The sequence below is a fragment of the Budorcas taxicolor genome, chromosome 2, assembly GCF_023091745.1.
Source record: "Budorcas taxicolor isolate Tak-1 chromosome 2, Takin1.1, whole genome shotgun sequence".
NCBI lineage: Eukaryota > Metazoa > Chordata > Mammalia > Artiodactyla > Bovidae > Budorcas > Budorcas taxicolor.
The window spans coordinates 52,086,503-52,230,681 of NC_068911.1; the positions used below are offsets into that span (position 1 = coordinate 52,086,503).

The following is a 144,179-nucleotide window of genomic DNA, read 5'->3' on the forward strand; positions in this document are numbered from 1 at the left end:
GCGGGGAGGGATTGGGGGCAGGAGGAGAAGGGGATGACAGAGGATGAGATGGCTGATGGCATCACGGACTCGATGGACGTGAATCTGAGTGAACTCCGGGAGTTGGTGATGGACAGGGAGCCCTGGCGTGGTGTGATTCATGGGGTCGCAAAGAGTCGGACACGACTGAGTGACTGAACTGAACTGAACTGAGGGCTTATATAACAACAATGTATCATCCTTGAGGACAGTTTCTCCTTCCTGAAAACCTTCTGACTAATCCTGATATTTTAGAATGTATACTATGGGAGTGGGTCTGGTCGGATTTTCCTATTGCTAAATTCTAATCCTGTTATCCTAAAATGTAAATTGTGGGAGTGGGTCTCGTAAAATTTTCACAAACTTGAGACATTCTTTTGATTTCTGGTTATAATTAATTAAAAAGTATATAACTCTCTTGCTAACACTAGTGAAGGGGGCACTCTCCACCCCCTTCTGATGTCTATGTCAGAAGCTTTCTCAGTCCCTTTTTCACTTTAATAAAATTGCACTACACAAAATCTCTTGGGTGGTAAAGACTGGTCACTGGTCCCAAAGTTAAATCTTCTTCTTCGGAGATCACGAATCCAACATCGTTTAGGTGGATTCCGGGAGTTGGTGATGGACGGGGAGGCCTGGCCTGCTGTGGTTCATGGGGTCGCAAAGAGTCAGAAAAGACAGAGTGACTGAATGAACTGAACTGAAAGTAAAGAAATAGATGATAAATTATTTTAAGAGGTGGTCTCACTAGAATAAAGGAATACCATTTCAGATGAATTCCAGAGAAATATCTTTTGAGGAACAGAATTTTATAAGTGGGTTACATTCAGACCTTAATAATAAAGGTTAATATATGGAACAAAGGTATGTAACTAAGTTTGTGTAAAATTTATGAGATGGGTGTTAGAGGGAGAGGTTCTTGAGATATTTGTCTGAGGTTATCTAGGAAGGAGAAGACAATGAAATTAGGTGCTTTCTTGGATGAGTCACAGGTGGCTGAGGGCATACTAGCCATACCCATATCAACAGTGTGTTAGCCGCCCAAAAAGAGTGTAGCTTGGGTGGAGTCTGGGATTTAGTTGTCAAAACTGAGTCCAAGATTCTTCAAGTAATTTAACAGAGGCTGAAACCCAAAATCATGAATAAATATTGAATTTGGAACTATAGATGGAAACACTGGAATAGAAAAATTGTTAACAGCCAGGTTTTTTTCATGGTTATGTTGCTGCTAAGTCACTTCAGTTGTGTCTGACTCTGCGTAACCCCATAGACAGCAGTCCACCAGGCTCCCCATCCCTGGGATTCTCCAGACAAGAACACTGAAGTGGGTTGCCATTTCCTTCTCCAATGCATGAAAGTGAAAAGTGAAAGTGAAGTTGCTCAGTCGTGTCTGACTCTTAGCAACCCCATGGACTGCAGCCCACCAGGCTCCTCAGTCCATGGGATTTTCCAGGCAAGAGTACTGGAGTGGGGTGCCATTGCTTTCTCCAAGGTTATGTTAAGTAACATCAAAAAGAGCAAAAATAGAAGTCAGTATTTAGAAATGTAACAGCACAAAATCTATCAGAAATTCTATCTGAAAGTGAAGTCCCATAAAGTGACTAAAACTAAAAAAATCAAATACACAATATAACAAGAAAAGATGAAGAAAATTATTCTCATTGGCCTGTCTTCATAAGTCTCACCCTAGATTTCTAACATGATAGACACTGGCCAGTACTAGGAACCCAAATTTAAGCATAGCTAAATATTAATATTTGTGTCACACTGTACTTTAATACATATAAGTTTTTATTTACTAATTCATATAAATATCTTAGTTTTCCTTTAGGACAATAAACTAACCTAAGGCAGGGATCTGGTCATCTTCTGTTTAACAATGTCTGCTAGAAACTTCGGAGAAGGCAATGGCATCCCACTCCAGTACTCTTGCCTAGAAAATTCCATGGACGAGGAGCCTGGCAGGCTGAAGTCCATGGGGTCGCTAAGAGTCAGACACGACTGAGTGACTTCACTTTCACTTTTCACTTTCATGCATTGGAGAAGGAAATGGCAACCCACTCCAGTGTTCTTGCCTGGAGAATCCCAGGGACGGGGGAGCCTGATGGGCTGCCATCTGTGGGGTTGCACAGGGTCGGACACAACTGAAGCGACTTAGTAGTAGCAGCAGCAGCAGCTAGAAACTTACCAAATGTTTTCTTATCCACCTAATACATGTTATTCACATGGAGTAATAAATTAATTTTATTGAACAGATGGATAAAGTGCTCATTGTTGTGCTAAGGCTGTGCACGTGTCCTGTGTACCATTAAAATACTTAACATTGTGTTTTAAATAGGTTCAAAACTTTATGACATTCTAATTGGCCACAACTTAAATTCTATTATCAGGTCCACCTTTATAAAACTGTCAGCCAACATACCCTTTGTATTACTAGGATAAAAAGGCTCTCCATTCTGAAAAGAGATATTTATATAATACAATTATTATACCAGACACTTCTGGTAAAAGGAAGCAAACTCTGACCTCTCTCACCAACAAGATGAAGTCTCCTGTTTTCACAACGGAATGATGTTCGATCATAAAGCTAGAATGTGTGTGGGCTGTAAGAAATTTCTGCTTCCTTCTTTCCCTTTCTGTCTTTCTTTTGACACCAATTTACAGCCAGTAAAATCTGGCATGAGATTAGCTTCAGAATGTTTCTAAATGAATTAGAGATTACTTAATGAGTTATAATATATACAAATATAAATTATACAATTTAATTTATTTAAAATCATTTATTCTCGGCAAAATCAAACATATCATTGAGTTTACATAGAAATACAATTTGCAACTGGATCTTCATAAAAATGCACTGGTGAAATAAAATGTTTATAATAATGACCAATTATATATACTATTTAATCATGCCGTAGCAGGATTGATTACCTTTAAAAATAGGTAAAGTAACATTTTAAATGTGCAAAGTACTCTATTGTGTTGCCATTGATAATAAATTGCCACTAAATATATACCTATTACATAAAGCTTTTTAAAGTACAATAAAAATACAAATTCTATCTGTTAAAAAAAGCCATTGATAGGGCTTCTAAACATCCTCATTATACAAATTCCAAAATACTATATGACAAACAAAATTATAAAGACTCTTCTTTATGAAACATATACTACCCTCTAATTAAAGTACAATTGAACAGATAACAGAAAACAAACAGGAAGGCTTATATAGACCATAGAATATTACGAAGATACATACAAATATAATATTGCATAAGCATATTTGATTTCTGTTCCTAGTGAAAATGTACCTTTAGCACATGAAGAAAATTTCCATGACTAAAAGAAAAGAAAAATTTTTGAGATCTACCTTCTATCTAAGCTCACATTTTCATTAATTTAATTTACTTTTCTTATAATGAGATAAACCAAATAATATATCGGACCATAAATTTTTGCTACACTCTGTATAAATTAGAGTCTGTTACATAACGGGTGAAGATGTAGAAAACATTTTTTTTTTTTTTAAAGCTGAAGTTCACCAGCACAAGAATCAGGTGCAAGAAAGTGTTATTTTTCAGGTTAAAGACTAAACTGAACAGAAATTTCATTCATTTCAAAAATGAGATCCTGACTTTAACAGAAAAAACATTAAATTTGCTAAATAATATTGATAATTCATAAAGAAAAGGTGCCATCGATTTTTTAAAGTATCAGAATTAATGGGCTATCACAAAATAAACCTTGGTGAGAAAATATTTTAATCAATGGAGAAATATAAGAAGAATAGTCATATTCAGTGAGAAAAAATTTATTTGGTAAAGTAAATATGGGTAATAGATGCTGCAACTACAGGCAGTATATAGTCCAAATCATTTTTAGGAAACATCAGATCAAATGACATTTAGATGTTTAGTAATTTAACTTATCTTGATAGGAACTAAATTTTAAGTCCTTTGTGAATAGCAAGCTTTTATTGTTCCACAATCTTTATGGATGAAATAAAATATTTAGAGTATAGCTGATAATAATAACTAACATTATTACCTTGAACTTAATAATAACAACTCTAAACACATTTAGTTTAATTATTGGAATTTATATTTCTGTTATTTCACCTGTTAAAAATGATATGGTGGTGTTATATTCAATGTTCACATTTTCCCAATAATATGAACAACATTTCATACATAAAATGATATCTGTCTAATGAATGGTAACATGTTTATTGGTTTGAATATAGAACATATTTAGTTTGGCATTGGTATATCTCTTAGGATTCTGAAAGGTATCTTTTAGGTATGACTTTTGAGAAATTGATAATAAACTAGCAGCCTAGAGAATGAGCATAATAAGGCAGATATTTGGGTAATCTGTCTTTCAATTATAAATTCTACAAACAAACTGAAAGGAACATAAAAATATGATTTAATTTACAGTGAATTTTTAAAGCAAAATGTTACAGATCAACAGTGAATACATCAGGAAATTTTACTGAAATAATTCTCAAAAAGTTAAGAGACTCAAAAATATATTGGCACATTTATAATACCTGACATAAGTAATAATGACTGATATATATATATACGTATACCAAACAATTTTAACAGATTCAGGACCTCTTGTTCTTTACATCAGCACCTGCTGTCTAAAGGGTCGAGACAAAATACTGTGCCTTCAAGAGTTAGTCCCATTTTGAACCCCTCCTGTAAAACAAAGTAAAATCATTAAAATAGGAAATGTTCATAGAAAAAAAAATCTGTAAATGAAAAAGACTATGAAAAAAAGTTGAAATCTTCATGCTTTGATCAAAAAGAAATAATTATATGTCAAATGTTGACTTGTCAAATTTGTATCAAGTGCTTTTATATCCATCAACATTTTAAATGTTTTAAATATATATGAGGTTAGCATCCGTAAGCTAGCTAGACAGCATATTAAAAAGATATGACCAACCTGGACAGCATATTAAAAAGCAGAGACATTACTTTGCCAACAAAGGTCCGTCTAGTCAAAGCTATGGTTTTTCCAGTAGTCATCTATGATGTGAGAGCTGGATTATAAAAAAAGCTGAGCACAGAAGAATTGATACTTTTGAACTCTGGTGTTGGAGAAGACTCTTGAGAGTCTCTTGGACTGCAAGGAGATCCAACCAGTCCATCCTAAAGGAAATCAATCCTGAATATTCATTGGAAGCTGAAGCTCCAATACGTTGACCACCTGATGCTAACTGACTCCTTGGCAAAGACCCTGATGCTGGGCAAGATTGAAGGTGGGAGAAGAAGGGGATGACAGAGGATGAGATGGTTGGATGGCATCACCAACTCTATGGACATGAGTTTGAGTAGGCTCCGGGAGTTGGTGATGGACAGGGAAGCCTGGCTTGCTGCAGTCCATGGGGTCACAAAGAGTCGGACACGACTGAGGGACTGAACTGAACTGAGCATCCATAAGAGACAGAAGAAAACAGAACAATGTGGAATTAACTTTAAGATTTAAATGTTTTTTTTCAGTAAAGTCTACTTTCTGTCATTCTACTGTAGCTTAAAAAGATTCCTTAACTTTTAAAGGTCAATGTTCATTTAAGTATAAGCACAATAGCTAGATCTCAAGTTGATGACAGCTTAATAGTTTTCATCTTTCTTTCTTTAATAGTTTTCACCTTTCACTGACCAGAGCCTGGTAAAATAAACCGCATTGCATTTAGGAATTGCAATACTGTATCCTATGTAGGGGGTCCTATGGTGGCAATGGACTGCAGACCACTTTGCCATGGAAAAAGCTTCCTCTACAGCTTCCCTGGCAACTCAGTGGTAAAGAACCTACCTGCCAATGCAGGAGATGCTGCTTCAATCTCTGTATTGGGAATATTCCCTGTGTTGCAGGGAAGAAACCAATTCTGACTCCATGTTGGAAACTGTTTCTTTAACTTGCTTTCATTATTATAATTATACTAAATGGCTTGCCTAGAGGACCCTGCCCCTCTGCTTGATGGTAAACAAAAGTGCTTTTGTTTAGCTTATGGAGAGACACTTTGTTCCTGCCCACCTGTGAATAGAAGAGATTAACACACCCCTTCTGAAGGCTGGGCATTCCCCTGGAGATGTTTTGCAAGACTGAAGACCCTTTCACTTTACTTCCCACTCCATCTCCCTCTTTATTCTGCCTTTTGATGTTAACTCCTCATTGATTCTTTTTCTCTGATCTATAAAAGAACCTGGCATCCAGACCCCAGGAAGATGGTTATTTTGAGGCACTAGCCTTCCATGTTCTCAGTCTGCCAGCTCCCCGATTAAAGTCTCTTCCTTGCCTCAACACCTTGTCTCTTGGATTCATTGACCTATTGTACGACAAGCAGAGCAAGCTTGGGCTTGTTAACACCTGGAGAAGGAAACGGCAACTCACTCCAGTATTCTTGCCTGGGAAATACCATGGACAGAGGAGTCTGGCAAGACAAAATCCTTGTCTCAAACTCTCAAAAGAGCCAGACATGATTGAGCTACCAAACAACTAGTTTTGCAGTTGCTTGCATTTGCAAATTATTTGAATCCCACTCACCCCAGGATGTTTTAGCATCTTCCCTGGTGGCTCAGATGGTAAAGAATCTGCCTGCAATGTGGGAGACTAGGGTTTGATTCCTGGGTGAGGATGATCGCCTGGAGAAGGAAACAGCAACCCATTCCAGTATTCTTGTCTGGGAAATCCAATGGACAGAGGAGTCTCGTGGTCTACAGTCCATGGGGTCGCAAAGAGTTGGACATGACTGAGAGGCTAACACTTTTTCATAGCATGTTTTAAATGCTTCTGGAAGTTAAACTGCCTTTAATTTATTAATAGCAAGGACCCAATTGCTGTGAAAAAATTTTTTTTCAAAGAGTTTTAGTAAAGATTCAGTGGCAAAGGATTTTGTCCTTCTCAAAGCTCTCTTCTTTTCTGCACAAAGTAATTGAATGATGGACCATCTCTGGCCTTACTATCTCTCCCATACCCATCCTTGCCCATAAAATGAAATGTAGACAGCAGTCTGTTCCTGAGGAAAAGAAACCAATACAGTATTGTAAAGCAAAATAAAGTAAAAGTAAAAATTTTTTAAATTAAAAAAAAAAGAAAGAAAATCTCTCTCAAAGAGAAGGCTTCTCTGTCCTCCATTCTGCTTTGTCTTTCATTTAATTAGATGGCAGCCAAACACATATTCATTTGCATTTCCTCAAATGAATTTGAGGAATTTGCTGCTGCTGCTGCTAAGTCGCTTCAGTTGTGTCTGACCCTGTGCGACCCCATAGACGGGAGCCCAGCAGGCTCCCCCGTCCCTGGGATTCTCCAGGCAAGAACATTGGAGTGGGCTGCCAATTCCTTCTCCAACACATGAAAGTGAAAAGTGAAAGTGAAGTCACTCAGTCGTGTCCGACTCTTAGCAACCCCATGGACTGCAGCCCACCAGGCTCCTTCGTCCATGGGATTTTCTAGACTAGAGTACTGGAGTGGATTGCCATTGCCTTCTTCGTGAGGAATTTGAGTTACCTTCAAATAGAATTGGTGTCTAATGTACTTTTATTATAAGTTCAATGCAAACAGTATCATATAGAGGAAGAGTATTATTACAAAATGCAAGCCACACCTTTTTCGCTATTAGTGTTTTGAGAATGCTCTTCATTATGTCTATAGCAAAAAGTCTACAGGGCAATATCATCACTTCAGTGATTTTTCAAAACTACTTCTCATTATTTGAAACACAAATTCTATTTAGTTAAGTAAAAGTCAGAGTACTTACCATTTATTTAAAAGCCTATTCTTGTCACAAGCAGAAATATTTTGCCACCTATATGCATATTGTCTAAACAGCTGCCAAATAGAAAAGTCAATACTTTAAACTGAAAATACTGTAAATAAACTTCTTTTAAAATATTTTATTTGGATATATGAGGATCTATGTACTATATCATCTTCTGGAATATTATTAGATAGATAGACAAGTACTGTGGGTATGTATTACTTTTGCAAAGATTTGATATCATTGTTTTTAAAATGTTATCAGTTCATTCTGAAATTAAACCACTATCTCTTTAATTACCCTGAAAATATAATTTATCAATGTGCTATTACTATAGGAAAAGCAGAATAGTAATCAAAGTAAGATAGGAGCTGATCATTATTTCAACAGCAGCAAAAAATATTTGTATATTAATTACAAGAATGTCTCTAAGTTTTTTTTTTAACTATTTGTGCTCCAAATTTTATTATGTTTATTTATTTATTTGGTCTATTAAGGGTTTTTTTTTTTTTTTTGCTTTTAATTTATTTTTTCCTCCAAGTTATTATAAGGATCCTTTTGGATTCCTTTTAGATTAACTTAATTATCTCTTTTGACAGACACATTGTCACATGGCTTCTTGGTTTTCTTTCCTCCTAAAATAAAATTTCCCACACATTTTCTGACTCTTCCTCTCTAGGTTTCATTTAGAAAGTCATGATTTAACAAATGCTCAGTCCTTCTAAAGTTTCATATACTCTTGAATTTTAAACCTCTGAATGAAAATAAGGCTTATTTAACTTATGTAGGGATGGAATGGGGACTATAATTAACATCACACAAAATAATGATTTTATTATTAATATATTATTAATAATATTTGTTATATAAAATGTTTTCCCCAATTGTATTTTTTTACTTTGAAATAGAAAAGTATATCAAGGAAGATAAAAACCACTCATATGTAACAATTAACATGTTGAAGTATGTCCTTTGAATCTCCCTTTCCTCTAACTATAAATTTAAAAAATAATTTAATAATATAATATACTATATATTATATATAACATTTATTTGATGTATTACATACATTATATATAAATTTGTGTATTCTATTTTTTAATCTTAGCAGAACAAATTTCTTTGAGTCCATGTAAAACTAATTTGATGATTTTATGATGTTTTATTAATTTTAATATGATTTGTTTCCTTAATTTATAATTTTAAATAAGGTTGACTGGATGTTTCTATACATAGAGAGTTTCCATATTCATAGTTATTTTCTCTTCAGGATAGATTGCCTTAAAGTTTTTGATACCACATAGAAATACACGTATTAGCAACAAATTACTGCCTGAGGGATGCTATGCACTGATCTTGACCCAGCAATGATTTAGAATGCTTGTTTCATCACACTTTCATTTGCACTCATATTAGTAAAAAATAAAATGCCTAATTTGATGAATAAAAGTAGCATTTATGGCTGTTAATTTGTATGTTTTCTTTGATTAGATTTAACATGTCTACAAGTATGTAGCCATTTGTGGTCCTTTTTGAGCAACTGCCTTTTTATCTGTTGATTATTTAGTTTCCTTTTCATTTGTCTACTTATTTTAACTATATATACACAATATGGTTATACTTTTTAAAACAGAATTAAAAGAAGTATAGAAATTTTTCTATAGGAGACTGCATGTACATATTTTCCTTATAAAAATTTCTTTGTAATTCAAAAGTCTGATAAGTATGTAATTGTATTTCAAATATTTTAAACTACCCAAGGTTTCCAAAATTTATCTGAATATTTGTTGTATATTTCAGCTATACACTGATCTTCCAAATTATTAATCAGTTGAATTAACATCATTTAATGCAAAATTCACTCATCTTTCATTGACTTACCATGGTTCTTTTTTAACATGTTAAATTATTATAATGAATAAGGTACACTTCTGGAATATCAATACTATTACACTAATTTGCCTGCCAGTGACATGTAATGAGAAATGTAAATTATGTCAAATCAGATAGCCACATAATTGATTTCAAATAAATATCTAATTTTCTAACAATTTATAAAAAATATGGCTTAATAGTTCTGCTTAAATGCTTGCACTCATGAGATGTTTTTTCAATTTCCTCTGTAAATAAAACAGTAAAATCCAAAATTTCAGTAAGCTTAACTCAATATAGTTTATATGCATGCATGCTAAGTCTCTTCAGTTGTGCTGACTCTTTGTGACGCTATGGACTGTGAACTGCTAGGCTCCTCTGTCCATGGGATTCTCCAAGTGGTTGTCAGGCCCTTCTCTGGGGAACCTTCCTGACCCAGGGATCGAGCCTGAAGCCCAGTATGTCTCCTGGCATTGCAGGAGGATTGCTTACCATTAGCACCTATACTGTATTAAGTTTTTACGTTTTATGCAAAGATAAAAATAGTAACTAAATGTGTGCATTCAATTAATCAGGTTAACAAGATAAATAATGAAGGCTGTCATAGATTTTAGATAAAATATGATTTCACTTTAGTTAAACTTGCAAATAAATCATGGATTAAAAGAAACAGACAAACAATGAGATGGACAATGCAATAGTGACTTATTCATTGAAAAAAAACTTCAAAATGTGAGTATAAACCTCTTTAAACACAACTAATAATCAGACATATCCATGTAAACTGCTATTTGAATATTTATTAAATAAAGCATGCAAATATTAAGGTTTAACTTCAAGAAGCCATAACTTGTTTAAAATATGAAAATTATATACCAACCATCTCTGGCGCTACCAAGCATGAAAGCAGAAAAGAATGAAAAAGACATTAAGAAATAACAAAAACAAAAGCAAAAATACCACAGTGTAACATTATTTATCTAACACATGTTAAATCATTTCAATTCAGTGTTTCTCAAACTAGGTTTCTACAAAAATCTGGAGATATAGGCTGATCTTCAAAACTCTATAGAAAATGTTTGTTGCGTGAAAATCTAAAAAAACATTAGTAGTAATTCTTTGTGGTTTTTATAACCTTTGAGAGCAAATACTACCATATCAGTGTCCATGGTTTTGTCTGTTCCTACAAAAACATCGGCGCCGAGGCAGAATAAACAGAATTGATAAAATTAATGAAAAGGTAAACAAATTATTTTCATATGAAAGAAATAAAGTACAATCACTAAATAATCACGCACTATTTGCAAGAAGTCTCTTAGTATTTGAACTATAGAAAAGATGTGCAAAAACTGTGTCATCAAATAAGATACATGTTGATATCAACAGAAGTTTGATGTTGGTGGTTTTAGCTTCAGCCGAGTAAAATAATCCATGCTCTTATATTAAAGTTTGTAATTAGAATTTTATTAGGTGCTATAATTTTGCTTTTAATTGATACATTTTGAATTAACAGTTATATAAGATCTATAAGGATAAAATGCTTTTCAACTTTTTGTAAGTATTTATGAAATGTTATAATAAAAGTTTAAGTCAGTAGTAAGGATTTAAAATAATTTTTTATGCAAAAAGGAATTATAAATCATTCAACTTGAGAAATTTTTATTTTAACATATTCTTAAAAAATCTCAAGATATGTTAAACAATCCAACTTTTAAGATAGAGAGGTATTATTACACCTGGAATAATTACATCTGGAATAATAAGGAAAATCACATAATACTTAAAAAACCGTTTCATACCTTAGCCCAAAATCAGTGAAAGGATATTTATGATATTTCTAAGAAGTAGAGTTTTTATCAGTGTTAGATCATAATCCCCCCCCCCCTTAATTTTTTTTCCAGGAAATAAAGCATAGAACAGGGAGTATATTGTCCAGGCCGAAGAAGTAAATTTATCACATCTTCTCTTTATTACATCTTTTCAGTCAGCTTCATATAAGCTGATTGATATAATGAGCTGATCTCTGACTGCAATTGACCACATATATATTGTCTTTTTGGTGAAAAATAGGATATAAAACTTCATCAAGATATAAAAGGAAATATAAAGAGAAGAGCTTAGTATAGTGCTTATAAAGCTAATTATTAATCATGGCCCACTACATAAAATATCTTCAAACTTTCAGAACAATTCAGAATTGAAAAATAAAAGGGAAAGAAAGAAATGAAAATGCAACTGGACTACATTCCTCAACAAGTGGTCATTTGATGTCCGCTGCTTCAGTAAGAGCCCAGAAGAGCCCACAATACTTCATTCTTTTTCTACATCTCCAGACCCCCCTTCTTTGGAATTCTTGGTTTTAGCTATCAGCTTTAATCTTTTTTAATTAATTGTGGTACATGGTTTATAACATTATATAAATTTTGTGTGTGCAACATTATATTTCAACTTCTGTATACAATACAGTGTGGCCAAAAGTTTAGTTTCCATCCATACCCATAGAGTTGACCTCTTTTACAATGATTCCTTTAAAAGACTGATTTCACTCTTACAAAGCTTTTCCTTCATTCACCCATTCACAATTTTGAAATTCATAATTGTTTTAAAAGATTGAGATCAAATCTTATAAATCTAATGCAATGACCTTTTAATTTTTGGATTTTGAATAATGAACCCATGAAGAATTCATGCAATTTTGTATCAAAAATATGCACCACCTTATTGATACTGTAAATTGCACCATTAAGAACAAAACACAACAAAACCTTATCTTTAGCCTCTGAGTATTTTTAGAGCTAAATGTATATTGTTATTTTAAAGCAATTATTTTAAGTAAGTTGACAATAGTTCAAGGGAAAGGTAACAACTATAGTATATAACATTATCTAGGAACCAAAGAAAAAAGAAAAAAAGATTATGGGCCAATCTGTTAAAATAATCACCTGCATCTCATCTAATTTTGATTGAATGTCTGGCGGGAAATCCCCTGCTCCACAGTTAAATGGGTCAAAAGGTTCCGCTCCAAACAGGTCCCGTTCTAAAAAGAAGAAAATGATATAGTAAATGAAATGATAAGGAATGAGTTGAAGTAAGTTAAGTTCAGTCATGTCCAACTGTTGGTGACCCCATGGACTGCGGCCTGCCAGGCTGCTCTGTTTATGGAGTTCTCCAGGCAAGAATATTGAAGTGGGTTGCATCACCCTCTTCCATGGGATCTTCCCAGCACAGGGATCAAACCCAGGTCTCCCCCATTGCAGGCATATTCTTTACCAGCTGATCCACCAGGGAAGCTGCATAACCAAATGAGCCTCTATCCACAGTAAAGACCAAAAGGAAGCAAAAATCCATTTTTATGATGATTTTAAAACCATTTGGTGGCAAAGGACTAATATTCAGAGAGGTTTTTAAGCCTTTAAGTGAGAAATAGCAAAATCACCAAATGTTTGATAATTAGTATATTTCAATATCTACATTTTACCGAAGAAATTTATTTTATTTTACATTTTTATTCATTTTAAAGCAATTTAAATGTACTGAAATTAATGTATTATTCACTGAAACTTCCCTATTCCATTTATTGATGACCCTGAAACACAACAGTGACACACTATGTAGGACCTGGTAGATTAGTAAGTAGCTTAACTCATAGTTCATGCACTTTAATCTCACCCTTTAGTCAGAAAAAAAAAAATTAAGGAATAATATCTTGTGTAGCATGAAATCATATCACCTTCCTAGGTAACCACAATGAGACAATTTCTTTAAAAATGTATCCTATCCCCCACATAAATTTTTTTTTTTTTTTAAATTGCAGTAATGGGGACTTTCTGGCTGTCCAGTGGTTAAGACTCCGTGTTTCCAATGAAGGGGAAACGGGTTCAATTCCTGGTAGAGTAACTAAGATCCCACATGCCACATGGCCAAAAAAATAAAAAAAATACAACAGTAATAGAATACCAAAAAGATCCCTGTGCATATATTTTAAAGTATACGTTGCAATGCATACTTCAAAATATATAAACAGGGAGCTTTTATATATTCTATCGCTTATTATATGACAAAGTTTTTAAAGAAATTTCTTTATTCTGAATACACTCAAAGCCAGTCTTAAATGACAAAAAATTAAACTGTCCATAGGCAATAAAATTTATAATGTAGCAAGATTTTCACATTTCAGTTCAGTTGCCCAGTTGTGTCTGACTCTTTGTGACCCCATTGACTGCAGTATGCCAGGCTTCCCTGTCCATCACAACTCCTGGAGCTTACTCAAACTCAGGTCCATCAAGTCAGTGACACCATCCAACCATCTCATCCTCTGTCGTCCCCTTCTCCTCCTGCCTTCAATCCTTCCCAGCATCAGGGTTTTTTCTAAAGAATGACTTCTTTGTATCAGGTGTCCAAAGTATTGGAGCTTCAGCTTCAGCATCAGTTTTTCCAATAAATATTCAGGACTGATTTCCTTCAGGATTGACTGGTTTGATCTCCTTGCAGTCCAAGGGACTCTCAAGAGTCTTCTCCAACACCACAGTTCAAAAGCATCAATTCTTTGGCACTTAGCTTTCTTTATGGTCCAACTGTCACATCCATACATGACTACTGGAAAAACCACAGCCTTGACTATATGGACCTTTGTTGGTAAAATAATGTCTCTGCTTTTTAATATGCTGTCTAGGTTTCTCATACCTTTTCTTCCAAGGAGCAAGCATCTTTTAATTTCATGGCTACAGTCACTATTTGCATTGATTTTGGAACCCAAGAAAATAAAGTTTGTCACTATTTCAATTGTTTGCCCATCTATTTGCCATATGCCATGATCTTCATCTTTTGAATGTTGAGTTTTAACCCAGCTTTTTAAACTCTCCTCTTTCACTTTCACCAACAAGCTCTTTAGTTCCTCTTCACTTTGTGCCATAAGGGTGGTGTCACCTGCATATCTGAGGTTATGGATATTTCTCCTAGCAATCTTGATTTCAAATTGTGCTTTATCCATTCCAGCATTTCTCATGAATAAAATTTAAATAAGCAAGGTGACAATATACAGCCTTGACACACTCCTTTCCCAATTTGGAACCAGTCCATTGTTCCATGTCTGGTTCTAAATATTGCTTCTTGACCTGCATACAGATTTCTCAGGAGGAAGGTAAGGTGGTCTGTTATTCTCATTTATTTAAGAATTTTCCAGTTTGTTGTGATCCACATAGTCAAAGGCTTTAGCATAGTCAGTAAAGCAGAAGTAGATGTATTTCTGGAATTTTCTCACTTTTTCTATGATCCAGTGGATGTTGGCAATTTTATCTCTGATTCCTCTGCCATTTCTAAATCCAGCTTGAACATCTGGAAGTTCACAGTTCACATATTAATTAAGCCTCACTTGGAGAATTTTAAGCATTACTTTACTAGCATGTGAGATGAGTGCTTTTGTGCACTAGTTTGAACATTTTTTGGCATTGGAATGAAAACCGGCCTTTTCCAGTCCTGTGCCCATTTCTAAGTTCTCCAAATTTGCTGCATGTTGAGTGCAGCACTTGCACAGCATCATCTTTTAGCATTTGAAATAGCTCGGCTGGAATTCTATCACCTCCACTAGCTTCGTTGATAGTGATGCTTCCTAAGGCCCAGTTGACTTCACACTGTAGGATGTCTGGCTCTAGGTGAGTGATCACACCATCATGGTTAGCTGGGTCATTAATATCTTTTTTGTACAGTTCTTTTGTGTATTCTTGCCACTTCTTCTTAATATCTTCTGCTTCTGTTAGGTCCATACCATTTCTGTCCTTTATTGAGCCCATCTTTGCATGAAATGTTCCCTTGGTATCTCTAATTTTCATAAAATCTTTCCCATTCTATTATTTTCCTCTATTTCTTTGCACTGATCACTGAGGAAGGCTTTCTTATTTCTCCCGGATATTCTTTGGAACCCTGCATTCAGATGGATATATCTTTCCTTTCTCTTTTGGTCATTGTAGAGAGTTTCTACAAAATGTGGTCCACTGGAGAAGGGAATGGGAAACCACATCACTTTTTAGGAAACCATCTTTTCTAAATTAAATGCTTTGTAAGAAGTAATATTTATCTACTTCAGTTCTATTAACATATTCTCAACAATTCCATGACTCCCATTATGAAAGACTGTTACATACCTCATTGCAAATTTTTTTTTTCTTTTTTTAGATTCATGTATTAAATAAGTTAAGAAAAGTAAAGTGCTTAGAAGTTTCTGTTGCTGGTAAGTACTACATAAATAAGGACATACAATTTATACCCAAATAAAGTCACTTTTAAGAATGAAAGGAATGTTACCAATAGTTTCATCAGGATGAAAGGTATAAGTCAGGGCAGTTCTAAATGAATGGGATTTACTTTTACCTTAGGTGTAACAGATGGGTGTTATTATTATTGTTGCTATTTATTTTCCTCAGTCTGATGTTTATTATAGGCAATAAATCAGAGCTTGGAGAAACTTTTCTTTGGAAGAGTATCTTGGATACACATTAACAGGATACACATTAAGCAATGCTTTATACATGGTAGAAAGAAATGAATTAGTAAAGAGAAAGGTCTGTCAGGAGAGACAAAGATTCTCATTACACAGGTCTTCTAAAGTTGGGACTCAAAACCATCAGAGATTTCAGATGGGCTTAAGGGATTCTTTTAATATTTCTAAAGTACAATGAAATTTTGTATGAGTGGGCATGTTGTGCTTTTAGGTGAAAGAGATTTAACATTAAATTTATCATATTCTTTGGGGTCCATAACCCCCAAGTTAAGAAACTACTAATGTAAATATCAAATATACATTACCATTCTTAAGAAAATTCCCCAAATGATTCTAATGTTCAGTGAGTCTTGAAAATGCTTGGGTAAAGGGTATATGAAACTAAACAAAGGGAGACAAGGTACTTGAAATGGGAAACAGCAGACTGTGAACATCTTGAAAGTAGGGATCATGTGTTTATTCATTTCTGTGTGAACATAATGCTAAATTAATATTTTTGAATGAATGGTTGAATAAATGAATAAATACAATAAAAAATAAAATATCAACTATATTAATATCATGCAAATTAATAAACAGAGCTCTTTGGCATATTTTGGCCAACTCAGATAGATCTAAAACCCATAAAAAATCATGTAAGTCCAATTTTCAATTTAAAAAGATCTAGTATATAATTCTCCAGTACTCTGGCCTGGAGGCTCCCATGGATGGAGGAGCCTGGTGGGCTGCAGTCCATGGGGTCGCTGGGGGTCGGACACGATTGAGCAACTTCACTTTCACTTTTCACTTTCATGCATTGGAGAAGGAAATGGCAACCCACTCCAGTGTTCTTGCCTGGAGAATCCCAGGGATGGGGGAGCCAGTGGGCTACTGTCTATGGGGTCACACAGGGTCGGACACGACTGAGACGACTTAGCAGTGGTATATAATTAATAACATGAAAATTATTTAATCTAATGCAAGAGCAAAAGGACAAAAATAGGTGATATTTCATTTGGTCATTCTTTCCTTTATCAACTAAACATTTATTGGACACAGTATGTGCCATACATTTTGCTAGGCAGTGGATTAAAGCAGTGAGGAAAGGACTTTCCAGTCAAGTGCCTTCCCTCATATAATTTATAACCAATTAGGAAATATGATATGAAACAAATTAAAGCCTCATATGTATTCAAAGATCAAAAATATGCTCTGGAGAACTACTAGAGTTCTCAGGCAGTAAGGAGAAAAACTAAAGAAGAGTCTTGTAGGTTTCGGCTTTTATATATTTAGAACATAAAGAAAAGTAAATGAATGAATACATTTAAGATTTCATTTAAAGAAAAAGTTGTAATACTAAAATCCCATTGGATTAGAGTTTTAGACAATTTTACAATTAAAATTGAGTTGAACAATCTGTCCTTAAATTGTTAGTATAGATAAAAAGATGATAGATAGTTGATAGAAAGAGATGATACGGTAGTAATCAAAACTCCATATCTATCTATTATCTATTATCTATTTAGTCTATCTATTGATATTTTATTTATTAAACTCTGACATCAACATAGGTAGACATTAAAAAATATAGCAAGATGTGATGTCAATTTCTCATTAATAAGTTCCTTCAAACAATTTAATTATCTCTACCTAGATTTTCCAAAGATGTTTCAAACTCACAAATGTCTAAAAGAGAACTCCTTCACTTTCTCCCTCTCTACCTCAAATTTTCTCATTAACAACATTTGGTCTAAAATCCTTAATTGTAATTGATTTTGAACTCTCACTCATCATCCTGATGGATAACTTCAATTACCATTCCTTCTAAATGTCTTAAAATCTATCCACGCTTCTCAATTTATATTCTATTTGGTTTTAAGTTGTCCATTGTAGATACACAGCTAACTTATATTTCAAAATCTACTGTGTATGATAAACAAATACATGTTGAATTAAATAAATGAATGAGTAAAACAGTGACAAAATCAGAGGAGGTAAAACACAGTGGTAAAAGAAGAGATCTGCCTGCGATGCAGGAGACCGGGGTTTAGTCCACATGTCGGGAAGATCCCCTGGAGCAGGGACTGGCTACACACTCCAGTGTTCTTGCCTGGAGAAATCCATGGACAGAGGAGCATGGCAGGCTACAGTCCATGGGGTCGCAAAGAGGTGGACATGACTGAGCAACTAACAGTTTCATCCCTCTCAACGTTTTCACAAAGAGATGTGGGACACTCATGAGGACAAGAAATACCCCATTTTGGCAAGATGTTCTATCATGACATATATATTATGGATTATTTCCTTGAAAAAATATTTTGCATCAACACAAAATATATTCAGAGGAATTTAAATATGCTATATTTCAACTTACATATTGAAATATTTTTGTACATTGACCTAATATTATTACTTTGCATTTATAAATTAGCAGTCAGAAATTTACTGAATGTCTAAAATGTGCAATGCACTTTGTTAAGTTCCACAGGGGAAATAAACTATAGGCTCTGAAATACTTCACAGCTTTAAGTTAAAACTTCAGAGGTACATTGCAAATGTCTTAAATGTGAACGAGAGAGGAAGCAGTAAAGCATAATATGTGAAACTCTTTTCTTCAGTGACCCTTTGGATTTGTTGACTGATTAGGACCACTGGAAACCATTCTTTTATTTCCTGTGAGAGGGCACAGATCAAAATATAGTCAAGACACTGATGATTAGCATTTGCTAGATGCTTTCTAATTCAACAGAAAAAGACTTACATACAGAAAGATATATGGAAAGTAAATCAGAAAGCAATGTATTTATTATAGCTTTTTAAATATCAAATAGAGAACACTTACATAGAGTTAGTTATAAAGAAATCATGAAATTTATAGATTCATATATACATGAAATTCATAGATTCATGTGTTTCTTAAGACTACCCACATACCCTATGATAAAAATTAAAACTGATCTCTATATATATGTCAAAGATAATTAAATACCACCAGGGTTGTTTGTAATCGTTTAGAACATATTAAAAATATAACCCCAAACACAATAAAAACATAATTAAGTACCTTGTATTATGATGTAACTAACCTTATACCAAAATACCATTTTCCATGAAATAGTTTTAAATGCAAATAGTGATGTCTTTAGTAGTATACTCTGAATTATAAAGTAAAATATATAATTCACTGAACTTGGTACATATATATAAACAAAAATTGGTTATTAAAATTTCTAGTGAACTTGTTAAGATATATGATTTCACATAAAGAGTTAATTAAACATTTAAAATGTACACAAATGTAGCAAAGAATATTGGTTTGTTTAGAAAGCTTACTAATCTCGTTAGATCGACTAGGTACTGGAGGCGGCTGCATGCCATTGTGAGTAGGTATTGAAGACTGGTGTGATACTGGAGAAAATGGAATCATATCAAAGATGTCAGTAGAGGGTGACTTAGCTGTCACACTGCCTGCCTGCAATGAAGATAACATGAGTTAGGGTAGTAGTCCATGTAGACACATTATAATGAAAAATATTTCACATACATATAAAAGACATGTAAACCCAACACATGCGGTTGAGTCATATGAACTTGCCACTCTGTAGATCAAAAATGGTTAAGTAGGCAATTTCATACGAATGAACCACATATGCCAAATGCTCATTGGCAGGAAAATCTCTATAAAAATGTTATCAAAGATGATGGCAAAAATGGTAACACTATTCTAGAGAGATATATCTTTTATTTTGGATTTTTTATATATCTAGAAATAATTGCCATTTATATCAAAGAATTGAAAACATGTTACAAACTATTTCTATAAAACCTTGATATCAGTAATGTATTTTGCATAAGATTATAAGATTTAGACAGAAATAACTGAACTTAAGTGATGCATCTTAATGATTTTAAAAAAATTTCAAGGAGTCTATTTTAAATTGTATTTATAACTCTAGTGACTGCCAACTATTATATTCATTGTAGTGACATTTATTCTTAGAATAAGTTTTCATCGAGTGTTCTACAATAAATAGGTACCTTGTAAAATAAATTATTATAGTCACTAAGTATACCACCAAAATGATTAAGTTATCTGGGCCAATCTGGGCTTGGATGTAATGTCAGAATGAACAATCATCACTTTACATAATATGTAATTTTACATATAAAAGTATATATTATGTAATTGTCATACAGGGAAGAAATTATATATATATATATAATAATATATATATAATATATCATCTATAAACCAAAGAGAATTTTCATTTTGGAAAGAAATAGTGAGGGAAATTAACTTTTTCTATAAGAACATGAACATTGCTTAGAACTGCTTAGAGTGGTACACATTAAAATTAGTGTTTTCAGAATATATTTTTTTGATTTATAGGTGATATAGGTAATGAAAAATAAGGCTGATTGTGTGTAAAGAGTAACTGATTTGCTATTCAGTTTACATGACTATTATTACATTTTTTCATGCAGGAGAATAAAATAGCTGACATCTCCCTTTCTTTAGCAACTTACTTTCCCTTTATAGTTTATCAGTCACAAACACTATACAAAGACTTGGAGGAAACTTTACCCCTCAGCTCCTTCCTCCTACTCAGGAATGTTCTATTCAGCCTCTCCTTCCATTTCCCCTGGCATCCGTCTCTCTCTTTTCAGGATTTAAAGATACTCAAATCTTGACTTTGTTAAAACAAACCAACCAAAAAGCTCTTTACTCAGTGCTTCTTTACTCCTCTAGACTCTCATTTCTCTTTCTCTTCCCTACTGAAGCTGAACTCTTTGAAGGAGGTATTACATTTCTTGCCTGTTTACTTCATCCAGTCCTCAATTAAGATCATTCTAGACTGTTCTTTTTTTTTTTTTTTCTTTGATCCCACTCCATGGCATGTGGACCTTAGTTCCCCAAACAAGGATGGAACCCAAGCCCCTTGAACATGGAGTCTTAACCACTGGACTAGCAGAGAAGCCTCTAGACTGCTCGTTTTGTTGGACTGTACTTAAACAGCTTTGCCAGTATCACCAATGGCCTAACTTCCCAATTACCATATTCAATGAATCTTTTTTTATTCCTTTTAAAATCTGTATTGGTGTATAGATGATCTACAATATTGTGCTAACTTCAGGTGTACAGCAAACTGAATCATTTATACATATACATATATCCACTGTTTTTTAGATTTTTTTCTGATGAATCCTTGAACGTACTTGTCCTACTTCATCTTTTTGTGGATTTGGACCACCACTCTCTACTAGAAGGGCTTTCCTTGTAGCTCAGCTGGTAAAGAATCTGCCTGCAATGCAGAAGACCTGGGTTCCATCCCCTAGGTTGGGAAGATCCCCTGGAGAAGGGAAAGGCTGCTGCTGCTAAGTCACTTCAGTTGTGTCCAACTCTGTGCAACCCCATAGACGGCAGCCCACCAGGCTACCCACTCCAATATTCTAGCCTGGAGAATTTGATGGACTGTATAGTCCATGGGGTTGCAAAGAGTCGGACAGGACTGAGTAACTTTCACTTTCAATTTCTCTACTAGAAACTCTCTGATGTCAGATGACCCAAGTATGCAAAAATGGCACATAAAGGCCCCAGATCACATCATCAATTCAAGACATACTTGATATTTTTCAATACTATACAAATGGCATATATTGGCAGAATTCAAAATAATATATGGGATAATAAAAATAATTTTCTATTTAGCAAATTACATGAGGTCTTGGGATGCTGTTGTCACTGTGTGGCTTGGGAAGGCCCCGTTTAGAAGGTGGTGGTATTAACAGTCCCAATGATAGTCTGGAATCAGGAGAGTTGACAGGAGTGACAATAATGGAAGAAATATTTAGACAGGGAGATGAATCATCAGTACTATGCCAGAAAGAGGGCGAGCATCTCTGAAACCCGTGTGGCTCATGATCAGACATTTTGTGCAGCAGCTGTAAAGGAATGACAGAGAAATATACTAAGGAGAAGACAGAAGACATGGAGGAAAAAGAATACATGAAAATTTATTCATTAAAGAATATTGTGAAAATGATAAGTAATTTCAAAACAGCTTTTCTAAGATTAAAACAACTAGCTTGAGTAGATTTTTTCCTATGGCAGGACCTTCAGATTCTGTGTTCTTTAATTTGATGCTTTTTTATTGAAATATTACATTTTTATATATTTAAATAAAATATTGCATTCAATATAACTTAAGAGAAAGAAGGTAGAGAGGGAAATGACAAATGCCTGAAGATTTATGTCTGAGAGAGCTTCTTTGTGATGAGACGGAAGAAGGGAAAAAATAGCAACAAGAAAAAATGTCAATGGGAGTAAAGTCTAGTAAAAAGTTAAGTCTGTAGAATTTTCAAAAAGGGGTACAACATACATTTTAGATTTAATTCGCCAATCATTCTTTTAAAGTCTTAGCATTAGTAGTATTATACCATTATCATACTAAAGATAGGGGAATCAAGGCCCATGGATTCTTTGTGATTTACTCCTATGTAAGGTAAGAAGCAAAGCCAAAATTCAAAACAATCTGACTCCAATCATCATGCCCTTTCTATAGGTAGTGAGTTCCAAGTGGTAAAATTTTTGGGGGAAGAACAGAGGCATTGTTGAGTGACTTCAAATAAATCAGAGAGATACATAATAAACAACTATTATAGTATACTGTATGGGGTCAGTCTTTGGATGACTTTTGGAAGTTACTTTCGTTACATCATGGAAAGCTACTGTCAAATACAGAGCTGGACAGAGTTGAGCAGCCAGATGTCAGAATGGTCAGTTAAAACAACCACACAAATGAAAGTACATAATAATTGAGCCTTTATTCACTTACTGTAATACTGTAAGCAAGAGGCCAAAAAGAAAGTGCTGGCTTCATTAAGGTCTCATTCCTCAATGAATGGCATTGGGCAAAGGTCACAATCATCATTACAGAAGCAGGGCATTCTCTCTCTCTTGCCAGGGAGCCCTGAACAAAAGGTTACTACTGGTTTGGTTTGGTTTTGGGGGAGAGACTAGGGGCACAGAGGGAAGATCAAGGAAAAGAACTAAGAGTGGAAGATACTTAAAATTGAGCTTTACTGGAGAAATACCACTAGTATTTCTCTAGTGGAGCAATACCAAGGGATCATTTCATGCAAAGATGGACACAATAAAGGACAGAAATGGTATGGACCTAACAGAAGCAGAAGATATTAAGAAGAGGTGGCAAGAATACATAGAAGAACTGTATAAAAAAGATCTTAATGAACCCAATAACCATGATGGTGTGATAACTCATCTAGAGCCAGACACCCTGGAGTGCAAAGTGAAGTGGACCTTAGGAAGCATCACTGCGAACAAAGCTAGTGCAGATGATGAAATTCTACCTGAGCAATTTCAAATACTAAAAGATGATGCACTTAGAGTGCTGCACTCAATATGTGAAACAATTTGGAAAACTCAACAGTGGTCACAGGACTGGAAAAGGTCAGTTTTCATTCCAATCCCAAAGAAAGGCAATGCTAACGAATGTTCAAACTAGCGCACAATTGCACTCATCTCACATGCTAGCAAAGTAATGCTCGGAATTCTCCAAGCTAGACTTCAATAGTACATGGACTGAGAACTTCCAGATGTTCAGGCTGGATTTAGAAAAGGCAAACTAGAGATCAAATTACCAACATCCGTTGGATCATAGAAAAAGCAAGAGAATTCCAGAAAAACATCTACTTCTGCTTCACTGACTATGCTAAAGCCTCTGACTGTGTGGATCAGAACAAACTGTGGAAATTCTTAAAGCGATGAGAATACCAGACCACCATATCTACCTCCTGAGAAACCTGTATGCATGTCAAGAAGCAACAGTTAGAACTGGACATGGAAAAATGGACTGGTTCCAAATTGGGAAAGGAGTAGATCAAAGCTGTATATTGTCACCCTACTTATTTAACTTCAGGCAGAGTACATAATGTGAAATGCCAGGCTGAATGAAGCACAAGCTGGAATCAAGACTGCCAGGGGGAAATATCCATAACCTTAGATATGCAGATGACACAACACTTACGGCAGAAAGTGAAGAGGAACTAAAGAGCCTCTTGATGAAAGTGAAAGAGGAGAGTTTAAAAAGCTGGCTTAAAACTCAACATTCAGAAAACTAAGATCATGGCATCCAGTCCCATCACTTCATGCAAATAGATGAGGAAACAGTGGAAACAGTGACAGACTTTATTTTCTTGGGCTCCAAAATCAATGCAGATGGTGACTGTAGCCATGAAATTCAAAGACGTTTGCTCCTTGGAAGAAAATCTATGGCCAACCTAGACAGCATATTAAAAAACAGAGACATTACTTTGTGGACAAAGGTCTGTATAGTCAAAGCTATTGTTTCTCCAGTAGCCATGTGTGGATGTGAGAGTCAGACCATAAAGAAAGCTGAGTAATGAAGAATTGATGATTTTGAACCGTGGTGTTGAAGACTCTTGAGAGTATCTTGGACTGCTAGGAGATCAAACCAGCCAGTCCTAAAGGAAATAAATCTTGAATATTCATTGGAAGGACTGATGCTGAAGCTGAAGCTCCAATACTCTGGCCACCTGATGCAAAGAACTGACTCATTTGAAAAGACCTTGATGCTGGGAAAGATTGAAGGCAGGAGAAGAAGGAGACGACAGAGCATGCAATGGTTGGATGGCATCACTGACTCGATGGACATGAGTTTGAGCAAGCTCTGGGAGTTGGTGATCGATAGAGAAGCCTGGCGTGGTGCAGATCATGGGGTCATAGTGAGTTGGACACAACTGAGAGACTGAACTGAAGTGTCAAAATGTGTTTTCAAGTACCCCCCACAAATGGTCTGGATGAGATCATTAAGAGAGGCCTAGGCCAAGGGCCTGTAAATGGAGGCACCTGGGCTGAAATGCAGCTATGTGTAAGTAACAGTGTGGCTGCCTGGGTGGGGCAGGGGTCAAGTCTTGGACTGCAGCTCCTCTGCACGCAATGCACTAAATCTGCAGTGGTGCCGGCAGCTTTCCCCCATGAGACTTGCCACAGAAACACTTTGTAACTTTGTAGGGTCTCGAGGATTTGTCCTGGAGCCAGGCTTCTAGGCTACAAATCACACTGCAGATATTTTTCAACACTAATAGGACTTGGTGGTAGCCAACACAAATCTGGCTTTTGACAAACTTCATGGTGAAAGATGGTAACTAAAATTATAGTTTGGAGAAACAACAAGCTTGAAAGCATCTTTAAAGTAGAAGTCACTTCACACATTTCAGGAAGCAGAGGGGGAAACAAGTCAGTGTAAAGTGAGAAATTTAAGTTGAGGAAAGCATTCAGTGTGGAAACAAGTCTATGATGGTCTGAATTATATAACTTATCAGTATTAATATGCACATGCATGCATGCTCAGTGTCTAAGTCGCCTCTGACTCTTGTGACCTCATGGACTGTAGCCCCCCAGGCTCCTCTGTCCATGGGATTTTCCAGGCAAGAATACTGGAGTGGATTGCCATCTCCTCCTCCAGGGGCTCTTCCTGACTCAGGGACTGAACTTGTGTCTTCAGCATTGGCAGGTGGATTCTTTACCCCTGATCCACCTGAGAAGCATATTAATATGCATACTCCCTGATGTTCAAGCTGGTTTTAGAAAAGGCAGAGGAACCAAATTCCAACATCCACTGGATCAAATTCCCAACATCCACTGGATCATGGAAAAAGCAAGAGAGTTCCAGAAAAACATCTATTTCTGCTTTATTGACTATGCCAAAGCCTTTGACTGTGTAGATCACAACAAACTGTGGAAAATTATGAAAGAGATGGGAATACAAGATCACCTAACCTGCTTCTTGAGAAATCTGTGTGCAGGTCAGGAAGCAACAGTTAGAACTGGACATGGAACAACAGACTGGTTCCAAATAGGAGAAGGAGTACGTCAAGGCTGTATATTGTCACCCTGCTTATTTAACTTTTATGCAGAGTACATCATGAGAAACGCTGGGCTGGAAGAAACACAAGCTGGAATCAAGATGGCCTGGAGAAATATCAATAACCTCAGATATGCAGATGACACCACCCTTATGGCAGAAAGTGAAGAGCAACTAAAAAGCCTCTTGATGAAAGTCAAAGTGGAGAGTGAAAAAGTTGGCTTAAAGCTCAACATTCAGAAAATGAAGATCATGGCATCTGGTCCCATCACTTCATAGGAAATAGATGGGGAAACAGTGGAAACACTGTCAGACTTTATTTTTGGGGGCTCCAAAATCACTGCAGATGGTGACTGTAGCCATGAAATTAAAAGACGCTTACTCCTTGGAAGAAAAGTTATGACCAACCTAGATAGTATATTCAAAAGCAGAGACATTACTTTGCCGACTAAGGTCCGTCTAGTCAAAGCTATGGTTTTTCCTGTGGTCATGTATGGATGTGAGAGTTGGACTGTGAAGTAGGCTGAGCGCCGAAGAATTGATGCTTTTGAACTGTGATGTTGGAGAATACTCTTGAGGGTCCCTTGGACTGCAAGGAGATCCAACCAGTCCATTCTGAAGGAGACCAACCCTGGTATTTCTTTGGAAGGAATGATGCTAAAGCTGAAGCTCCAGTACTTTGGCCACCTCATGCAAAGAGTTGACTCATTGGAAAAGACTCTGATGCTGGGAGAGATTGAGGGCAGGAGGACAAGGGGACGACCCAGGATGAGATGGCTGGATGGCATCATGGACTCGATGGACGTGAGTCTGAGTGAACTCCGGGAGATGGTGATGGACAGGGAGGCCTGGCGTGCTGTGATTCATGGGGTCGCGAAGAGTCGGACATGATTGAGTGACTGAACTGAACTGAACAGTTACACAATGACTGCTCTCCCTATTGATCTTCATAGACACCTATCTATCTATAGATATGTGTACATGTATGCATGTATGTTGGAGAAGGAAATGGCAACCCATTCCAGTGTTCTTGCCTGGAGAATCCCAGGGATGGGGGAGCCTGGTGGGCTGCCTTCTACGGGGTCACATAGAGTCAGACACGACTGAAGCGACTTAGCAGCAGCATGCATGTATATGTATAACTTTAAGATCTATTTTATGGTCTATATAATTCGCTGTAAAATTCTGTAGTTGATGGCAACTTTACTTAATTATAGGTAACAACTGTAAGCTCCTGGTGGACAAAACTTTTGTCTTTCTAAATATTCTGTATAACTGATATCTTGGTATATAATAAACTGTCAATTAATATTTTTATCTAATTTATACTCCAACAACTGTTTTAACTTAAACTGTAACTTGACAAGGACATCTGAATTGAGTAGAACATAAAAAGATATTAACTAGAAGTTATCCCTGGGATCATTTGGCTTATAAATGGGAGTGCTCTATATTATGAGTTTTATTGATGAAAATATATTACCAGGATCCTCAAAGCAAACTGAAGCCCAGAAAAACCTAACTTAAAAGTGCTCTAGTGTTTTATCATAGTGTTAATACTTACATTCTACTTCCTCTGAGAAAGTATACTTATATAAACGAAGAATGTATATCATATGAAAATAACAGACTATGTCAGTACCCTAATTAAGAGCTGTTTTTACTCTCAATGGTAAAGCAGGGCTATCTATCAATAATTTTAGTGTCCAAAGTTTAAAAATTCTAACACTAACTAATTCTTACTAGTTTCCTTTTGCATGTGCCTGTGTGCTGAGTTGCTTCAGTTGTGTCTGACTCTTTGCAACCCTAGACCATAGTATGTCAGGATCCTCTGTCCATGGGACTCTCTAGGCAAGAATACTGGAGTGGGCAGCCATGCCTTCTTCCAGGGGATCTTCCTGACAGAGGGATTGAACCCATGTCTGCTATGCCTCCTGCATTTGCAGATGGGTCCTTTACCACTAGCATCACCTGGGAAGGCCAATTTCCTTTGGTCGTCAGTAATCTACATTTGGTCCACTAGGATTTTTTTGTTTGGGTCATCAGTTCAGTTCAGTTCAGTTGCTCAGTTGTGTCCGACTCTTTGGACCCCATGAATCACAGCATGCCAGGCCTCCCTGTCCATCACCATCTCCTGGAGTTCACTCAAACTCATGTCCATCGAGTTGGTGATGCCATCCAGCCATCTCATCATCTGTCGTCCCCTTCTCCTCCCGTTCCCAATCCCTCCCAGTATCAGAGTCTTTTCCAATGAGTCAACTCTTCGCACGAGGTGGCCAAAGTACTGGAGTTTCAGCTTTAGCATCAGTCCTTCCAAAGAAATCCAAGGGCTGATCTCCTTTAGAATGAACTGGTTGGATCTTGTTGCAGTCCAAGGGACTCTCAAGAGTCTTCTCCAACACCACAATTGAAAAGCATCAATTCTTCGGCGCTCAGCCTTCTTCACAGTCCAACTCTCACATCCATACATGACCACTGGAAAAAGCATAGCCTTGACTAGATGAACATTTGTTGGCAAAGTAATGTCTCTGCTTTTCAATATGCTATCTAGGTTGGTCATAACTTTTCTTCCAAGGAGCAATCGTCTTTTAATTTCATGGCTACAGTCACCATCTGCAGTGATTTTGGAGCCCCCCAAAATAATGTCTGATACTGTTTCCCCATCTATTTCCCATGAAATGATGGGACCAGATGCCATGATCTTAGTTTTTTGAATGTTTGGCTTTAAGCCAACTTTTTCACTTTCCTCTTTCACTTTCATCAAGAGGCTTTTTAGTTGCTCTTCCCTCTCTGCCATAAGGGTGGTGTCATCTGCATATCTGAGGTTATTAATATTTCTCCCGGCAATCTTGATTCCAGCTTTTGCTTCTTCCAGCCCAGCATTTGGGTCATACAGGTCTTTAAAATATTGATTCAGTTGCTTACAGGTTAATTTTAAGATTGTACCTTAAAAATCTAGAGAGTCTGTTTAGAAGTTAGAAAATCCCGAAAGTGGGCCCACAAATGTATGTAAAAATTATTGACTGGTATTGAGAAATAGCTGTGCTTTTTAAGTTGGTGTCTGCCCTCCAATTCCTTACTCTACCACCTTGGCTAGGACAGACATTTATGCCACAGCCTGGGCTCTGCTGACATTTGTGTTTGTGATTCTTAACTTACAAAACAATTTAACTTAGGGAATTAGATATTCCATCTGATTCCTTTTAAGAATGAAATATAAACCCAGCATGTTTAAATACATAGACATATTTCACTAGCATCTGATTCTGCCCCAATCTATTAGGCCTAGTAAATAAGAAAGAGAATATGTGACTACAGCCCCTAAATGGCATACAGTGGCATTTTGGGCACTGGATAAATATTTTGAGTAGTATCTCTGAAGTTAAGGATTCAGGAACTAGTCATTTTTTTTTTTTTTAGAAATGAAATACATAGTTCAGATAAAAATGGCTTGATATTTTTTTTAGTTTGGGTGTTGTGTCAGTATTTTGATAGATGGCTAGAAACCAAAATTTTGGAACTTTGCTATAGAAATTGCTGACACTACTGTTTAATCCTTTTATGCTCACAATTATAAGTGCTTTGGTCTTTAGGAAGGTGCATGGGATCTGAATTATTATACTAAGGGAAATGAGGAAATCTATGCTCAACAATTATATGTTCATGATGCAGGAGTTGTTAGGTTATTCAGACATATTAATAATGAGTATCCATAATTAAGATTTATAGCTATTGTAGCTTTACAGCTCTTCCTTTCAGTGAGTAAAGGCTTGGTATATTAGTCCATGATGAATATTTTAACCATGATATCTGCCTAAGAATGACAATGATGAGACATCATAAAAGGGTTTGAATCCTATCAGTTAATACTGAATACACTTAAACAATAACAAAAAAAATGCATTAAAGATTAAACATTCTCTGTTAATACCTATAGAAATATTAGAATGATACTGAAATGTTATTTTATGCTGTTAGTTATTTTGGCAGTATAAATCTTGAGAGACTCTTAAAACATAAAACAAATAATTTCAAGATTAAAACATGATTTATCACAATCATTAAAATAGTAGAATTTAAAATTCTACTTAGAATTATATTTAAAAAATAAATTCTTTGGATTTATATTTTTAATATTTTTCCAGGCATCTGGAGCAAGAAGAGATCAAATGACTTGATTAGGCATTCATTGTAAGAACAGGAATGAAATAAATTTTCCTTTGCATTAGACAGGGTTTACTTCTTTACAACCATCACTTGTGGAAGTAACAATTGTGAAAGTGAAGTTGTGAACTGGTGATCTTTTTACTGTGGGCAACAAATCTTCTTGAGTCAATGTTCATGTTTAAACTTTATGCTTTTGTTTAAAGATTCACATTTGGTTTGTTGTGTAATTGAGAGTTTTCACAATCTTCCCTTGCCCATCTTCAATAGCAGTTGAGACAACCCCAGAGGAAGATAAATAGGCAGTTTTATTTACCCACAACGAAATACACAGTTTAGGGTATAATTTGCCCTATTAAGTCTAATCAGTGGCCACACAGTTGATTATGCAAAGGTAGACTTTATCCAGTAACAGTTGGTTTAATTGAAAGGGGGACATTTATTTTACTCAGCAAGAGAAAGTCCAGTGTTTCTTAGGACTGCAATTTTATTCATTTAACTTCCCGACAATGATCTAATTTGGTTAAAGCCTTCTATAGCCAGAAAAGTAAAATGTAAGCATGCAAACACAAGAATCATGAACAATTTGATTTAACTTGTATGTCTACATCTTATAATGGAACAATCTTCTGGAGTGCTCACAAGGCTAAGAGGGCAGAATAAACCTTTTTTTTTTTTTCTGATATAAATACAGGCAGCACTGTCATGTGAATGTAACAAATGGAAATCAGATTGTCCCTAGTTAATTAGTACCAAATGGTGGAAAACCCAACCTCTAATCTATTGCCAAACCACTAGAACACAGCAAACAGCACAGTCAAGCAACGGAAATTTCTCAGTGTATCTAAATTACTGTATAAAATAAAGACCCAGTTTCTAAAACCAATGAAAAGATTTCCACAATTTCAATATGATACAGAGGTATGTAATATGGGTACTATCAAAGGATATTTCACTTGCCAGAAAAGGAACCCAAAATTGAATCATCCAAGTGGTGTTTAGGAGACTTATAAGCATTCTGGTTGTTAAGGACACGTTTAAAGACAACATGCCAATTTACACAAGAAAAGATGAAAAATAGGAGTAGGCTTTCATTTAGTATGAGGAATTGCTTTTAAGTGAAAAAGAGTTTCAGATATATAATGATATATAGTTTTGTGGTTAGAAATGTGCTTTAATGTAATAATTATTTAATCACTATATATTATTATATAATACAATAATACTGAGCACAAAAAAGTCTCTTATTTTTGTTTCCTTAGCTAGAACTATGTGAAAGTGAAAGTGTTAGTTTCTCAGTCATATCTGACTCTTTACAGCCCTATGGACTGTAGTCCACCAGGCTCCTCCGTCCTTGGAATTCTCCAAAGAATACTGGAGTGGGTAGTCATTTCCTTCTCCAGGGGACCTTCTCCACCCAGGGATTGATTCTGGGTATCCTGTATTGCCAGCAGATTCTTACCCATCTGAGCCACCAGAGAAGCTAGAACTAAAATCTCACACTAAATTTTATACTGGGTATATTAACTACAATAAACAATAGTCCAAATGATGACAGAAAAAGAGCAATTTAAATCAATTACTGTAGCATGGGGCTTCCCAGGTGACTCAGTGGTAAAGAATCCTCCTGCAAATGCAGGAGATATGAGTTCGATCCCTGGGTCTGTAAGATTCCTGGAGAAGAAATGTTCTCATCTACACAGTGACTCCTTAGAGTACAAAGGTTCTCCATCTGGAACATTCTACTCAACAAGGCCTCACATTTTTAATATAGAATAATGGAGAAGGAAATGGCAACCCACTCCAGTGTTCTTGCCTGGAGAATCCCAGGGATGGGGGAGCCTGGTGGGTTGCCGTCTCTGGGGTCGCACAGAGTCGGACACAACTGAAGTGACTTAGCAGTAGCAGCGATGAGGAACTAAAGAGCCTCTTCATGAAAGTGAAAAAGCTCTCTTAAAACTGAACATTCAGAAGGCTAAGACATGGCATCCAGTCCCATCACTTCATGCCAAATAAATGGGGAAACAATGGAAACTGTGACAGACTTTATTTTCTTGGGCTCAAAAATCACTGGAGCAGTGGACGGTGACTGAAGCCAGGAAATTAAAAGACATTTGCTCCTCAGAAGAAAGGCTATGACAAACTTAGACAGCATGTTAAAAAAGCAGAGACACTCCTTTGCTTACAAAGGTCTGTCTAGTCAAAGCTATGGTTTCTCCAATAGTCATTTATGGATGTGAGAGTTGGACTATAAAGAAGCTGAGTGCTGAAGAATTGATGCTTTTGAACTGTGGTGTTGGAGAAGACTTTGGAGAGTCCCTTGGACTCCTAGGAGGTCAAACCAGTCAGTTCTTGAGGAAATCAACTCTGAACATTCATTGGAAGGACTGATGCTAAAGCTGAAGCTCCAATACTTTGGCCACCTGATGTGAAGACCTGACTCATTAGAAAAGATCCTGATGCTGGGCAAGATTAAAGGCAGGAGGAGAAGGGGAAAACAGAGGATGTCCCCTTATTTGGGGACATCCCCAACCGCGATGGTTGGATGGCATCACCAACCCAAAGGACATGAGTTTCAGCAAGCTCTGGGAGATGGTGAAGGACAGGGAAGCCTGGCGTGCTGCAGTCCATGGGGTCACAAAGAGTTGGACATGACTGAGCAACTGAAAAACAACAACAAATTCATTGGAAGGACTGATGCAGAGGCTGAAGCTGCAGAACTTTGGTTACTTGATGCAAAGAGCCGAGTCACTGGAAAAGACCCTAATACTGGGAAAGACTGAAGGCAAGAGGAGAAAGGGGTCAATAGAGGGTGAGATATTTGGATGGCATCACTGACTCAATGTACATAAGTTTGAGCAAATGCTGGGAGATAGTGAAGGACAGGGAAGCCTGGCATGCTTCAGTTCATGAGGTCAAAAAGAGTTGGATATGAATGAGTGACTGAATAAAAACAGCAACGAAGGATCACCATCTATAAGACTGAAATTTCTTAACAGAAGATCTGATCCTCTAAACTATTATTCTATGTTACAGAAGGCTGCATGGCACTGGAGCATTGGCTGCACATGGACATCACCAGATGGTCAGTACAGAAATCAGATTAATTATATTCTTTGCAGCCATAGATGGAGAAGCTCTATACAGTCTGCAAAAACAAGACTGGGAGCTGACTCATGATCATGAACTCCTTATTGCCAATGTCAGACTTAAATTGAAGAAAGTAGGGAAAACCATTGAGGTAAAACTAAATCAAATCCCTTATGATTATACAATGGAAGTGACAAGTAGATTCAAGGGATTAGATGTGATAGACAGAGTTCCTGAAGAACTATGGATAGAGGTTCAAGACACTGTATGAGGAAGGGATCAATACCATTCCTAAGAAAAAGAAATGCAAAAAGGCAAAATGGTTGTCTGAGGAGGCCTTACAAATAGCTGAGAAAAGAAGAGAAGTGAAAGGCCAAGGAGAAAAGGAAAGATATACCCATTTGAATGCAGAGTACCAAAGAATAACAAGGAGAGATAAGAAAGCCTTCCTCTGTGATCAATGCAAAGAAATAGAGGAAACCAATAGAATGGGAAAGACTAGAGATCTCTCCAAGAAAATTAGAGATATCAAGGGAATATTTCATGCAAAGATGGGCACAATAAAGGACAGAAATGCTATGGACCTAACAGGAGCAGAAGATATTAAGAAGAGGTGGCAAGAATACACAGAAGGACTACACAAAAAAGACCTTCATGACCCAGATAATCATGGTGGTGTGATCACTCACCTAGAGCCAGACATCCTGGAATGCAAAGTCAAGTGGGCCTTAGGAAGGATCACTATGAACAAAGCTAGTGAAGGTGATCGAATTCCAGTTGAAGTATTTGAACTCCTAAAAGATGATGCTGTGAAAGTGCTACACTCAATATGCCAGCAAATTTGGAAAACTCAGGAGTGGCCAAAAGGTCAGTTTTCATTCCAATCCCAAAGAAAGGCAATGTCGGAGAATGCTCAAACTACTGCACCACAGCACTCATCTCACACGCTAGCAACATAATGCTCGATATTCTCCAAGTCAAGCTTCAACAGTATGTGAACCGTGAACTTCCAGATGTCCAAGCTGGATTTAGAAAAGGCGGAGTACCAGAGATCAAGTTGCCAACATCCGTTGGATCATCGAGAGAGCAAGAGAGTTCCAGAAGAACATCTACTTCTGCTTTACTGACTATGCCAAAGCCTTTGACTGTGTGGATCACAACAAACTATGGAATATTCTTCAACAGATGGGAGTAGCAGACCACCTGACTTGCCTCCTGTGAAATCTGTATGCTGGTCAAGAAGCAACAGTTAGAACTGGACATGGAACAAGAGACTGGTTCCAAATCAGGAAAAGAGTACATCAAGGCTGTATATTGTCACCCTGCTTATTAAACTTATATGCAGAGTATATCATGAGAAATTATGGGCTGGATGAAGCACAGGCTGGAATCAAGAGTTTCAGGAGAAATATCAATAACCTCAAATATGCAGATGACACCACCCTTATGGCAGAAAGTGAAGAAGAACTAAAGAGCCTCTTGATGAAAGTGAAAGAGGAGAGTTCAAAAGTTGGGTTAAACTCTACATTCAGAAAATTAAGATCATGGCATCTGGTCCCATCACTTCATGGGAAATAGACGGGGAAACAATAGAAACAGTGACAGACTTTATTTTGGGGGGGCTCCAAAATCACTGTAGATGGTGACTGTAGCCATGAAATTAAAAGATGCTTGCTCCTTGGAAGAAAACCTATGACCAACCTAGAGAGCATATTAAAAAGCAGACATAATTCTGCAGAAAAAGTTCTGCATAGTCAAAGCTACAGTTTTTCCAGTAGTCATGTATGGATGTGAGAGTTGGACTATATAGAAAACTGAGCACCTAAGAATTTATGCTTTTAAACTGTGGTGTTAAACAAGATTCTTGAGAGTCCCTTGGACAGCAAGGAGATCCAGCCAGTTCATCCTAAAGGAAATCAGTCCTGAATATTCCTTGGAAGGACTGATGTTGCCATTGAAACTCATCAATACTTTGGCCACCTGATGCAAAGAACTGACTCTTGGAAAAGATCCTCATGCTGGGGAAGACTGACGGCAGGGGTACAAGGGGACAACAGAGGATGAGATGGTTGGATAGCATCACCAACCCAATGCAAGTGAGTTTGAGCAAGCTCTGGGAGTTGGTAATGGACAGGGATGCCTGGTGTGCTGCAGCCCATCGGGTCATGACTGAGCGACTGAACTGAACTGATGTTACAGAAATGAAGCTTTTTTACTGTGTATCATTTACTAGGGTAGATGGCTTGTTATCTTTTAGTTATCTATAAATGTTACCAAAAGTGTTTATTTTTCTGATTCTTCCCATAACTAACTTTATCTGCTAATTCATTATACACTGATCTGACAAGAACAGCATCCATACCAGTAATTTACATTATTTTCATTTTCTACATTATTTTTAATACCACAAACCCCCCAAATTCTGTTCCTACTTTTGTTCTCTTTCCTCCCTCTCTTGTAAAGATTACTAATGCTGAGATCAGAGATAAATATTCTATTTTACTTTGACTAGCAGTTGCTTGATGTAGACTATATTGCGTTTGACTGGCAAATCCTGAGATTTGAGAAAACTACCGCATTAAGTATTTATTTTTGAAGCCAAATTATAGTATCACACTATTTATAGAGAACCATTTTTGAACTGGAGTTAGCAAAAGAATTATTACTTCTGTGTGATTTAGGAAAGTTTGGCTCCTGGGAGAATCAAGGCTTCTTTTAGGTGAAGAGTCAACTGTGTTAGGGGTTCTTCTTATTACTACACACTGAAAACTCATGGAGAGTTTGAAGCCAAATTAATCCTATATAACAATCCCCCATATTGTAATTTCAGTGTGCATAAGGGGATTCATAATTTACTCCTATGCTTTTCAATTAATATATTAATTGCTGGCTAATCTTTTAAACAAGCTGCCAAAATTTTAGAAATTTTGGAGCATTCTAGCTTCAGTCCTCTGAGGAAAAAACAAACAAAATGTGCAGAATCTCATTTCTGGAGTTATAAGTCCAATGGTGATTTTCTGTGTGTGAACTTTGCTAGACTCTGTGAGGTACCTGGTGTTCCAGCAGTTTGTCCTGTAAAATTAATGCTCACACTTCATAAGAAAGTACATATGTAAAACATTGCCAACTTTATGAAAATTTACTTTACTATAGGCCCATTGCAAGCTATTAGAAAAGAGATACATATACTTTACATTTATATTTTAATTATTTAGAATTTCATTATTTTTCAAATTCAATTTCAAAAGTTTGAATCATTAGTAAACCTTCAGAAGATTGGATATTTATGAGCATGGGAATATTTCGTAATTACTAAATAACTGTGGTTGTGGTTTAGTTGCTAAGTTGTGTCTGACTCTTGTGATCCCAGGCAAGGGGATTCTCTAGGCAAGAATACTGGAGTGGGTGGCCATTTCCTTCTCCAGGGTATCTTCCTGACCCAGGAATTGAACCCTGGTCTCCTGCATTCCAGGCAGGTTCTTTACCGACTAAGCTATGAGGTAGGTAATTTAATTTATTTTATTTTTAATATAAGAAAAAGGGAGATAATTTTAACAGGATGGCATACAGATGGACTGAGTTTTGCATTAATTTATTTCTCAGCTACATAACTACAATGAAAATTAAAGGCAAAAATATTTGTGCATAGTCTCTTCAAAAAGATGTTAAAAAGTTAATAAATGCCTATAACAGAATATTCAAATCAGGTATCTTTAGCAATTTAAAAGTGCTGAGTTCACTTTTTTTTTAAGAATCAAATTCTATTTTTTAATCTTAAGAAGATGTATTAGCAATTTCAAAAATCACATAATAAGACTTTAGGAGCTGAAAAGTTATGAGACAAGTAATTTTTTTAAAGTTAAAGAAAAAATATAGACAAAGATATTACCACAATAAAAGAATGCAAGTAGATTGTAAAATTATAATTTGAGCTAGTCTCAAAATGATGAATAAGGTAATAAATGTTCTACATGTGTATTAAGTACAAAAGAATAGTTTAGAGAAAATCATTTCTCTTTTTTAATAATCTGTTTCACAGGATGGCTTATAAGACTTTCAATGAGATGCAAACAAGGGTTACTCCATTAAGGGACTAAAGGTTGAAGAGCTGATGTTCTGCCTTGTGGTGGGGAAGGCAAGAACAAAATCATCATTTTGATGAGAAGCAAATGATGATGGTAGTAAAGATAAACACTCAATGAACATGAACTTGAGCAAACCCCGGGAGATAGTGAAGGACAGGGAAGCCTGGAATGCTGTCCCTGGGGTCAGACATAACTGAGCGACTAAAAAACAACAACAACAACAACAACAACAACAACAACAACCCATAGAGCAATATTACGATAAGGTCAGAACTTGAAGAGAATGCTTCTGCACCTCACTGTACATTACAGAGGTACACAGCAACTTTGGAACCTCTCTCACCTTGGCTATACCAACCGCACGGTTACAAACTATATACCAAGCAATGGACACAACTCTTTCAGTGTGGAAGATGGAAAAGTGTCAGTTTAGAAGCAAACAGAAGTTTTTGGATCCATTTCCAGGGGACACCAAATTTAAAACTTCTTACAGAGGCATTCTTCATGGTAATGAACTGGTGAAATAGATTCTAGTGTTGTTTAGTCACTGAGTCATGTCTGGCTCTTTGTGACCCCATGAACAACAGCATGCTAGGCTTCCCTGTCCTTCCTTATCTCCTGGAGTTTGCTCAAATTCATGTCCATTGAGTCAGCGATGCTATCTAACCATCTCATCCTCTATAACCCCCTTCTCCTCCTGCCTTCAATCTTTCCCAACAGCAGGGTCTTTTCCAATGAATTGACTCTTCACATCACGGTGGCCAAAGTATTAGAGCTTCAGTTTCGGCATCAGTCCTTCCAATGAATATTCATGGTTGATTTTCTTTAAGTGAAATATTCTAGTAGCAATTCTAGATAGCATTAATTGTGTATATACATATTCTAAAGAGTTTGCCTAAGGACAACCAAAATTAACTTGCAAATGAAAATCTGCAGCAGAAAATTCTATCCAGCGGTTTCTAAATGCCATAGTTGAGTTTCAATTCATAGTATCATACCAAAAGTTATATATATGAAAATTTCTAAATGCAAAATATAATATACACTTTAATGGAGAATATCAATACAGATAAATCTAAAAGAAAATAAGATTCCCAAGTATATTTTGCCTTACAGAAAGCATCAACTATTTTAAATTCTATCTCCCTCCAAAAAATTCCTTTAACCAAATCAGAAAATAATGGCATCATACATTAAGATGACAAAATGATTTCAAATGTATGCTAAACCAAAAATGAATAATTTAACTATAAATGTACAGAGTGTTATCTGCACAGACTATCACTGATTTTCATGTGTGAAATATAACTGTGTCACTCACAGTAGGAGCCCTTGCTATATAATATGAGAAACCAATTCGATCTTGTTAAGAGTCCAGCTTCTATAATGAAGTTTAGAACTCCAAGGGTAGATTGGCTTGGGTCATTAAATCTAACTTCAGTAAACAGTAATCAATTGGAATGAAAGAAAGAGGAAACAATCAAATAGAGGGCTGAATTATTCTAGAGAAAAGAGCAGCATGGAAAAACAATTCTGATCTAAGCTACCTAGGTAATTTTAACTTTTAAATTAATCTTATTTAGCACATTTTATCTCTATCTAGGTTTAGCTTAAAATGACTGATCCCAGAATATTATTAATATCTCAACTATTGAAGAGTTGATGATCCAGACATGATTTATCATCATGAAATCATGTTTCTTTAGGGAAAAACCATGCATGTATTCTATATACTTACTGGAGGTGTTGATATTTGGGTTATTCTTAACTGGTTTTCCAAATCTTGTACTTTGTTTTTAAGTTCCGTATTTTCTGTTTCTAAGTCTTGAATCTAAAAATTAAATGATTATTGAACAATCTTCAGACATTTATTCTTGGAAAATATTGGCTGTTAAATTAGCTACATTAATGAATAGGATTTCACATTATTTAAACTTTTAATGTATTTTTCTGTGCATTGGGTGAAATTTATTTTATAAAGCTTGAGCTATGTCGTAGAATTCGAGGTACTGGCAAGACATACTATTAAATTTAAAATATGTTTTTACATGTGTGCAAATTTCATGTTCCTAATACCTCTGTGTTTTCCTGTAGTGCTATGTAAGCTGTACCCATAATCTTGGAGTATAACCGCAGGACAGTGAAACTTGCTTATGATGATTTTGAAGAGAGTGGAGAAAGGGCGTAATTTAATTATAAAGGAATCTGATCTGCATGGGAAACCACTTACCCAGCATCTGCTGCTTCTGCTGCTCTGATCCCCATGAGAAGCATCAGGAAGTGAAACAAAGTCACATGAGAACACTAAGTTCTTGTGGGAATTCAATATAAAATGGTTAAAAACTGTGCAGGGGATCAGGAACGAAAAATTATAGGAACACAGTGAAAGCAGTTCCAATCAGTGTGGGGGAAATTGAATGGCAGGGCTTCTAAATTTGTTTGATGGTATGCAAGTTTCCCTGTACTTACATCATATAAATGCAAAATGACAAGCTTAGTTTACTCACTCTTTTCTGTAACCCTGCAATCTGTTTTCTTGTTTCAACATCTTTTCCTCCAGATTCTAGAAATTTCCTGTACGCCAGGTCAAATGCTTGGCCGATTGTTAATGTTATCTCTTCAGCCTTTGTGAAAACCAAACAAAGAAGATTTGCAGTTTAATAATAATCTGTTAGAATATTCCTTGAATCAAGAAAAACATTAACATGACATATTTCAAAAGGGCAATGTCTAGGGGCAGAAGTGTAGTAAATGAGCAAAAGTAATCTATGCTAACACAGTCATTTAAAGCCTAACCAAGCACGACATAAAAGAGAAGTGTTTTGGATATTAAACGAATAGCTGTTGAAGTTCCAAGCAAGAGTCCCACCCAGATTCTCATCTCTTTTAACATAGCATTTCCCCTACTAGTTTGTTTTTCTCCTTTCCTCAAATATTTAGTGCCTATTAAATGAAAGCACAGTGCCAACTGCAGACTTTCTCCTAGCTTTGCTACTCATTTTGTTCTCCTAGTGAAGAGGGTTTGTTAAACCTGGCAGGTAACTTGAATGAGGTTGGCTGGGTGGTGTCTGTGGAAAACCTGAGGTATGCCTGCTCTAAAGGGAGCAGCTGCTATTCAGTTCCAGTTAATTGTTGGAAATGAGCAATTCCAACCCAGAGTTGTCAATTTTAAATATGTGAGACGAGACCAGAAATCTGAATTTTCATATGGAAAATTTTAAGTGGTAGTAAACAATATTTTTTTAAAACACAGTGCTGACTGAAAAACTGTATCTGTGATCTGAATTTGGCCTCATAAAACAATTACCTCTGATTTATTTACTAGGAACTGCCCCAGATAGTCTAAGTCTACCAGCTCATTTTTTCTCCAATGATATTTCAGCTGATATCACAGTGTCTTAGTGAGAAAAGTATAAACACTAAATAAAGATTTATTTAATTAACATTATAAAGAAATTTGGTAAAGGCATTAATTGATTTAAAGCATCACAAATATTTCATATTTAATGGTAAGAACTCCAGATGACATAACAACTGGTAGCAATATTACATCTTGTAAATACCCTGCTTTTACTAATCTACTACAAATCTTAAAATTTTGCTATTTTCTATATGCAATCTAAATTAAAAATGTTTTATAAATAAAGCTTACTTAATTAAGACATTATTATTTTTGTAGTTCACTATTCATTTACAAAGGCTGTTAAACAAAAAAAAATGTTATAGAGTCTAACCTGGTGAATTAAAAAATGCAAAATATATGCCTACACTTATATAAGAGGACTGTCTTACAAAAAAGATGGAAAATAAGCTATGCTAAGGAATACTATATAATACTGAATAAATTAAAATGAGCTTAATGTATCTTCTTAATAAGACAATGTGTTTTCCTCAAATAATCAAGGTGTATAAGACAGAGAATTATTTAAATAACATGGTTGATTCATCACTAATAATATCTGACTTCATTATTGGTTGTTTACAATAATAACTTTTAAAAACCATATTCACTTTTTATGGTACGAAATATATTTTTAATTAAGATGGCATTTTTGTTGTTGGTCAGTTGCTCAGTAGTGTCCGACTTTGCAACCCCATGGACCGCAGCACATCAAATTTACCTGTTGTTCACCATCTCCCAGAGTTGCACAAACTCATGCCCACTGAGTCACTGGTGCCATCCAACCATCTCACCCTCTGTCATCGCCTTCTCCTCTTGCCCTCAATCTTTCCCAGCATCAGGGTCTTTTCAAATGAGTCAGCTCTTCGCATCAGGTGGCCAAAGCACTGGAGCTTCAGCTTCAGCATCAGTCCTTCCAATGAATACTCAGGACTGATTTTCTTTAGGATAGACTGTTGGATCTCCTTGCAGTCCAAGAGACTCTCAGGAGTCTTCTGCAACACCACAGTTCAAAAGCATCAATTCTTTGGCGCTCAGCTTTCTTTCCGTTCCAACTTGCACATCCATATGTGACTACTGGAAAAAACAAGCTTTGACTAGACAGACCTTTGTCAGCAAAGTAATGTCTCTGCTTTTTAATATGCTGTCTAGGTTTATCATAGTTTTTCTTCCAAGGAGCAAGTGACTTTTAATTTCATGCCTGTAGTCGCTATCTGCAGTGATTTTGGAGCCCAAGAAAATAAAGTCTGTTACAGTCTCCACTGTTTCCTCATTTATTTGTCACAAAATGATGGGACCAGATGGCATAATTTTTATTTTTTAAATGTTGAGTTTTAAGTCAGCTTTTTCACTCTCCTCTTTCACTTTCATCAAGAGGCTCTTTAGTTCCTCTTTACTTTCTGCCATAAGGGTGGTATCATCTGCATATCTGAGGTTATGGATATTTTTCTTGGCAATCTTGACTCCAGCTTGTGCTTTATCCAGCCCAGCATTTCTCATGATGTACTTTGCATATAAATTAAATAAGCAGGGTCACAATATACAGCCTTGATGCACTCCTTTCCCAATTTGGAACCAGTCTGTTGTTCCATGTCAGGTTCTAACCGTTGCTTCTTGGCCTGCGTACAGATTTCTCAGGAGGCAGGTAAGGTGCTCTAGTATTCCCATCTCTTAAGAGTTTTATACAGTTTGTAGTGATTCACACAGCTGAAAGCTTTAGCATAGTCAACATAGCAGAGGTAGATGGTTTTTTGGAATTCTCTTGCTTTTCAATGATCCAGCAGATGTTGGCAATTTGACCTCTGGTTCCTCTGCTTTGTCTAAATCCAGCTTGCACATCTGGAAGTTCTTGGTTCACACACTGTTGAAGCTTACCTTGAAGGATTTTGAGCATAACCTTGCTAGCATGTGATATGTGTAGCTAAATGCCATCTCATTTCACAACTGTACACATATCACATGTGTTATGTATGTTATGTTAGTTGCTCAGTTGTACCTAAATGTTTGCAGCCCCATGGACTGCAGTCCACCAGGCTCCTCTGTCCATGGGATTTTTCAGGCAAGGATACTGGAGTGGGTTGCCATTTCCTTCTCCAAGGGATCTTCCCAACCCAGTGACTGAACTCAGGTCTCCTGCACTGCAGGCAGATTCTTTACCAACTGAACTACAAGGGAAGCCCCTGCATTTACCTCCCCCGGTAAATGTTCACCATATATTACCTCCATGGGTTTTCATGACTCTATGAGGTGGGGATTATTATCCCCTCAATATTTATGCAACTGCAATTCTTTGTGTAACTTGTCTAAAGGCTCATAGTTAGTTAGAGGAGAACTTGGATTCAGATTCAGAATATCTGAGTCTACAAGCCTCAGACTTCTGAGGGTAGGGGATGAAGCATAAAGATTTAAATGCACAGACCACAATTATATAACCAGATGTATTTTGAACACAATGTGCATACTTATAAAACCACCTTATCATTAGAAATATAGAAGATCTCTAACATCCTTGAAAGCTCTTCTACACCTATGCATGAGTATTCAGTCACTTCAGTCATGTCCAATTCTGTCCAGTGCTATGGACTGTAGCCTACCAGGCTCCTCTTGTCCATGGGATTCTCCAGGCAAGAATAGTGGAGTGGGCTGTCGTGCTCTCTTCCAGGGGATCTTCCCGACCCAGGAATTGAACTTGTGTCTTCTGTGTCTTCTACATTGCAGGTAGACTGAGCTCTAATTTCTATCACCACAGATGAGTTTGTCTGTCTTTGTATCTATAAAAGTGGGCCATCCTATATATTTTTTTATGTTCGTCTTCTTTAGTTTCTCAGATCTTATATTTATGATTTATTGCTGATTACTTTCCAACCAGTGAATATATCTCAAATTGTTTTTTCGTTTGTCTATCAAGCGAAGTTTGTGGTGTTTTCAGTTCTGAGTTACAAATAAAGATGTTACAAATATTCCTGTAAAATCTTTTTGTGGACATATGTTTTTATATTTCTGGGTAAGTATCTAGAAGAAAGTGAAAGTGAAGTCGCTCATTCATGTCTGACTCTTCACGACCCCATGGACTATAGCCTACCAGGCTCCTCCGTCCATGGGATTTTCCAGACAAGAATACTGGAATGGGTTGCCATTTCCTTCTCCAAATATCCAGAAAGAAATTACTAAATCATAGGATGTGTCTACATTTAACACTATAAGAAACTCCCAAAGTGCTTTCCAAAGTAGTTGTACCATCTTATATTCCCACCAGCAGTAAGAGTGTTGTATTTGCTCCACATTCTCACCAATATCAGATACTGACATCTTTTCAATTTAGTCATCTTATTGAATGAGTAATACTACAACAATGTGCTTATTTTTATTTATTTTTATTGGAGTTTTGTTGCTTTACAATGTTGTGTTAGTTTCTACTGTTTCAAAGCAAATCAGTTATATGAATACATATATCCCCTCTTGTTTTGATTTTTCTCTCAGTTAACACAATGCATTAAATCTGAATTTCCCTGTTGAACAATTAGCCCAGTTTCATGTAATCATTAGCCTTTGTTATACATTCACAATGAAATCCCTGTAGACCACAGTCTCATGCCCATCTTTTTAAAAGTTTTTTTCTGTCTTTTTATTCTTGATATTTAGTTCTTTATAAATTCTGAACATAAATCCTTTTTCAGATTCATGTAGGTGACTTGCCATTACACTTTATAATACTGTTTATAGATTAATGGAAAACATTTATTGATTAAGGCCCATGTATTATTTTTTGTTCTGTTATGTTTAGTGCTTTTGGGGTCATTTTTAGACATCACTCTCTATTCAAAGTTCATAGAGAGATTCTCCTATGTTTAATGAAATTTTTGTAGCAGGCTATAAAAGCTTCTAATTTTATACTTATAATTCATTGTAAAGTATTTTTATGTAGCATAAGTATGAATTAGCTGTTAAGCATTATTTGTCCAGTTGTTTCAATATCATTTGTTAAAGACATCCTTTCTCCATTAAATTGTCTTCTCACATTTATAGAAAAATCAATTGACCACATATGTGTAGATACTTCTGTTTTCTACAGTAGAGTTTGTTTACTATTTATCTGTGATTACGTTAATATCAGGAGACCTGGGTTCGATCACTGGGTCAGGAAGATCCCCTGGAGAAGAAAGTGGCAATCCACTCCAGTATTCTTGCCTGGAAAATCCCATGGATGGAGGAGCCTGGTCCATGGGGTCCATACACTCCATGTGGTCGTAAAGAGTTGGACATGACTGAGTGATTTCACCTTCACTTCAGAATTACCTGATTCTGAAATGGTTTATTTGAAATACATTGTGAAATTAGGTAAATGTGTCTTCCAACTTTGGTCTTTTCTTTCAAGAATAATTTTTCTGTCTACACTGTTTTCTATTACCATATTAAAAATAACTTTTCTATTTCTACCAAAATTCCCATTGTGATTTTCACAAGAATTGTACTGAATAGATTTGTTGAAATTGACCACTTAACTAAATTAAGCCTTCAAACCTATTAATATGGTATCTCTCTCCCATTATCTGTCCTTGAGTATCTCCCAAAGTTTGCTCAAATGCATGTCTATTGAATTGATGATGCTATTCAACCATCTTATCCTCTGTCATTCCACTTCTCCTCCTGCCCTCAATCTTTCCCAGCATCAGGGTCTTTTCTAGTGAGTTAGCTCTTTGCATCAGGTGACCAAAATATTGGAGTTTCAGCATCAGTCCTTCCAATGAATATTCAAGTTTGGTTTCCTTTAGGATTGACTGGTTTGATCTCGTGCTGTCCAAGGGACTCTCCAGAGTCTTCTTCAGCACCACAATTTGAAAGCATCAATTTTTCAGTGCTCAGCCTTCTTGATGGTCCAACACTCACATCTGTACATGACTACTGAAAATAATCATAGCTTTGACTATATGGGCCTTTGTCAGCAGAGTGATGGGACTGGATGCCATGATCTTAGCTTTTAGGATTTGGATCAGTTCAGTTCAGTCGCTCAGTCGTGTCCAACTTCTTGTGACCCCATGAACTGCAGCATGCCAGGCCCCCCCGTCCATCACCAACTCCCGGAGTCCACTCAAACCCATGTCCATTGAGTCAGTGATGCCATCCAACCATCTCATCCTCTGTCGTCCCCTTCTCTTCCTGCCCTCAATCTTTGATTTGGATAGATAGAAACAATTAATTCTTGTACATTAACCTGTATCCTGCGACTAATATTGTTTCATAGTAATAGTAATTTGTAGATTTCATGGGACTTTTTTTTTTTTGGTAAAAAATTATATCTGTGAAAGGGATAGTTTTACTTCTCTTTTTCCCAGTATTTATGCCTTCTGTTTCTTTTCCTAACTATTAACCAGATAAGACATCTAATATCATGCTAAACTAAACAGCCATAGTTAGAATAAGCACTTAGCCTGTTCCCAGTCTCAAGGGAAAGCACTCAATAATTCACCATTTATTTCATCATCCATTAATATATTCCAGTAATATCATCCATTAATATATTCATTCATATGAATGAATATAATCCATTCATAGGATTTTTAACATCCTTACTGGAATAAGAAATGTCCCTTCTAATCCTAGGCTATTATGAATTTTATCATCAATTGGATTGAATCTTGTGCTTTTTTTGCATCTATGTGATAAAATTTTTTTTTTAATAGAACTTAGTTAAACTATTTGGCTCTTATATTTTACTTGTCAAGAGATTTTTAAAAAAATATTTCATTATATATATATTCAGATTTGTTTTTTCTTCAGTTTCAGTAAATCAAGTTTTTCAAATATTCATCAATTTTATCTTACATGCTAAATTTACTGGCATAATAGTTACATAATATTTCTCTCTATCCTCTCTTTCTATTCTTTTAAATACTGTAGGATCTGCACCTAAATTTTTTGCTTCTGAAACTGGTAATTTGTCCTTTCTCTTAACACTGGAGTGGGTTGCCATTTCCTTCTCCAATGCATCAAAGTGAAGAGTGAAAGTGAAGTTACTCAGTTGTGTCCGACTGTTCGCGACACCATGGACTGCAGCCCACCAGGCTACCCCGTCCATGGGATTTTCCAGGCAAGAGTACTGGAGTGGGGTGCCATTGCCTTCTCCGAGATCTGTCTTTTTAGAGGCTTGCTAATTCTATTATCCTTATCAAAGAAACAACTTTTGACTTTATCAGTGTTCTTTACTGTTTTCTGTTTCAATGTCATTAATCCTATTCTTTATTATTATTATTACTTTCTATTTGGTTTAAATTTGTTTATCTAACTTCTGAAGGTCAAGAGATTATTTTTAATCATTTTATCTTTTCTCATAGAAAAAGTTATATATATCCCTTTAACTGTTTTTTTTTTACAAATTTTTACTAATTTTGATGTGTCATATTTTGTTGTTATTCAGATAAAAATAATCTAACATCCCTTGAGACGTTTTTTGGAGCTACTGTTATGCAGAGTGTTTGATTTAAAACACTTTGACAGTTTGTGGCCAGAGAATATACTTTGCAATATTTTCAATTTTGAAATTCATTGTCTTATAGTAAGGTACAAGATATTATGCATCTTTGTAAATATTCTACTTACACTAAAAAAAGTATACTCTGCTGTCATTTGGGAGAGTGTTCTATTCATGTCACTTAGATCAAATTGGCGGATAACATTTTTGTAGCTTTATTGATTTTTTTCTATTTCGTCTGTCAATTGCTAAAAATGGCATTAAGATTGATGACTACAGATGTCAATTTGTCTTTTTCTTCTTGTAATTATTAAATGTTTTGCTTTATTTCTTAAAAAGTAATGTTATTAAATGAAACACATTGGTTTTTTAATCACTGTAGGCTGTCTCTCTTGATGTCTGATAAGATTCTTGCCTTGAAATCACCTTTATGACATGCGTATAGACACACCAACATTCACACACTTAAGGTTTGCACTGCATCTGTTTACTCAATCTTCTGTTTTTTACCTATACTTGGCACTAGAGGTAATGCATCTACCTTCCAATGTAGCTGACTCAAGAGACACGGGTTTAATCTTTGCATGGGGAAGATCCCTTGGAGGGGGAAAGGCAACCCACACCAGCATTCTTGCATGGGAAATCTCATGGATGGAGGACACTGACGGGCTACAGTCCACGGAGTCGCAAAGAGTCAGTCACTGAGGGACTGGGCACACACACATCATTTTGTATTTTAAATGTGTGTCTTCTAGTGATCAAACAGTTGTATGTTTTAAAAATCCTGCCTGATAATCTCAGCCTTTGATTGGTGTATTTAGTCTGTATATTTACATCGCTCTTTATTTTCTACTTGGTCCATTTGCTTTTCCATTTCTTTTCTTTGCCTGCTTTTTCATAAAAAAAAAAAAATAGTTTTCCATTTCATTTTCTCTATAGGTTTTTAACTATAGATGTTTGAATTACTTTTCAGTGGATTGCTCTAGTGATAACAATACGCATCTTTAAGTCAGCAGTCTATTTGGAGTTAATATGCATTATCTCACATAAATAATAACAACCTTCAGTTCAGTTCAGTTCAGTCGCTCAGCCGTGTCCGACTCTTTGCAACCCCATGAATCGCAGCACGCCAGGCCTCCCTGTCCATCACCAACTCCCAGAATTTACTCAGACTCACATCCATCGAGTCAGTGATGCCATCCAGCCATCTCATCCTCTGTCGTCCCCTTCTCCTCCTGCCCCCAATCCCTCCCAGCATCAGAGTCTTTTCCAATGAGTCAGCTCTTCTCATGAAGTGGCCAAAGTAGTGGAGCTTCAGCTTTAGCATCATTCCTTCCAAAGAAATCCCAGGGCTGATCTCCTTCAGAATGGACTGGTTGGATCTCCTTGCAGTCCAAGGGAGTCTCAAGAGTCTTCTCCAACACCACAGTTCAAAAGCATCAATTCTTCGGCGCTCAGCCTTCTTCACAGTTCAACTCTCGCATCCATACATGACAACAGGAAAAAACATAGCCTTGACTAGACGGAACTTAGTCGGCAAAGTAATGTCTCAGCTTTTGAATATGCTATCTAGGTTGGTCATAACTTTTCTTCCAAGGAGTAAGTGTTTTTTAATTTCATGGCTGCAGTCACCATCTGTGGTGATTTTGGAGCCCAAAAATAAAGTCTGACACTGTTTCCACTGTATTCCCAATCTATTTCCCATGGAGTGATGGGACCAGATGCCATGATCTTCGTTTTCTGAATGTTGAGCTTTAGGCCAACTTTTTCACTCTCCTCTTTCATTTTCATCAAGAGGCTTTTCAGTTCCTCTTCACTTTCTGCCATAAGGGTGGTGTCATCTGCATATCTGAGGTTATTAATATTTCTCCCAGCAATCTTGATTCCAGCTTGTGCTTCTTCCAGCCCAGCGTTTCTCATGATGTATTCTGCATAGAAGTTAAATAAGCAGGGTGACAATATACAGCCTTGACGGACTCCTTTTCCTATTTGGAACCAGTCTGTTGTTCCATGGCCAGTTCTAACTGGTGCTTCCTGACCTGCATACAGATTTCTCAAGAGGCAGGTCAGGTGTTCTGGTATTCCCATCTCTTGTTGAATTTTCCCCAGTGTGTTGTGATCTACACAGTCAAAGGCTTTGGCATAGTCAATAAAGCAGAAATAGATGTTTTTCTGGAACTCTCTTGCTTTTTCCATGATCCAGCGGATGTTGGCAATTTGATCTCTGGTTCCTCTGCCTTTTCTAAAATCAGCTTGAACATCAGGGAGTTCATGGTTCACGTATTGCTGAAGCCTGGCTTGGAGAATTTTGAGCATCACTTTATTAGAATGTGAGATGAGTGAAACTGAGTGGTAGTTTGAGCATTCTTTGGAATTGCTTTTCTTTGGGATTGGAATGAAAACTGACCTTTTCCAGTCCTGTGACCACTGCTGAGTTTTCCAGATTTGCTGGCATATTGAGTGCAGCACTTTCACAGCATCATCTTTCAGGATTTGAAATAGCTCAACTGGAATGCCATCACCTCCACTAGCTTTGTTCGCAGTGATGCTTTCTAAGGCCCACTTGACTTCACATTCCAGGACGTCTGGCTCTAGATGAGTGATCACACCATTGTGATTAGCCAGGTCATCAAGATCATTTTACCAATAATAATGTTAAATATTAATGATATTAACTTTACAAGAAACACAATGTTCTATATTAGAATTTATTTGTTGCCATAAACATTATGTAATGCAAACTATTAATATTCATCTAAAATCATATCCACAAATTTATGACAGTAATGACATATTCTTAATGGTTTCACATTGTCTGTTTAGAACAAAAACATTTTGGTTATATATGTACGAATCAGATAGCAAAAACAAACACCCAAATCCTACAAGTAAAAGAAGTTTCCTTCTATTCCTATTTTTTGAGATTTTTAACCATGAATGGGTGTCGATTATTTTCAAACATTTTTTAAAACGTTGGCTGATAGGATCATAGACTTTAGTTCATTAACCTGTTAATATGACTGATTATATTATTGGATTTTTGATGCTGAATAAGACTTACATCCCAGGAACAAGTTCTACTTGGTCTTGGTGTATAATATATTGCTGAATTATATTTAATATTCTGTTAGAAATATTTGCATCCATATTCCTGAGGGTTATTGGTCTGTAGTTTCCTTTTTTGCACTATCTTTACCTGCTTTGGTGTCTGAAAAATAAAACTTTCATAAAAATGAATTTTAGGAGCTCTCTCACTTCTGTTATTTGGAATAGCTTGTGCAGAACAATGTTAACTCCTCTTTAAGCATTTATGGATTCTTTCAGTAAAACTATCTAGGAGTAGGCAGATTTCTACTTTAGTAAGTTTGAAATTATAAATTCAATTTCCTTTACAGTTACAAGGCTATTCAAATTATCCAATATTAGGTAGTCAGTCACTTTTGTTTTTGATAAATTAATTCTTCTATGTTGTCAAATTTATGTGTACACAGTTGATTATAGCATCCTCTTAATATTTTTTGATATCTGGAGGTTCTTCAGTGAAATCCCTGTTTAATGTCTGATATTGGTAATTTGTTTCTTTTTGCTTTACTAATGTTAACTGAAATTTTGTTACTCTTATGATCTTTTAAAGAAACAGCTCTTTGTGTCATTGATTTTCTCAATTGGTTTTGTTTTTGATTTCATTAATTTCTTCTCTTCTCTTTCTTATTTTCATCCTTCTGCTTACTTTAATTTGATAATCTGTTTTTCTAAGTACTTGAGCTGGCAGCTTAGATTACTGATTTGAAGTGTTCTGCTTTTAAATATATTAACTTGCTTTAAATTTATCTCCCAGAACTGCTTTAGCTGTATCACATAAATACTGATATGTTCTATTTCATTTCTATATAGTTCACACATTTAAGATTCTTTCTTTGAAGATTCCTCTTTGACCTACAGAGTGTTTACAAACTCGATGCCCTTTCTGACATATGGATAAACAAAACTTCCAAGTTTTTGAAGCCTTTCATAAAATCTTTCTATTCTTCACTTTTAGGTTGATTTCTTTGTTGTTGAAAAGCACTTGCTTAATAATTTCTACTCTTTTACACTTCTGAGATTTGTCTTACAGCCCGAGATAGAGTCTATTTTGGTACTTGTTTCTTTGGCACTTGAAAACAATGTGCAACCTGCTTTTGTTGAATTAAATTCCCCTTGGTTTATTCCATCAGTTGACGATGCCGTTGAGTGATCCTATATTCTTAATGATTTGTTGCCTAGTTGTTCCATTAATTTTAAGAAAAGTGGTGGTGAAATAGTCAATATAACTGTGTATTTGCCTATTGACCCTATATTTCTTTTCATTTCTATCAGTTTTTATTTCTTTAATTTTGCAGCTCTGTGATTTGGCAATGCAAATTTAAGATTGCTGTTTTCTTGGTAGTATGAGCTTTTTATTATTAAATATTGCCTCCTTTGTATAATTTTCTTTACTTTGAAGTGTATTTCTTCTGATATTAACACATTCACTGGGGCCAATGTATTTTTAAATGTATCCCATTTTATAGGTTTTTTAGTGGTTGCTCTGGGATTCATATTATATCTATACAACTTATCTCAGTCTACTAGTGCTGTCATTTTTCCAGTTTGAAAGGTGTAGAAACCTTACCTTCATTTATATGCCTTTAACTTTCTCTGTTCATAATATACTTGCCTTCAGTTCAGTTCAGTTCAGCTCACTCAGTCATGTCTGACACTTTGCAATCCCATGGACTGCAGCACACCAGGGCTCCCTGTTCATCACCAACTCCTGGAGTTTACTCAAACCCCATGACCATTGAGTCAGTGATACCATCCAACCATCTCATCCTCTGCCGTCCCCTTCTCCTCCCACCTTTAATCTTTCCAGTATCAGGGTCTTTTTGCATAAGTCAGTTCTTCACATCAGGTGGCCAAAGTATTGGAGTTTCAGCTTCAGCATCAGTCCTACCAATGAATATTCAGGACTGATTTCCTTTAGGATGGACTGGTTGTATCTCCTTGCAGTCCAAGGGACTCTCAAGAGACTTCTTCAACATCACAGTTCAAAGCATCCACACTTTGGTGCTCAGCTTTCTTTATAGTCCAACTCTCACATCCATACATGACCACTGGAAAAACCAAAGCTTTGACTAGACAGATCTTTGTTGGCAAAGTAATGTCTCTGCTTTTTAATATGCTGTTTGTTTTCTTCCAAAGTATTCTGACAGATATTTCATAATATTCATCAAATTTTTGATACATGTTATGATGCCAAATAGGTTAGCACAGTAGTTTGCTTATTTAAGGAACTATAGTTTAAAAGACAGAGATACTAACTTGCTCTACCTTTTGTCAATTTATCCACATAGCCTTTTTAAAGGAAAAAATTCATTGAGTATCTATTTTTCACCTGATGCAGGAGTTACATGGACGATAAAAATGTATTTGGCTGCAGTCACCATCTACAGTGATTTTGGAGCCCCCTCAAAATAGCTTGTCACTGTTTCCATTATTTCCCCTCTATCTGCCATGAAGTGATGGGACCAGATCCCATGATCTTAGTTTTCTGAATATTGAGCTTTAAGCCAACTTTTTCACTCTCCTCTTTCACTTTCATCAAGAGGCTCTTTAGTTCTTCTTCACTTTCTGCCATAAGTGTGGTGTCATCTGTATAACTGAGGTTATTGATATTTCTCCTGGCAATCTTGATTCCAGCTTGTGCTTCATCCAGTCTAGCATTTCTCATGATGTACTCTGCATATAAATTAAATAAGCAGGGTAACAATATACAGCCTTGACATACTATTTTCCCGATTTGGAACCAGTCTGTTTTTCCATGTCTAGTTCTAACTGTTGCTTCTTGACCTGCATACAGATTTCTCAAGAGGCAGGTGAGGTGGTCTATTCCCATCTCTTGTAGAATTTTCCCCAGTTTGTTGTGATCCACACAGTCAAAGGCTTTGGCATAGTCAATAAAGCAGAAGTAGATGTTTTTCTGGAAATACCTCACTTTTTCGAAGACTCAACAGATACTTGCCCTACATATTTTCTATATATTCATTTAGAATCCTATCAGAAAGCATTTTTTTGCTCCTGCTGTCAATCATAATGTAGAAATCATGCACACTAATGGTTTGGAGCCACTGGTGTAGGCTTCAAGAAAATATTTTCAACCTTCAAGAATAAAGAAAGCTAATATGCCTTATCAAGAGAGGAATAATGGGTCAAGGAAGTGAAATTTTGGAAATCGATTACAAAAAATTATGATCAGATAGAAATATAGTTTGTACTTTGAAAACAATGGGGAATTCTGGCAAGTGTTTGTTTTAATAATCATGTAACAAGTTTGGTCATCAAAGAAAGGTAAAATGTGACATAAAATTATAAAAAGACTAGTATTTATAAAGAACTTGGGTTATGAATATTTCAAAAAATCCTAAGGAAATTTATTTCTATATGTAAGGCTAGAAAGAAGGACAATTTAATTTACTGTTTGTCATAAGTGGTAAAAGGTTATAATATCTTACATGTAGAAGATATTCAACAAGTATCAACTTTAATCTTCTCAATCACAGAGAAAACACCTGCAAGTAATCATGGTTAAGAAGTACCTGGAAATTAAATATATGGCATTTATTCAATAGGATACATTTCAAATAGAACTTTTTAATTTCATACAAAATGCCATATAGTTCACATAACATTGTCTTAAACAAATAAGTATAGTATTCTGATAGATATTTCATAATATTCATCAAATTTTTGATACATGTTATGATGCCAAATAGGTTAGCACAGTAGTTTGCTTATTTAAGGAACTATAGTTTAAAAGACAGAGATACTAACTTGCTCTACCTTTTGTCAATTTATCCACATAGCCTTTTTAAAGGAAAAAATTCATTGAGTATCTATTTTTCACCTGATGCAGGAGTTACATGGACGATAAAAATGTATTTGTTTTTAAGAAGCCCACATACTGAAATCAAAGAAATATATTATAGTGATAACAATATTATTCCCTTCTATTTTGACAGTATGATAAAATGAACAATAAATAAACTAAATTTCTTCCTGTCTAAGGCAATCTTGTTGTTGAGATTAAATGTTCTTTCTCGTTTAAAGCTATCAATGGCTACAATCTGTGCTTGGAATTCACATATTACACTTTATAACAGGATTAGTATTAGCTTATGCATATAGTTAAGATATGGGTTTTCCTTAAGAATTCCAGATGATTAAAGAATTGTCAGAGAGCTTAACTTTGGAATATCCTAATTGCTGTTACTTGCTAAGAACTTTAGATTATATTCCCCAGCTCAATCACTCACATACGCACACATACACACAATTCTATCACATTTCATTATATAAAGTTTTCTGAATAATAAAAATCAAGAACCAGAGTTTTAAAGTATCAGAGATATTTTTTTTTTTGAGGCGCCATACAAATTTCATTTCCTACAGTTTAAAATATTTATTTTCATCAGATCCATGACATTCCTGAAAAAATACTTTGCTTTATCATTACTCCTTTGCATTATATGCATAAAACTAAATTGTATTTGAGTTTAAAATTTCAAGTCAAGTGATTATAAGACAGGTAAACATATGACATAAGGATGACATTCTAAAGAAAGAAAATTGCATGCAAGCTTGTGCCCATTAACGTGAAATTTAGTTAGGGATGAAATCCTGAAGCATATTCTCATGACAGGAAGAATCTATTAGTGAAGTTAAGTATTTGCAGAACTTATTCATTTCTAAATATTTTACTAATGCCGGAAACAAGAGAATTCCTGGCTTGCAAAGTAGAGCAAACCACCCTAAAACATCTGGCATACTTACACACTTTTCGCTGTCAAATACATAGCACAAATGTTTATTTGACTCGGAATCTTTGCATATGAAAGTGAATATCCTCTTGTCAGTTTTATCATCTGCACAAAATGATATTCTGTGAAGCTGGCAATTGTGTTGAACTTCCTGTGAACACAGATGAAAATAAACATAGTTGAAGAGATTTCTTTTTCTGGAATACCAGCTGTGCAAATAACATACAACTTATGAAACATCATCTGTCATACGCTGGTTTTATAACTACATACACCTCAACTTAAATAAAAACGTAATGAGATAAACCTCCTGACTCAGGATTTAGCTAAATCATTTCAATGGCACTTAGAAAAACACAACGGAAAAGAGGATCAGAGGTTCATGCGTTTCCTGAGCTACAAGGGATCTTCAGATATCGTTACTTTCAACTGTGCAATTTTACTTAGGAGGATACTGAGGTCTAGACAGATTAATATATTTCCAAAAGGTTACAGAATTGGCAGAACCCTTTGAACCAGAATTTTTTCATTTTATTTTATTGCTACTAATATTACAGCTTAAAACATAACTTCATCTGTATATAATTTCATATGAAACATATTATACAGTACACGTCTTCATAGTAAACTCAAATACTCTTGAACCCCTTCTGTCTAAGGGAAATCACCCTTGCAACTTCTGCAATGTTTTCCATTGGAGCAATGAATGAAGATTTACACCTTCAGCTCCCAAACTGCTGAGTCAACCTTGTTAATTAGTAGGAAGATAAATACTACATATATATGTATATGCAGTATATATATACTGTGTGTGTGTGTATATATATGTATGGTGGTTTATTTGCTAAGTCATGTCCGACTCTTGTGACCCAATGGACTGTAGCCTGGTAGGCTCCTCTGTCCATGGGATTCTCCAGGCAAGGATACTGGAGTGGATTGCCATTTCCTTCTTCAGGGGATCTTCTCCATCCATTAATGAAACCTAGGTCTCCTGCATTGCAGGCAGATTCATTACCGATTGAGCTACAAAGGATTGTAACTATAGCATCTGTCATGGGATCCTTCCAGGTTCAGAGATTGACATGTCTGCTTGCTGAGATTTGATCTATAACTCTGATTCACATTACTGATCATCAGCTGAAAATGAATACACAAAAATGAGCTATAAAAATAAATGTCTACAACACTGCATTCTTTCCTTGCATACAAAACCAAAGGTAAGTCATCACAGAGTTGTTTGCAAGCATGAAAATTAAAATGAGGCTGTATACTGTATGACTGTAATGTTTAGTCACTGCTAGATAGCCTGATTCAGCCGTTTCAACCGCAAGGAGGTACAAAGGCTCAACTTACTAAGGTTTCTGTCGAAGGCATCTTTCCTGAGACTATCCTTCTCCTATACTTTGCCTGACTGGCCAGTCTCTTCCTCACTGACATATTTTTTGTTGTTGTTGTTTTAACAGTATTAATATAGACCACTCTTTGAACAGCAAGACATTGTCAGGGGTTGTTACACACATGGATTGAAGATATCAGTGGCAAATGATAGATTAGTATACTCTGAAGATCTATGAAAATATTTTCATAATCTGTTTACAGGCTAGATTTCCTAGGGCTTTCAAATTGAATTAACTGGTCAGTAAGTTTGCTTAGTTGCTCAGGCGTGTCTGACTCTTTGCGATCTCATGTATTACAACCTGCCAGGCTCCTCTGTCCACGGGGATTCTGCAGACAAAAATACTGGAGTTGGTTGCCATGCCTTGAACCTAGGTCTCTTGCATTATAGGCAGATTCTTTATCATTTGTGCCACCAGGGACGCCTGGTCAGTAAACCTGCTACCGTATTAAAATAAAGCATTGGTAATATATATTTGTAAAATGATTGGGGTTGAATGTTAGTCAGTTTTTTGAAACTGACTTTCATGATCTTATCAAAATTACTAAACAGTAATTCTGAGGCATTATGAATAAAGGGCTATGTTTATTTTCTAGGGGTTCCATAACAAAATACCACAGATTGAATGGCTTCAATAATAGAAATCTATTTTCTCACAGTTCTGGAGGCTGTGAGATCAAGATCAAGTCCAAGATCAAGGAATTGGCAGATTTGGTTTCTGCTGAAGCCTCGCCTCTTGGCTTACAGATGGCTGTCTTCTTGCTATGTTCTCACATAGCTTTCCTCTGTGTTCACACATACCTGATGTGTCCTTCTCTTAATGTAAGGACACCAGTCTTATTGAATTAAGGTCTGATTTTGACCTCATTTAACTCTAATTATCTTAAAGGTTCTATCTCCAAATACGGCCATATTGTGAGTGGGGCTTCAACAGGAATTTTAGGTGAAAATTACATTCATAACTACATATTAATGTGAATGTGGAATCAGCTCAGTTCAGATGCTCAGTTGTGTCCAACTCTTTGTGACCCCATGGACTGCAGCACACCAGGCTTCCCTGTCCATCACCCATCCCGGAGCTTACTGTAACTCATGTCCATTGAGTTGGTGATGCCATCCATCCTCTGTCATCCCCTCCTCCTCCCACCTTCCATCTTTCCCAGCAGCAGAGTTTTTTCCAATGAGTCAGTTCTTTGCATCAGGTGGCCAAACTATTGGAGTTTCAGCTTCAGTATCAGTCCTTTCAATGAATATTCTGGGCTGATATCCTTTAGAATGGACTGGTTGGATCTCCTTGCTCTTCAAGGGACTCTCAAGGGTCTTCTCCAACATCACAGTTCAAAAGCATCAATTCTTGGTGCTCAGCCTTCTTTATAGCCCAGCTCTCACATCCATACATGTCTGCTGGAAATAAAAATAGTTTGCCTAGATGGACTTTTGTTGGCAAATTAATGTCTCTGCTTTTGAAAATGCTGTTCAGGTTGGTCATAGCTTTTCTTTCAAGGAGCAAGCATCTTTTAATTTCATGGCTGCAGTCACCATCTGCAGTGATTTTGCAGCCCCCAAAAATAAAGTCTGACACTGTTTCCTCATCTATTTGCCATGAAGTGATGGGACCAGATGCCATGATCTTAGTTTTCTGAATGTTGAGCTTTAAGCCAACTTTTTCACTCTTCTCTTTCACTTTCATCAAGAGGCTCTTTAGTTCTTCTTCACTTTCTGCCATAAGGGTGGTGTCATCTGCATATCTGAGGTTATTGATATTTCTCCCAGCAATCTTGATTCCAGCTTGCGCTTCATCCAGCCCAGCATTTCTCATGATATTCTCTGCATGTAAGTTAAATAAGCAGGGTGACAATATACAGCCTTTATGTACTCCCTTCCCAATTTGGAACCAGTCTGATGTTCCATGTCCAGTTCTAACTGTTGCTTCTTGATCTGTATGCAGATTTCTAAGCAGGCAGGTCAGGCGGTCTGCTATTCCTATCCCTTTAAGAATATTCCAGAGTTTGTTGTTACCTACACAGTCAAAGGCTTTGGCATAGTCAATAAAGCAGAAGCAGATGTTTTTCTGGAACTCTCTTGCTTTATCGATGATCCAATGGATGTTGGCAGTTTGATCCAACAGATGTTGGCAGTTTGATCTCTGGTTCCTCTGCCTTTTTTATATCCAGCTTGGACATCTGGAATTTCACAGTTCACATACTGTTGAGGCCTGGCTTGGGGTATTTTGAGCATTACTTTGCTAGCGTGTGAGATGAGTGCAATTGTGCAGTAGTCTGAACACTCTTTGGTATTGCCTTTCTTTGGGATTGGAATGAAAACTGACCTTTTCCAATTCTGTGGCCATTGCTGAGTTTTCCAAATTTGCTGGCATATTGAATGCAACACTTTCACAGCATCATCTTTCAGGGTTTGAGATAGCTCAACTGAAAATCCATCACTTCCACTAGCTTTGTTCGTAGTGATGCTTCCCAAGGCCCACTTGACTTCACACTCCAGGACATCTGGCTCTAGGTGAGTAATCACACCATTGTGATTATCTGGGTCATGAAGATCTTTTATGCATAGTTCTTCTGTGTATTCTTGCCACCTCTTCTTAATATCTTCTGCTTCTGTTAGGTCCATACCATTTCTGTCCTTTATTGAGCCCATCTTTGCTTGAAATGTTCCCTTGCTATCTCTCATTCTCTTCAAAAAAGTCTTTCCCATTCTATTGCTTTCTTCTATTTATTTACACTGATCACCAAGGAAGGCTTTCTTATCTCTCCTTGCTATTCTTTGGGACTCTGCATTCAAATGGGTACATCTTTCCTTTTCTCCTTTGCCTTGAGCTTCTCTTCCTTTATCAGCTATTTTTAAGGCCTTCTAAGACTTGGGAGTCCCTTGGATTGCAAGGAGATCCATCTAGCCCATCCTAAAGGAAAGCAGTCCTGAATTGGAAGGACTGATGTTGAAGCAGAAACTCTAATACTTTGGCCACCTGATGTGAAGAGATGACTCATTTGAAAAGACCCTGATGCTGGGGAAGATTGAAGGAGGGAGGAGAAGGGGACAACAGAGGATGAGATGGTTGGAAGGCACTATTGTCTCTATGCACATGAGTTTGAGTAAACTCCAGGAGTTGTGATGGACAGGGAGGCCTGGCGTGCTGTAGTCCATGGGGTCGCAAAGAGTCGGACATGACTGAGTGACTGTACTGAACTGAACAGATCACTGCCTCCTGTAAAGTGGCATGAACCTCTGTCCATAGTTCTTCAGGCACTTTGTCTATTGGATCTAATCCCTTGAATCTAGTTGTCACCTCCACTGTTTAATTGTAAGGGATTTGATTTACATCATACCTGAATGGTCTAGTGGCTCTTCCTACTTTGGAATCTGGAAGAGATTATATTTTCATTTTTTTTTCCATTGGATCTGTAGGGGAGATATACAAGATCCTCACATATACAGTGTTACCATGTGTTATGTGCTGACTTTTGTCCACCTACCCAAATTTATATGTTGAAGGCTTACTTCGCCATACCTCAAAACACAACTATATTGTGTTTCCAACTTAATTGGAAATAAGGCTTGAAAGAGCTGATTAAGTTAAAATAAGGTCATTTGAGTGGTTCCTCATCCAATCTAATTTGTGTCCTTACGTTGGTTGTTGTTATTCATTCCGTAGGTTGTGTCCCATTCTTTGTGGCCCCATGAACTATAGCACACTAGGGTTCCTGTCCTTCAGTATCTCCCATTATCTCAAACTCATGCCCATTGCATCAATGATGCTATCTAACCATCTCAACCTCTGTCACCCCCTTCTCCTCTTGCCCTCAATCTTTGCCAGCATCAGGGTCTTTTGCAGTAAGTCACCTCTTTGCATCAGGTGTCCAAAGTATTGGAGTTTCAGCTTCAGCATCAGTCCTTTCAATGAATATTCAGTGTTGATTTCCTTTAGGATTAACTGGTTTCATCTTGCTGTCCAAGGGACTCTGAAGAATCTTCTGTAGCACCACAATTTGGAAGCATTAATTCTTTGGTGCTCAGCCTTCTTTGTGGTTCAACTCTCATCTTTACATGACTATTGGAAAAACCATAGCTTTGACTATGTAGCCTTTTGTTAGCCAGGTGATGCCTCGGCTTTTTAATATGCTGTCTAGATGTTTTTCCAAGGAGCAAGTGTCTTTTAATTTGGTGGCTGCAGTCACCCTCTGCAGTGATTTTGGAGCCCAAGAAAATAAAGTCTGACACTGTTTCCACTTTTTCCCCATCTATTTGCCGTTAATGATGGGATTAGATGCCATGATCTTAGTTTTTTGAATGTTAAGTTTTAAGCCAGCTTATAAGAGGAGGTGACCTTATCCGAGGAAGAAATTAGACACACAAAGAGACACCAGGAGTGTATGTGCAGACAACTATGTGAAGGGACACCAAGAGGGCTGCCATTTGCTGGCCAAGGAGAGATGCCTCAAAGGAAACCAAGCCTGTTGCTGTCCGTTTACTCATGGACTTCCAGCCTCCAGAACTGTGAGAAATAAATTTCTGTTGTTGGAGCCACCAGGTTCTGTGGTATTTTATTATGAAAGCCATAGTAAACTAATACACACTGATTATGTCTACAGGTAATCAGGGTCGGTCAGGACAGATTAATGAACATCATACAGCTTTTGTCTTCTTTCATACTCTGTGAACCAAACGTAAATGCATCTCTTTCAAAGCATATGAAGAAAAATTCCTAAATACAAGACCAAATACCATTGAATACACTCAATATAGATTGTTACATCCCAGACAGAGGCTGAAGAACCAACTGCTCAGAAAGCAAATCCAAACATTGCTTTCCCCCCTATAAATCCTATAGAGTTTTACATTGTCATTAACTGAGAGCTAGATAGTTTCAGTGGGTGAGTGTGTGCATGCTCAGACGTGTCCGACTCTCTGGACTTCGGCCCGCCTGGATCCTCTGTTCATGGGATTTTACTGGCATGCATACTGGAGTAGGTTACCATTTTCTACTCCAGGCAATCTTCCTTACCCAGAGATTGAACCCACATCTGCCCCTTCTGCATTGTAGGTGGATGCTTTACCACTAAGCCACTGGGTAACATATTTTAAGTATTCATTAAAGTAGGAGTGTGATTGCAATTAATGAAAGAGTCGAATGCTTCTGATGTTCAAAATAAGCCTTACCTTTGTTTTGGGTTCTAGAATTTTTACTCCATAAATTGAGATTTGCAACTCAACTTTGGGAATTTTCTGGCCTTCAGATTTCTTGATATGTCTTGCAAACTACAAATGAAAATTTATTCACAAAATTGTAATTTTGTCTATGGAAAATGAACACAAACATATATTTAGAGTTTACATTCAATGCTGAAATTTCATTAAATAAATCATTGCCTATTGCCCATTATATTTTTATAAATCCCACACAGCCTCCATATATTTAGAAATCACAGTGATCTACCATTACTATCATTAAAATCAGGCTGATTCTCAATAACTTAAAAAAATTTAATATACTTCTTTCATAATATTCCAAAAATCATATTCGTATCAAACAGAAACTGAAAACTCTTTGTGTGAAAATAAGCAGAGATATCTTTTTCTGTGGATCTTTTGTTTTTAATGATTTTAGGAAACTTGCAGTCCAGAGCACTAGATCTTTGCATTTCCATATACTTACATTGTTCGGTATACTATCCTACCTAATGAAATCAATGAATGAAAAGAGACAGATTACCATATTCAAACTAAAATTAATTATCCCAGCTAAAATACTCAGAACTAGACTCATTGTCAGAGAAGGCAATGGCACCCCACTCCAGTACTCTTGCCTGGAAAATCCCATGGACGGAGGAGCCTGGTGGGCTGCAGTCCATGGGGTCACGAAGAGTCGGACAGGACTGAGCGACTTCATTTGCCTTTTCACTTTCATGCATTGGAGAAGGAAATGGCAACCCACTCCAGTGTTCTTGCCTAGAGAATCCCAGGGACGGGGGAGCCTGGTGGGCTGCCGTCTATGGGGTCGCAAGAGTCGGACACGACTGAAGCGACTTAGCAGTAGCAGCAGACTCATTCTAGAGATGTTTAAATGTACTGGTTTTATCTGGCAATGCTGCTCTCCCGACCTTCCTTCTCTCCTCCCTCCCCTACCTCCACATTTCTTTTCAAGAAACAGAAAAAAACTATTGACAAAAATTGTATTTACTAACCCCTCTTACAGGGCTTCAAAAAGTTATTTTCTAGTATAACATATATATGTATATTCAGCATATGGATCACCCTAACTTGATTCAAAATAGATTATCTGTAGGGCAACGTGGAGTTTTGGTCATCTTTTGTGTGTCGTATTTATTTACATTGTGTATTTCCTTCTAATTTAGGACAGATGTAAATACATGTGGTATACTTCAGTCCCAGAACAGAGAGTGGTTAAAAGCCTCTTTCTCTTTTCATGGCTTTGTACTGCCATGGAGAATAATATAATTAATGCATATAAGGATGCCTTGAAGTGTCTGCCTTGATATCCAGGGCAGGGTGGGTGGGTGGAAGAGTTCCATTTGTTTTATTCCATTTTGGATGGTACAGTTTTTTAGTTTGCTCTCTGTCCTATCCTATAAACATAGGCAGTTTTTTCCCTCAGTATTAAGCAGGCTTACATTCTACACATAAATGTGACTAATTCATGCCAGGGATTTTTTTTTGTTTGTTTGTTTTTAAGAAACTTATTTTTCTTCAGTGCAACCCTTTACAAATTATCCCAGCTCTCTCCCAAAGAAAGTGGATTAAATTTTTTTTTTTTTTTCCCTTCATAACCTTCTTCCTGTATTGCTATAATCAAAACAATTTGGGGGTTTTCACATATGGAGGCTGACAACATAAATCAGCTGCTTTCCATCCATGTGAATGCATCTGAACAAAGCCAGCCCCATTGCTGGCCACAGAAGCAGTCTAAACTGGCTTCCTGGGTGCTGCTCTTTTCCAGAAACAGACAATCAGCAATAGCTCTTGAAGCCTTTTTCACATCGGGACACAACCGTTCCTCTGACCTCTTTTAGTTTCCAAACACCCATCACAAGACAACCACTAACATTAAACTTATCTCTTATGTCTTTTCTGTCAGAGAGAAAAGAAAGGAATAAAAAAGGGGAAAATTTGAACAAGGGGAAGAAGTAGGGGCTACAAGTAGAGAAAATAAAGAGGGGAGCAAGGAGGGAGGGAGAGGGAAACAAAAGAACGAGACAGAAAAAGAGAAACAAGCATAACATATTTGATCTATGGCTTATGAAACCTTTTCCTTTGCTTCATATCAAGATGAAGTGATTGTGCTCAAAGAAGATTCAGAGGTCATCCAATCTGACTGGCCCATTTCAAGGATGAGAAAATGTCTCAGGGGAGTTATTTTGGTCATAAAATCGGTCTGTAGCAATCAGCCTTAACTGTTTCACAGACCTTGGAAAACATTTAGGCTGAAGGAAATATTTGTTCAATCTGTATTTTAAACAGTTTAATATTCTCATTCCTGCTTGTATTTTTTAAAGATAACCTTATCCTATAGTTTGCATGATCCCCATCTCTGAATTGCATTCTTAAATACTTGTAATTTATACTTTGAAGATATATTCATGCTTATATTGTATTCTTTTCTCGCCCTACCTATTACTTGAATTCTAATGCTTAAAAAGCCTTTTTGAAGGTTTTTTTTTCCACCTCATCTTTGTTTAAGTGAATATATTTTTTTGGTAATCTAGATAGAGTGATCTACTAGTAAAACTTGAATATAATAATCAAATAAAAATGTTTAAAGGGAGTAGAGCCTAAGAATTCTGGAGGCTATCTGGATACAACAAACAAACAAAAAACAAGCTTTTATCATCATGAAATGGTGAAGTATTACTAGAAGTACTGTATAAAGTACTACATAAAGTCCTACGTTAAATGTATGCCACTGGCAAATAGAACAGCTAAAGAAAATTTGAAGAGAGCACTGCTGAGTTTCAGTATCATCCTCATAACAATTTCTATTCATTCCTCAAAGGACTTAAAAAAGTAAAATCTAACTATATTGTTAATGTAATACACATTATTAAGCAATTAAAATTAATGAATTAATTCTAATCCTCTTTGTGGTTCTTATAAATTGTTGATTTAATTAAAAGTTTTGATAATCTCACAGGGAAATCAGTTATGTGTATATGTTTTAACAATTAAGAAAAGCGCTAATCATTTCATTAATTAAATAACTGGTTATAAAAACAAAAACCATTTGCAGTAGGCTACACAGAGAACGTGAAGTCAAGTGGAGAAACTAGTGGGCCTAGATTTAACAGAATGTTTTATTAATTTCCAAGTCCACATGCCTTCATGCAATTTTAAGCCAGCTCTGCTTGGGTGAGGGGGTCTGTCCTCTAAAACTGGGGTCCAGGAATGCTGCTCCCTGGTTATCTCCCAAAGAATCCAAGAAGTTTTGGCCTTGCATACCAAAATTCATCCACATGTAAATATCACAAACAGCTTGTTTATGAAACCTCTGACATTGTTTATGAGCCTGCTGACATCTGTAGTAATTGTATTAAAAATAAATAAATCACTATTAAAAATAAAATTCCTAAAAGTAATTTTGATACTAAAATAAGAAGTTAAAAGGGTTTTTTAATTATTACTTTTTGAAAATTATGGCATTTTCTTAAATCATAGACTAAAACATGATTAAGAGATGGAAATTGTTGAATGTGATCGAGAACTAGAAAACATGTTGTTTTGTTATATATAGAACTTTTGAAAGTAAACACATAAAAATTATGATATTGATGAAAACTTTATAAATTGTAAATTCTCCACAACAGAAAAATTGTACCCAATAAAATAAAGTTTTAAAATTTTTCTTGAGAAATAATTAGGCATAAATAATCATAAAAAATACATTAGTGAAAATCATGGAAGTTTTCTATCATCTTGTATTAGCCTTACATTTTGAATATTTCTTTAAAGTCAGAAGCTAATAGATTAATATTGCAAACATCTGAAAAATTACCAGGTTTAAATAAAATGTTACCTTGTGGGAAAAATAAAATCAAATACTGAAATATAGTGGATAAGAAAGTACACAGAATACATACATTAAAGAATAATAGCAGTAAATTAAAATTAGATATGTGTACCCAAAACCCAGTTAATAAGCAAATTGTTCTTTTTCTTTTTTAGTAGAACCATAGCACCATCTTCTGGCTATCTTTACGTGATGACAGAATTAAAGAGGAGCCAGTGTCTAGGTCTTAAATAAAAATACTCTTATATACTTTGAGTTATAGCATCTGACCTTTGACACAAATAAACAAAAAAATTAAGATAGACGTGAATAAACATTTTTTATTATTTTAATTATTTCACGAATCACTACCTTTATATGTATTTCCCTGACCTACAAACATTTTGCAATTAACAGACTAAAGATTGTTTATAGGATTAAGTAGTCTGAAAGGTACTTGAAAGAGAAAAGCTATTATCAACTGAGTATACATTTTTGAACTACATTGCATGATTTTTATCTTATTGTAAATCATATTCCTTTATTAAGAGTACATTTCCAAACCTGAAACTAGATAAGAACTAAATACAAAGTTTCACAAAAACACATAAAAACTAGCTTTTTTTAGAAGACATTTCATCTCAAATATCTTTTTATATATTATCACTCACTACATAGTTGAATACTTTGAATTTGGGTTCATTTCATAAAGAACCTCCTAGGTACAAAGAAACATTAAGTGTAAATATCATTATTCTTTTGTAAACATTCTGATTATAGTGAAGTTGGACTCATGTCCAAAGTGTGCAACATTTTGAACATTTAGATGGAATCTTATTCTAAATGTTGTCCATAAATTGTGAGACCTTTTAAATCCTGTTTTAGGGCTTAAAAGTATTTGCCAAACAAGCACAAGTACACTTTTGTCTAGTGAGGGTCACTTAGTTGTGTCCAACTCTTTGTGACCCCATAGACTATACAGTCCACGGAATTCTCCAGGTCAGAATACTGGAGTGGGTATCCTTTCCCTTCTCCAGGTGATCTTCCTAACCCGGAGATCAAACCCAGGTTTCCCACATTAGAGGCAGATTCTTTACCAGCTGAGCCACAAGGGAAGTTTAATTTTTTTTCTTTTTTTTGTCTATTGAACTGTTAAAAGTAATGATTGGCTTGTCCCCTTTTTTCTTCCAAATGGGAGTGATATCACCTTGGAAATTTTTAGCATATTTCCTTAAAAACAGGAAAAACATAAAATATTTTAAAAATAATGTAAAATAAATGGATAAAAATTATCTACTTTTATTTCTTTACCCAAAAAACAAGCCAATTTACTTCAATTTTTTTCCTCTCAATTTAAACAGTAAATTCCACTCGATATGACATTCTCAAAGCAAAGTAATATATTGTAATGTCTGTGGCTTTGCCTGGTGCAGAGGCCTACCCATCCTATAGAATAATCGGATAATCTCAAAACTAAATAAAGTTAGAGGAGTGTTGTTTCTCAAAAAAATTCTGAGAATAACCAGAGAGAATAACAATAAAGTGTGTTAACAAAATAGTGTTATGTTAAATTTTCTTAATGTGATAAAAATGAGAATTCTGCTGAAGGAGTTTTTTAATCTTAATATCTCAGAGGAAACAATGTCTTTGGGATGGAATGCAATTAGAAAAACATGCAAAGGATGCACGGCAATTATGTAAGATTTTCTCAGGAAATTTGCAGATTATGAGTATGTGGAGCTGGTTACTGTTATTTTCTGCTTTTATTTTCAACAGTTCCCTGAGTCTGCTCATGGATATGGCCAGACCCTTGTGGGTTTGTCCATTAGTATGTCTTTAATGTACAGTGTCACTGCAAAAGGCTGCTTTGGAATGAATTTTACTTCTACATTTTCGACTGGTGGGTTCCATTTTCTAACTACAGTAGATTGTTTTGTCTTTGAGTTAGGGCATGAGTCCACAATGCCCAAGCAAAGTAAAGGCAAGCTACAGAATGCCAACACTTATGAGACATTGCTCTTACATTTTTTTGGTTGTTGTTGTTGACTATAAAAAACTACACCTTAAGAAACTGTGAAGACTGTGCCACATCCAGAAAAATAATTGTGTCTACATAGTTTTCATTAAATACGTTTCCTTGATCTAGTGGTATTCATTAAATAGCACATTTTTACTAAGACTTATCTGCCACAGAGCTATTCATGCTTTGAATTTCCATAGGTCTACTGATGGCTGAAGGCAAGTTCAGTACATGAGACACTTACTTCGAGGGCTTGCTTACCTTTAGTTTCCTTACAGCGTCTCTCACAACTTCTGTTCCTTTGGGCTGCTCTACTTCAGTGCTGCCAAGAAACTGAAAATGTTCACTGTGAGACAGGCTTTACTACATCATATGTCATTAAATCATTTTGAGATATATCATGGGGTAACAGAATGACGTGATAGTAATTCAAATCCAAATCCAGTGCAGAGGAGTTACTAATTTATATTATTTTACATGATAGGAAAATATTAACACATTAATTAGTCACATACAATTCCATTATTCTAAGATTTCTTAAAATTACACTTTTCCTAAATAATTTGCTTGCAGATTTTTAATGGAAAGAAAAATAAAGTTATTTTGTTGGGCCCAAAGGAATAAAGTTGAGCTTAAATTTAAAATTTACAACATGTGAACAATTAAAAAATTGTTATCTGAAAATTTAAAGTATACACATTTTTTCATGTTGTCAAAAATATATTTAAAACATTTAATGTGCTTTAATGTAGTTTATAATGTAAATCGACATTTTTCTTTGTTTTCCAATTAGCATATAAAATTTAAAAACACAGATTTTAATACAATACTCATCAAAACCATAAAGTACATTAAAAAATAAAAAAAAATACATGCTCTAGAATTTTAAAGGATCCCTAGAGGTTTTTAGTTAAAACCTAACCTATCCTCCCCAAAAGAAAAAAGTTTGATAGTAATTACCACACTGTAATAAAATATCTATCCTGGAGCAATGTAATACTTCCTAAACATAAGACCAATATGGTGAAACATTCAAGAAAAATTAGAATTGACATATGGATATTTTATCCTACAGAATACTTTTAAGTAAATAGCAAATAATCATTACATTCATTCAGTTCAGTTCAGTTCAGTTCAGTCGTTCAGTCGTGTCCAACTCTTTGCGACCCCATGAATCGCAGCACGCCAGGCCTCCCTGTCCATCACCAACTCCTGAAGTTCACTCAAACTCACGTCCATCAAGTCAGTGATGCCATCCAGCCATCTCATCCTCAGTCATCCCCTTCTCCTCCTGCCCCCAATCTCTCCCAGCATCAGAGTCTTTTCCAATGAGTCAACTCTTCGCATGAGTTGGCCAAATACTGGAGTTTCAGCTTTAGCATCATACATTCATTAGACATATATAATTTTCCAAAGACATCTTCTCTCATCACATACTACCAATCATAACACCAAAGTGAGATATGAATTCATCAGTTCTTAAGTAAACAGACATATGCATGGATACGTATATGTGTATGTGTGGGTGCTAAGTCACTCCAGTCATGTCCAACTCTCTGCAACCCCATGGACTGTAGCCCACCAGGCTCCTCTGTCCACGGGATTCTCCAGGCAAGAATACTGGAGTGGGTTGCCATGCCCTTCTCCAGCGTGTGTATATACTTTACATCAAATAATTAAGCAGAATCTTTTTCATGTGTTAACTCACAGAATGGAAGTGAACAAAATAGCAATTTAAGAGTGTCTTTTAAAAATCACATGTGATTCCTTCTTTCATTCTTGAAAAAATAACAATAACTAAAGAAATTAGACTTTTGTTTTTTAAACTGGGCTCTATGTATACCTTCATGAAAATCACCTAGGAAGCAGGTTAAAATATAACAATGCAGATTCTTTGGTCTAATAAGGGTAGGCTTAGGGAATTATATTTCTAAAACCATCACAGGTGATTTCTTTTAATAAAAATCTAGGGAATAGACTTAGAAAATAGTAACAGGTCAGGAGAATAGTGGAAGGTTGACAGAAAAGCTGAGATGAAAATACAGGAGATAACTGCTGACCCCTTTCTGATGAGCTCATGGAAAGAAAGTGAAGCTCAGAAGCATTAAGGCAAAAAGGCTTCAGTTTTCAGATTCTATAAGATACAACAGTTTCTCTTTCTAATATGTTTAAACTATGTCAGAAAACTGCTACTAGGTCTGGATGTAATATCATTAGGCACTATGTTTGCCCCGAAGTGATCTCAAGTTGGTTGACCAGACCTGCAAAAAAGATCAAAATAAGTGAAGAAATTATCAGCTAAAATGGAATTGAAAAGTTGTCCACTAAGATATGGATTGATGCTTTTGAACTGTGGTATTGGAGAAGACTCTTGAGAGTCCCTTGGACTGCAAGGATATCCAACCAGTCCATTCTAAAAGAGATCAGTCTTGGGTGTTCTTTGGAAGGACTGATGCTAGAGCTGAAGCTCCAATACTTTGGCCACCTCATGCGAAGAGTTGACTCATTAGAAAAGACTCTGATGCTGGAAGGGATTGGGGGCAGGAGGAGAAGGGGACGACAGAGGATGAGATGGCTGGATGGCATCACTGACTCGATGGATATGAGTTTGAGTGAATTGCGGGAGTTGGTGATGGACAGGGAGGCCTGGCGTGCTGTGATTCATGGGGTCGCAAAGAGTTGGACATGACTAAGTGACTGAACTGAACTGAACTGAAGATATGGAAGACAACCCAACTGATTCCTGACACCAATGGACCCATCACATTTTCTTCTGTTTCAGGTCAGTGTACTCAACTTTGTCTGTCTGTATGATATAATTACATGGGAGGTTTAAACAGACCTGTGCCTGGGACTCTGATTTAATTAGCTGGGGGGTGGAGTTTAGGGCATCTGTGTATGTTAAAGCTTCCCAGGTGATTATAATGTGCCACCAGATTTGAAAAGCACTGTTTTAGATCATCCAGAAAGGATAAAGGGTCTAAGTGACAGGAGGGGAGCTAACACAATAGAAGCTGTTCAGTTCTGAGAAATCTATGGTGTAAACTGTTCTCAACATCTCTGTATTTATCGTATCACTGAGAGATTCCCCACTAGTGGTTGGTCTAGCATTAGCAGAAATGGGAGGTGAAAGCAAACTCTTCACAGATAAGTGATTATTGAACTACAGGAAGTGTCTGATGTGTCGATAACAGACTGTAAGAGTTACTGGAAATATTTATGGAAAAATATTCCTTACTTTGGCAGCAATGTCATGAGTCATAAGTGTTATATGTAAATAGGTCCATATGGGAAAATGATGGAAGAACTCCAAGTACATTCTAAATGAATCAACCTCTTGTGGTGCTCCAGGAACCTTTTAATATGTTTCTTTCACATTAGCTTTAATTAAGTCATCTGAGGGATGAAACAGGGAGAAGGCTTCAAAGACTGTGGGAACTAAAAAGACATTTAATATGGAGCTTGCCACTTAACCCTTTTTTTCTGTGTAATGTTGGATGGGTACAATTTTAAAACTGAAAAGCAGATTATTCCTCATAATAGTTTAAGTTTGAAAAGTCATAATGCTTCCTATGATTAAGGTTTGTATTTATATGCATTCCATGTCTATGTAAAATATTTAGAAGATTCTTGAATGTGATTCAGCATGCTGGAATAAACCCTAGGCTTAGAATTTGAAAATGTTAGAAAAGTCATGATTCTTGAAAAATAAGAATAATTTGTTCTTTTTTCCTTACAAAATTGCTCTGAAGACCAGCTGCAATAAGAGATGAGAGGGGGAAAAACAACAACAACAAAAACAACCCTGTAAACTGCAAAATCCGTTATAATTATGAGGGATAGCCACTTCTTAATTTACTGATTCTTTGGAGATGAAACTAGAATCTGGTGGATATTAGTGCCTGCTCAGCTTTCCTTGGATCCTCTTTATCAGCACTGGGATCCATCCTCCAGCTTCCCCATGCTTTGCTGGTAAGGGCTCACACCAAGACTTTCAGAGGATTCCCTATGGTCATTGAGGTTACTTTGCCAGTACTGAGAGCTGTAAACTTCTGGGAGCTTTCTGCTATCTCAACAATCTTTAACCAATGACTGGTGCAGAAGTGCAGAGGGCTGGCCTCTTTGCTGGGAAGCGGGGCAAACTCGAAGGTGTAACATCCTGTTGCGGAGCTTTCCTCAGAATCAGGCTGCAGCTGGGGATTCACTTGATTTCCACCGCTCATCTGTCTGCCTTCCCATGTCCTTACTGGTTGTTCCTGGGAACACTTCCTTAACAATCTACTTCCTCCCAGATCTTAACCTCAGGCGCTAATTCTGGGAGGAATTGCCTTACCACGCTGTTAAGGGCTTAAATGCTTACATTCAGGAATACACAGTCTGGCACACCAACCCACAAACGGCTGAAATACTCTGGTCCTAAGTGCTGTCCAAAGGCTTGCATACAATACAGGTTAGAGGAAGGGCTTTAGTTTCCGTATTTTCCCACTTTACCTGGTGTCTGAAGGGGGAAGGAAAAGAAGGAACGGAATCAAGCCATGGCCAAGGGGTTAATTCATCCCATCTCAATCAAGCTGTTAACTAGCAGGAGAAACAAGGCCAGGGGAGTTGTGTGTTGCAAGATTACACCACCATAATGAGTGAGATCACAGACACAAACCCGGCACATCAGACTCATCCCCAATACACTAGAGACAGAGAAAAGACCGTAAAAGACCCCAGAGAGAAGCAAAAATCCCACAAAGGCCAGGAAATACGACATCAGACTTCACACCAGCAATAATGGAAGAAAAATAACTTCAAATTCTAAGGAAAAAAAACAAGCAGATTTAGGGCAAGATTACAGATTACCAAGAGAGGGAAAAATATGTATTAAGATGGACTAAAACTTTAAATTCCTGTATCCCAGTTCTCCTTAGGAGAAGAGGAAAGTATGTACAATACAGCAAAGGAAGAAATACAACCCAGGAATCAAGGGAGGATGACAACCACTACAAAGATGACAAATTGAGGCACGATAGTTGAGCTGGTTATCCAGAAACAAGAAAATAATGAGCTGAAATTAACTGTGTCAGTGAGTGACACTTGGGGAAAGAGCTGGGTAACAATTTGTTGTTTCATTATTATTTCTTGGAGAAATATTTAAAATGGACATAGATAACGTTGATAAATGCTTCCCTGGTGGCTCAGTGGTAAAGAGTCTGCCTGCCAGTGCAGGAGACACAAGTTCGATCCTTGGGTCAGGAAGATCCCCTGGAGAAGGAAATGGCAACCCACTCTAGTATTCTTGCCTGGGAAATCCCATGGACAGTGGGCTACAGTCCATGGGGTTGCAAAAGAGTCAGACATGACTTAATGACTAAACTACAACAAACTTTGATAAAATAAAAATTGAATTAAGCCCCCAAATGATAACAAGTCAATGTTACACATACTCATTTATTCCTTAATAAAAAGTATTTACTATGAGTCAAGCATTTGCTAGTTGTTGGATATATAACAGGTGAAAAATGTCCCTGTTTTGGTATAACTTACATCCCAGTGAGCATACTTGTGTGTGTATGTATCCAGGTATGTATATATGAACGTATCTACATATTTCTATATGTATATCTAGATCACAAACATACTTCTAATACATCTTAGATTGTATAAGTAAAAATAATGCAAATAATAACATAGGGCAGAATATAATATTTAAGACTGAGTGATCAGGAAAGTTCCCTCTAAAAAAGGTGACAATTTAACAGAGACCTAAATGAAAGGAAGAAATGAAAAGTGCACTCAAACACATTGAGTTCAAGTTCCTCTGAGGTGTCAGCTAAAGAAGTAGACTCAACACCAGGGTATACAAAGTGGAGCTTGGGGAAGGAGTATTCTGGGTAAAAGGTATGGATTAAGGAGACCCTGGAACTGAGGTTTCAATGGAAGGACAGAGAAGTGTCAGAACCATGGCTTCCCCAGGTAGCCGCCGTGTTGCAGAGGGAGATGAGAGAGAAGAATGTTGCCAACAGAAATAAACGTTGAGGGAAACAGCAAGGAGAATCAAGAAAGTTGTGTATGCTTAGACGCTCAGTTGTGTCTGACTCTTTGCGACCCCATGAAATATAGTTTGGCAGTTTCTCTGAGGACTAACATGAACTTATCATAAGACACAGCAACTGTACTTTTTGATATTTATATCAAAGAGATGACAATATATATTCTTGTAAGTATTTTTGAAATGATATCCACAGTAGACTTATTTGTAAAAGTCAAACGTCAGAAACAACCCAAATGTCCTTCAGTGGGTGAATGGTTAAACAAACTATGGTACATCCATACCATGGAACACTATTCAGCAATAAAAATAGATGGACTATTGTTACACAACCTGAATGACTCTTAAGGAAATTATGCCAAATAAAAGAAGTCAATCTCAAAAATTCTCTTTTTTGTTTGAAATATACCCAAATAAAAAATACAGAATTTTTAAAAAATAATCTTTCAGAAAATGGAACATTGGTATGGTGAACACTTTCAACTCAGTAAAAGTCATTGCTTTTATATTTTAGCAACTTTATGTCTTAGCTCCTCCATGTGGTAGCAAAAAAATAACACTAATTAGAAGAGAGTATAATATCAGACTGTTTTGCTTTATACATGTAGATTCTGAGTGCTATTTTTCATTGTGGCAAAAGAGCAAAAGAATCAGTTTTTTGTTTCATGGCCATGATAAAGGAATATTTTAAGTACTCAAGATTTTATCAATTATTTTTCTTCATAATTTCAAAGAGACATTCTTTTCAGCACACTTTTTTTTTTTTAGAAAGATCAGGCATTAGACCTTACCTAAATCCAAGTATAAATCCCATACACAAGTATGTGCCTATGCCTTGAAAATCTGCAAAAAAATTTTTCTTTTTACTTGTGAATAAATATTTTATTTTAATAGTAGTGTATGTTCTCTATAGGAAATTTAGAAACTACAGAAAAATGTAACAATGAAAATAAGCATCAACTTCTTTCTCATAATCAAGAGTTAGTTATCAATGAAAATGTAATATGCTTTAAATTCATTACAATAAAATTAGTCTGCCAATCAATCATCCAGTGACAATATTAGGCCAACTAACACACAAAAAAACAGAAGAAAACCCTCTTAAATTACTGTATATCACTGATTCCCTTTTGGGAATTATTGTGTGAGTGCATTTGTGTGTTTGCATTTAAATTTTGGATGCTAGTTATTAAAAGGCTAGTAGTTATTAAATTAATCCTAAATAACATGCTGAAGAATTGATACTTTTGAACTGTGGTGTTGGAGAAGACTCCTGGAGTCCCTTGGACTGCAAGGAGATCCAACCAGTCCATTCTGAAGGAGATCAGCCCTGGGTGTTCTTTGGAAGGAATGATGCTAAAGCTGAAACTCCAGTACTTTGGCCACCCCATGTGAAGGGTTGACTCATTGGAAAAGACTCTGATGCTGGGAGGGATTAGGGGCAGGAGGAGAAGGGGACGACAGAGGATGAGATGGCTGGATGGCATCACTGACTCGATGGACTGAGTCTGAGTGAACTGCGGGAGTTGGTGATGGACAGGGAGGCCTGGCGTGCTGCAATTCGTGGGGTCGCAAAGAGTCGGATACCACTGGGCGACTGAACTGAACTGAAATAATATGCACAGATAAAAATGATATAAAACATAAAGGGACATTTAGAAGATACTAGACCATGAAAAGTAAGATGATAGTGATCTAAAAATGTCTTGTGCATTAGTCTATATGTTTAAAGGTATAAAAATGTACCATATATTTTTCACAGATTTTACAAAACTATAAAATGTCTTTGGAAAATCATCAATAAAGACTTTGACAAATACTGAGCAAATTTTTATAGTCTAAAACTAGTTATATTAATATATTCCATGCAAATATTTCAACCTATATATCTCTTTGCCAAGTGCATTTAGATACTTTGTAAATGTACTCATAGCAGATATTTTAATGGCAGCAGTTTGCTGAAATTAAAAACATAATGCATCAGTAAACTCAGTATTATATACAAAAATATTTACTTTATAGACTTTCAAAATTTGAATGCTATTAAGCTGTTTCTTTCATGTTTGGCCTGATACTTTCCAAAACTCCTGCAACTATTTTTCAATTAATTAAAATGACAGGTTTTCTTCCAACTAATCTCAGAAGATGTCTGTAGTCATTTCTTCCAGTTATTTCATTGTATTCCATTATGCCTAAAATAAGCATTTTTTGGAAACATATGTGGAAGTTTGAGGATTACACCTTCATTTTCAAATATAACTTGAAATTGACTTTTTTTCACTTGAACAGCTATTTATTTTATGACTTGCTTCTCTGCCAGTAGAGAGCAGTGTTGGACATCATATGGACCCAACTATGCTACCCGCTTTGCTTTCCTGAATGTTTTTAGTCATTCCATAAACATGAATACTGTAGGTTTTTAAAAAGTGCCAGGTAAACAAAATAATTAACTGAAGAGTTACTAAGTCTAGCTGCTGTGAAATCTGACACTATTTAACATATGAAAGAGCTTAACTTATGACAAATACATGGAATACATGCTTTGTTTATATCACATTAAAACTTGCCCATTGTATGTAAGATAATATGTTCTATAGATAATTATTTTAAAATATTACAGAGAAATAATTTCCAATCTGTACATAATAGAAGTTTAATCTAACATTAAGGCTAATAAATAACCATTGGTAGTATAACGACCAATGGATATTCTAACTATATAGGGAAAAATATGGGCTTCCCAGGCGGTATTTGTGGTAAATAACCCACCTGTCAATGCAGGAGACATACGAGATATGGGTTCAATTCCTGGGTCAGGAAGATCCCCTGGAGGGGGACCATTGCAACCCACTCTGATATTCTTGCTTGGAGAATCCCATGGACAGAAGAACTTAGAGGGCTATAGTCCATAGGGTTGCAAAGAGTCAGACACGACTGAAGTGACTTAGCACAGAAAAAAATAAATGAGAATGTCACTATCTTTGTAACCAGGGTTGCAGAGACTCCAATAGGATGGGACTAATTTTCTTGGTATTAACTTGACTGCATATGTGTAAAACAAAAAACAAAAAAATCCCACAGTATTTAAACCTTCCAGCTACTCAACTGTACACAGTAGATAAGCCATATTTAATTTTATAGTCTTTATTTGGCTGACTTGCCATGTCACAGTGCCAACCAATACAGGAAATGTCATTTTTAAAAAGCTCATCATAAAAGTCAATTGCTAAACAAAGGTCAGAATCAATTGAATTTAAATCTATTATTTAATCTTCAAAACCACAATTCTAAAAAATAAAATAGATCCACAAAAAAAGAAAGGATATACTTTAAACTAAATACTCTAAAAGTTATCCTTTAAAGGATGGGCAGGATTTAATGGAGAATAAAAAAAAAAAAAAAAAAAAAACTATTGGTGTTAGTATTTAAAAGTCTACATTTTAAATTTGATTTGATATTTATTCTCATTTTATTGTAGGAACATTCTATTAAATTGTATCTTGTAATGTCTTCTTATTTTACATGAATATAGAGTGTATTATTTTAAGAGGCTCTTGCTTTCAAAACAAGACTTCCAAGTTTATGCCAAAACAAATCTACTTGCTATAAACAAGAAACAGCTCATTTCGCACTGTGGAAGGGTCTCTTAAATTGAGTTTTGAATCACATGGTCACAGGAAGAAGTGGTGAGTTTTTGTCCTGTCCCAGAGACCCCTAGACAGTCAAATTTTCCTTCACATCTGAAGACTTAGACAGGTGGAGTGAAGGGCAGAACATTCACCTGTGTTGTTATAGATAGAAGTATTACTAATATAAAGACACCAACTTACACAGAAAACCAAAAGCACGCGCTTTGGATCCAGACAGTCTTTATAATCCATTTTTCTCATTAGAGAACCACTTGATTGTGGACTGTGGAGATATTATCATTCAACACCCACTATTTTGTAGATAATATAAACTGAGGACCAAGAAGTCACAAAGCTCTTTTGTAGCACAGCTAAGGTTAGGATTCTAGCTCTCTTAGTTTTCAGACACATACTCTTCATTTTTGTTATTTTTACATAAAACAGAAACAGAATGAAAGATAATATAGTATGTTGCATATATATTACCCATTTATGCTATATCCATTTGGCTAATTGTTTTATATTATAGTTTCTATCTTTGTGAGATAAGCTTAAAATCTGAGGAGGTAAAAAATACTTGGTTGGCTTAATAGTTAGGTTACCTGAATTTCCTCTACCAAGTATTTATTGTATTTCTCATTCATAAAATGGGGCTAACACACAGTATTTCTGGGAGAATTAAATGAGAAAATGCAATTAGTGACTGTAACAGAGTGAATATTCACTGCATCTATGCTTAGAAATTAAATAACAGTCATAACAAGAAAATAAGGAAGTCAAACCTGCCCACAACAGATTATGAAGCAGAAAACCTACTTTAAGCAACTAGTAATCAGATTTTGGCTACAGAGGCCTTTCACAGGGTTGCAAAGAGTCGGACATGACTTAGCAACTGGGGAGCAAACAACAACAACAGGGGCTGTTAGAATTCTCACTAACCCATACAGAGGTGTATTTTTTCCTCAAAATTTTATTATTTTCAAACATTTATTCTTCTGAATTCTTATTGCAGTTTAACTGCAACACAATCAATTACATAAGGTGAGGTGTGAGATTTTTAGGATATTTATGAAATATCGACTTGTGGATACCATTGCAGTAAGTGTTTATATTGCTTTTCAGGTATGCCAAGTACTTTTATGCTAAATATATTCCTATTTTCTTTGTTGTTTAGTGTAAATAAATTTTCTTGACTTATTGCTAGTATAGGAAATAGCCTGCATTTTGTTAACTTATGAAATTTTCTTTTTCAGTTATACAATACACATTATTTTTAGAATTATTTTCCATTATAGGTTATCACAAGATATTGATTATAGTTCCCTGTGTTATACAGTAAACCTTTGTTGCTTGTTGGATATCTATTTTTTTAAATAGAACTCTAGCATTCTACGGGTACTAAGTCAAACAAGTGATTTACTAAATTTTCTTACTAAGTTTTATTTATTTTGAAAAATTTGAATCTACTAGAATGTAATTATCAATGAAGAAAGAATACACTTTATTTTCTTTCATGATATTGTTACCAATTTTTCATTTTCCTTGCCTACAAAACCATGTTAGATAACAGTGATAACAAAGACCCATTTCTTATTCTTAATTTTCATGGGATTTAATTAAGCTTTTGGCAATACTTACATAAGCCAAATATAATATAAAAGTAATACTGCTTATTCTGTGCTGTGTGCTGTGCTTAGTTGCTCAGTCGTGTTCAACTCTTTGCAAGCCTATGGATAAGCCTGCCAGGCTTTTCTGTCCATAGGGATTCTCCAGGCAAGAATACTGGAGTGGGTTGCTATACCCTCCTCCAGGGGATCTTCCCAAACCAGGGATCGAACCCAGGTCTCCTGTTCTGCAGGCAGATTCTTTACCATCTGAGCCACCAGGAAAGCCTGCTTATTACTCTACTTCTTAAACTTCAATATCGTAATTGCCTCCAAATTTTTTGTGTTCCTGAACTCTGTTCAAAACAGAATATACTTATTTGGAGAAGGCCCTAACATTTCAAAGAACCCTCACATCTCTCCTGAGCTAAATTTATCTTTTTATCCCTTTCGGAGACAACAGTCCTTAAAAGTCTAAATTCAAGAGCTTTTAAAGTATATCCTCCAGTTAAAGGGATAACCTTCCCAATACTTCCTCCTCATAATCATCATTATTTCTATATTCTATTCCACTTAAAGAATATTTATTGTGTACCATCTATGTCAGTTTCTGTTCAAGACGCCGGGGATTCAGCAGTGAACAAAACAGATCCAAATCCTTGACCTACTATCTTCAAAGCCCAGAGAGGGTGCCTATATTTTCCACAGGTTTTCCTTGATTCCACTCTATCTCCAGCCCCTTTACTCAACCATAATCTAAATAGACTGCAATTAGAGAGCTTCCAAATCAATAATAATTGCCTCAGTGGAGTTTTCTGGCTGTACTTGATCAGTTTAAATCTTCAGCCATGCCCACATGGCTTCTCCCAAGAAGACTTCATCCCAAGATGAGTAGAACTTCTTCACATGTAAATATCACAGAAATGAGTGACCACAATAAAGGACTTTACTACTCAAATTGCTATCCTCCTTTCTCTAGGAGCAAAGGAAAATCTACTTTGTAGATATTCATAGGCTGTGCATAGCTCTTTCAAGTGAAAAATGAGTGTTGGCTAATGATACTCTTGTAGTGCAGATTTATCTGTTTCATTCAGCAGACTTTCTGTCAGTGATTAACATGGCCTGATCAGTCTGTGAAGCACTGTTGACTGCAGATGTGCTGCAATGGTACAAGTAAGGAACACTGGATCCTGCCGCCATGAGGTTTTACCTCATAGATTTCAAACACATGCAAGGAAAGACAGAGACAACAAAGAACAAAACAAACAAACAGCAACCTGTAACCTGGAACAGACTGAAACAAGCTTAATGTCAGTCACTATGAGTGCACTATTCTATTACCTTTTATGGGGGGTGCCCAGAGTAAAAGCAGGCTCTGCACTCAGCAGGACTTCTTTTAATCAAGAGCTATTTTTACTGAAAACCTACTATGTGTCAGGCACTGTTCCAGATACTTCGATACAGTGATGCAGAGAAAAGTCAAAGATCATTATGGAAGTGGCTTGGTGGAGCCATGCAAAAGGGTCTTAGAACCCCATGGACACTAGTTATGAATTCTGGCTTTGCCATCCATAGGGGTATGAGTCTTAACATCTCTCTGAGCAGCAGCATCTTCTTTCATAAAATGCAGATAAATATTCCTATACTTATAAATGTTGTTGTTGTTCAGGTTCTCAGTTGTGTCCAACGCTTTGCAACCCCACGGACTACAGCACGCCAGGCTTCCTTGTCCTTCACCATCTCCTGGAGTTGCCTCAAAGTCATGTCCATTGAGTCAGTGATGCCATCCAACCATCTCATCCTCTGTCATCCCCTTCTCCTCCCGCCTTCATCTTTCCCAGCATCAGTGTTTTTTCCAATGAGTCGGATCTTCACATCAGTTGGCCAGAGTATTGTAGCTTCAGCTTCAGCATTAGTCCTTCCAATGTATATTCAGGGTTGATTTCCTTTAGGATGAATTGGTTTGATCTCATTGCAGTCCAAGGGACTGCCAAGAGTCTTCTCCACCATCACAGTTTGAAAATATCAATTCTTCAGTGCTCAGCCTTTTTTATGGTCCAACTATCACATCTGTACATGACTACTGGAAAAACCATAGCTTTGAGTAGGTGGACCTTTGTCAGAAAAGTAATGTCTCTGCTTTTTAATGCTGTCTAGGTTGATCATAGCTTTTCTTCCTAGGGGCAAGCTTTTTGTTTGTTTGTTTGTTTTGTTTTGTTTTAATTTCATGGCTGCAGTCACCATCTGCAGTGATTTTGGAGCCAAAGAAAATAAAGTTTGCCACACTTATGATCCATTGTTTCCCCATTTATTTGCCATGAAGTGATAAGACCTGATGTCATGACCTTAGTTTTTGAATGTTGAGTTTTAAGCCAGTTTTTTCACTCTTCTATTTCACTTTCATCCAGAGGTTCTTTAGTTCCTCTTTGCTTTCTGCCATAAGGGTGGAGTTATTTGCATATCTGAGGTTGTTGAAATTTCTCCTGGCAATCTGGATTCCAGCTTATGATTCATCCAGCCCTGCATTACACATGATGTACTCTGCATATAAGTTAAATAAGCAGGGTGACAATATACAGCTTTGACATACTCCTTTCCCAATTTGGAACCCGTCCATTGTTCCATGTCCGGCTCTAACTGTTGCTTCTTGACCTGCATACAGGTTTCTCTGGAGACAGGTAAGGTGGAATGATATTCCCATGTTTTGAAGAATCTTTCATAGTTTGTTGTGATCCACACAGTGAAAGGATTTAGCATAGTCAATAAAGCAGAAGTAGATGATTTTCTGGAATTCTCTTGCTTTTTCTATGATCCAGCAGATGTTGGCAATTTGATCTCTGGTTCCTCTGTCTTTTCTAAATCCAGCTTATGCATCTGGAAGTTCTTGGTTTACATGCAGTTGAAGCCTAGCTTGAAGAATTTTGAGCATTACCTTGCTAGCATGTGAAATGAATGCAGTTGTGTGGTAGTCTGAACATTCTTTGCCATTGCCCTTCTTTGGGATTGGAATGAAAACTGACCTTTTCCAGTCCTGTTGAATTTTCCAAATTTGTGGGCATATTGAATGCAGCACTTTGGCAGCATAATCTTTTAAGATTTGAAATAGCACAGCTGGAATCCAATCACCTTCAGTAGCTTTGTTCATAGTGATGCTTCCTAAGGCCCACTTGACTTCACACTCCAAGATGTCTGGCTATAGGTTAGCAAACACATCATCATGATTATCCAGGTCATTAAGATCTTTTTTGTGTGTGCATAGTTTTTCTGTGTATTGTTGCCACCTTTTCTTAATATATTTTGCTTCTGTTAGGTCCATACTGATTCTGTCCTTTATAGTGTCTTTCATCGCATGAAATGTTCCCTTGGCATCTCTAATTTTCTTGAAGAGATTTCTAGTCTTTCCCATTCTATTGTTTTCCTTTATTTCTTTGCATCATTTGCTTAGGAAGACTTTCTAATCTCTCCTTGCTCTTCTTTGGAACTCTGCGTTCAGATGGGTATATCTTTCCTTTTCTCCTTTGCCTTTCGCTTCTTCTTTTCTCAGCTATTTGTTTGGCCTCCTCAGGCAGCCATTTTGTCTTTAGCATTTCTTTTTCTTGAGGATGGTTTTGATCTCTGCCTCCTGCACAATCTTACAAACATCCATCCATAGTTCTTCAAGTACTCTGTCTATCAGATCTAATCCCTTGAATCTATTATCACTTCTATTATAATCTTAAATTATTTTATTTAGGTCATACCTGAATGGCCTGGTGGTTTTCCCTACTTTCTTCAATTTAAGTCCGAATTTTGCAATAAGTATTTCATGATCTGATCCACAGTCAGCTCCAGGTTTCATTTTTGCTGACTGTATAGAGTTTCTCTATCTTTGGCTGCAAAGAATATAATCAATCTGATTTTGGTATTGACCATCTGGTGATAACCATGTGTAGAGTTGTCTCTTTTGTTGCTGGAAGAGGGTATTTGCTAAGACCAGTACATCCTCTTGGCAAAACTCTGTTAGCCTTTGCCCTGCTTCATTTTGTACTCCAAGGCCAAATTTGCCTGTTACTCCAAGTATCTCTTGACTTCCTACTTTTGCATTCCATTCCCCTGTGATAAAAAGGACACCTTTCTTTGGTGTTCTAGAAGGTCTTGTAGGTCTTCATAGAACCGTTCAACTTCAGCTTCTTCAGAATTAGTGGTTGGGGCATAGACTTGGACTACTGTGATAGTGAATGGTTTGCCTTGGAAACGAACTGAGATCATTCAGTTGTTTTTGATACTGCACCCAAGTACTGCATTTTGGACTCTTTTGTTGACTATGACGGCTACTCCATTTCTTCTAAGGGATTCTTGCCCACAGTAGTAGATATAGTGGTCATCTGAATTAAATTCTCCCCATTCCCATCCATTTTATTTTGCTGATGGTTCACTGATTAGTTATAAATGAGTTATGAGTGAAAATTATATGGGTAAAGGGCCTGACACATAGTAGGCATTCAAAAAGTTTTTGCTCCATTTAACAAATGCTCCTACCAGGAAAGACAAATACTGTATGTTGTCACTTATAGGTGGGAACTAAAAATACAATTAACTAGTGAATGTAACGTAAGCAGACTCACAGATATAGAGAATAAGCTAGTAGTTACCATTAGGAAAAGAGGGAGTGAAAAGGACAAACTATTGAGTGTGAGACAGGCTCAAGGATATACTGAACACCATGGGGAATGTAGCCAATATTTTGTAAATGGAAAGCAGGCTTTAAAAATCGTATAAAAATAAATTTTTTAAATAAAAATTTTTTGAAAATAGAAATGCTCCTAAATAATACATAAGTACTGATTATCCTAAAGTAATGCTGAACAACAGGGTTTGTGATAATTTTCAACAACAGTCAGGGTTTTTTTTTTTTTTTTTTTTTCTTCTGATTTTACAGATTCAACATAATTCTATTAATAGACTTTAAATAAATCTGCTGGGAAGCTGATGACTCTGGATAATTAAGTGGCAGATGGGGAAATACAGGTGCATCAAGCATCCAACAATGGCAGGGTCCTACTGGGAACCAGGAGAATGAGAGGGTCACCCTGAATCGGCATTATCAGTGAGTCTGTTTATGTAAGGCGTCTACCTTGCGATCAGATGCTGCTCTGAGGACATATGCTGTTTTATCTCATTAGCTAATAGCTTAATTCTCTCTTCCTTGTTGGTGAAAGTGAGCCATTATTCCGCTTCTATTATCACAATTCATTCTTCCTGCTTTTGTTACCATTAGGTCAATCCTATATACTTCTAATTTAACATGATAATCCAGTTTAATTTTTAAATATATGCTTTTTTATTTTTGAAAACAATTTTATTTAGTTTTATTTTAAAACTTGAAGTCAATTAGCATTAATTAGCACCAATTAGTCTTCACTGTAATGCTTAATTGGTTTGACTTGATCCCTGCTATATGCTGATTTTATTTGATTTTCCTTGGCCTTTAAAGAAATCAATTGTCACATATTCCTGGGTGGCTTTTGAGAGTACTTTTCAGTTGCCCTTTGAAAATTATAATCCTGGTATTAGCATAGACCTTTATGTTTTTATTGGAATACTTCTAAAAACTTAATAACATGATCAGTGACTATAATTCCAAACTATATAAAAACTTCCCTTTATATATACATATTACATTGCAGTATATTACTTTTCTCAGAAAGAACTATATACATTTATATTTGCCATAAATATATTTGATTAACATATAAAATACTTAAATTTGCTAATTTCAGACTGCAAAACTGGTATTTGAGAAGAATGTTTACTTTATATGCAGTTCCATTATTAATATAACTAAAGTTTAAAGTTGCTTATTTTTCATATATTTTTATTTCATGTATTTTATGATATGCCATTTCAATTCCTTGCCTATCAGATAATATAGTACAATCCTGAAATTAGTTTGTTTTCATTTAAAAGCAATAAATGTTATTAAAATGTACAAATAAATGAACTGTTAACAAGGGTATAATAGCATTAAAATCATATTTATTTGCATCTCATTTCAGAGCTAATTTAGTATAAATTTCAAAATTATATATGGCCACAGTAGAAATTATGGATGTTGCTACATGTAAGAATTAGAAAACAAATGGTATTCTTTGTCCTCAACATTTACATTCTATTACTGAAGATTATCCAAAATCAGGAAGCATCACTCTATAAAGCCTTGCTCTTCCCTCCAAAAAGAATTTACTAAAAACTAAGATTTTATCTGAGGGTAGACAGCATTTTACACACTGGACACCATGGGGAGGGGCCTTTTGAGTCTTTGATGACATCTCATTGAGGTTGGTGGGGCCTCAGTCACTAGAACCATCTCTCAAGCTTTGCCTGTAGAAACCCACCCAGCCAGCAGCCTACAGGAAGGAATGCAAAGTGAGTGGTTGATAGGGAAAATGTCTTGATAAGGGCAAGTAACTTTCTTTTATTCTCTCAACAGTCTTGTTAGCCTCTCCACAGAAATGACTTCTGGCTTGTTGCTCTAAAAACACTTCCTGAGAGAAGGAAGAAATTCAGATTGTAGTTGGTTCTTCTGTACTTGGGTTGAATTTTCCATTTGTTATTAGGATAGCAAATTTATCCAGTCAAGGGGCTTCAACTTTGTTCATTTTTATTGTCCTCAAAGATTGGCTGTTTACTTAATGATCAGGTCAAACATTATTCTGCACAGGGATATAATGCTAGGAGAAATCTATGAATTCAAATTAAGATCTGAATCTTGGGTCTGCTGTTTCAAAGATTTTTGGTCAATCTATATTTCCCAATGTCAGTCTTTATAAAAGATGGTAGTGATATTTCTGTATGGAGTCATTCTGAGGCTTGCTGAAGATAATGAGAATATAGTATTTAGTATTTAATAGGTTTGTCTCATTTAATGAAGTAAGAGAACTGAAACTATTTTATAGCAAAAGTTAGAGAGTTTCTTTGAAATTAAACTGTTCCATACCACATGATCCAGATATATTACAGAAAACAGGCTTCCCTGGTAGCTCAGATGGAAAAGAATCTGCCTGCAATGCAGGAACCCTGGGTTTGATCCCTGGGTTGAGAAGATCCCCTGGAGAAGGAAATGGCAACCCACTCCAGTATTCCTGCCTGGGGAATTCCATGGACAGAGGAGCCTGGTGGGCTACAGTCCATGGGGTCACAAAGAGGACATGCCTGAGCGACTAACATGTTCATTTTCACTTTCACACTAGATGGCCCAGATGTATTCTAGAAAACAACTATAACCAATTAGCTTCTGGTTTTATCTACTACTTTGAAATTATATAAATGTCAGTAAAAAGGCAAGAGTGTTTGTCATGCCAGTTCTCCTTGTCTATAGTTTTAATGCCTTTTAATGGCACCCCACTCCAGTACTCTTTCCTGGAAAATCCTATGGACAGAGGAGCCTGGTAGGCTACAGTCCATGGGGTTGCAAAGAGTCAGACACGAATAAGCGACTTCAATGTCAATGTCAATGCCCAATATAATTTCAGGAGTTTAAGAAATGGGAATCTGATTTAAGTAAGTGTACTATGTAGGTGGGCAGTGATCTCACTAATGAGGTCATGCAACTGCATGACCAACCAAATGGTACAAAAGAAGTTAGTCTGAGGTAACCAGAAACACACTGGTTCAGTAACTGTAAATTGGTTGAAGTCTGAAACTTGCCCTGTTAAATGATCCAGTTTGTGGAAGTCAAGGTATTTAGGAAATATATAAACCATCTCAATGCCTCTAATGTATATGTCTCAAGTCCAATACATACATAGATAGATGTATTTATTTGAGACCAAAGTATTTAACACATTGGTTATGATTTTCTGTATGAATAGACTTGTACGTTGATAATTCCATCTGCACCCAATGGGTGAATCTATCTAAGATGTTTAGTTATAGGTCATATCGAAAGATTTGGCATGCTATGACTATTTTCTTGGGAATATTTGTTGACAGGGAGACCACTACCTTACAAAGACATCTGCTACTATACTGACCGCTCCGTAAAATATTCTTCCTGTGCTTGGATGTGAAGTTGCTTCAGTCATGTCTGACTCTTTGTGATTCTATGGCCTGTTGCCTGCCACCCAGGCTTCTCTGTCCATGGGATTATGGGATTCTTCAGACACGAATATTGGAGTGGGTGGCCATGCCCTCTTCCAGGGGGGTCTTCCTAATCCAGAGATTGAATGCTTGTCTCTAGCATCTACCTGCATTGGCAGGCGTGTTCTTGACCACTAGCGTCACCTGAGAAGCCCCAATATTCTTCCTAGTATAGAGTTATTTTGGCGAGAATGACAATGAAGCAGAAACTAAAATATTGAAGGAATGAGGAAGTGACCTGGGGATTGTAGATGATTTCAACAAGGAGAGGAAGAGTGGCATAGTTTCATAACTTGAGACTCAGAGCTAGAGGATTTTAGGCAGAAGGAAAGGCAAATTGCTTGCCAGGCCGAGTGTTCTGGGAAGAGCTGTGTGGGAAAAAAAAAAATCACTTGTGGAAAGGGTTCAAGGTTGGCAAAGACAACAGGGGATTTAAAGTCCTCAGAAGAGAGCTCTTTTCCTTTGGAGCAAGAATAAGTAAGGTTCAGAGGAGAGGTGGAGGAAACAGAGGACTTTGCTGATGATTGATGTTGAGTTCCCAGAGAACCAGGAATAGTTCCTTCCTTGAAGAAAAAAAAAATTATTTCATTTATTTAAAAAATTTTACTATGTCCAAAAATGTACTAAAAGTGTCCAATAGAGTTGTAAAATAGAGAAAGAAAAATGAAAAAATGAACCAAATGAAAAATAAGAGTATAGAGTAGAAACAGGCTTGTAGTCAAAAGCCACGTAATCCTGTAAATTTGCTAGAAGTGGAGCATAAACTGGGCTTCAATTTCTTCAAGAGTAGTGTAAAGAAGTGCCATCAGTTCACTATATGATTCACTGTTGACAAGGTAAAATAAAAACAGATGTGTTTCATATATATGCTGAGACTTTGAAATGTAACTGGATTAATAGGTGATTTCACTGGCAGAGTGATAGTTCATTAAATTTCAAATAGCTCACTAGATATTTGTTTTGTTTTTATAATAACTACGAATAAGAAAAATGACTTCACAGTTATTACTAGCTTTATCTCAACCCATCATCTTCTCTACTGTGTTAAAGTGCATTGGAGAAATACCTATCACTTTCAGTCATAATGGGATAAAAAATTAACTACTTTTGCCTTTACATTTTTCCTACACTGTCTAAATAACTTTTTTATAATTATTGTATCAGCATTTAATTTAGTCAACCAGGAAATAATTCTTGACTGTGAAATGCATTTTGGGGCACTGAAGAGTAAATCCATAAGCAACTCAAGCTCTACTTTAGAAATGATTCTCCTGGATGTGATTCCCATATCCAGTAGATCCACCAAGTTTTAAAAGTCTCAATGAGTTTCTAAAGTCAAGTTTCCCAAATCGAAAATATATGAATCATGACATCTTGTCAGTTTTATTTTTCAGAGGATACATTCTTCTTACAGCTTTCCTTATCTCCACAGCGTTAATGTTGGAAGTTAGAAGTCATGTCATTTCCTTTTACAGTACTGGGTAGTCACAGCTGAATTATTTTTCCTACTTAGCTTTCCTGAGTATTGTTGTTAGCATTGTTTTTGAGACATTTTGTAGTACTAAATTAAGGGTGGTAAGTATCAGGGGAAAAAAATGTGTTGGGCCAATTATAACAAATGTTCAAAAAATATTTGTCAGTAATTTATTTCAAAAAATATTTGTCAGTAATTTATTTTAATAAGTATATGTTAACATAAAGTTACATCCAGAAAGTTAGAATATAGGTAGGTATAGATTTATGAAAATTAATTTAAATGTAGGTCAATTAGTAAAACTTTATATTATATAGTATTATAAAAATAAACACGATGACAGCATTACTGATTCAGGGACTCATCAGGCATTAGCTGAGTAAATGTGCTCTCAGTTATTTGTAGAAATGATTCAGTGAGTGGTTTATATGCAAAGCCCATGGCAGTTGTATTCATATCTACTTATGTTTACAGGAAAAGGAGATTTTCCAAGAAAACTCTAATAGAGTGTCCTTTAAAAGCTCCTTCAAGAAGTTATGCTCTGCTGGAATTTTGAAATACTCAGTGATTAAATGCAGTTCTTGCAGATGGCTAGGAAGCATAGAGAAAAGGATGATTTCTAACATCTACTATGTGTCATGTACTGTTTTCAATATAATACCTCAGTTAAGGGTAATGAAAACATCAGGAAATATTCCATACATTTTTAGACTAAAAGCAGAAAATTGTCACCTTTACTAAGGCAATTATTATCTATTTCTACATAAATTAAAACAATAGACAGTACCTTATGTGCATAATAAATAATTGACTCAAGCAAATTATTTTAGTGCTAATAACCAGCATGCAGTAGTCTCCTCATTAAAACTGAGTATAAGTTCTAATTCTGACAAATTAGAAAATAAGTGTTCTAAAATGTATAGATAATCTCTTCTGAAGAATCTCCTTGCCAGCTAGGGGGAATCACACCGAATTAAATGCCTAATGAAACTCCTGCATCCATGCAGTTGATGGAGTCCAGCTCTCTCTCCTCCTTCTCCCTCTTCTTACTGGCACTGGCCCAGGGTATAACCATCCACCCCACCCTCCAGCGCCCTTCTCTACTCAAAGCCTCCCACAATTGCTTCCTACTCTGCCAGGGCTTTCCTAAGTACCGGAAGTCGAATAAAGTATGAGTGAGCTGTCTATGAAATCAGGGCGAATGAATAACAAATGTACAGTATAAATAAAATGAAGGCTATAAGTTGAAGGAGAGAAAAGTATGGTTTTAGAAAACCTGGAGCATCAGAGAAAGGGACATGATGAGCATCCAAGGCGGGGAAAAGCAGCCTGAGAGCAGGGGAGAAGGCAGCCTACGGACAGATCTTTCTGGAAGAACACAGTGACAAAAGGATAATTGTTCTTTTCTGTTCTGGTAATTTCTCAGGAATAAAATGCTAAAAACTATTCATCACAAATGATTCATCAGAAGAGTAGGAGCTTATCAAGGGATGAGACGTAGGACCTGCTTCTTCTCTAATAAGAGACATTCTTTACTCACATAAAGACAAAGGGGTTCAAGTTCTAAGACCTGGCAGCATGGTTCAGTTCAGTCGCTCAGTCGTGTCCGACTCTTCGCGACCCCATGAATCGCAGCACGCCAGGCCTCCCTGTCCATCAGCAGCTCCCGGAGTTCACTCAGACTCACGTCCATCGAGTCAGTGATGCCATCCAGCCATCTCATCCTCTGTCGTCCCCTTCTCCTCCTGCCTCCAATCCCTCCCAGCATCAAAGTCTTTTCCAATGAGTCAACCCTTTGCATGAGGTGGCCAAAGTACTGGAGTTTCAGCTTTAGCATCATTCCTTCCAAAGAAATCCCAGGGCTGATCTCCTTCAGAATGGACTGGGTGGATCTCCTTGCAGTCCAAAGGACTCTCAAGAGTCTTCTCCAACACCACAGTTCAAAAGCATCAGTTCTTCGGCAGCATGGTATAATGATTAAAAACTCACACTTTAAAATCATGCTGTCCAAACCCAAGAACTCTGCTGATTAATAACTGTGTAACCACGGGCAAGGTATTTAATTGTTCTAAAGTTTAATTTCCTTACTTGCGGAATAGGGGCCATAACAGTAACCAAGTAGGTAACTATGTAGAGAGAATTGTTAAACTACATACCTAACTCTTAATATTGACATGAGGATAAAGACAGAATATGTGTCTAACAAGTTATAAGCAATCACAAGATTAGTAGAATTACTATTACTGCTAAACTATGAGCTGATCACAGTACAAACCAATGACCAAATCACTAACCCTTTCCCAATTTAATTGAAACTTGCAGGTGCTGCTGCTGCTGCTGCTAAGTCGCTTCAGTTGTGTCTGACTCTGTGTGACCCCAGAGATGGCAGCCCACCAGGCTCCCCCATCCCTGAGATTCTCCAGGCAAGAACACTGGAGTGGGTTGCCATTTCCTTCTCCAATGCATGAAAGTGAAAAGTGAAAGTGAAGTCGCTCAGTCTGTCCGACTCTTAGCGACCCCATGGACTGCAGCCTCCCAGGCTTCTCTGTCCATGGGATTTGCCAGGCAAGAGTACTGGAGTGGGGTGCCATTGCCTTCTCCGACTTGCAGGTGAGAGGATGAGAATTCAGGGAAAAGAAAGTTGGGAAAAACAAGGGTCATCATTGAGGGAGGGTGGAAGAGAAAAAGGAGGCAGGCAGGGGATTACTAAAACAAATGACTGTATAAATTGGAGTTCACCAAGTCTTGTTAATCAGAGATGGCTATTCAGAAAATCTTGAGAGGGATGACTAAACTACCCAAGCACATCCAAGAACAGCTTAAGCAAAGTAACTCCAATGCACTGGAAATTTACTCATTATTTTAGCACAGTTTATTTTATGACAAGACTTTGGTACCTGAAAGTTTTATTTATTCAGGTATCACCAGTACAACAGGTCATTCAGGTACTGCAGTTTTCTTTTTATTCTCCTAGCTGTCAGCTTTGGCTGGTTTGAATGCTTATTAACACTTCCACAGCTAGTGTGCAACAGTGGAGGGAACTGAAACTGAAGCCATTCAATTTTGCTGCTCATTATTAGCTTTCCCTAAAGACTGGTAGGGAGCAAGGTGGACAGTATTGATTAAAATAGCCTTTATCTGTGTATTTCTTTTCTTTTTTTTTACTACTTGTATCTTCCAATACAAAGAAAATATCTTTCCCAATGCTCCTCCAGTACACTGCAGTCAAAATGTGGGTTGTTAGGCTCACCCTGGAAGTACTAAATCAGGATAAGTGAATAGGAAATCTTCATTTTTTATAAGCACATCAGTTTAAGAAATACTGATTGATTCTAAATAAGCCCAAATAAGATTACTTCTGCATATTCAATGATGATGTTTCTTTGTGCCACAAAGCATTATGACAGCTCTTAATCTGGTATTGGATATGCATGCCCTACTTACTAAAACACTATTTGCATTAGGGTAGTGCATAAAGGGCATGTGTAGGTTAAAAAATGGGGCAATAAAGTAGCAAGTAGCAGCATTCCCATGAAATAAAGCCTACAACTCTCAAGAGCAACTTTCTCTTTCCTTGTATATTTCTATGCAGGAGATTGTTTTAATGTAAAATTCAAAATAAAGAGGGTATACGTGATAATGAAAATATAATCTTTATTTGTTTAAAAATATAAGATTAGTTAAACAGTATTTTGCCCTATTACTTCCTTTCTGAAACTAGAAAAGACACCTTGGAGAGGAAAAACATTACCTTTCAAATAGGTTAGAACCTAAAAGAACTCATCTGCACAGAAGACCAGGTTTTATTTCTTACATAAGTCATTTCAGCACTCTAAGGTTGCATTCCTATCTGTAAAATATAATAATATTAGTTCTGACTACCTCACAGTAAGGCAAAAGCATAAACAAATGTAAAGCAGAAGAACTTGGCAGCAGAGACATGCCAGTTTGCAAAGGTATAGAGGCCACTATTCCAAATGGCATAGGTAATTTTGTAGTTCAAATTGTAGTTCAAAAGTGAATTTTTGATATTTTTGATTACTTTTTAGACATTTCATCATGAGGAGGATGAGGTGCATATACAATATAATATTGATGATTCTTGCTATTTACTTAGTACTTTGAAAGAAACTGGCTCATCATTCAGAAAATAAAAAATCAGGTTTCAAGATATTACTTATTTTAAAATGGTATGAAGATAGTCAGATTTAAAAGTTGGTACCATCTGTCCTTTGATCTGTAAGACTTAATAAGTTCAATGTTCTTATATGTGGCTTATTTATATGAGTGTGTATATATGTGGGTACCTTTTGTACATGAGGTACATTTGTGTACATAAGTTTGTGTGCGCGAATTTAACTTCAGTTAATTATTTCCAAAGTCAGTTAAAAATCCTTGGATTAAAGAGAAAATGTAACGGAAAGGGAATGTCTCTGACTCCATATGGTGGGAAGAAACCATAATGAAATTCTCAAGGCAAAATTCCTTCTCCACGGGAAGCCAGCTTTCACCTGATCTTCTGCAAGCGCCTTTGTTAACCGAGAAAAACATCCTCTCCTTTGATGGTATTGAAACTTGCAAACTGTAGTTTGTTCTAACATAAGTTCACAGCATGAAACAGATTTAAAAGCAATTTTTGTTTGCTTTCCTATTTATAACAGATAGATTTCTAATAGAAATTATCAGAGCTTTTAAAATGCAAGATCATAGCACTAGTCTTTTAGTTGTTTGTGTTTACTGAGTGGTCACAAAACACTACACTCAATATTCTGGGTTTTAAATTCCTTTTTTTGCATATCTCCAACCTAGATATTCCATAGGGCCTAAAATTCAATGTCTACAACAAGAGATATCTCTGACCTTGTATTCATATCCTCTCTCTCATGTTTGTATCTATCACTGCACTCCTTCCGCCAAGGAATACAACTGAGGGATTATCTTTATAATTCCTTATCTGCTTTACCTATATACATACACATATGTATATATACATATGTGTATGTATATATATACATATATGCATATATATATATTCTATATTTAGAGAGATTATATATATATATTCTACTACATATATATTCTGCAATATATATATAGAGATATATTCTATAATACAATCATATGGGAGCCTTAGACGTTCTAAAATTAGCTATATTCTGGAATGTCTCTGGGAGGTTGTACATGATGTTCCCTCTGATTGTAACAGCCACTTCATCTTAATCACTAAGATTATTTATGTTGGTTCTGGATCTCCATTAGGAAATCTTCCTTCACCCTTCCCATGGATGCTCCTCAGTACAACTCAAGGTGCCATAGTGTGTAAGACAATGAGCCAGCTGTAAGCATATCATTGGGATGTGTAGAAGTCTGATAACTAAATTGTTCTGAAATCAAAATTTTTTCCACATATGTTGGTGGCTCACAATCTGGAGATGAATCTTGTGAGACGAACCAAAGATTCTAAAGAGGGATATCTGGAAGCCTCGAGGACTCTTGATTATTTTGTGTGAATTCTTTCTCTTGCTGTGACATTTTCATTGCTTTAAAGCCTTACATAAGTAAGGACATGCATGAAACCCAAGGGGTCTTTTGTGCCTTATAACCATGGAACTTTGTGTAATCCTTGGAGACAGTCTCTTCCATGGGACCATGGGGTAGAGTTTCATACACCTGGAGTCCGGCACCTACTACATGCTAAAAAAGAAGAAGGCTGAATCAGCCTGTAAACAACTGTAAACACTCATGTCTTTTGTTGGTCAGGTACTCTGAAATTACAAAGTTGGCTCTCAGAACTGGCTTAAAAAAGATTGCTAATTTGTGCCCTAAAATCAAACCCACTATGGATACAATTATACACATCATCTATCACAAGGTGATTAATGGTGAAACCAAAAACCAAATCATATGAACTTGTAATAACCCCATCAACTATTTTTTTTTAATGACAAAGCTTTCCATTTTCTGCTGGTGGCCATAAAAAGCACCATTGCACTCACTTACTCAATTAATGTTCTTTCATTTGGATCATTTACTATAATGTAATGTGAGTTTGCATTTTTGCAATTTTTATTATACTGGAAAACATATGGAAGAACATTATTTATGGTGGTGGTTTAGCCGCTAACTTATGCCCAACTCTTGCGATCCCATGCACCGTAGTCTGCCAGGCTCCTCTGTCCATAGAATTTCCCAGGCAAGGATACTGGAGTGGGTTGCCATTTCCTTCTCCAAGGGATCTTCTGGACTCAGGAATTGAACCCAGGTCTCCTGCATTGCAGGAAGATTCTTTACTGACTGAGCGACGAGGGAATCCCAATTACTACTAAATAGATAAAACCATGGACAGCAGCCTACCAGGCTCTTCCATCCATGGGATTTTCCAGGCAAGAGTACTGGAGTGGGGTGCCATTGCCTTCTCCAAGATAAAAACTTTAAGCTAAATTTGTACAAGTGTCATTCATACAATGGATGATACAGGTCTATGCTCTGCATCACACTCTGCTATAAAATTTTTCTGTCTTACTTATTTTTCCAGGAAAGGACAGAAAATTCACTAATTGTAACGCCTTATTCACTTCTTTAAACTGCTATTACCTCATTTGCATATAAACATATAAGATCATCTGTAAAATGCTACCCATATTTAAAAAAAATTATGTATTTGCTTCCTCCCTCTTTCTACACATTTTTAATTAAATTTATTGACATGTTTCTCGTGGCAATATTCAATCTCATTCATTTTTTTCCAGCAATTCTTGTAGCATATTATTTGGACTGAATACTTGCAAATGACAATAGCTTCTCTGCTTGTTAAGACATCTTTGCTTTTATCCCTTTACCTAGTCAGATGTTTGTGTGAGCAAGCCTGGAGTAATACCATTCTAATAAGCAATAAAACCAGACATGTAACCAAGTAAGTGGTGTGGTAATCCTTAGAAATAAATGCAAAACCTGAGGTAGATAGAGATCAAGTTTTAATTATTTAGGATTATAACCGGGATCAACTAAATGTAGATCAAATCCCTTCACTGCTCAATGCTGATCAGGGTACCACTGCTTATCTGAACCTGCAGAATGTGGGGTGAGATGTTTCACACTTCTCTGACTCTGTATCTCCTCGGAAGTAATTAACCATCCATCACAGCCTTGCTGCTTACCATTTGTAATTCCATCACAGATAAAATCTATCTGAGAGACAAGGCAGGAAGACAGAGGGATTGTGCAAGTCTATTCAACTTGGTTCTAACATTTCATAACATTGAATCTTGGAATAGTCATGTTATTCAAATATGCAAAGAATCAGGGACTAATCTCCTAAAGAAAAGTGCTGTATTCTAAAAACTCCAATCTATGAATAACTCCAAACTGTGGGAACTATTTTCCATAGCAACAGTGTTACGCCAAATCTCTCTTAAACCTAGGTATACCTGAAAGAAAGAAAATGGGAACGCTAATATTAAGTGAGCACCAACCATGTGCCAGGCACTCTACAGATGACATTCTTTTTATCTAACACCAAAGCTTTATGAGGAAGGTATCATTTGCATTTTAGAGATGCAAAAACTGGGTTAAATACTAGGCTCGCTTTTACATTACAGATTTTGCTTGCAACTTATTTTTGGAAGACTCCAAAGCCCAGTGCCCTTTTGATCACACCATACTGCCTCCCCAGATCCCAAACTCTTTGTTCTGCTGTTCTACTAGCATAATGGCCCTTAATCACCATATATAACTCTTTGAATAAGTGAATTTATTGCTACATTTTGAAGAACATAAGCCATATTTTCTTCTCACTAGTCCTCTGAGCAACCTTCCCAGTAGAGCTGATGACTTCATTTTCTGGTTCCAAGGCATGTTTGCCGGGACTTAAGTCAGACCCATAAGTTATGCTATTGAAACCTAATGGTAAAAAATGAAGCCTCAAGCATCCATACAGAAAAAAGAAGACACCTTCTAGGGGACTAAGTGGGGTAGATTTAGATATTTTTCTCAATAGAGAATGAGGAAAGACTGCACAGCAGAGACTAATGCTCTGAAAGAAAGATCTAAAGGTGATAAGCAGGGATTCTCAAAAGTGAAATACCTTATGAAATACTGAAGTTATGAAGCCTCCTGAATACACTTCTTGAAGAGGAAAATCAAATACACATTGCAGGAATAGAGAAGAAATGATAAATGGAGTGTTCATAGTCTGAATTTATTTCAATTAGTAATTAAGATTAAACTACCAGGGGAATTGTATTTCAGAACGAAATGTGAATGTTGCAAATTCTGGCAAGTAAAACTGAAATAAGCACCAGAAACTGGGGAGTGGCGCATGTGAGATAGAGGAAATAAAGGAAGCTATCCACCTCATTCAACGTACACATTATCAAAAACCAAAATGTGTTGTTAAGGAAAAACATAAGGATGGCAAACACTTAATGACTTTCATAATTGCCCTCCTTTAAACTTAGATCTTCCCTGATGGCTCAGATGGTAAATAATCTGCCTGCAAGGCAGGAGACCTGGCTTCAATCCCTGGATTGGGAAGATTCCCTGGAGGCGGGCATAACAACCCACTCCAGTATTCTTGCCGGGAGAATCCCCATGGACAGAGGAATCTGGCAGTCCATGGAGTCACCGAATCAGACACAACTGAGTGACTTAAGCACACAAAACCTTAGAGCAATCTTTTAGGAACTAATATCCCTCTTGGCAAAGATACACATATCGGAAATTTAGCAACTCTTTAGACTGACTTTTTTCTCTTCTGTTAAATTCAAATAAAGTTCAATGGCTTTTATTATAAAAGAGCTTGCATGTTAAAATTTCCTTCTTATACAATGAAGTCTTCATATCTACTCATTTCCAGCCTTAATCTTCTTAATTATTTAACGATTTGTAGTTTAATGTTACAATTCTATTATTTAATGGCGATATTGCAAATCATTCCAGCATTATTGCCTGGAGAATTGCAGGACAGAAGAGCCTGGTGGGCTAAGTCCATGGGGGTCTCAAAGAGTTGGACATGACTGAGTGAGTAAATTGCAATAACAATTGCAGGCTGAAAAATAAATCTGAAGATTGCAATTAGTAGTCTCAATCTCATTTGTGACAATTAAATAAGATAATAGACATTAAATACTTAAAAAGTTATTGGTATAGACTTGTTTATATACTGTTGAATATCATTTTTAAAAATCTGTTTATGTATTCTTGCATTTGCATTTGTTCAGAAAAAGATGCCTAGACTTCAGTTACTCAAAAATTAATACAGGGTTACTTCTGCCTGATAGGATTTTGAGCAGTGCATTTTGACGTCTATACTTCTGTGCTTTTCTGCACAGCTTAAATTTTAGTAACACAGATCATGTTTACAAAATAACAAGTTTATTATTCTTAAAAAATAATACAGTGCAGACTTATAATGGGGACAATTGCCTTTTATATGCTTCATTCTGTGTTCTCTGTACTTTGAGATATATCTTTTCTCAGACTTTAGTTCCCAATAGCCCTTTCTTTTACTGCTCTGCTATCACAACCATGCAAGCTACAGAGAAAGGAGGTGCTCCGATACTATCTGATATAAAGACTGAGATTGGAATCTACTTTTACTTTTTGAATATGATTTTTTAAAGGTTCAGAAAAAGAAACAGTTTAGCTCCAGCAGGAAGGGAAAAAAAGAGAAGATGGGTAAATAGTTTCTTGGAAACTGAAGAAATGGGCACACAATAGGAAACCATTCTTAAATGTAAAAATATGCATATCTGCTTTGGAAATCAAGTTTCCCACAGTTAATAAAATTAGAAGAAAGACAAAAATGACTTTAGTTTGATTTAAATACATGTATTTATGTACATGTTTCTTAAGGGATGAAAGATTACTTCATCCAAATGACTCTTAAAATGTAAGAACACAATGAGCTGGTATCTTGGTTTGTAATCAGAAGAGATTTCATCTCTGAAATGATTTGACTGCTTTCCTTATCTCACACCACTCATGTCAAATGACAAAGAGAAAACTCTGGAGGCAACTTTCTTGTACCTAGAAGCCTTCTAATCAGTCTTTGAAATGCACCCACATTATTGATAATGACAATTCCATGTTGAAATCTAATTTCCAAAACTCTGGAGTTTACTGCTGTAACAATCCCTTCTATTTCCTTACCATTTCTTATTTCTCTTGGGTCCTTCGCTCAAAAATTGCTTAGCTCTTTGCTAATTTTCTTATATTTTGCATACACTTATTTTAGTTACTTATCAAAACCACTGCTGAAGTGATCTTGATGAAAACATTTTTTTTTTTTTTTTTACCACTTTTCACTTTCCCACCAAACTATAGTATCTCCTACCTGTCCTTTTTACATAAATCCCTAAATTCCCTATTTCAGGCTTCAGAATGCTACTGCTTGACTCATTTGAGACCAAATTAGACTTTACGTTTTTTACATTCTTGGGCTATAAACAAGCTTTCTTATTATTCCACATATTGCCAAACATAGCCATGTGGAAATACGATATAAAGAATAAATGTATCCTGTATTCAGAAAATCCCCATTTATAACTAGGTGCTTTCAAGATGAAGAAACATTTAAGGATAGATAACACCAGAAGCAACTTTATCCAAGGATTATATTAATAGAAATACCATTAAGCAAAGCACAATAAGAGAAATAAAATACAAAAGGTTAGACTTTGTGGCCTCCCTGTTAGGGAGGCAATACAGAGACTTTGATCTACTTGGCTCACATCTTTGCCAAACTCTTGGCTCCTTTTTTTTTTTTTCTGGCTGGTTTTAAATGAGGTCCAAGGGATCAGTCACATCCTATAGAGGAAGCAGCTGCTGCTGCTAAGTCACTTCAGTCGTGTCTGACTCTGTGTGACCCCATAGACGGCAGCCCATCAGGCTCCCCCGTCCCTGAGATTCTCCAGGCAAGAACATTGGAGTGGGTTGCCATTTCCTTCTCCAATGCATGAAAGTGAAAAGTGAAAGTGAAGTCGCTCAGCTGTGTCTGACTCTTAGCGACCCCATGGACTGCAGCCCACCAGGCTCTGTCCATGGGATTTTCCAGGCAAGAGTATTGGAGTGGGTTGTCACTGCTTTCTCCATAAACAGGAAGAGATTTCATTTCAATTTATACAAAAGGTAGACATCTATACATATTCAATTTATCTCTGGTTTCATTCATCTACCTGGTAAGTAGGTTATCTCTTTAAAATTGGGAATTATATATTAAAATGGAAAGAAAAACAAATGTTGAATAGGAGACTTGATTTCTAGTCTTAATTTTACTATCTTGTTATGGACACTTTTAGCAAATCACTTAATCTTGCTGGGCTTCAATTTACTTTATCAAGAAAATGATGCTGGGATAAATGATTCCTTAAGTCATTTTCAACACTAAAAGTCTTTGCACCTGTAACACATAATATCTTTTTTTTGGTAAGATACTGTAGTCCATAGTGAAACATAAGGGATAACTAATGAGGGATTTTTTAGTTTCTATTCAGTAATATCTAACAGCCATACTTGAGCTTTCTCATATAGAGTAATAGTTCACAATGATGACAATCTTCAACATTATGTTTAATAACTATTAAATGCCCAGTTCGGGAAGATCTCCTAGGGAATACGCCAGTATTCTTTCTTGAGGAATTCCATGGATAGAGGAGCCTGGTGGGCTACAGTCCATGGGTCGCAAAGAGTCAGACACGACCGAGCGAATGTTTCAGTTCAGTTTAGTTACTGTGGTGATCATTTCACAATATATACAAATATCGAATCTTTATGTTGTACACTTGAAACTAAAATAATGCTCTATGTCAATTATGTCTCAATAAAATATGACAATAATAATAAATAAAATTAGAAAGAAATATTTCAATTACCTGGGAAAACGTGGGGTGGGGGTTTAAAATAGGCCTATGATTTTCAAAAATTCATTTTATAAATTCATCTCAAGAATTGAGAAGTTAGGTAATGTTTAGTGTTTACTATCATCTTTTTTCCCCATTTATCCCTATATTTTATAAGCAAATAAAACCATAAAGTTCTAATTCAACAAACTTCCTGCTTTTACTATTTCTTATTTGTCCTTACATTGTTTAACATGAAAAATGCTTATATCTTCTCACTCTAAAGAAGGCAATGGAAAAATAATACAGCTTTCTAAGTTTCTTTTAAGTATCTGTCAGTGTAGATGTGGCACACAAAAGGACATTTCCAAATGGTTACAGATGCAGGATTATTACCAATAAATATAATGGTATACGCCATTTTTAATGAAAGGACAGTTAATTTATATGCTCATTCAACAGATTTTAAGAAGTTTGGAATGAATATAAGTTGTGCATATTAGCATTATTGAGAACTTATTCTAAAATCTAGGACAATTTACTTAAAGGTATTACTTAAAATTGATTTTTAAAGTGGTTTTGAGACTAAAAACTTTTGAACAAATAATATGGATTACATAGAATGCAATTGAGTTCTTCATGTTTTTTCATCCTTCCTGGTATCTACAACCAGCAAAACTGGAGAATGCGAATGATTCCACCTATTACAAAGCTGCTGTAAAGAATCTCCTGAATTTGGGATTTTAAACTATTTTGAATGGTTTAGCAATTCATCTCATTGATTACAAAGATGTATCTTTTGCCCAACTTTTAATGATTCCACAGGGTTCAATGTGAATATTTTTATTTCCTGACTTCCTTTTAAGATATGTATTTATTTCTATGTTTGGCTATGCTGGGTCTTTGTTGCTGGGTGAGGGCTTTCTTGCAATGAGCAGGGGCTACTCCAGTTGTGGTGTGTAGGCTTCCCACTGCAGCGGCCTCTCTGGCTGCACAGCACAGCCTCTAGGCATGCAGGCTCAGTTGTCGTGGCTCAGCGGCTCTGGCAGTTATGGGACATGGGCTTAGTGGGCCCATGGCATGTGGAATCTTCCCAGACCAGGGATCAAATCCATGTCCCCTGCATTGCTGGGTGGATTCTTTACCACAGACCACCAGGGAGTGCCTTTTATTTATTTATTTATTTTCTGACTTTGCTATAAATACCATTTATTTTTAAGATTCAAATATTCTTCTAAGTCAAAAACCAATATTAACATTTCATTGAAGGGTTATTTACCATATATTCACTAAAAATAATTTGAGAATCATTAGTAAAATGATTAAGTTTATATGAAAAACCTTCCTTTACCATGGTTCATTAGACCACATAAGGTTTTAATATTCTCTCTTCATTAATATCTTACTTATAATAATGTGCAACAGTTTTAAAAGGTGGATGTGGACTTCCTTATATTTCTGTACTTGATTTAAAACCCAGATGATCCTCACATTAACATCCTATTTCAGAATGCAGTTGTTGAAAACTCAGAAAAATAGGGAAGTGTGATTACAATGGTAATTTTCTATAACAATCGAAGCCATCTCTTGTATATTAACCTACAATGTCAGCAGCACTGACTGTCCTGCCATGCTTGCAGGAATAGCCATTCCTTTCCGAGTTGAAATTTTCAGGTTAGCCACTATACATACCCTGGCTGTTCTCACTGTTTCTGATGCAATTTTTTTGTAAAAAAGGAGATGATATCTGTATTAGATGATGTATTCTAACTAAGGACTTGGAGATGTATTCTCATCTCTCAGAATACATGCTTAGAGATGTATTCTAAGAATTTGGCTGTTTTTCAGATAATAGTGCAAAGGCTAATTTATTCTCAAGAGATAATAACAGCCATTCCAATTCTAGAGTTGACAGAACACTGTTTTTATAATAAAGACATTAATAAACTCTTGATACCTAAGACACAGACCAAAGGGGTTTTTAAAATATGTTAACTCACTTAAACCTCATAACTCAATGAGGTAGGCACAATTATTAACTTCATTTTATAAATGAGAATGCTGTTGCTGCTAAGTCGCGTCAGTTATGTCTGACTTTGTGCGACCCCATAGATAGCAGCCCACCAGGTTCCTTCATCCCTGGGATTCTCCAGGCAAGAACACTGGAGTGGGGTGCCATTTCCTTCTCCAATGCATAAAAGTGAAAAGTGAAAGTGAAGTCGCTCAGTTTTGTCCGACTCTTAGCGACCCCATGGACTGCAGCCCACCAGGCTTCCCCGTCCATGTGAATACTGAGGGACAGAAAAGTTACATAATTCAGATAAGAGCTGGGGGGGCTGAAATTTGAACCCAGATAGTTTGACTGGAGTGTGAAGTCAAGTGGGCCTTAGGAAGCATTACTACAAACAAAGCTAGTGGAAGTGATGGAATTCCACCTGAGCTATTTCAAATCTTAAGAGATGATGTTGTGAAAGTGCTGCACTCAATATGCCAGCAAATTTGAAAACAGCAAAGACCATAGGACTGGAAAAGGTCAGTTTTCATTCTAATCCCAAAGAATGCTCAAACTACTACACAACTGTACCCATTTCACATGCTAACAAGGTAATGTTGAAAATCTTTCAAGCTAGGCTTCAGCAGTACATGAACTAAGAACTTCCAGATGTAAAACTTGGGTTTAGAAAAGGCAGAGGAACCAGAGATCAAGTTGCCAATATCCATTGAATCATAGAAAAAGCAAGAGAGTTCCAGAAAAACATCTGCTTCTACTTCATTGAATCCACTAAAGCCTTTGACTGTGGGGATCACAATAAACTGTGGAAAATTATAGAGACAGGAATACTAGACCATCTAACCTGTCTCATGAAAAACTTGTATGTGGGTCAAAAAGCAACAGTTAGAACCAAACATGGAATATTGGACAGGTTCCAAATTGGGAAAGGAGTATATCAAGGCTTGTATATTGTCACTCTGCTTATTTAACTTATATGCACAGTACATCATGTGAAATGCCGGCCTGGATAAAGCACAAGCTGGAATCAAGATTGCACAGAGACATATCAACAACTTCAGATATGCAGATGATACCACCCTAATGGTAGAAAGTAAAGAGGAACTAAAGAGACTTTTGATGAAGGTAAAAAGAGAAGAGTGAAAAAGCTGGCTTGAAACTCAACATTCAAAAAACTAAGATCATAGCATCCAGTCCCAATCACTCATGGCAAATCAGTTCAATTCAGTTCGGTCTCTCAACTGTGTCTGACTCTGAAACCACATGGACTGCAGTACGCCAAGCTTCCCTGTCCATCACCAACTCCTGGAGCTTACTCAAATTCATGTCCATCAAGTTGGTGATGCCATCCAACCATCTCATCCTCTGTCATCCACTTCTCTTCCTGCCTTCAATCATTCCTAGCATCAGGGTCTTTGCAAATAAGTCACTTCTTCTCATCAGTTGGCCAAAGTATTGGAGTTTCAGCTTAAACATCAGTCCTTCCAATGAATATTCAGGACTCATTTCCTGTAGGATGGACTGGTTGAATCTCCTTGCTGTCCAAGTACTCTCAAGAGTCTTCTCCAATACCACAGATCAAGAGCATCAATTCTTCGGTCCTCAGCTTTCTTTATAGTCCAACTCTCACATCCACATACAACTACTGGAACAACTATAGCTTTGAGTAGACAGTTGTTTGCTGGCAAAGTAACATCTCTGCTTTTTAATATGCTGTCTAGGTTGGTCATAACTTTTCTTCCAAGGAGAAAGCATCTTTTAATTTCATGGCTGCAGTCACCATCTGCAGGGATTTTGGAGCCCCAAATAATAAAGTCTGTCACTGTTTCCATTGTTTTCCCATGTATTTGCCATGAAGTGATGGGACAAAATGCCATGATTTTCATTTTCTGAATGTTGAGTTTTAAGCCAACTTTTCCACTCTCCTCTTTCACTTTCATCAAGAGGCTCTTTAGTTCTTCTTCACTTCTGCCATAAGGGTGGTGTCATCTGCATATCTGAGGTTATTGATATTTTCCCAGGAATCTTGATTCCAGCTTGTGCTTCATCCAGTCCAGCATTTATCATGATGTACTCTGCATATAAGTTAAATAAGCAGGGTGACAATATACAGCCTTGACATACTCCTTTCCCGATTTGGAACCAGTCTGTTGTTCCATGTCCAGTTCTAACTGTTGCTTCTTGACCTCCGTACAGATTTCTCAGCAAGCAGGTCAGGTGGTCTGCTATTCCCATCTCTTCAAGAATTTTTCACAGTTTGTTGTGATCCACACAGTTGAAGGGTTGGCATAGTCAATAAAAGCAGAAATAGATGTCTTTCTGGAATTCTCTTTTCCGATGATCCAGCGGATGTTGGCACTTTGATATTTGGTTCCTCTGCCTTTTCTAAATCCAGCTTGACCATTTGGAAGTTCACAGTCACGCACTGTTGAAGCCTGGCTTGGAGAATTTTGACCATGGCTTTGCCAGCGTGTGAGATGAGTGCAATTGTGAGGTAGTTTGAACATATCTTAGCATTGTAGATGGGAAAAATGGAAATAGTGACAAACTTTATTTTCTTGGGTCCAAAATCACTGCAAATGGTAACTGCAGCCATGAAATTAATAGATTCTTGCTCTTTGAAGGAAAAGCTATGACAAAATTAGACAGTATATTAAAAAGCAGAGAGATCATTTTCCAGAAATGTCCAAACAGTCAACGCTATGGTTTCTCCAATTGTCACATATGGATGTGAGAGTTGGACCATAAAAAAGGCTGAGAACCAAAGAATTGATGGCTTTTGAATTGTGGTGTTGGAGAAAACTCTTGAGAGTCCCTTGGACAGCAAGGTGATCAAAGTAGTCAATCCTAAAGTCAATCACCTTGAATATTTATTGGAAGGAGTGATGCTGAAGCTGAAGCTTCAGTACTTTGCCACCTGATGCAAAGAGTTGACTCATTGGAAAAGACCCTGATGCTGGGAAAAATGGAGGGCAGAAGGACGAGGGGGCAACAGAGGATGAGATGGTTGGATGGCATCACTGACCCAATGGACATGAGTTTGAGCAAACCCTGGAAATGGTGAAGGATAGGGAAGCCTGGCATGCTGCAGTACATGGGGTCACAAAGCTTCAGACAGGCTTAGCTACTGAGCAACAAAGAAGTTTGAGAAGTGGCTGTTCCAGTCACTGCAGCTACTATGTGTCTGTTAAATTGATAGCATTAATGGAGTTATTGGGCTGCATCTGAGCATACCAATACCACAAATCTAGATTTTAATTTCCCCATATCAATAACTATTGCATACATTTAGCTGGAGTTTCAAACTTAAGTGGCTTAAGATGTGGCTTTCAACTAACTCAGCGTTAGTATACCCAGGTTGTAAACACTGTCGTGTCTGTGATTTCATCGGTTTTTTGTTCTTTGTTGTTTTCCCTCTGGTTTTGTTGTTGTTGTTTTTGTTTTTAAGCCAAGCAAGAGCTTCCAGGCTATAAATGCTGAGGGAGATCAGGCTGTGAAGATTGAAAAACCCTGGTTAGAAACTACACAACTCACTAACTGAGGAAGATCTAGAGGGTCACAGTTCAGCTGAGTCTTCTCTCTTGTCAAACGTACCAAGAGGCAAATAATGTGTGCTTCATGTATGAAATTATGATACCTCTAGAAATCAATGAAATGTGTCAGTCTCTCTTTTTAAAGCCTCTCTTTGACCTTCGTGTTTTACGTGTTGGTCATCATTTCTTTAGTTTTCTTCCAAACCTTTTGTCTCATGTGCCTGTTCTCTCTCTCCAAGTAAGTCATAAGGCTTTAAGGTCAAGATCCATGTTTCTGTTTGTTTTGGATTCGCTCACTTTCAGAACTTGGAACACAGTAAGCAGATAATCAAGGAATGCTGACTCATTACTGCCACATGGTGCAAAGTAGTATAATCTCTCAAGAACTGCTTTCTTATATTCTCTGACAGAGCTAGATATTTCATAAAAAGATAAATACATCATCCTTTTTGGAGACAGTTATATATTTTAGAACAAAGCATTTAAAAAATAAATGTTTTTCATGAACGATATCACAATTCTTCATGTGAGAAATGACTATCTCACACCAACAGAATAATAAGTTCATTAAACGTTTCCCAATATTTCATATTTTTATAGAAAGGACAGTTTAGCAGTCTCACCAAAAGATGGGAGGAATGGAAAACACTACAGTCTTCCTTTGTGACCCCATGGACTGCAGCCATGGACTGAAGTCCGCCGGATTCCTCTGTCCATGGAATTCTCCAGACAAGAATAACTGGAATGGGTAGGCATTCTCTTCTCTAGGAGATCTTCCTGATCAGGGATCAAACCTGGGTCTCCTGCATTGCAGGCGGATTCCTTACTGTCTTAGCCACCAGGGAAGTCCCATAGTCTTCCTTAAGGGTGGTCAAAAATTACCTTTAAATTTACACTTAAATGTTCTAATAATATCAAAAATAGAAAGCTAATCCACTATCCACCTATAGAGCCTATCAGCTTTGTCTTATACTCAGATGCCTACTGCTCTTCTCCTTCGGCTCCTGCCCAGCATCAAGCCACAGTCACTCTCCTTGTGTGGGCCTCTCCACTGGACTCCTGATGCGTGTTCACCTTTGCCTCTTACAGCTAATTTCTGTTAAAAGCTTCTTTCACCTCTTGTCACTCTTTCTCTCAAAACTCGCTAAATTGAGTGTTTCTCAAATTTTACAGTGATCGACGCTGGAGAGGTGGAAACTTCCCCCCTCTACCCTTCTTGAATTCTTGTGGCTGGACTAATAATAGAATTGATACAAGACAGATTAATAGGAGAAAAGAAACATATTTTAAGTCATGTACAATGAGGTCTCATAAAAATAGAACCGGACTTAAGAAGTGTCCACAGCAGGCAGCTTTTATACTTTCATATTTTTTAGAAAAGAAACATAAATTTGTGAGCTACTAACAGGACAAAGAAACCTGGGTTTAGAGTGTCCGGTTAGTGAAGAATCTAAACAGAATTTGGGCTTGTGCTATTAAAGCAGTAACGAGGTTGGTGTATATAGGCTCCTCCTTTAAGTCCCCTATCTCTGGTAATATGGGTGCCCTTCCACCTTCAAATGCAGGCAGGCGGGACCTACCTTTAACACCAGAGATTTATTCAGTGCTTTCAGGGAGACAGAAAGAAGGGTTAGAGTGTCCCTCCTGTGTTGTGACTTTTTAAGTAACTTGTTTTTAAACGAATCAAGTGGCATATTTGGGGGTAGCATGGTCTGAGCCCTCAAGAACTATGGGACATACTGTGATCTTCCTGCTCTCCTCCACATGTGTTTACTGTTACTTCTCTATAATCAACTGAGTTCCACCATCCGGGGCCTGGCTAGTCCTTGGCTAGGCAATCATGGTCCTACCTAGCCTGTGACAGCTGACCTGCAAATGCAGCCACAGGCTTCACTCCCTCACTTCCCTTAGCCCTCTGCCCTCTTCAGAGACCTTCCCTGACTACTTCATGTAACACAGCACCCTCTTTCCCACTTCTCTCAACCCTCAACATTTTGCTTTACTTTTCTACATAGTAATAACTACAGGCTGGCATACTGTATTAACAAATAAAATACTGTGTTAATACTACATTATTTATATGAATAAATATTTCCTACATAATATGTAGTATGCTAAATAAATAACACTAACACTATATCAATAAAATACACACACTGTTTCCTTATTAGCTGTCTCTTTAAAAAATCTTATTATTTTGCTTATTATATGTGAGTCCCAGGAAGCCAGGATCTTATCTATTTGGTTCACTAATCAGTCCCTATTGTCTCAGTCAGAACCTGCCGTAAATTAGGAGCTCAATTCAAATGAATAAGTACATATGCACAAATAAATCTATATTTACACTTTACCATATGTTTCTATTACTCTTACCATGTTATTATGCATGTTTCAGAAATCACGTTAAGACACCATATTCAATGAGGACATGAGGTTAAACTTATATGTGGATCATCTCTTCTATTAACATTAATTGTTGTTAAGAAACTCCCCCTCCTCATTCTTATTTCAAAATTTATACTTAAAGCTGGTAAAGTCTTTAGTACTACTTATAGGCAGGTGTTCAAGCTGGTTTAGAAAAGGCAGAGGAACCAGAGATCAAATTGTCAACATCTGCTGGATCATCGAAAAAGCAAAAGAGTTCCAGAAAACTATCTACTTCTGCTTTATTGACTATGCCAAAGCCTTCGACTGTGTGGATCACAATAAACTGTGGAAAATTCTGAAAGAGCTGGGAATACAAGACAACACGACCTGCCTCTTGAAAAACCTATATGCAGGTCAGGAAGCAACAGTTAGAACTGGACATGGAATAACAGACTGGTTCCAAATAGGAAAAGGAATACGTCAAGGCTGTATATTGTCACCCTGCTTATTTAACTTATATGCAGAGTACATCATGAGAAACACTGGGCTAGAAGAAGCACAAGCTGGAATTAAGATTGCTGGAGAAATATCAATAACCTCAGATATGCAGATGACACCACCCTTATGGCAGAAAGGGCTCTTGATGAAAGTGAAAGAGGAAAGTGAAAAAGTTGGCTTAAAGCTCAACATTCAGAAAACTAAGATCATGGCATCTGATCCCCTCACTTAATGGGAAATAGATGGGGAAACTGGAGAAGGCAATGGCAACCCACTCCAGTGTTCTTGCCTGGAGAATCCCAGGGATGGCGGAGCCTGGTGGGCTGCCATCTATGGGGTTGCACAGAGTCGGACATGACTGATGCGACTTAGCAGCAGCAGAAGCAGCAGATGGGGAAACAGTGGAAACAGTGTCAGACTTTATTTTTTTCGGCTCCAAAATCACTGCAGATGGTGATTGCATCCATGAAATTAAAAGACACTTACGCCTTAGAAGGAAAGTTATGACCAACCTGGATAACATATTCAAAAGCAGAGACATTACTTTGACAACAAAGGTCCATCTAGTCAAGGCTATGGTTTTTCCTGTGGTCGTGTATGGATGTGAGAGTTGGACTGTGAAGAAAGCTGATCACCGAAGAATTGATGCTTTTGAACTGTGGTGTTGGAGAAGACTCTTGAGAGTCCCTTGGACTGCAAGGAGATTCAACCAGTCCACTCTAAAGGAGATCGGTCCTGGGTGTTCTTTGGAAGGAATGATGCTAAAGCTGAAACTCCAGTACTTTGGCCACCTCATGCGAAGAGTTGACTCATTGGAAAAGAGTCTGATGCTGGGAGGGATTGGGGGCAGGAGGAGAAAGGGATGACAGAAGATGAAATGGCTGGATGGCATCACTGACTCGATGGACGTAAGTTTGAGTGAACTCCGGGAGTTGGTGATGGACAGGAAAGCCTGGGGTGCTGCAATTCATGGGGTTGCAAAGAGTCAGATACAACTGAGCGACTGAACTGAACTGAACATTTACGAGTAGTAATTTTTTTCCAGATACTGTTTTAAGACTTCATGTAAAACCTTTATATCTATAAAAATTCTAATTGAAAAATTACTCTTATCCTTATTTACAGATTAGTAACCATAGACATAGTAAGGTTAGATAATTTGCCCCAAACTAGAGTGACTTTACTTTGATATTTCACTTTCATTCATTGGAGAAGGAAATGGCAACCCATTCCAGTGTTCTTGCCTGGAGAATCCCAAGGATGGGTGAGCCTGGTGGGCTGCCATCTATGGGGTCACACAGAGTCGGACACGACTGAAGCGACTTAGCAGCAGCACACAGCTAGTTAGTTTTGGAGTCAAGATTAAACCAAGGCAATCTGGTTATAGATTATGTTTTTTACTTCTTTTGCCCCAAGGTATTTCCTATGGACATAGATTTGCTTTGCAAGTGATATCTACTCTAGGAAGAGACAGAGAACATTTTCAAATACAACTACTAAACAATCAATCTTTAAAGTGCCACAGAGAGGGAAATTCAGAAAAAAATAATGTTCTTCAAATATTTTTAATGCTACTCGGTCCACATTATCTCAATCAGGAGACCACATGAGAAGGAATGGAACCAACCTGCTCTTCCACATTTGACTGACCCCAGTGTGGACGATGTTGCTGGGCCCTCTGCTTCTTGTGGGATGTCTTACCATTGTTATGGGCCCATGAATCAGCACAGGCAACTTAGCCATGTAGACAGGCGGATTGCCATTGTCACATTATGCAAAGAGTTAATGATAGCTCTAATTACAGTAAAATTTTTCAATCCTTTATAAACTAGTTTTTAAAATGAGGTACTTCAATCATTTATAAAAGTGACTAATGTCTGGTAATTTCACATGAAAGATTTAATTTTATTATGATTGATAACAAAAAAAGAATTGAGCATGGGCTTGAAAGTTATAGTGGTTTTCTACATTAAATTTTTTTCTATGAGGATTTCATGCAGTGTAGCAATAGCTAACATGAGGAATATGTGTGGAAGAGATGGGTAATATTAACTTTTTTTTTTTTTCTCTTAAGCCGTTATGTAAACTTTTCATGCTAATTCATGGCAATCAATCCTCATGTTAACTTTACAGGGGAATTCATAAGCATCACAGTGATTTCCAGTATGTTAATTTTACAGAGAAAGCATTTTTTGAGCATTTTCTTTGCTGCACAGTCAGGCAGAAAACATAAAGTTGCTGCACGCGAGAAAGTTCACTGCTGAGCAACCCTCTAGAAGAATTTCTTCTACATGGCCTTTTAAATGTTGCTTCCTGCTGATTCACACTCAGACCAGTGCTCTAGAGGTTTCCCATAGAGCTCTCCATTCAGTAATTTTTTAGAAAATTTTTCCTGAAATAGTTCTTCATAACTAATCTCTTTATATACCACTAATCCACTGTTCACTGTTTATAAAAATAATTTTACCATTTTCTATTTCCTCCCCTGCCATTTCTGAAGTTGCTTAAGTCTGGCCCACTCTCTTATTCCCAAATACAACTCTTTAAAATTCACTTCTGTCTCTTCCAAATTTAAACAGACTTCTCTGAAATCTACTCTATGTTTTGTGTTCATTAATTATCAAATAACATCTTTCTTTAAAGACCCTTCTGTAAATGGCATTCATTCATTTGGACAGTCTTCCAACAACAGCAGTGAATCAAATCTTTGAAGACATGGAGTATGGATTGTTTCTATTTCTCTATTAAAATGCAGGACTTGAACAAAAGATTCATACAAAATATGCACTTTTCCTATGTTTTCTTAATAGTTTAAGCTTTGTTTGTCTCCCTTTTTTGTGTGTTATAATTGCATTCATTAAAATTGAAGCTCATTTCCAGACTAGTTTTATATTTGTCTGTATAATGAAACATTAAGTATTTTTAAAAGAAACTAATTTATTTGTTGTTTTGTTTCTTATAGGCCATGATACTGCAAATAATTTTAACAAAAGCCAAAGTCATTTGAAGAAAATACACTTGTGACTTAAACAGAAATTATAAAAAGACTACTTATTTAGGAAGTAAAACAACTTCCCTTATTATATGCTACAAAATTTATTTATGCAAAGATTTTCAGGGATTATCTACTAAGAAATATCAAAGCATAAACAACCTTTCTAAGATCAATCATAAACTAGCAATAATACTATAGCAAAATAAGATTCAATAATACCATATGAACTATTTTACCTTTGCATTATAGGGAATGTAATGTTTTGATAAAGCCTCAGGAGTATGCATCCATGTTTTGTCTGCAATGAAGAATACACAATGTTAAATTAAAACATAGGTTCTAAGGGTGTCATATTCATGCATTAGCATTTATAAAGAGTCTGATATGGGTGGGAGCACTCCTAAGACAGTTTTGCTAAAGTGAGAAAGAATAGCTAGTCAGATATAAGAACAATATAACCACAAAGTAATTATAAGATTCTCTCCTTAAGTTAAAAATCTTTTCCTTTTATAAGTTTTCAAATAATAAAACAATTCTGAATTTTTAAAAGAATATATTTTTAGAAACCAGTTGGGCTATGAGTAATTATATCAATCATGTGAATAACTATGTTTTTCTTCTTTCACTTGATAGTCTCATGAATTATAGGTTATTTTTGCTAATTACTTTTTCAATAAATAGTAATCTGCTCTTTACTCATGACTATTATTCTTTAGTATCAAAAACTGACAATTTGTAAGGGGACATTTTAACATTAAACTAACAACTAAACATTTATACAAAACAAGTAAATCAATCTGCTAAATTCACTTAAAAATTAATATTAAGATAGTTTTTTTAGTCTCGATTTAGAGAAACATTGATTGAGTGTCAACTATCAGGTGTTTCAGATATAAATAATCTTAAATGCAGTAATTTGAGATTATTACACAACTCAAATTAATATAGTAGAGTAATGAAGCTTCCCAGGTGGCACAGCAGTAAAGAATCCACCTTGCCAATTCAAGAGACATGGGTGTGATCCTGGAGGGGGAAGATCCCCCTGAAGGAGGAACTGGCAACCACTCTAGTATTCTTGTTTGAAAAATTCCATGGACAGAGGAGACTGGCAGGGTATTGTCAATGGGTTACAAAGAGTTGAACACAACTGGGCGATTGAGCATAGTAGAATAATAGAAATAAAAGTAACTAAAAGAATAGAAGATATTTAAAGTAATTTGTATTATACATTATTAACATTAATAAAAAATAATTTTTTCATTCAATTTTTGAATTTGATTTATATATTCCACATATCTTCCAAAACATTTTGTGGAACATATAAGCAAGAAAAAAGCAAAACATGTTAATGTTTACACAAGTCAAATTTGTTTGATTTTTTTTTTTACAAACTGCAATTGTCTGTAGTAAAACTTCTCAAACTTCAAATATATTATGTCTTCTTAAGTAGATTTTTGTGAGTATTTTACTCCTCATGGGAATTCAAAAATTTTGAATCAGTACTATAAACTGAATAAATTTAAAGACATATTTTTACCATGAAAAATATTATATAAGTACACACTAAAATAAAAATCAGGTTACTAACAAAGCATTTTTGACATTCAATTAAGAACATTTAAAAAGGATGGTAACTGAAGTAAGTTCAATACCATTAATATGTTATCAAACTGGGGGAATGTGAAGACAGAGAAAATGGCATACATTTCTGGAATTTTAATTATTTTAAACCCTTTAAAAGATACTGCATTATATATGAAACATGTTATGGGTTACAATGCAATATTCAAAAAATATTTGAAGACAAAAATGAGGGATCTATAAAATCCTGTGCTCATGGTGCAATTCAGGGCTCTTTCTGACTGCTGAAGTGGAAATGTGACAACTGCACTTGGGTGAAATATCCTGAGAAGCAATACATCCTATGGTTCAAAAAGCAGTATTAGTATACTGACACTGATGTATAAAATTCTATTTCTTGTATGGATTTTCATTTTAACGATAGATTTTATGATTGGTACTGAATAGTGATATGATTAATTCAAGAATAATTTATACTTAGATGTGGAAAATAGTCTTTCACTTGCATATTAAAATAAATAATCACAATAGTGTACATCAAAGTAATAAAATACCAAAGACTTGCCTTCAGGAAACCTAAAAATATATCTAATTTCTTTTTTCACCCTTAAACAATTACTTGCATGTCTCTTTTTCCAAGACACTAAACATAGCTCAGGAGGATGTAAAGTCTAACTAAACTTTGAATATGATGGTTCATTCCAATCCTGAGGCAGAGAGATAATTGCTTTTTCCTATAAGACACTATTATTTGAAAACTGATGATACTGCCTTTGTTATAGTCTCCTATTGCAGTAACCTAAAAAGAGGGTGGGTATATCCAACTGTTACTGGTGACAGACTGAAATAATCACAATATTAAATTACCAGTGGATAAGCTGCAGTTGCTACAATGACAAAAGATCTACACCCACACACCAAGTGCAGACAATTTAATGGGTGTTCATTTCATACCTCTCGTATAGGTACTGCACTTATTAAACCTGAAGGATTTCCAAAATGAGTCGTTAATATCATTCTAATTTATACTTTGGCAAAAGAAATTAAAAAAAAACAAACAGAACAAACCTATACACTAACATATATAGATGTGGCTGACCTTGAAGAGAGGGTATAGATGATGGGCTCTGGTCATTTTATGGACCCACAGAAGATATTAGACACAGGGAACTGCTGAAGAAACAGGAACATAGATACTCTAGAATGTTTTCCTTTTCTTAAAATTTTAAAATATAATCTCTAACTTAATGGTGAGCATTCACATAAAAGTAAATGTCAGCATTTCAAAATATTTGACAGGTGTCAAACCACTTTGACTACTGGACCAATGAATCTGGTGTTCAAAATGTATTTAGATTTAGAGCTTATCTAGAAAGATGCAAGAAACATCATTGTTCTCATATCATAAGAGTTTAACATAGTGAAAGCACCTATTTTGAATATATTAAATTTAAAACTAAGTACTGATGGATGAATGGATAGATCTGAACACAATCTTTCATGAAAAGAAAATAACTGAATTATATTTAAATATTATTGAAATTTCAAGTGCTTTGTACTACAATTATACCTACACATCAGTATATCAACTCATATGTTAAAGAACACAACGTATAACTAGTTGAATTATTTAACCACATTTATTCAAGTGCTATGTTTTGTTTTTTAAATTAAATTTTTTTGATATAAATAGAATATAGGATTTTAAAAATTCAAAAAGTGAGCTAACATAGGGAAAGAAAACACCGATTAAAATGTAATCTATGATTATGAGGTTAGATAATTTTTACAGATATCTTCAAAATAGTCCAAAATGATGCAATTCTAGTATATTCAGATTTTTTCAGAACAAAGAGCACTTCTGCCTGTGTGCACACTAAGTCAATTCAATTGTGTCTGATTCCTTCAGACCCTGTGGACTGTAGCCTGCCAGTCTCCTCTGTCCATGGAATTCTCCTGGGAAGAATACTGGAGTGGGTTGCCATGCCCTCCTCCAGAGGATCTTCCCAACTAAGAGATCAAACCCACTGACCCAGGGATTGAAGCTATGTCTCAAGTCTCATGCTTTGGTAGGCTGGTTCTTTACTACTAGCTCCACCTGGAAAACCCATACTAACAACTATTAAGGCATTTGAAAAGAGAATCAGTGAAATGCCTGGCCAATTCAAAGAATACCAGACAAATCACTAATTGGGAGATTTAATAAAAAGAAAAGAAAATTATGTTTAAGTTTAAGATAACAATCTCTTTTCCTTGGGTTTCTGAGAGCCAAGATGACTTAGCAAGTTTGCATGTAATAACTGAGTAAACTGGATATGTGAAATAAGATAAGTTTTTAATGACAGAAGATGATCTTTCTTTGTTTAGAGTACAGTGAAGCATATGTTGATAGTAGTTATTTGGAAAGATGACTTGACTTATATGTTTTCTAGAGCTATAATTACAGTTTCCAAGGGTCAATATGTATGAATCCTCTTATAAAATTCCACCTTTGCATCACAAATTAAAATTCAACAGATAGTGCTATTGGTTTAAGTGTTATTGGTTTAAATTGGAGCACAGGCTCCAAGAAGTTTTCTTTAACAACTTTATTAAATGAAAGCATTTGAAGTGACTGGTTAACTTAAGGTAGAATTTCTGCACTGAGTTCCAACTGAATTCAAGTGAAATGTTGATCAATAATTTTCTGTTAAGGATATTTAATCATTAGATTTGAAAAATAAGAGAAGTCAAAAGAAATTTAAAGAAAATGAAGCTAAACAGGAAATAATAAGTGCTCTGCTTCTTTGTTCTCTACATCAATAATTTTCCTTATAGTTGTACTCCTACTCTCTTCAAGTAAGACAAATATACAATCACTGTTTACTCATCTTACTGTCCAACTTTTGGGATTTCTCAACTAAAAATCACTCCAAATTCCCTTCAGATGAAGAGTAAATTAGAAAAAAAGAGAAGATCTAGAAGTATCTTTAAAAAACATGATAGCATGTTTAAAGTGATGAGTTGTGATGTAAGGTTTTTTATTACTTTATTAAAAATATTTCTATAGTTCAGAGAACTATTTCCAGACTTTTTTTTTACTAGGTAAAGGGAATAAAAATAAATGTGAATTTATTTTTGGTATATGTTCTAAATCAGAAGCAAGCTATAAAGCACAATAAATGTCATTTGCCTTACCCTTATTCTGAAAAATAAGTAAAATAATAAATTCTTAGTTTCCTAGGGTTGAAAAGTGACTGAAGTGAAGTGAAGTGGCTCAGTCGTGTCCGACTCTTTGTGACCCCATGGACTGTAGCCTACCAGGCTCCTCTGTCCATGGGATTTTTCAGGCAATAGTACTGGAGTGGATTGCTGTTTCCTTCCCCAGGGGATCTTCCTGACCCAGGGATCGAACCCGGGTGTCCCGCATTGTAGACAGACGCTTTATCGTCTGAGCCACCAGGGAAAAGTGACTGAGAGTTCTTCAAATTACCTAATTTTTATTGACTACATTAATCCTCTGAACCATATCCAAATGTTTGAACACCTCTCATTTCAGAAAAGAAAAAGAAAATACTTTGAATAATTCCATTGTATTTTGGCAAAATTTTGTTGGAATTTTTTTCCTACCTTTAATTTATGACATTATGATTTACACCAATCTTTATTAAACTTTGTTCCATAACCCAATGACAGCATTCAAACATTAAAAGGTCTTCAAACATTGCAAGACCATACCATGGGTTCTCAGCCATGCTTCCACTTGCATGGAAGTCATGCAAGTTATCACTGAAGTCATCCTAGCCTTTCTCAACCAGGCACGTTACAATGTGTCAATCCCTTAAAGCAAGAACACACTGCCTGAGGACATGGAGTAGAACAGAATGATCTATGCCCTGGTTCAAGACAGTTCATTATTCATTCATTAGAAAATGAACTGGAATCTTGACTTTATTTTTTACCTATGAATGTTTTACTTACATATTTTACTTACACAGCCAAGTTTGGCCATGTTTTACCCACACAGCAATTAACTGTATTTTCTAAATAATAATATAGAAATAAGTATAGAAGTGTTGTATTTTTGGAACCCATGTTTGGCAATTAACAGTATTTTATTAAGTTTATAGTGTAGATTATGAACTAACTCATTATTTTCCCCCCGTATACCTATAATCCTACTACATCCGTTATCTCTTGCTACTTTCAGTCCCCTAAGAACTTGAGTAGCATTATTTAAGTATTCTCTCCCAACTCATTTATAGTATGTGAAACAGGAAAGAGGCCAGTGCCCATCATCAAAGAACTCCTTCTAGAATGGCAAGATACATTTTTTAACTCTACTGAACTATATAAAACTATCAAATTTTTCTATCTTTCCTATAAATATACCATGAAATATTTTGTCAAATGCCATGTTTCCCTGCCCTTTAAGAAATAACATGCAACTAGCTGTTTCTTTCTTCCTGTACTGATAATTATGATATATTCATATGTATTTTAAATTTCTACTTTAAAATTAATAACAAATTCATTTTGTTCTCAATTCACTTATCATCAATCCTAATACAGTTTTCAATAAAAAGTGAAGAGTACATTCAAACACACACCTACAGATAAGTTAATTTAAATCACTATAAGCTATGTAAGTTCAGAAAATTTAGTATTACAGCTATGAAAAGTGAAGTTAGGACTAACTTTTAAAGTCAGATCACTATTTTTTGCAATTTCACACCACAGGATAAAACTTCCAAAGAGTATATTGTCATGTTTTCTGGACTAAATATATTAAACAACTCCACACTTTCATTAGGTTGATAACCAAAGAAGGTTAATTAGCAATGTTTGCAGGTTGTTCTATTCTAACTTCATTCTGGAGTCACATGGTGTGATAATTGGAAAAAGTGATTTCTTAACATTTCTGCTTGATTTTCACAATAATATTGAATTGACTCCCAGGTTCTATAAATGGGTACACTTACCTTTCTTTCTACTAAAAGCACGGTTCATGATGAGGATCAACCAAATTGATGTTCAGTTCAACTTTATATCCTATAAAAACATAAAATAGTAAAGCTGAAAGGAATGTTGACCAACACCTTTTATGCAAATTATTTTAATTGCAAGGTCTTTTTAAATTTTTTAGATGTTTATAAACAATATTCTGAAATATCCTGAAGGACAATGGGTAAGAATAAACATAAGTATTCAATATTATGAGTGGCACAGCAGACAAGAACAATATATCAAATGGAATTTCTCCAAAGTTCCTTAATATTCTTGTCTTTTTTTCTTTTATACATCTTTCATTAATTATATTTACTTGCAAATTTAAGAAGGAAGGAGGATAACTTTTCCCTGAACTTGTCAGTAAAAAGTATGGCAACGTTTTGGATTATCATTAACAGCAGTGGTGGATAAACAAGTCATCTGCTTATGACAAGTGGATATCATGCCCCCTCTCCATGCTATGCTGGGCAACTCTTTGCCCCATGATACTCCAGGCAGCTGCTGACTATCTTTTGAAACCAAGGCAATGGGGCATTTCCCGCTCCTCATCCCTGAAACCACAGAGGGAGCATTGATGACCCCTGAATCGCCATCTGGATGATGCACCCCTAGTCTTGAAGAACAGTGTGCAGTCACAGCTAAATAGATGTACGGTCCTGTCCTGTGGGATCTAAGAAATCCAAAATATTTTCATCATTTCATCCCATCAGCATTTCCTTCAGCTGAAACCAGCAGCGTTTCTGTTAGAGTAACTGATTATGTCTGTGAATCACACAGACACTAATCTTATCAAAGGACAGTTTCTCCATAACCTGGTTATTCTCTGCTACATGAATTGACTGAGAATTTTCCAAACCTTTAAGCATTGATTAATTTGTGCATAACAAATTTATTTCTTTCTCACATTTTACTATAATCATTTAAAAAGAACCAAGCTCCCCCTTTAACATTTTGCTTAGAAATCCTCTCCAGTTAAATATCCAATTTTGTTGATTCCTAGTTTTGCCCTCCACAAAACAGTAGAACACAATACAATTCAGCCAACTTTGTTTTTTTTTTCCATTTTTTAACAATGATCACCTTTTCACCATTGTTCAAAAACATGCTCTATTTTTTTTTTCCCAAGACCTTAAAAGAATGGGCTTTAATATTTGTATTTCTACTAACATCCTGTTCATGATTGGCTATGGACTCTCTAGGAAGTTGGGGACTCTCTCTCCAGCTCTCTCCCTTTCTTCCTGACCTCTTACCAGAACTGTCTTCAGCAGTCCCTTCAAAGTACTCTTGCTTTCTTCTAGCATGCACTGCATAACCCTTCAAGCTTCTCCCCAGTATCTAGTTCCAAAGCTACTTCCACATTTTTAGCTATTTGTTCTCAGTAACAATTTTTGTTTATTTTTCCTTGGTCTGGTCAGGTTGCCATAACAAAATACCTTAGACTGGGTGGTCTAAACAACAGAAATGTATTTCTCATGGTTGTAGAGGCTGGAATTTTGAGAGCCATTCTTTAGCGTGCCAGCATGGTCAGATTTTAATGAGTACCTTCTACCCAACTAGATCCTAAAGGCTCCATCTCCAAATACCATTTCTTTGGGGGTAAGGGCTTCAACATATTAATTTGGAGGGAACACAAGGATTCAGTCCATAGCACTCTCCATAAATCTACATAACAATTAAAGCACAACAGAGAAATTAATCTTTATCATAAAGTCACTTTTACAGTGAAATTATTGCTGTTTATGTCCTTGAATTTTTACTCCAAGAGGAAAATTAAAATAGTTAACTGAATTATAAATATTATTATTAGGCACTGTTTTGTAGACTTAGATAATGACACAATAGTATCACTCTGTTATTCACCTCATACTTTACTCATCTTCTCATGCTATACACTATTAATGCAAGATATTTAGTCAGGAATTATTTACGGACCCCCAGTGCCAGACACTATTCAAGATGCAAAGTAATACAATAAAGACCAAATATTTCTGTAACATGTCTAGAAGCTAACAGACATGTTTGCTATCCTCAAGGAATAAGTGAAGATCAAAACTTGCAGAAAAAAAAAACAAAAACATTCAGTAAAGAAATATAATATATCCAAATGTAAGATTCAACTTCTCTGGAAAAATGAAGAAACCAATACTAAGAATGAAGAGAAAATCTTAAAAGCAGTCAGAAAAGAAGATATTATGTATAGAGGAACAAAGATTAGGATTGCAGCAGCTTTCACATCTGAAACATTGCAAACTAAAAGACAGAGGAGCAACATCTTGAAAGTATGAAAAAAACTAAAGCTGGATGAAGAAACAGATCACCTAATTATATATGGGGAAAGGTAAGCATGCCCAAAGAATGTTCAAACTACCACACAATTACACTCATCTCATAGGCTACGAAAGTCATGCTCAAAATTCTCCAAGCCAGGCTTCAACAGTACATGAACGAAGAACTTCCAGATGTTCAAGCTGGATTTCCAAAAGCAGAGGAACCAGGGATCAAATTGTCAACATCCACTGGATCATTGAAAAAGCAAGAGAGTTCCAGAAAAACATCTACTTCTGCCCTCTTGACCATGCAAAACCCTTTGACAGTGTAGATCACAACAAGCTGTGGACAATTCTTAAAGAGATGGGAATATAGACCACCTGACCTGCCTCCTGAGAAATCTGTATGCAGGTCAAGAATCAACAGTTAGAACTGGATGTGGAACAGCAGAAAGGCTCCAAATTGGGAAAGGAGTGCGTCAAGGCTGTATAATGTCACCCTGCTTATTTAACTTATATGCAGAGTACATCATGCGAAATGCCAGGTTGGATATGAAGCACAAGCTGGAATCAAGATTGCCAGGAGAAATATCAGTAACTTCAGATATGCAGATGACAGTAAAGAGCTTCTTGATGAAAGCGAAAGAGGAGAGTGAAAAAGCTGGCTTAAAACAACATTCAGAAAACTAAGATCATGGCATCCAGTACCATCACTTCATAGCAAATAGACGGGGAAACAATGGATACAGTGACAGACTTTACTCTCCTGGGATCCAAAATCACTGCAGATGGTGACTGCAGCAATGAAATTAAAAGACCCTTGCTCCTTGGAAGAAAAGCTATGATCAACCCAGGTAGCATATTAAAAAGCAGAGACATTACTTTGCTGACAAATGTCTAGTCAAAGGTATGGTTTTTCCAGGAGTCATGTATGGATGTGAGAGTTGGACTATAAAGAAAGCTGAGTACTGAAGAATTGATGCTTTTGAACAGAAACGTTGGAGAAGACTCTTGAGAGTCCCTTGGACTGCAAGGAGATCAAGCCAGTCAATCCTAAAGGAAATTGGTCCTGAATATTCATTGGAAGGACTGATACTGAAACTGAAACTCCCAATTTTTGGCCAACTAATGTGAAGAACTGAGTGATTGAAAAAGACCCTGATGCTGGCAGATGGAGAAGGGGACGACAGAGGATGACATGGGTGGATGGCATCACTGACTCAATAGATACGAGTTTGGGTAAACTCTGGGAGTTGGTGATGGACAGGGAAGCCTGGCATGCTGCAGTCCATGGGGTTGTAAAGAGTCAGACACGACTGAGTGACTGAACTGAACTGAAAGAGTGATTTTTCAGGTCCATTTTTAATTTCTTTATAAAGCATCATAATATATTGTACAGTTTTGCTCTTATCTTTCTTAGGGATCCAGAGGCAAGTAAGTAACTCTGGCTATGTACAAAATACAAATGGGATATGTAAACGTGATCAAGAAAAGAACTGTAATTAATAAATTATTTACAATGTATAGAAACATTAGTTAAAGCCAATTGGGAGTTTAAAATCTCTAAATAAAAATTTTAAAGTGCATTATAAACATTAAAGGCAGATGTCATTAAATTATTTTAATCCAAAATTTTTCATAAAAACAGTAAACACATTGACAAACACTATGGATCCACTTCATATTCATTTACTCTATAAGTAACCTTTTTTAGCCCTGACTGTAAAAGAAGTTTGAAGCCAACAATCACTTTTTTAGAATAATCCATCATATACAAGTTTTAAAATTATTTACCAACAGAAATTTGGTAAATTTCCTACAGATATTTATAAATCAGTTCAGAAGAAGTTTAGAGTGAATTTTTAATGAATGGCAGTTTCCTGCTTTGCAACCTGCTGCCCAGGCTCTTGCTTTAAAAATTAAATTACACTGTTATGACCAAAGAAACTCTATATGGTATGAATATTAAAAGCTGTAAAGTAGTTGGCTCTGAATTTCATTTTTATTGTTATGAGTACATTTAATATCAAATTTTCCTGGAATTCTTTCAAGGTTAAAAGAAAAAAAATCCCTCAAATTGATTAAAACATGTTTCACATTTATGTAACTCATACATCACTTTAAAATCCTGTTCACTAAGAGATCAGAGGTGATGCTAAAGAAATGATGACTAATCATTAGATTTAATTCTGTACAGAAGGGAAAAACCAGGTGAAGTTAAAATAGTTCTTTTCTTCTGAATGCATATAAAACACATTTCTTTTTACTCTCAAAACTTTTGTGTGCTTTTTGAATATATAATTCAAGATGGTAATCCTGAGACAATGTCAGACAATTTTAGATCCTGCATTAACTCCTCCACATTGCTAAATACTCTAAAGTAGTTGCTAACAATTGGAACTTCATTGCTTGCCATATAAACAAAATTTCTAAAATCCTCCTGGGAGAACTCAGTTCATTTCTGACACTCTTCTGGATCTAATTAGTGTCTATTGTAAATGTTCTCTGCTTAAATCTCCCAATTCTAAGTCATCTTCAGATATTCTTCCTCACTGTATTTTAGGACAGTAATTTGCAAAGGGCTCTTTGCTTTTGTGGATTAATACTAAGCGTAGACAAGAAAACAAACCAGTATACAAACTGAGATATTTCACAGGAGAAGTCATGTGACTTGTGTTTAAGAGGCTATACATTTATAATTTACTAAGAAATAGCAATTTTAGTGTCTTCTGAAATTCCCTAACTTGAGATATAAATGCATATCACTATTTTCCTTTTTTTAAAAAATATTCACTCATATCTAACACTATAAACAAAATCGTTTGCCCTTACACTAGCTACATTTTGAGACCACGTTACATGACAAACATTGTAGGAATGGGCTTCCCAGGTGGCACACTGGTAAAAGAATCTGCCTGCTAATGCAGGAGATGCAAGAATCACAGGTTTGATCTCTGGATTGGGAAGATTCCCTTCAGAAGGAAATGGCAACCCGCTCCAGTTTTCTTGCCTAGAAAATTCCATAGACAGAAGTGCCTGGTGGGCCACAGTCCATGGAGTCACAAAGAGTCAGACACAACTGAGCTTGATCTTTATAGCAATTAGAAAGTAAAAATAAGTAGGACATGGTCCCTGCTTTCAAGGAATTTACCATCTTTGAGAGTAAGGGAGAAGGATACGTGGCTCTACAGATGGGGAATGAAACATATAAAAGAGGAAGATACCCTTGAAAGAGAGAGAATGATGCACAGCACAGCTATTCTGTTCACAGGGAAAGCTTCAGAGTGTATGTGAACAATCACTTCCCTAATGGGCAAGGGCTAAAGGTGAGGATGGGGAAAGGTTTCAGGTAGAAGGGCAGAGCACTTGTGGTACACGTTGATTAGGGGGATGCAGCTCCTAGCTACACTGCTAATCACCATCTGGGAGCCATCCACTGGCTCTCCTTGAGGGCCTAGACTACTATGAAACACCCTTTATTAGGAATGGAGGAAAGTCTAAGGAGAGCTTTAGCATTTGATAATGTGGCCAACTCTTCAGAATGGATTATATATGAGAAAATCTTGACATAAAAGATCTGAAATACCAGGTCTAGGGAACAACAACAAAAAAGGACCTGAATTTCTTGTGTTGCTAAAAGTAAAGTCTGGTGACACTGGTGGTAAAAACCAACCAAATAAACAAAAACCCGCCTGCCAACACAGGAGACATTAGAGACACAGGTTTGACCCCTGGGTCAGGAAGATACCCTGGAGGAGCTCATGGTAACCCACCCCATGATTCTTGTCTGGAGAATCCCATGGACAGATGAGTCTGGTAGGCTGTAGTCCATAGGGTCACAAAGTGTGGGACATGACTGAAGTGATTTAGCACTGAGGAGTAAGGTCAAAATAAAGGCAGTTGTTGTTGTTGTTGAGTTTTTAAGTCATGTCTGACTCTTTTGTGACCTCATGGACTGTAGCACGCCAGGCTTCTCTGCCCTTCAGTATCTCAGGGAGTTTGCTCAAACTCATAGCCATTGAGGCTGTGATGCCATCCAACCATCTTCGCCTCTGCCTTCAATCTTTACCAGCATCAGAATCTTTTCCAGTGAGTCAGCTCTTTGAATCAGGTGGCCAAAGTATTGGAGCTTCAGCTTCACCATCAGTCCTTCAATGACTATTCAGGGTTGATTTCCTTTAGGTCTGACTGATTTGATCTCCTTGCTGTCCAATGGACTCATTCTCAAGAGTCTTCTCCAGCACTACAATAAGAAAGCATTAATTCTTCAGTGCTAAGCCTTCTTTATTGTTCAACTCTTATATTCGTACACGACTGTTGGAAAAACCATAGCTTTGTCTAGACGGACCTTTGTTGGAAAAGTGGTATCTCTGCTTTTTAATATGTTGTTTAGGTTTTTTGTCATAGCTTTTCTTCCAAGGAGCAAGTGTCTTTTAATTTCATGGTAGCAGTCACCATCTGCAGTGATTTTGGAGCCCAAGAAAATAAAATCTGTCACTATTTCCACTTTTTCCCTATCTATTTACCATGAAGTGATGGGACCAGATACCATGATCTTTGTTTTTTGAATGTTGAGTTTTAAGCCAGCTTTTTCATTCTCATCTTTCATCTTCATCAAGAGGCTCTTTAGTTCTGCTTTACTTTCTCTCATTATAGTGGTGTCATCCGCATATCTGAGATTGTTGATATTTCTCCCAGCAATCTTGATTCCAGCTTGTGATTCATCCAGCCCAGCATTTCACATGATGTACTCTGCATGTAAGTTAAATAAACAGGGTGACAATATACAGCCTTGATGTATTCCTTTCCTAATGTTGAAGCAGTCTGTTGTTCCATGTCCAGTTCTAACTTGTTTCTGGACCTGTATACAGCTTTCTCAGGATACTGGTGAGGTGTCTCTTTAAGAATTTCCACAGTTTGTTGTGATCCACAAAGTCAAAGGCTTAGCACAGTCAATGAAGCAGACATAGATGTTTTTCTGGAATTCTCTTGATTTCTCTGTGATCAAATGGATTTTGGCAATTTGATCTCTGGTTTTTCTGTATCTTCTAAAACCAGCTTGTACATCTGGAAGTTCTCAATTCAAATACTGCTGAAATCTAGCTTGAAGGATTTTGAGCCTCATGTAGCTAGCATGTGAAATGAACACAATTGTACATTAGTTTGAACATTCTTTGATACTGCCCTTCTTTTGGATTGGAATGAAAACTGACATTTTCCCGTCTTGTGACCACTGCTGAATATTCCAAACTTGTTGACATACTGAGTGCAGTACTTTAACAGCATCATCTTGTAGGATTTCCAATAGTTCAGCTGGAGTTACATCACCTCCACTAGCTTTATTAGTAGAAATGCTTATTAAGGCACATTTGATTTCACACTCCAGGATGTCTGGCTATAGCTGAGTGACCACACCATCATTGTCACTCACTGAGAGGCTACATGAATCAAAAGGAAAAATGGGCATAGACAGCCTATTCATACTGACAGTGAAAGCTACAAAATTTGAAATTTACTAACACTCTCTATTCTAAGAGGATTTGAAAGAAATATATTCAGAAATCATTTCCAGACCTGAGTACTGTTCAGTAAGCATCTGGTCAGTAATTATGGCAACATTGGGATATCACAAAACTCAGTACAGGGACTGAGTATCAGCCTGGGAGGGGGTACCAACACTCATCCCCTCCAGAATGAGGATAACCACAGGTCCTTTTTAGTGTCCTTTCAAAAAAGACAGAAAACTCCTGAGATGGAGATGTAGTGGAAACCTCAAACCATCTGAGCTATCCCAGTGGCATGATGAGTATCTCAATATACTTCCACAAGTGCCTATAAGATTCTGAGCTAAATTTTGGCAGGCATATATCAGTCTGTTCTGACAATTAGAGTGAGATTTTTCATGAAAGCTTCATCAAATGATCAATGAAGTATTTCTCTCCCTGGATTTTCTTCATTATCTTATGCTCTTAATGGGAGATCAGTTACTTTTCTCTAAAATGAGATAATCACAACAAATTATGCTAAAAGAAGCATTTATAAAGACAAAACTCCATATTAAAATGGACATTATTACAGTAGAATAAACATGGCTTTCCTATATATGGACCTAAGAGTAACCTAGTTTAGGTTCATTTTGAATGTTAGATTCTGAAGTTCTTTGTACAAGTTCTACTTAATATTTCCCCCCTTCAAAAAATCACAATACACTAATTCTCGCTTTTATTTTCATTGCTCTCAAAAGAATTCTACCTTTTTAGATCTGCTGTTTCCATCATTTCACCAAACATTTTGATATCCTTATCCTAACTGTGAGTGAGAGCTTGTGGGATCCAATCATTGAGGTAGCATTATCTTTGGCAAAACTGTCTGAATTCCTTTGAAAGACTAGAATAAAACAGCTTAACTGCTCAATTAATTCTGTTACAGTCTAGGAAAGACAGAAGGGATCTTGACTGGAATTCATAAAATATATATTGTGTCAAGGAACATGTGTATACCTGTGGCGGATTCATGTGATGTATGGCAAAACCAATACAATATTGTAAAGCAATTAACTTCCAATTAAAATAAATGAATTTATATTAAAAATAAATAAAATAAATAAAAGCTAGCTTAAGATTAAAAAAAAGATTCAGTTGATTTCTACAGACAAAGCAACAATATAAAACTTTATATCTCAGTTTCAAATTTTTTTGCCTGTCAATAGGGTATTTAGCTTGAAAAAGATTTTTTTTCACTTAAATGTCTTGTTCTAATGCTATCTCTTTTGATTTCTTTTTTTATATGTATGGCAAGTAGTTTTTATATTTATGTTAAATTCTAATAACCAAGGATTTATGAAACTGCATAGATTTCTTCAAGAAAATTAGAGATAACAAGAGAACATTTCATGCAAAGATGGGCACAATAAAGGACAGAAATGGCATGGACCTAACAGAAGCAGAAGATATAAAGAAGAGGTGGCAAGAATACACAGAACAACTATACAAAAAATCTTCACAATCCAGATAATCAAAAGGTGTGATCACTCACCTACAGTCAACATTCGGGAATGCAAAGTCAAGCGGGCATTAGGAAGCATCACTATGAACAAAGCAAATGGAGGTGATGGAATTCCAGTTCATCTATTTCAAATCCTGAAAGATGATGCTGTGAAAGTGCTGCACTCAATGTGGCAGCAAATTTAGAAAACTCAGTAGTGGCCACAGGACTGGAAAAGGTCAGTTTTCATTCCAATCCCAAAGAAAGGCAATGCCAAAGAATGCTCAAACTATCACACAATTGCACTCATCTGACATGCTAGTAAAGTAATGCTCAAAATTCTCCAAGCCAGGCTTCAACAGTACGTGAATGTGAACTTCCAGATATAGAAGCTGGACTTAGAAAAGGCAGAGGAAGCAGAGATCAAATTGCCAACGTCCATTGGAGCATCAAAAAAGCAAGAGAATTCCAGTAAAACATCTAATTCTGCTTCATTGACTATGCCAAAGCCTTTGATGCATCACAACAAACTGTGGAAAATTCTTAAAGATGTGGGACTACTAGACCACCTTACTTGCATCCTGAGAAATCTGTATGCAGGTCAAGAAGCAACAGTTAGAACTGGACATGGAACAACAGACTGGTTCCAAATTGGGAAAGGAGTACATCAAGGTTGTATATTGTCACCCTGCTTATTTAACTTATATGAAGAGTACATCATAAGAAATGCTTGACTGGATGAAGCAGAAGTTGGAATCAAGATTGCCGGGAGAAATATCAATAACCTCAGATATGCAGATGATACCACCCGTAATGGCAGAAGTGAAGAAGAACTAAAGAGCTTCTTGATCAAAGAGGAGAGTGAAAAAGTTGGCTTAAAACTCAACATTCAGAAAACTAAGATCATGGCATCTGGTCCCATGACTTCATGGTAAATAGATGGGGAAACAATGGAAACAGTGACAGACTTTATTTTTGGGGGCTCCAAACTCCAATACTTTGGCCACCTCATGCGAAGAGTTGACTCATTGGAAAAGACTCTGATACTGCGAGGGATTGGGAGCAAGAGGAGAAAGGGACGAGAGAGGATGAGATGGCAGTATGGCATCTCTGACTCAATGGACGTGAGTTTGAGCGAACTCCAGGAGTTGGTAACGGACAGAGAGGCCTGGCGTGCTGCAATTCATGGGGTCCCAAAGAGTCGGAGACAACTGAGTAACTGAACTGAACCGAACTGAACTGAAAATTCCTGCAGATGGTGACTGCAGCCATGAAATTAAAGACACTTGCTCCTTGGAAGAAAAGTTATGACCAACCTAGACAGCACTAAAAAGCAGAGATATTACTTTGACAACAAAGGTCTGTCTAGTCAAAGCTTTTTTCTATTAGTCATGTATGGATGTGAGAATTGCACTATAAAGAAAGCTGAGCGCTAAAAAATTGATGCTTTTGAACCAAAGTGTTGAAGAAGACTCTTCAGAGTCCCTTGAACAGCAAGGAGATCCAACCAGTCTATCCTAAAGGAAATCATTCCTGAATATTCACTGAAGGACTGATGCTGAAGCTGAGGCTCCAATACTTTGACCACCTGATGGGAAGAACTGACTCATTTGAAAAGACCCTGATGCTTGGAATGATTGAAGGCAGGAGGAGAAGGGGATGACAGAGGATGAGATGGTTGGATGGCATCACTGACTTTATGGAAGTGAGTTTGAGTAAACTCTGGGAGTTGGTGATGGACAGGGCAGCCTGGTGCTGCAGTCCATGGGGTTGCAAAGAGTTGGACATGACTGAGCGACTGAACTGAACTGAATAGATTTTCCATTTTAATCATTTTATATAGTTTTAAGACAGAGGGAAACAATTTCCTTTACCAGCTCTGCATCAGTCCTAGAAGAAACTTCTCATATCTCTTCACATGATACCTACAACATCTTACAGTGTAATGGCTTCTTTAAGGGCACATTGATAGAAAATCTAGTTCTCCAAAACATATCCTTCAAATATTTCCATTGTAAAATCATGCTTTCCTTACTATTAGAGGCATTACTGTTATTGTTAGAGGCTCTATACTTGCCTAGGAGCAATATTGTTTGACCACAGGAAATAATGCATTCTGTCTCTGTGACTACAATCAAAATGACTTATTTTTAACTTTAGTGGAACCATGGTAATCTTGTTTGTAGGTGACCCTCCTGTCAGCTTTCTACCACTCTTTCTTATCCAGGTGCCAAAACATTTCTACCAAGAAATCTCTATCTTCATCACCACCTTGATGATTTGAACTTTACCCTAGTCATGTAATCCTGGAAAATAACAAAGGTTAAGGAAATCCCCTCCCTTTGTGTCTGGTAATGGCTTGCTACAAAGAACCACCCTTTCCCACATTACTTAGATAAGATTCAGAGCACTCTCCTGTTTACCCAGAACAGGGTCAGACTTAAACCTTCCACATTCCCGTTGTTTGCTTCATTAGTGATTGACTGAAATTAAAAGACACTTTCTCCTTGGAAGAAAAGCTGTGACAAATCTAGAAAGCATATTAAAAAGCAGAGACATCACTTTGCCAATAAAGGTCTCTATAGTCAAAGCTATGGTGCTATGGTTTTTCCAGTAGTCATGGGATGTGAGGGTTGGACCATAAAGAAGCCTGAGCATCGTAGAATTGATGCTTTTGAACTGTGGTGTTGGAGAAGACTCTTGAGAGTCCCTTGGAGAGCATGGAGATCAAACCAGTCAATCCTAAAGGAAATCTGTCCTGAATATTCATTTGAAGGAGTGATGCTGAAGCTGAAACTTAAATACTTTGGCCACCTGAGGTGAAGAGCCAATACGTTGGAAAAGACCCTGATGCTATGAAAGATTGAGGGCAGGAAGAGAAGGGGACAACAGAGGATGAGAAAGATGGAAGGCATCAATGATTCAATGGACATGAGCTGAGCAAACTCTGGGAGGTGGTGAACAACAAGGAAGCTTGGCGTGCAGCAGTCCCTAGGGTCACAAAGTCACTCAGACATGACTGAGTGACTGAATAACAACGACTGATTAGCTGAACTGTCTGTATTACTGACCAATCTGGACAAAATACCTGCTACTTAGATGTGACCAAACTAGCTAAGCTTCTCTCCTTCCACAGGCTCCTGAACTTTGACCCACCCTCAGCCTTCCTTCATAGTCTCTGCTAAGAGGAGAACCTCAGAGTAAAACATTCTCTGGTCTACTGTCTCTAAATGTACCATCCTCACACATCTTACACTCCTATCAACATTCTATTCTTTCCAGTCTTGCTTACTCTTCCTTATAAGAAAACAGCCCTTTTCTGTCTTGCCTTGAAATGCTTACAGATCCTATACTTGGCATATTCTCCCTATTTCAATCACCTACTCCCATTATTGCAGTAATCTTATCAAATATATAGGGTCTCTCTTCTCAACCTAAATTTGAATTTTTTATTTGACACTCCATTGGACCATATTTAGAAAGCTCTGGTAACTAACATCTACCTACTTCACTGAATTAATTTGCAAATTTTCCTTTGACTAAATCTAATCAAATGGAGCTAGCTCTCTCATTCTCACATTCATGGGTGTCTTCATTTCACCATCAAATAAATTACAAAAAGATATCCTAGAAAAGTAAATGAATCTGGCTTGTAAAAATTTCATTATTTTTGTATCCCTAGCATCAAGTTCATATCTACAGTAAATATCAATTAAATTACAAAGTGAATTAACAAATTTGATTATACTTTAATTATAAAGTTAATTAACAAATTGTTTTCAAAAACAATATACATTTTATTGTAATACAAGTATATACCTTAGTTTCCAAAATCTGTTGAAAATGTGCAACAAAGAAAAATCTTGAATTACTTTGAAGATATTTCCAAAGTTAGGAAAATTTCTAAGATTGTTCAGTAGTCCAATTAACAAAGCTATACTCTTACCTTATTACATATATAGTACAGAGATATGACATAAAATGTAAATAAATACCATGCACTTCTTCAAAGAAAACATTATAAACAAGCCTATAATGATAATAGCCATGATCATTCTTTGACATAAGATATATTTTCTGTTAGACAATAAGAAATCAATTTAAATAATACATCTGGTGAAACAATATAAATTAATGAATAATCTGATAAAGCCATGTATATTTTCAGGCTTCCCTGGTAGATCAGACAGTAAAGAATCCACCTGCAATGCTGCAATGCTGGATACCTGGGTTTGATCCCTGGGTTGGGAAGATTCCCTGGAGGAGGGCATGGCAACCCATTCCAGTATTCGTGCCTGGAGAATTCCATGGACAAAGGATCTTGGGGTTGGGGGGCGGGGTGGGGTGTGTGTGTGGCTACAGTCTCTGGGGTTGCAAAGAGGTGGACACAACTGAGCAACTTTCACTTTGATTTTCATGTATATTTTCAGACTGAAGTCCAGCAGATAGTATGATTGTTTCAATAGCAAAAAATAAAGAAAAAAAATTTACTGTAATAAGGCAAATATTCTTTCTAGGTTAAAGTTTTCATAGAAACAAAATTCTAAGAAAAGAAGGAAATGAAGATAGTATGTACCTAAGGACAAGGGGGAAATACTTGTAAATGAAAAAAGACTAACAAGTCATTAATAACTGAACCATATGGAATATATTAACATGAAAATATAATGTCTGAAATTATAAAAAGTCATAAAAATAATTTCAAGAATTGGTAAAATTAATAGATGAATTATTGACCACAAAGATTAAATGGAAAAACTCTCCTAGAGAATTAAAAAAGAGCGTAGAGATATATCTAAGAAATACTGAGAGATTTAGAGCATAGAAATAAAAGTGTCAAAATCTAGGTACTGGGAATCCCAGAAAGAGAGAAACATAAAAGTAGAGATCAAGATACATTTAAAAAAAATTATGAACTGAATTTTCACAGATTATGAAAAATATCAAATAGAAAGTTTCAGATTTAGACATATTGCACTAAAATTTAGAATAGTAAATTGCAAGACACTATACAACACACACAGGCAGAAATAGATTACCTACATAGCAACGAAAAGGACACTTTTTTGGGGTGTTAGTTCTAAAAGGTCTTGTAGGTCTTCATAAAACCTTTCAACTTCAGCTTCTTCAGTGTTACTGGTTGGGGCATAGACTTGGATAACTGTGATATTGAATGGTTTGCCTTGGAGACAAACAGAGATCATTCTGTCATTTTTGAGACTGCATCCAAGTACTGCATTTCGGACTCTTTTGTTGACCATGATGGCCACTCCATTTCTTCTGAGGGATTCCTGCCTGCAGTAGTAGATATAACGGTCATCTGAGTTAAATTCACCCATTCCAGTCCATTTTAGTTCACTGATTCCTAGAATGTTGACGTTCACCCTTGCCATCTCTTGTTTGACCACTTCCAATTTGCCTTGATTCATGGACCTGACATTCCAGGTTCGTATGCAATATTGCTCTTTACAACATCGGATCTTGCTTCTATCACCAGTCACATCCACAACTGGGTATTGTTTTTGCTTTGGCTCCATCCCTTCATTCTTTCTGTATTTATTTCTCCTCTGATCTCCAGTAGCATATTGGGCACCTAATGACCTGGGGAGTTCCTCTTTTGGTATCCTATCATTTTGCCTTTTCCTACTGTTCATGGGGTTCTCAAGGCAAGAATACTGAAGTGGCTTGCCATTCCCTTCTCCAGTGGACCATGTTCTGTCCTCTCCACTATGACCCGCCCGTCTTGGGTTGCCCTTCATTGAGTTAGGCAAGGCTGTGGTCCTAGTGTGATTAGATAGACTAGTTTTCTGTGAGTATGGTTTCAGTGTGTCTGCCCTCTGATGCCCTCTTGCAACACCTACCATCTTATTTGGCTTTCTCTTACCTTGGACGTGGGGGTATCTCTTCACGGCTGCTCGAGCAAAGCACAGCTGCTGCTCCTTACCTTGGATGAGGGATATCTCCTTACCGCCTAAAACTAACGCCAAAAAAAGATGCCCTTTTCATTATAGGGGACTGAAATGCAAAAGTAGGAAGTCAAAAAACACCTGGAGTAACAGGAAAATTTGGCCTTGGAATGCGGAATGAAGCAGGGCAAAGACTAATAGAGTTTTGCCAAGAAAATGCACTGGTCATAGCAAACACCCTCTTCCAACAACACAAGAGAAGGCTCTACACATGGACATCACCAGATGGTCAACACCGAAATCAGATTGATTACATTCTTTGCAGCCAAAGATGGAGAAGCTCTATACAGTCAGCAAAAACAAGACCAGGAGCTGACTGTGGCTCAGATCATGAAATCCTTATTGCCAAATTCAGACTTAAATGGAAGAAAGTAGGGAAAACCGCTAGACCATTCAGGTATGACCTAAATCAAATCCCTTATGATTATACAGTGGAAGTGAGAAATAGATTTAAGGTCCTAGATCTGACAGATAGAGAGCCTGATGAACTATGGAATGAAGTTCATGGCATTGTACAGGAGACAGGGATCAAGACCATCCCCATGGAAAAGAAATGCAAAAAAGCAAAATGGCTGTCTGGGGAGGCCTTACAAATAGCTGTGAAGAGAAGAGAGGTAAAAAGCAAAGGAGAAAAGGAAAGATATAGGCATCTAAATGCAGAGTTCCAAAGAATAGCAAGAAGAGATAAGAAAGCCTTCTTCAGTGATCAATGCAAAGAAATAGAGGAAAACAACAGAATGGGAAAGACTAGAGATCTCTTCAAGAAAATTAGAGATACCAAGGGAACATTTCATGCAAAGATGGGCTCGATAAAGGACAGAAATATGGACCTAACAAAAGCAGAAGATATTAAGAAGAGGTGGCAAGAATACACAGAAGAACTGTACAAAAAAGATCTTCACGACCCAGATAATCATGATGATGTGATCACTAATCTAGAACCAGACATCTTGGAATGTGAAGTCAAGTGGGCCTTAGAAAGCATCACTATGAACAAAGCTAGTGGAGGTGATGGAATTCCAGTTGAGCTGTTTCAAATCCTGAAAGATGATGCTGTGGAAGTGCTGCACTCAATATGTCAGCAAATTTGGAAAACTCAGCTGTGGCCACAGGACTGGAAAAGCTCAATTTTCATTCCAATTCCAAAGAAAGGCAATGCCAAAGAATGTTCAAACTACCGTACAATTGCACTCATCTCACATGCTAGTAAAGTAATGCTCAAAATTCTCCAAGCCAGGCTTCAGCAATACATGAACCATGAACTTCCTGATGTTCAAGCTGGTTTTAGAAAAGGCAGAGGAACCAGAGATCAAATTGCCAACATCCGCTGGATCATGGAAAAGGCAAGAGAGTTCCAGAAAAACATCTATTTCTGCTTTATTGACTATGCCAAAGCCTTTGACTGTGTAGATCACAACAAACTGGGGAAAATTCTACAAGAGATGGGAATACCAGAACACCTGACCTGCCTCTTGAGAAATGTTTATGCAGGTCAGGAAGCACCAGTTAGAACTGGCCATGGAACAACAGACTGGTCTCAAATAGGAAAAGGAGTACATCAAGGCTGTATATTGTCACCCTGCTTATTTAACTTATATGCAGACTACATCATGAGAAATGCTTGACTGGAAGAAACACAAGCTGGAATCAAGATTGCTGGGAGAAATATCAATAACCTCAGTTACGCAGATGACACCACCCTTATGGCAGAAAGTGAAGAGGAGCTAAAAAGCCTCTTGATGAAAGTGAAAGAAGAGAGCGAAAAAGTTGGCCTAAAGCTCAACATTCAGAGAACAAAGATCGTGGGATCCAGTCCCATCACTTCATGGGAAATAGATGGGGAAACAGTGGAAACAGTGTCAGATTTTATTTTTTGGGGCTCCAGAATCACTGCAGATGGTGATTTCAGCCATGAAATTAAAAGACGCTTACTCCTTGGAAGAAAAGTTATGACCAACCTAGATAGCACATTCAAAAGCAGAGACATTACTTTGCCGACTAAGGTCCGTCTAGTCAAGGCTATGGTTTTTCCAGTGGTCATGTATGGATGTGAGAGTTGGACTGTGAAGAAGGCTGAGTGCTGAAGAATAGATGCGTTTGAACTGTGGTGTTGGAGAAGACTCTTGAGAGTCCCTTGGACTGCAAGGAGATCCAACCAGTCCATTCTGAAGGAGATCAGCCCTGGGATTTCTTTGGAAGGAATGATGCTAAAGCTGAAACTCCAGTACTTTGGCCACCTCATGCGAAGAGTTGACTCATTGGAAAAGACTTTGATGCTGGGAGGGATTGGGGGCAGGAAGAGAAAGGGACGACCCATGTTTAGATGGCTGGATGGCATCACGGACTCCTTGGATGTGAGTCTGAGTGAACTCCGGGAGATGGTGATGAACAGGGAGGCCTGGCGTGCTGCGATTCATAGGGTCGCAAAGAGTCAGACACGACTGAGCGACTGAACTGAACTGAAACTGAACATAGCAACGAGCACCAAATTAATAATAAACTTCCTAACTGTAACACAGGATGCAAAAAAGACAAGTAACCAATATTTTCAATGTATTCTGATAAAAAAGAACTTTGAATTTCGAATGTTATAAGAAGTAACTCCACTGGGTTCATTGATTAGCTCTAGTAATTTTCTGGTGGAGTCTTTAGGGTTTTCTACATAGAAGATCATGTCATCTGCAAACAGTGAGAGTTTTACTTCTGCTTTTCCAATCTGGATTCCTTTTATTTCTTTTTATGTTCTGATTATGTGACCAAAACTTCCAAAACTATGCTGAATAGTAGTGGTGAGAGTGGGCACCCTTGTCTTCTTCCCAACTTTAGGAGAAATGCTTTCAATTTTTCACCATTGAGTACAATGTTTGCTCTGGGTTTGTCATATATAGCTTTTATTATGTAGAGGTATGTTCCTTCTATTCCTGCTTTCTGGAGGGTTTTTATCATAAATGGATGTTGAATTTTGTCAGAGGCTTTGTCTGCATCTATAGCGATAATCATATGGTTTTTATTTTTCAATTTGTTAATGTGGTGTATTACGTTGATTGATTTGTGAATATTGAAGAACCTTGCAACCCTGAGATAAAACCCACTTGGTCATGATGTATGCTTTGTAATATGTTGTTGGATTCTGTTTGCTAGAGTTTTGTTAAGGATTTTTGCATCTATGTTCATCAGTGATACTGGCCTGGAAGAGAAATTAAGGAAACAATTCCATTCACCATTGCAATGAAAAGAATAAAATATTTAGGAATATATCTACCTAAAGAAACTAAAGACTTATATATAGAAAATGATAAAACACTGGTGAAAGAAATCAAAGAGGACACAAATCAATGGAGAAATATACAGTGTTCATGGATGGGAAGAATCAATATAGTGAAAATGAGTACACTACCCAAAGCAATCTATAGATTCAATGCAATCCCTATCAAGCTACCGACAATATTTTTCACAGAACTAGAACAAATAATTTCACAATTTGAATGGAATTACAAAAAACGTCAAATAGCCAAAGCAATCTTGAGAAAGAAGAATGGAACTGGAGGAATCCACCTTCCTGACTTCAGGCTCTACTACAAAGCCACAGTCATCAAGAGACTATGGTACTGGCACAAAGACAGAAATATAGATCAATGGAACAAAATAGAGGCCCAGAAATAAATCTATGCACTTATGGACACCTTATCTTTGACAAAGGAGGCAAGAATACACAATGGAGAAAAGAGAACCTCTTTAACAAGTAGTGCTGGGAAAACTGGTCAAACCACCCGCAAAAGAATGAAACTAGAACACTTTCTAACACCATACATGAAAATAAACTTAAAATGGATTAAAGATCTAAACGTAACACCAGAAATTATAAAATTCCTAGAGGAGAACATAGGCAAAACACTCAGACATAAATCACAGCAGGATCCTCTATAACCCACTTCCCAGATTATTGGAAATAAAAGCAAAAATAAACAAATGGGATCTAATTAAAATTAAAAGCTTTTGCACAACAAAGGAAACTATAAGCAAGGTGAAAAGACAGGCTTCTGAATGGGAGAAAATAATAAAAAATGAAGCAATTGGCAGAGAATTAATCTCAAAAATATACAAGCAACCCCTGCAGCTCAATTCCAGAAAAATAAACGACCCAATCAAAAAATGGGCCAAAGAACTAAACAGACATTTCTCCAAAGAAGACATAGAAATGGCTAAAAAACACATTAAATGGTACTCAACATCACTCATTATTAGAGAAATGCAAATCAAAACCACAATGAGGTATCATTTCATGTCAGTCAGAATGGCTACTATACAAAAGTCTACAAGCAATAAATGATGGAGAAGATGTGGAGATAAGGGAACCCTCTTACACTGTTGGTGGGAATGCAAACTAGTACAGCCACTATGGAGAACAGTGTGGAGATTTCTTAAAAAACTGGAAATAAAAATGCCATACGACCCAGCAATCCCACTGCTGGGAATACACACCAAGGAAACCAGAATTGAAAGAGACACGTGTACCCCAATGTTCATCACAGCACTGTTTATAATAGCCAGGGCATGGAAGCAACCTAGATGTCCATCAGCAGCCGAATGGATAAGAAAGCTGTGGTACATATACACAATGGAGTATTCAGTTCAGTTCAGTTCACTCAGTCGTGTCTGACTCTTTGTGACCCCATGAATTGCAGCACGCCAGGCCTCCCTGTCCATCACCAACTCCCAGAGTTCACTCAGATTCATGACCATTGAGTCAGTGATGCCATCCAGCCATCTCATCCTCTGTTGTCCCCTTCTCCTCCTGCCCCCAATCCCTCCCAACATCAAAGCCTTTTCCAATGAGTCAACTCTTCACATGAGGTGGCCAAAGTACTGGAGTTGCAGCTTTAGCACCATTCCTTCCAAAGAAATCCCAGGGCTGATCTCCTTCAGAATGGAGTAATACTCAGCCATTAAAAAGAATACATGTGAATCAGTTCTAATGAGGTGGATGAAACTGGAGCCTATTATACAGAGTGAAGTAAGCCAGAAAGAAAAACACCAATACTGTATACTAACGCATATAAATGGAATTTAGACAGATGGAAACGATAACCCTGGATGCGAGACAGCAAAAGAGACATAGATGTATAGAACAGACTTTTGGACTTTGTGGGAGGGGGAGAGGGTGGGATGGTTTGGGAGAATGGCATTGAAACATGTATATTATCATATGTGAAACAGATGACTAGTTCAGGTTTGATGCATGAGACAGGGTGCTTGGGGATGGTGCACTGGGACGACCCAGAGGGATGAGATGGGGAGGGAGATAGGAGGGGGGTTCAGGATGGGGAACACGTGTACACCTGTGGTGGATTCATGTTTATGTATGACAAAACCAATACAATATTGTAAAGTAATTAGCCTCCAGTTAAAATAAATACATTTATATTAAAAATAAATAAATAAAATATATAAAAAAGAAGTAACTATAATATAATATAATGTGGGAGTAATAACTACATTGAAGATGAACAATGCCTCAGAATTGTTACCACTGAAAAAAATTTATTTTGGTTTAAGGAAATACTAAAAATATTCTTGGGAGTAGTAAAATAAGAAAAGAAACAAATTCAAGTTTTGTAAAGGAGAGACACTAATTTTACATTTTATCATAAGAACAATAATAGCTAAATTAGGACTAGAAAAGAAAAATAGAGATAGATGCATACATTATAAATGAAACCTATGTATATGTATATATATGTAACAGTATGAATGTAAGCATTTAAATAACCATTAATTCCTATTTGAACATGTTTTGTCAGAAAATAGAAAACAAAGGCTGTCTAGTTAATTTATTAACATATATTAATGTAGTTTTATTTCAAAACAAAAACTAATTTAAAAAAATAAGAATATGCCCCTTTATACGTGTAATAGATGCAAAAATCACAATACAATGTTAGCTACTGAAGTGGGAGAAAAGGTAAATAACAAGCATAAAAAGGACAGACTCACAGGGAAGATCGTGACTATGAACAGCCCTAATGAGTGTGACTATTTCAGTACCTTGCACCTGCAATCAATATATTCATCTTTGCACATGGCTGACACCCTCATGCCATTCTTCTTCATTCAGTTGCCCAGGGTACAGGGAGTTCTGTGGCACCCTTATGGGGTGACGTCAGAGATGCTGCCCTCAGTACAGGAAAATGCAGAAATTCATTCCAGGCTAGAAAACAATACCTTGCACTCAATGGAGACACCTAGACTGGGACCTCCTGGCTACTTGGTGTTCCTTTTATTGTTTTTCCTTTGGTACCTCGTGGTAGCTATTTAGGTACTTTCTATGCTCATCAAGTCATATGCTCGGATATAACTTTGCCTCTTACTTTACTGAGGTGACTGATGACAGCCTGTCCATGTCCCCACTTTTTTTTTCTATTATCTCCACTAGTCAATTGGACAATGATGATTACTCACTTTAAGGTTGAGATCCTAATAGCCAGTCATCAATCTCTGCCTACTCCCTTCACCATCTCTCTTATCTCAGAGGAACAGGAACATCTCACTCTCTACACTTGTGCTCTTTGTTCTAATTTAATCTCAGTTCTTTCCAGTTCTTGAGAATCAGCATCGTTATCCTCACTCCACCAAGAGATGAAAATCTTTAGAGTAAGAGATTTCTCTTTTAACTTTTGCCACAAAGTTTTTGAAATTCTGGCTACTTTTTTCACTGTGTCGTGTCCTCAGACCTTTTGAAATATCTTCTGATTTATATTTCAAAGAGAGACCTGACTAGTCTAATTGATGGATGGATATTGAAAGTAAGAGAATGAGAACTAAAGGACAACTACTTTCCTTTTTACTTTTAGCTGAGTAAATCATAGTATCACTTATGAAAAAGGGACACTTGGGGAAAGCAAAGGCTGGAAAATGGAATCAAGAATTTTGTTTGGAATTGCTAGTTCTTAGACATCTGTTAGACATCTAGGAAGGGAAATTGAGTGAATGGTTAGATATAGGAGTCTGTGACTGGCAGGCATGGTAGAAACAGAAATGTAATTTGTGAAGTAATCAGTTTATACATGATGACATCAGCTAGGAAGTGGATATAAATAGAGAAATGATACTTGAGCCCATGGGCATGCCAAATTTTATAAACTAGGCAGAATAGGAAGATTAAGCTGGGGGATGATTAAGAAACAGCCACTGAAGTCAACATTAAAACCAAGAAATTGTGCAGTTCTGCATCCAAATGGAGAATATTTTCAGTAAAAATAAATAAATAAATAAATAAATAAATAATACTGACATGTCTACAAAGGGGAAGCTTGAGAAATAGCTATCAGTTTTAAAACATGGGAGATTATGGGTGACTTTTGCATTGTAGTTTCAGGGGTGAAGGGGCTAAGACAGCTTGATTGGTCCTGGTTCCTGACAGAACAAGTGAGGTAGTAAGACAGGAAGTGGAAAAACTCATGAAATTTCTTCTATAAAGGGAAGCAAGAAATAAGGCAGGACTTAAGGGTGATGAACTCAGAGAACAAGCATTTATTGAGTACTGTTGCATGCGTATTTAGCTGATGAGAAAATAACTTTAGTAGGAGAAAATTGATGATACAGAAAAAGAGGGGATAAATACAAGAACAAATTCCTTAAATAGGCAAAAAGGGATATGGTCAAATCCACAAGTGAAGTGACTTATTTAGATAAAAGGAAAGGTCATTCACTCATATTTGAAAGTAAGGTTGATTGAGTGGTAAGGAAATATGGAATTTCTCTTCTAATTGCATATATTGTATCAGTTAAAATGCAGGTCCTTAGCCCTTAATGAGGAAGTGAACGGATGGAAGGATTAAAGAAGGGAAAAGAGGAAGAAAGGAGGGGTCAGAAAATAGTCATCTCAAAGACAAGAACAAATTTAAGTTGAATTTCTGAGCAATTTTAATGACCTGATGAGGACTGCAGTCTAAACATACATTCAGACTCTTCAGCATGGTCATATGAGTTTGTGCACTTGACCTATTTAAGAACTGAAGAGTACAGAACTGGAACATAAAAAATCTTAGTCCATGAGAATTGTAGAAGGTAGCATGAGAAAATACTTTTAAGTAAGGTGTAAAAAGTTTAAAAATTTGTTGGGAAAAGCAGTCTCCTTGTAGTCCTTGACATTTTTAATATCTAAAAAGGAGACTGGAACCATGTGATATGAGTGCACCTCTTTATTTTGTACTTTTGTATCCTAGACATTGCTGTCAGGCACAACCTGGTAAGCTGACTCTGCTTTCAGATTAGTGACCTGGAGGTGAAAAGTCTCACTTTATGATTTCTCTGTAGAAACATACACTTGTTTCTGGATCTGATGCTTGCTTTCCTTTCATTATCCTTAACATATAAAAAGAGAAGTCACAAAAGCACAGGTTCCAGTTTTAATGACAACCAGATAGAGAAGAAACGAGTCTGTCCAGGAATAACAACAACAGTTGTCCCTAGCCTCATGCACTTAGAAAGCAAAGTGTGGCTATTAGAATATGCTAAATACTGTGGGTATGAGCTTCCCGAGGGTGCAGTGGTAAAGAATCTGCCTGCCAGTGCAGGAGATGCAGGAGACATGGGTTCAATCCCTGGGGCAGGAATATCCTCTGTAGTAGGAAATGGCAATCCATCCAGGACTCTCACCTGGGAAATCCCCTTGACAGAGGAGCCTGAAGGGCTACCATCCACGAGGTCGCAAAGAGTTGGACACGACTGAAGCAACTTACCATGCACCATTATCTTTAATTTTAGGTTAAAACATTAATTTACTGTATGTTATGATATATATGTCTATCATACATAGAAACCGAGTACTTCAATGGATTTGAAATGCCCTGATGCAATTTAAAATTTAGTCTTCTTCTTCCTAGTACATTCTAGCAGAGATATCATCAAAGATAAAAGTAAACTGAGACAAGAAATAAGATGTACATATCCCTGATGTACCTTCTTTAACAAGTGCTGGGCAAAGAACACTTTACAAACATTGCGTTTTCAGTCATGGTATTAATACTGAGAATAATATTAATACAGAGATTAAGAAAGCTAAATTAAAATAAGCATTTTTTTTTAATTAAAGGAATACTGGCAAAGTGTAAACACTTTTGAAGCACTGGATCCACTTCACTCATCTAATAGCATCCTTAGCAGATAGTCATTTAAGGATAAAAATGCAGTATATGCACTATGACAAAGAAGCTGTCTTGGTGGAAGTGAAATCAAAATGCTCTTCTAAAGAGAAACAAATCTGGAGTTTTCTCATGTTTCCCAGTGCTTTTAGTTTCTATTAACATTCTGTTCTCATAATGCAAACCTTGTGTGACAATATACAGCCCAGCTCATTCCTTTAACATTACACAAACGTGCTCACTCAGCAGTCCGACAAAAGTGACCGAATTGCTGTGAAAGCCTTCGATCATTTCTACCCCGACCTTAGCCAGGTAAAGTAAAACAACAATGTGTCTTTCCTCCGCAATGTATCATGTTTTTAAGATCATAAACTGTTTGAAGAAAATCAGTAGAAAACTAGTCTTTAAAAAATTTTAAATTCAGAAATCATTAGCCAAAATAGAAAGTTAAGAGAAGATACCAGTGCTGCTTTTGTTTAAGCTAAAAAGAGTTACTGTATTTCACAGTTTAAATGAGCACATATACTCATTAGCTAAATGAGTGATTCACCATAAGGTAAAGGTAAAACATCTTACTCTCGGGCAAAATCAGGAACTGAGTGAGGAAAATGTAGCTGCAGGTTACTGATCTTCAGCTGGGAGACAAACAGTGCTTCAGACTGAACTCGAAATCCTTTTGAATAGTGATGCTGGGGCTCCCCAAACCTGGAGGAATTTCACCCTTGCTTCTGTTGGGTTCCCTGCTTTAGACTATGGAAGAACAACTCCTTCTCAAAGTTCAAGAAGTCCAAATATACCTACTAAACAGAAACATCTTTGTCTTAAAAAAGAAATCTTATGTCCTCATACCTTCTATTTCTTTTACATTAAGACATTCTGAATTGAAGAGAGTTAAAGAAAAGGATAGTTATACATCTTAGTCCACAGATGCACTGATTATTGCATTTGAGAAAAATGAATAATTGCATATATGTGCATTTATATACTGATTAAATATACACTGCATTCTTAATAATTTTAATAGTCATATTATATACATTAGTATTATTTTAGGTAATTGTGAATTTGCATGTATTAAATATGTAAACCATATATATTGCAATTTGGTTAGATTTAGAGAAATTGAATTAGCTGAAATCTAAATGCACACTTTTAGAAAAGAAGAAGGAAAGGAAATAGGAGGCAGAACAACTTTCTAAATACTTGAATGAATGAACAAAAGAAACTCTATCGAGGCAATTTGAGTTAATGCTACAATATACTTCCTTTAAATTCAAGCAAAACCAATGTCTCACTGAATTTGCCAATAATGTGGCAACAATTCATCTTGGTCATAGTCTTGTATAACATTTCCAATGCATTAAAGTGAAGTCACTCAGTCGTGTCCGACTCTTTGCGACCTCATGGACTGTAGCCCACCAGGCTCCTCCCTCTGTGGGATTCTCCAGGCAAGAGTACTGGAGTGGTTGCCATTTCCTTCTCCAGGGGATCTTCCCGACCCAGGGATCGAACCCAGGTCTCCCGCCTTCTAGGCAGACACTTTAACCTCTGAGCCACCAGGGAAGCTCCAGGCATATTCCAAGATTCTGAATCTTAGAATAGCAATGGGAATTGCTTTGCAATCCTT

General features: G+C 36.4%; 1 protein-coding gene across 1 annotated transcript; it reads right to left on the reverse strand.

Moving 5' to 3' along the window:
• Positions 1 to 4,702: 4,702 nt before the first annotated feature.
• GULP1 (GULP PTB domain containing engulfment adaptor 1) lies at positions 4,703 to 118,192 on the reverse strand. The gene is made up of 13 exons (XM_052635615.1): positions 118,165 to 118,192; positions 111,859 to 111,920; positions 67,781 to 67,852; positions 61,659 to 61,757; positions 55,101 to 55,238; positions 39,891 to 40,007; positions 39,614 to 39,637; positions 39,122 to 39,214; positions 21,855 to 22,079; positions 19,470 to 19,608; positions 12,604 to 12,698; positions 10,542 to 10,552; positions 4,703 to 4,724 (listed from the first exon to the last, which is right to left on the reverse strand). The coding sequence occupies exons 1-13, from the start codon at positions 118,190 to 118,192 to the stop codon at positions 4,703 to 4,705; spliced, it is 1,125 nt and encodes a 374-aa protein (XP_052491575.1).
• Between the last annotated feature and the right edge of the window lie 25,987 nt (positions 118,193 to 144,179).

Excerpts from the sequence above, each read along its gene's own strand:
- GULP1 (XM_052635615.1), bottom strand. The coding sequence starts at position 118,192 with ATGAACCGTGCTTTTAGTAGAAAGAAAG. Across the intron at positions 67,853-111,858 it reads ACATTCCCTATAATGCAAAG|TTTCTTGGCAGCACTGAAGT; the intron begins GTAAAATAGTTC and ends GAACATTTTCAG. Across the intron at positions 39,215-39,613 it reads GCAGAAGCAGCAGATGCTGG|ATTCAAGACTTAGAAACAGA; the intron begins GTAAGTGGTTTC and ends TTTAATTTTTAG.